The sequence below is a fragment of the Phascolarctos cinereus genome, unplaced genomic scaffold (assembly GCF_003287225.1).
Source record: "Phascolarctos cinereus isolate Bilbo 61053 unplaced genomic scaffold, phaCin_HiC Scaffold_5;HRSCAF=322, whole genome shotgun sequence".
NCBI classification, from domain to species: Eukaryota; Metazoa; Chordata; class Mammalia; order Diprotodontia; family Phascolarctidae; genus Phascolarctos; species Phascolarctos cinereus.
The window spans coordinates 123,867,210-124,011,388 of NW_027555958.1; the positions used below are offsets into that span (position 1 = coordinate 123,867,210).

The 144,179-nt window shown below is 36.4% G+C and overlaps 4 protein-coding genes and 1 pseudogene across 4 annotated transcripts in view; 2 read left to right on the forward strand and 3 right to left on the reverse strand.

The window, feature by feature from the left end:
- LOC110208970 (trace amine-associated receptor 9-like) overlaps window positions 1-797 on the reverse strand; it is a 1,070-nt gene extending 273 nt beyond the window's left edge. The window contains exon 1 of the mRNA XM_020987180.2: window positions 1-797. This exon is cut by the window's left edge and continues 273 nt beyond it. Coding sequence (XP_020842839.2) covers window positions 1-774 — 774 coding nt within the window. The 5' untranslated portion in view covers window positions 775-797.
- Window positions 798-11,484: 10,687 nt separating this feature from the next.
- On the reverse strand, window positions 11,485-12,742 carry LOC110208969 (trace amine-associated receptor 9). Its single transcript, XM_020987179.2, is given in 2 exon segments — window positions 11,485-11,720; window positions 11,723-12,742. Coding segments are annotated over 2 exon segments (1,125 nt in total). The 5' UTR covers window positions 12,612-12,742.
- Window positions 12,743-24,600: 11,858 nt separating this feature from the next.
- Window positions 24,601-25,638, reverse strand: LOC144457910 (trace amine-associated receptor 7a-like). Its single transcript, XM_078156760.1, has one exon. The coding sequence runs from the start codon at window positions 25,618-25,620 to the stop codon at window positions 24,601-24,603; it is 1,020 nt and encodes a 339-aa protein (XP_078012886.1). The 5' UTR covers window positions 25,621-25,638.
- A 27,317-nt stretch (window positions 25,639-52,955) lies between these two features.
- Window positions 52,956-113,000, forward strand: STX7 (syntaxin 7). Its single transcript, XM_020987077.2, has 10 exons — window positions 52,956-53,083; window positions 62,624-62,779; window positions 90,588-90,657; window positions 98,501-98,594; window positions 99,782-99,919; window positions 101,602-101,654; window positions 102,230-102,326; window positions 105,949-106,021; window positions 107,773-107,855; window positions 111,674-113,000. The coding sequence occupies exons 2-10, from the start codon at window positions 62,680-62,682 to the stop codon at window positions 111,770-111,772; spliced, it is 807 nt and encodes a 268-aa protein (XP_020842736.1). The 5' UTR covers window positions 52,956-53,083; window positions 62,624-62,679; the 3' UTR covers window positions 111,773-113,000.
- Window positions 113,001-140,369: 27,369 nt separating this feature from the next.
- Window positions 140,370-140,785, forward strand: LOC110208808 (proteasome maturation protein pseudogene; annotated as a pseudogene).
- The last annotated feature ends 3,394 nt before the right edge of the window (window positions 140,786-144,179 follow it).

Consider the following 144,179-nt stretch of genomic DNA (forward strand, 5'->3'; position numbering starts at 1 on the left):
AGCAGCCTTTCTTTCTCGTTTGGCCACTCTGTCCTTATAGCTCTCTGCAGAGGCCTGGGTTTGGTTGATGGTACTTTCTATCTTTCTAGCCTGGTGTTTAGCCACCAAAAAAATTTTGCCATATAAAATGAGCATGGCAATTGTTGGTATAAAGAACAAAAGAAATCCAAAGAGAACCCAGTCTTGATTCACTGGAGCCTGGCAACCTCCCACACAAGTGAGAGCAATTACCATATCCTCCAACCCGTCATCATTGACCCCTGTGTAAAAGAGAGAAAAGCTATATGTTACTGAACAGCCCCAGGACACAACAATACATATCCCTGAAATGGGCACTGTGAACTTAGTTGGATAGACCAGAGGGTCAGTGACAGCAATATATCTATCAATGGAGATGAAACATAAGTGGAAGAGAGAAGCATAGCAAAATGACCCATCAAAACACGTGTGAAATTTACAGTAACTCTCCCCAAAATACCAGCAGCTTTCCACAGATCTCACCATGCTGAAGGGCATCACAGTGAGTCCAACCAGAAAGTCAGCACAGGCCAAGGAGGCAATGAGGAAGTTTGTAGGTGTGTGCAGCTGCTTGAAGTGAAGGATGGCGATGATGACCAGCAAATTGCCAAATACTGCCAGCACGGCCCCAAAACCAAAGACCACGTAGAGAATCATTCGAGGAATGGGAGAATAGGGGGTTTTGATGCAGGATCTATTCACATTCTCAAAACAGAGCTGCACAGCAGCAAGTTGGTAAGAATTGTTGATCCTCATTTCCTGGTGTGAATCTTCCAGTAATTCCATATTTCTTGAAGGTTATTAAAATTTCAAATTTGGGGGAGAGAAAGAATTTGTAGTCAATCTAGAAGTATTACAGTCAGTATATACATTCACTACAAAAACATTGCAAAATAACCCCCAAGTCCTTCATTAGTCGGATTGATAAAATTTGTCTTGTCATTTCCACATATACCAGAATTTAGTACATGATTAAGAATTTGTTTTAATTGGATATGCCATTTGAAAGATTGTCTTTAGCTATTTACCTTCTGAACTGCTCCTTTAGTCCAACAGTCAAGACTTGGTACTTTCTCAGACTCCTAATGACATGTATGTTGCCTGGCATGTTAGAAAACCAAGAAATGCTGATCAGTTTGTTGACTGAGGAAGTTGCCAAAGAATTGCTTTTATTAGGTTATAATTCCCTGAGGAGGTATAGGAGAGCTAATCATGAAATATACTCTCAAGAAGTAAGAGAATGTTAGTATCCCCCAAACTTTTATAATGAAATCCCCAAGGTGTGATGTGTGAACTGAACTACAATAATATGTTTAGATACCTTAATAATGTTGATATGCAGCATGGAAAAGTGGGTAAAGAACCTGCCGTAAGTTAAGGGAGACCTGATTCAATTCTGTTTCTGACATCTAATAGCTGTATGACAATGGAGAAGACCCTTAACCTTTCAGGGCCACAGACAACCCTCTAGGACCACAAATTACAGAACTGTTGCATCTGAAGTCTATAGTCTTATATGGTTAGGATATGAAAGTCTAGGAAAGGAACCCTTGTCCTAGATACAAACTCTGGGAAGATAGCCCTCTGCTTGAGTATGTTTGTCAGATATACTACATGGCTACTTCTGCAGATCTGGGGTTCTCCAGCCACCAAATGTAACCTTGTTTCTATGGCTAGAAAGGATTATTTTTCCTTTGCTAGTGGCACCTGTAGATATTCATCATCCTTATTTGAAATGTAGAAAGATCCTTTTTCAGAGACTACGACTCTACTGTCTATGGAAAGGGCTTTAAATCTATTAAGGTTCCATGGTCCCTTCCCCCTTAATTTCTGTACTATATTTTTTGACCTTCCAAATTCCTGACTCAGGCTTGAATTTCTCTTTGCTTCCCCCGACTCTTCTTCCTCGTGATTTAGAGCCTTATACAGCCTGGATCCAATCTGCCTTTCCAGGCTTATTATAAATTATTCACCTTTATGCATTTGATGGTTCTCTGAACTGGCTTTGCTATTCTTCACAAACATCTTTCCATCTCCTGTCTTTATGTCTCTGCACACATTATCTCCTGTACCAGAAATGCACTGACCTTATCTCCAGCTCTTAGAATAACTTATTTCCTTCAAAACTCTGCTCAAGAGCCTTGTGTCCTCTCCCCTGCAAAAAAAAAAAAATCCATTTGTATTTATTTAATATATATTTCATATACTCTTATTTATGTACATATTATCTCTTCCTAAAAAATATAAGATTCCTGAGGACTGAGGACTCTTATTTTTGTCTTTTTATCCCCAGGTGCTAGTTTGGTGCAAATAGTAGGGGTTGATTGATTAGAAGCTCTTCATTTTCTCTAGCGGATAAGTGAGTTTTGAAGAATTCCTTCAGCCTTCTCATTTTTTCAGATTAACCTGCGTTTTGTGCATGCGCATTTATAGAGTGTGGGTATCCAGGCATTGTAACGGATCCCCCTTGTAGTCCAGTGATGAGAGATTTATTCTGCTATTAAAGATGTTTCGCTACATAAGGAGAATTCATTGGGAGTGAACTCAGGTCCCTGGGGTTTGGGAGAAACCTATGCATCCTCATAGTACCCTACTCCCATTCACATGAGAATCTTGGGCCCTGGAGATAGCAGCAGTGGAGTGGTCCAGGTGGCTGAAAGAGGAAAGTTCCTGGAGGCAGAACCAACAACCAGTAGAATTCTAGGGGGAAAAAAAAAGAATTCTAGGCCACAGTATCCTGAATACCAACAGAAAATTCCTAGAAAACACCAATTTCCTGGACCAAATCTCCTGAAGAGGAGGACTTCCTTCAGCACTTCTTAAACTGTGGGTCCTGATCTCATACGGGGTCACAAAAAATTTGGCAACACTAAAGATTTCTGAATGTGCAAAGACCAAAAGCTAATTAAAAATCAAACACATATTGCATCTGAGGTGTTTCTGGCAGCGCTTGCCTGTGTTGCATTCTTGCAACTTCACTGCAGCCTTAGTTCTGAACACAAAGCACGTGGCACTTTGCACTGTGCATGCCCTCTGGCCATGCAACACCAGTGAACTAGAAGCCCTGTGCTAGATAATGCTTAGTGCCTGGCCCAAGGTAGGAGTTTTAGGACAAGCAAGAAACAAAGCTACAGAGCAGCAAGGGATAAAGCTATGATGTGGAGGAGCAATCCTAATCCTTGTCCTCCCATAGTACTGTGACTTATTCAGGCCCTGCAGTTGTAGGATAAAGGAATCAACTCTAATGATTTCAAGTGTTTCTCTGAATATGTGTGTTTCTGTATGTGTTTGTATTTCTGTTGACCCAATTAAGGCAGTACTTTAGGTAGGAGGGCTATGTAGGTCCTAAAGGAGGTGGCGTTCTATTGGCTTTAAGTGTTTTCTCTTTTATGGGAAGCTCAATGCAGGTCATACTATAAAATGGCATTGAGTACCTAGGTTCTCTGGAAGGTAAAGTTCCCAGGAGACAGAAAGGTTGACTCTTTAGTAAACTCAAGTCCTTGCTTTCTGCTTCAAGAGATTGGAGGAAAGAGGGTCTCAAAAACAAACAAACACTAGGGGTAAGTCTTTCCTTCCAGGGACGTATTATAAAGTTGCTTCTAGGGAAGCTGGATTGACATGAGGATTAAGCTCTACCCATACCCAACATTACCCCAGAATTTTTCTGCCATAAAATCACCTTCTATTAAATCTTCTTCTTCTCTCCAGGAGGTTTGATCAAGGAATTCTTGTGCTTACTGGTTTTTGCTCAGGGCCTCCTCCACCTCTCTGCCACTGCCATCCCACTTCTTCCAGGATGTTCATTGTAGGGACCTGACTGTAGTAATGTCTCTCTACCTCTCCTCTCTCTCCATCTTTGGTTTTGCTTTTAAAGGCCAAGTTTTAATTGGAGCTCGATTTTATAACTAATCATAACATATAGTAATCCTCAAAAGTGGTATTAATGGAGATTTTTACACCATAAATTTACATTGTAATAATGTAATAATGAGGAGGCAGCTAAGTGGCTAAGTGGTTCAGTGGATTGAGTGCTGGACACAGAGTTAGCAAGACCACCTAAGGTCAGATCTGACGTCGGACATGTAACACTCACTAGCTGTGTGATGCTGGGCAAGTCACTTAACCTTTGCTTGCCTTAGTCCACTGGAGAAGGAAATGAAAGTAAAACCCCATTGTCCATGGGGTCTTGAAGAGTTGGACATGGCAACAACAAGGTAATAATGTCTCCATTATTTGTATTTATATATTTATTTATATTCATATATTTAAATCTTCATTATTTATATATTTACACATATTTACATGTGTAGAGAAACATGCTCCACACTAGTACTACAACTTTGTCAGAAGTAGCAATGAGTAATATATACCACCTACAGAGCTTTATAAGATATTTTTAAAATATAGGGTGTTTTGGCCAGAAATACCTTGTATTCCCTTTCCCCAGATAACCTAACCCTCCCCCCTGCCATTCCATGTTAAGAATCTTCTTCCCACTCAGCCACCAAATTTGGTATCCTATTTAGAGTTTGATTTTAATTTTGAATACATGGTTCAAACACAGACTCCAATATGATGAAACCCCGGTAGTATTTGTCTTGGGTAAAAATTTTTATGACTCATTAGATTTGTATTCATTTTGAATGTCCATAATTTTTGTTGTCCATTGTAGTCAAATAAGGGAGAAAGAAACTTCAAGATGAGGCCTAGGAGTCCCCAGACAAGATACCCCTCTCAGTTATCTCAGGATGATTATGGTAATACCTAAAATAAGGACTAGGGCTACTTCTTTACTTTCATGAGCTCCTACTACTGTGTTCAGTAAATAATAGGTGCTAGAGGTTTTGACTAATTCACTTAGCCTGACACTGTTCCATTCAGCTTCTATGCCTGTACATGTTTCACTGTGTAGGTGTGTAACAGAAGGTTTCTGGGAGCCTTCTGAATCATAATCAGAAATAGACATCTTTGCATTTGAATTTTCCCTTATTAGTACTAATAATAATTTGGTTTCAAAGTGAAATACCTTGTATTTACATAATTCTGAAGCTATGTGTAATGGAAAGAACATTGGATTTGGGGTCAAAAGATGTGGACTTATCCACCAGCTTTGTCAGTAAACACCCATATAACTGGGCAAATCACCCTGCCTCTCTGGGCCTCAGTTTTCTAATCTGCAAAAGTGAGAAGATAATTTTTTTTTTAGCTAGGCAATGGGGTTAAGTGACTTGCCCACGGTCACACAGCTAGTGAGTGTTACATGTCTGAGGTCGGATTTGAACTCCGGTTCTCCTGACTCCAGGGCCAGCACTCTATCCACTACCACCTAGCTGCCCCAAAAAACATAAATTCTTGTCTGACCTAATTGATTAGGTTGTTTGGAGTATCAAATGAGATAATTTATGTAAATAGCCTCAAAAAAACCCACAAAGTACTATATAAATATCAACTATTAATATTAATTTTAAAGCCTTTTTACACCTATTATATTTTTATCTTTACTAAAACTGTCATAGATAAAGACATTCTTAGTCCCATTTTCCAGTAGAGGAAACAGAAGCACAGAGAGTTTAGTTAATTTACTTAAGATCACACAGTTACATAGTAGCAAGACCGAGATGTGTACTCCTATCTGCTATCTCAGTGCTCTTTCTATGACATCGTGTTTCCAGATGGGTTTGTTTGCTTATTTTAAATCATGTCTCCCAGCTTGAGCTCCCTAAATTTTAAATTTCTCTGAATTCCACCTCCCTCTTTGCTTCCTGTTAGGGTATTTGTGATTGTAAGTGATTTTTAAATAGCTTCAGGTCTAAAACTAGGTGATAAAAAGAAGTGTACTTCCAGATTGTGAGTTGTGAGCTATTGGGACAGGGTACCACTGAATTTAAAAAAAAAATGCTGTGTGCCTGTTGTTGTTACACTCCAGGAGCCCACAATTTTGGGTACAAAATGAGAAAATGATTGTTGTAAAACTCTCAGAGGGTGGTGAAAAAATTGTCTAACTTCTCGACCACATTCCCTTCTTGGTCCTGGAGATAGCATGCATCTAAAGCAGAGCTGATTTCCCTTCCTTAACACAGCATACTGGTTTATCTGGGGAACACAAATGCAGGAGGAGGTAGTCAACTGAAAGTACACTGTCTGCTTAATAAGAGCACGTCAATAAGATTTCACCTGAATGTGGAGTCAACCGTATTTATTTCTTTTGTCAGTTCAAAGAAATTTACATAATAATTTTATTGTATATTTAAATGGAATAGCAAGTTATACATAATGGATTTGCAGTCTTGCGTATAATCACATTTTTAAAATTTTGCTATGTAATGGAAATGTTTGTTTTATTTCAAAAATTATAAAGAAAATAAATAAAACTTAAAAGGTACTAAGAGTTCATGCTGAAAGTGAATAGAAGAAAAAAAAGTCTGGCAAATTATCTTATTATTATTATTTACATTTCAAGGTATAATCAATACGTGAAGATTAGCTCTACTGGGCTACCCACAGAAAACCCTGTACTTTGAGTTGTTTTTCCCATATTTTGGATGGATGAGCACAAATACTACATGAAATTCCCTTCGTGACCAATTATCTACTTTTGCAAGAAGACAAATGGGTTGTAGAGGGAACAATAAAGCATACCTGGACCTCTGTCAGCTTAGTGCACTGTCCCAGCAATGTCAATCTGTATCTTTCTTTTAAAAGTGTCCTTGAAGATTTGTCTGATAAAAAGGCTTCTGCTATCTTCCCAAACCCTTTCTAGTAAAAGTTTTCTCCTGTCCTTACCCTTTTTTCCCCTTTTAAACATTCGCAATTAATCCCTTTTTGAATGCAATAAGGCTTGTGAGAGAAAGGATATGGCACAATGAATAGGGAACAAGCCATGAAGTATGGAAAACCTGAGTTCAAGTTCTACTTTTGCCTCATGCTAACTGTGGGACCATGGGAAAGGCATGGAGCCATTCAGTGTCCTCAGGCAATTCCTTAAGACTATAAGCTATGGATGATTACAGGTGAGAAATCATTTAATCTAATAGATGAAGACACTGAGGCCCAGACTGATCAAATGCTTTTCCCCAGGTCACAGAGATAGTAAATCAGACTTGAGATTTAAACCAAAGTCTTTGAACTTCAAATCTCATGATCTTTCTATTGTTCATCTATGCATTAGTGGACGAAGATTTTACACACACACCAAGCGTTCCCTACGTGGATGAACTCATAGGTCCAGTACAAATCTAACAAAATAAATAAGCTTTACATAAGAGATGACTGTGGCATGAAGGACTTTTTGGGGAAAGGGGAGGTATCATAATTCCCTTGGCCTAAAAATAGAAGAGAATGTAAAAGATCTCATCAGAAAAACAGGTGATATGGAAAATAGATCAAGGAGAGACAATATAAGAATAGTTGAACTACCTGAAAGTTACAATGAAAAAAAGAATCTTGGTACAATATTACAAGAAATTATCAAGGAAACACAGCCTGAAGTTCTAGAACAAGAAGGCAAAGCAGAAATAGAAAAAATTCACTGATCACCTCCTGAAAGAGATCGCAGGAGGAAAACTTACAGGAATATCATAGTCAATTTTCAAAATTCCCAGGTTAATGAGAAAATATTGCAAGCAAAAAGAAAAAAAATAATTTAAATATCGTGGAGCTACAATAAGGATTACATAAGAACTAGAACTTTCAAGTTGAAGAATCATAGGTCTTGGAAAGCTATATTTCATAGAGCAAAAAAGCTGGGGTCCTAGATAATCTATTAGAAAGGATGTGATTATGTTGGAATACTGCTGTGCTGTAGGAAATAAGCTAGTTGATTTAGAAAAAGCATGGAAAGACTTGGACCTATGAAGGAAGATGCTACCAACTTCCAGAGAAAGAAATGACAAGTGGAAACATGCATAAGATGGTCTTACGTATATGTGTATGAGTGTATGTATGTGCGTGTGTGCATGTGTAGTCTCTCTGAAGAACTTTGGAATTGATTGTGTAGCATGGGACACACTGGCACAGGACCACCCAGCATCTAAACCTCTCATTAAAGAAGGTGCTGTGTTCTTTGAGCAAAGCAGAATTGCAGTAGTTCAAAATAAATGCAAGATACATGTATTTAGAGAATCCACACCAGATGTTCACATGGACTAGTTGTGTCTGACCTGTAGTAGATCTTTCTGGGGTCATATTGGTCTGATTAGCCACAATTGGGCACGTTGCAACTTGTCTCTAACATAGTGATGTCATTTTGGTCCTCTTTGAGAACAAATGACAACAACCAATGATTGTATATATGTATATATGTTTATGTTTATAGATATCTATGTGCATGTATATTTATGTGCATATATATGTTGTGTGTGTGTGTGTGTGTGTGTGTGTGTGTGTGTATCCATGCCTAATTGTAGCCTTATCTAGGGCAAGGTGAAGAGAGTGGGGAGGAAGAGGGGGAAAAAATAATGTAAAAAGTACACAGCTGAGAACCAAAGAAAACCTAGAAGGAAGCAAAGGAAAACTGGGTAGGTTTGAAAACAATGTGTAGTATTTATTACATAGGTTTTCTTGAACTGGAAATTTATTTTTTATATTGAATCCTCTTATGTTCTGCTGTGTATGTAGAAATGTTCTTTTTTTTCTTTTCTTGTTTTGTATTTAAGATTTAAATGAATAAAAAATTTACCAAAAATATTTTCATGGCCTGAGATCTCACCTAGAAATTTAGGAAAATCTTTACACCAGGGTGCCACCATCTATATCCTGTAAGTGCATTGTGCTGCCTACCATGAATCAGAAGGGAATTTTCTTAGAAAACAAAATCAATAGATATTAATCCTCAAAACAAACAGCAATCACCTAAAGTTCCATACCACCCCAAGGGCTCTCAGGGTCTAGTAACAACAATTGCTGAGGGAATAATATTCATGCCGGAGTCCTCAGTGAGGTACTTCCATGATACTTTCTGCATCCCTCTCCACTGGCAAGGTCTGCTAGTGACTCTACATGGAAGTGGAGTCAGTGTTCTCCCTTGGTTGGCTCCACTATTGTCTGTTTTTATTATGGGATGTGCAGCTAGAAGAAACTGTAGAAATCATTTATTATAATTCTCTTACTTTACAGATAAGGAAATAGATGTAGAGAACTCACATGACTCGTCTAAAGTCACATAACTAGCAACTAGTTAGTCACATAATATTTGAACCCAGGTCTCCTGTTCCAAATCCAATGTCTTCCCACTAGACCATGCAGGTTCTCCTGGATAGTTTTTCTCCTTGGACATTAGCTGTAAAAGCCTGAGAGTTCCCTTTCTCATCGGGGCAAGCATTCTAGTTTTTTCCAGCAGATTAGACAAATAGGGATGCAGATGAGATACTTCCTCCTCTTGAGGTTCATCCTGGGATATTTATATTTTACCAAGACACACGTGGGGGAGGGGATTTGCATCCACAACACCTCTCTTTTCTTTAGACCCCAGCTTCTGCACTGAAATACAGGAGAGCAAGTAGTAATGACATCAATTACAGATAAGGTGAAAAACTCATTGTGAGATCATTGTCCTTCCCACTTCTCAGTGTTTTTCCCCCAGTCAGCACAGAGGAAAGACATTGGACTTGAATGACCTGGGTTCAAATCCTGACTGCAACTTACTACCTTTTTTTAACTTGACCAAGTCTCTTTATCTCTCTGTGCCTCAGTTCCTCATTTGTATGAAGTTGTGCTAGGTGACTTCCAAGATTCCTTTCAGCTCTAACTCCATGATTTTATGACTATTCCTTACATTTCTAGGTCTAGCAGTTACACCAAATATATGTATCTTTCCTTCCTCCCCTTCTCTACTATTGCCCAACTAACTCATCCACTGGATAGCAATTCAATTCTACAACTTTCTCTGACAATTAGTGGCCACCTACCCATTCCTTCTCTGCATAGATGCTGATAAGATCCTTGTAATCTATTGGTCTACATTCAATTTCCCTCTTTAGGGTGGAGAGGGACTAGGTCAGTACACAGAATCTGTGGTTTTGCTAAATAGGGCTACATGAATAAACACTTGTAATGAGATACCTTCACTAGTTTAAAGCAATTTTTAAAATGTACAGAAGGCCATTTTTTTGGAGGATGTGAAGCATTATGACTATTTATTGTTCTCCTTTCCAGTTCATAAAATAAAGAGATTTATTTTATGGTATAGGTGTCAAACAGCCTCCTGTGACCCACAACTTACCCTTGTGCAGCTGAACTAGATTAAAATGTAATTGGGAAATACTTTTGAAAAATCAAAATACAATAAAACATAGACAATGTTAATATGTGAATTATCTAAGTCAATATATGCTTGCAGAGATCCTTGTGTGTGGTTGAATGGTTCCCTTTTCAATTTATATTGGATATCACCGGTCTATACTATGCAAGTAAACTGCAAAGGGTTTGAAACCTTTTGAGTGGTGAGGGATCTATTGTTTATCACTTTGTTCATTTTCCTCCCTCTTGATCCGTTTAAATGTATCACATAAGTTTATCTTGCAGTTAAACTGGATTAATTTTGTATCGAGAAATGTCTAGTATAGCTTGAGATAATTGAAACCACCAACAGAATGTTGAATTTTTTTTGAGAATTATTGATTTAATTATAATTGAAGTGACTATATAATACTGAACTGGAAAAAAAACTTCTCCACACACTCATTTTCTCTTTCTACTAAAAAAAATTATATATATTCTCAAAAAAATAGTATGCAATATATAATGATTATAACCCAGAGAAAATAGGTATTTCTAAACATGGCATCATGGTTAAGCATTTTTTAAAAATAAAAACATAGTCCTTTTAATATATGATTTCTTCCCAAACCAGTTGTTGTGAAATCTCATATTCAAGTCTTAATATGCAACTTTGGGGATTAAAAAAAAATTAGTACTAGCAACAAAAATAGTGACAATTCCCAAGTGTATGTATAGCACTTTTAAAGTTGTAAAGTATTTTATTCTCAACAACCCTGTAGTTGTACCAATCCCAGTTTCATAGACAAGAGAATTGAGCTTGAGAGAAGTCAAATAATTTGTTCATAGACCTCAAACTTATCTGAAACTAGAGTTTTTCAGAGTCTTACATGTGAATTTTTCAGGAGGAATTTTTTTTTGCATATGTTTTGGGATATTATATACCAGGTGTCTCTGAGGGAAAAGAATAAAGTTTCAAATTACTTGAAGTAGTGGAGGTAAAATTCAGCCAATTGAAATAATTAGTAATTGATGAGAAAGAGGCCAGAGATATAAACAAGCAAGAATAGTATACAGAAATATCATACTTAACACATGAGCCAATTTTGTAACTCTCAGTACATATGCAGATATTTGTTCCAAAACCATTAATAGTTGAATATAATTTCCATCTAATTGGACAGATATTACGTTTCTAGACTTCAAGGTTTTGCTCTTGATCCATATAATTTGGATTTATTGCAATTTTTTTCAATCTATTTCTGCTTCCTCAGAAAATAAATTCATCATCGAAGAATCATTCCTTAAGACTCTGCCACTCACAATGAGCTTTATTGCTTTCTGAAACCAAGGGAAAAAGAAGGCATAGATCAAGGGATTCATACCTGAGTTATAATAAACACACCAAACTAGGATCCCATAGACATAAGGGGCAGTAATGAAATTCATATAGGCATCAATTACTGCATCGATAATGTATGGCAACAGGAAACAAGAAAGGCAGCCATGGCAATCCCAAGTGTTTTAGCAGCCTTTCTCTCTCGTTTGGCCACTCTGTCCTTGTAGTTCTCTGCGGAGTTCTGGGTTTGGCTGCTGGTGCTTTCTATTTTTCTAGCCTAGTGTTTAGCCACCAGAAAAATCTTGCCATATATAGTGACCATGGCAACTGTGGGTACAAAGAATAAAAGAAAACAAAGTAAAACCCAATTCTGATTCAGTGGAGCCTGACAACCTCCTACACAAGTAAGTAAAATTACCAAGTCCTCTACGCCATCATCATTGGCGCCCGTGTGAAAAATAGAAAAGCCATAAGTCACTAAAAAGAACCAGGAGAGGGCAATGCATATCCCTGAAATGGAAACTGTGAACTTATTTGGATAGACCAGAGGGTTAGTGACAGCAATGTATCTATCAATGGAGATGAAGCACAAGCGAAAGAGGGATGCAAAACAAAAGGATGTATCAAAACATGTGTGAAATTTACAGTAACTCTCCCCAAAGTACCAGCAGCTTTCCACAGACCTCACCGTACTGAAGGGCATCACAGTCACCCCGACTGAAAAATCAGCACAGGCCAAGGAGGCGATGAGGAAGTTTATAGGCATGTGCAGCTGCTTGAAGTGAAGGATGGCGATGATGACCAGCAAATTGCCAAATACTGCCAGCATGGCCCCAAAGCCAAGCACCACATACGGGATGGCTCGAGGTCCTGGGGAGTAAGGAGTTTTGACACAAGACCCATTCACATTCTCATAGCAGAGCTGCACAACTGTTGCTTGAGACAAATTGGAGGTCATTACTTTCCCGTAAGAATCCTTCTTGATTCTGGCAATTCTGGAAAGGGAAGAAAAAAGTCTCTTAAGTGTGGAAGTTAACATGATTTTGTTTTGTCAATTATTACATTTTCGCATCAATTATTTGACACTTGAAAATTATTCCCAAGTCCTTTCATATATTTAGAAGTTAAAATTGCACTAGCAATCTATCATGAGATAAGTAAACTAATTAAATGACTATACATTTACAAGTACTAGAAAATGTCATCTACTATCCATGGGAAATAGTCCTTTTTTATTATTTACCTTATGAATACTTCCTCGTTCAGAACAGCTATGACGAGATACATATAAGTAGGCAGCCCAATAGCAGAGTTTTATTTAAAAGGTGATTTCCCCTGAGTTGCCCCACCAGATCAATGATCCCATGCTCTAAAGAAAAAAGAAAACTTCCCCTAACCACTACTGTGAAATCCCTATAGTATAAAGTGTGAAGACTAACTTTATTCTTAATAGTCATTTTTAATAGGTTTTATTTTTTCTTGGAAGTAAAAGCTAGTTGTTATTTTTCTGTCATTGCTTGGTCAGCCCCATTCGGTGACATGATTTACAGGAAGGTATGTCAAACAACAAAATTAAAATGAGCACAGAATAATAGAATTATTTCAAAGGACCTCAGTGGCCATCCTGAAAAAGAAATCTAACTACAATATATCTACCAAGTAGCCTTTCCTGAAAGACCTACTTTTGGGGAAAACTACTGTCTCCCAAAGCAACCCATTCTACTTTGGCATAGTTCTAATCAGAATGACATTTTTCCTTACATGAACCCCACGTTTGCTTCTATGTGACATCGACTCATTGCTCCCAACCCAGTCTGGAGCCAGCCAGAACAAAACTGACTCATTTTTTGAATGATAGCCTTTCAAATCCTGTAAGACAGCTATCGTGTCTCTCTCTGAGCCTTCTTTTCTCTAAGCTAAATATCAGCTCCTTTAATAGGTCCTTCTTTAACCAATATATACCATAAATATGGGACTCTTTACTATCCTGTCTTCCACTGGATGCCCATCTTTTGTCTCAATTCTTACCTAACTCTTAGATGTTGAATGCGTGTGACCTCAGATATGGGGAAAGACCTTAATTTAGAAAGACCAAGGTCACCCACTGCATCCTGAGTCATCAATGGTTTTCTTGATCTTTGTCTTGCCACTGGACTCCAATGACTTTGGAAAAGGGTAAAACTGTCAACTTTGTCCAGCCCTGCCTCATTCAAATCCAATTCACTTGCAAATCAATATATCACACTTGTGATGTCATTGGTCCTCTTCAAAAGCAGCAGCAACAGGGGTTGCTAGGTGGCGCAGTGGATAGAGCACCAGCCTTGGAGTCAGGAAGACCTGAGTTCAAATTCGGCCTCGGAAACACTAGCTATGTGACTCTGGGCAAGTCACCTAACCCCAATTGCCTCATGTTAAAAAAAACAACAACAGCAACAACAAAAAGAACAGCAACAACAATAATCAGTTTATCATTCTAATATCACAATAAACCACAGAATTTTGTGTTTACCTTCTACTCCTTCAATGTATTACTTTCGCTTGAGAAGACTAACACAATAAGGAAAAGCCTTGAACTTAACCACTGAAAATGAGTCTCAACTGGGATAAACTGGAGCAATATTCTTATTTCAGCACTACTTCTGATGATCCTAGAATGAACCTAATTCAGTACCTTTTCTCTTCTTACTTATACCATGAAAAGGTTCCTAACTGGTGTTCCTACCTCCAATATCTGTTTTCTGTGATTCATCCTTTACACTCCTGTCCAAGTAGGTGCATTGCTGGGCTTATGTTATGGCCAAGCACATATTGCATAAGTGTCCAAGAAATAAATGTTACTCAGTCGCTATATAAAAATAGTTACTTGGGGAAGAATACTTTTACTATTAAGGCCTGGTCACTACCCCACATCCCATTTAAAGTGAAGCTATATCCTTAGCATCCTAAAAGCTAACATGCCTTGTTAATATACCTTAGATTCTTATACTTGTAAAGGGCTTTGTATTCCTGCTTTTGCTAAGCAGATAGGAGATATGACTTTCCAAAGACTACAGAGTACAGAGGTCCAACTTCATTTTATAGATAAGATCCAGAAGTGAAGTAACTTGACAAAGGTTACACTACTGGTTAATGTGAAATCATAACATTGCCTCACCCCAAGTTCATTGACTTTTATACTATGTTACACTGCCTTCTATGCGTGCATTCTAGTACTACTGGATGACTTTGGATTGGGTCTTGATCAGTTTAGTATGAGCCTTAATCATAATGCTACATTTCTTCTTTCTCCACTTAGCCATGGCTTTGTATGGCTTTATAGATTACTAGTGGGGTCTGGAAAGTTCTATTGGGAACTTGGGTTCCTATTTTCTTTAAGCTAATCCTTTCATTTTTCCTGTATAACATATCCAACTTTTAATGCATATGACTATTTTAATTGTTTTTTTCTGAACTTAATACACACAAACACACATAAACATTTCTGTATTCAAAAGAAAACATAAATGAGCATTGCATATGAAACTGTGAATCTCTATTCTATACACGTTGGTTTGTAAAAAAATATATGACAAGTGCAGGACATTCTAAAAATTGTTCTGCTTGTTAGTATCTTCTTCTGACCTATTTGCTTTTACATATATTTCAATGATCCTTTTTTCTTTCCTTCATATTAGAGTCAAATTCATTTTCTTATGCATAAATCTGGTCATGCATAAATAAACAAAACATTAATTTTTATCTGGCCAGTAAATAAAAGGTACATAGATTAGGTGTTAATATTTTTGGATAAAACTTACTTGAATTTAAGTTCCCACACAGTTTAGCACTCCGTTATCTTTTATGATAGGACCACTATTTTTGACCTGGAAACTCTGAATTTTGGCTATAATTTTCCTTGTAGTTTTCATTATATGGTTTCTTTTAGAAGATGGTCAGTGGATTCTTTCTATTTCTACCTTTCCTTGTGGTTCTAAGAGATCCAGGGTACTTTTCATTTATGACCTTGAAATATGATATCTAAGCTCTTATTTTTGGTCGTGGCTTTCAGGTAATGAAATGATTCTTAAATTATATCTTTTTATCTGTTTTCCTGACTAGTTGTTTTTGCTATGTTTTCTCACATTTTTTTCAGTCTTTTGATTTTATTTTAGCATTTCTTGTGTCATAGAGTATTATTAGAAATACTATTATTTAGTTTTTCAGTGTCATAGCTTTTATTTGGTCTTCTATAATTTTCAGGGAGTTTTTTTCCCCCCTTGGGTAAGGTATTATACCTCTTATTCTGAATTGTAAATTCTCTTTCCAAATCTTTTTCTGTAGCTCTTATTTCTTTTTTTTCCACGTTTTCTCCTACCATCTCATTTGGTTTTAAAAATATTTTTTGATCCTTAAAACACAACTTGCATCATCACTTCCATGAATTCTAGTTGGACTTGTGTCCAGGCTGTGTTTTAATTCGGAGTTTTGCTTGTCAGTGTTTTGGAGTCATTTTCTACTGGGTTTGAGTCTTGATTTTGCCTGTCACCTAAGCTCTTTAAGCAGGAAATCTATGTTGTTTGTTTGCTTGCTTGATTACTTTTCTTACTTTCTGAGTTTATACTTTTTTGTTAATCTTTTTACATGTCTGAGGAGAAATATGGGCTCAGCTTCTGTCCTCTTGAGACCTTTGTCTCCTTTCTTGGAGATATTGAGTATTGTGGATTCTTTAATAATTAGAGCTCTCCAGAAATGGAGTTGCCTTAGGATCTAAGTGACTGCACAGTAGAACTGGAAGCTTTCAGTGCTCCCTAAGTGATATGATTCAGGACAAAGTCTGATCACTGCCCTCCTTGACTGAGCTCTTCAAGTTTGTGACCTGGCTCTAGGTCTGAGTAACTCTCCTATTGGTGCCCCTATGGTTAGAAGTTCAAGGATACTGCTTCTAAACTCAAACAGCTAGAAAGATCTCTCAGCTAGCTAGACCTGCAGATTTAGAGTTACAGAATTACAGACACCTCTGCTCAAGGGTTCTTGTCTTTTCTATTCTACTGCTGCCTTCAGTCTGGAACTAGAAGCAGGAACCAAGATTTTGCTCCACTCTTGAGGTCAGAACCACACAGTTACTGTTTGTTTCTGAATTCCACCCCCCCCCATTCTCCTCACCACTCATACCTCAGTACATACCCTGAGGCTTGTGACTATTCCTCACCTTGGCCTACCATCCCTCTCCCTTCCCCTCAGAATGTTACCCCTAGGCATAGGTTCCTTCATCAGTCTGCTCTGCATCTGTGACCAGGACTGGGCAGTGAATGACAGAACTCCAAGATAAAACCTGTTTCTGCCTCCTGTTTGAAGTTGGTTGAAGTTCTCCTGTTTGAATCTGGGTACTCTTATTGCTCTGTTGTATAACCTCAGTTTTCTTTTGCTCTAGTACGCTGGAATGCTAGCAACAGTAAGGCCTTGTCCCTCTGTCTGTCTCTCTGTGCTGACCTGAGCTGGAAATGTGATGCACTGTGATATTTTTCTTTGATTTCCTGATCAGAATTCATTCTGGTGTGTTTTCTGGGTCTTTGTAGAGGAATTGTGGAAGAATTCCTGCTACTCTACCATCTTGGTTCCTAGCTGATAGGACCACTGTCAGCAGGAATGGTCTGGTTTTCCCCTGAAAGGTGACATTGCTATCTCCAGGATTTATTGGCCCAGAATCCTAAGGCTCAAGTCATTCTTCCCTCAGTGAAGTTTCCTAGTAGCTTTGGCCATATTGATGACTACATGGTCACCTAAGAGTCAAGGCCCTTCAGACACAGCCAAAGTCCTAAGGCCTCCTGAGTCACCAGACCCTAACTTGCTGACCAGACTCATTTCTATATAAAGGCAAAGGGGGTGGTGATGAAGGATCTGTTGACTCTAAGAGCTGTAATATCTTTGTTGATTATCCTTTTTATCTTATGAATAAATAAACCTCTTTTCCTTAACTGGTAAATGACCTGTAACTTGTGTAATATCTTATTTCATTCTAATACAAAACCTATATGGACCAGGTGCAAGCCTAAGCCAGTTCCCTTTCTCCCATTAAAGCTTCCCAGACTTACCTCCTACAGTATAGTTTCTTGCAATACTCTATGCTTCAGCCAAACATGATTTTTTACCTCTACCCTTCCTCTCCCCCTCAAAAACAGTAATCCTTGAACTTTCTCATGCCATACCCTCCCTCATTCTATTCTCTCTGCCTAGAAATGACTCTTATATATCTCCACTCTTGTTTTTTGAAATCATACCCATCTTTTAGAGCCAAATGTAAATATAGTATCCTTTGTGAAGCCTTTTTTGATTCCCTGCTATCCACTAACCCTTGAATCTTACAAAGTAATTTGTTGGCATCTCTCTTTTGCCCTTATGATATATTGCATTATATTAGTGTTTGTATTGTAGTTATTTATTTTGAAGTTTTGTACTGTAGTTATTATGTCCCCCTTCTCCTTTGTTAATGAACTATATGAAGGCAGAGATTAGTCCTTACCTAGACTTTTTAATCTCCTCAGTGCTCTGTCTCATAAATACTTGCCTCATAAATACTTGTCAAGTTATTGTTTCTCCAATGAATTATAGAAAGAAGTTGCTTTTGAATAAGTTTCTGGTGTAGATTACATGGCCAAAGAAGTTTAATCAGGATCTACCTCTTAATTTTACTTAGAAAAATATCTAGTGGAAGCAGGTGCTTTCAAACAATGAGTTGCTCACTGAAATAAGGTTTCAGACACCTAAGTTCTTTGTTTTTGACCCTTTTCTGAAAAGCAAGAGGGAAAAAAAATGTAACCTACTAACAATTTCTTACCTCTTATGTTATTTAAAAATCTCAATGTGAGACAGTATCTCACACTTTAAAAGAAACTATTTTCCATAACATTTTGAAGTATGCTGTGTCTATAACATGTACTCCACAAATACTTCTAGAGTAGATGAGCCTTTCTGGTTTTTAACCACCATTTCAAGGTCATTGGTGGAGAGCAGAATAACAAGCAGGTAGATGCCTATGTAAAAGATATTCTACAAATATAGTGTAATTGTCATGCTTTTGCTAAGCACATCATAAATGAGTAATCTTAAGTGTTTTTAAGAGGTATGAAGCTTCTATTAAACTAAAAGGCACAAGGCCACCACAGACTACTCACAAAAGGTGACGACTTTCTCTGAACCCTAGAATGGTTGCCTCACTGCAAACATAGTCTGTGCTAACACCTTCTTCCTTTTCCCTTGGACCATAGCCTTCTGTAGATGTATCAGTGGGGGGCTAGTCTCATAAATAGCAACATTATAGATTAGCTACATATTGCCTTTGTGTGAATAGAAATAACATTTTAGTCTCCCAAGGCAACCAACACACCTGCTTTATTCCCATCTCAGCTCAGTTGTGTTATCTCCCTCAGGATAGAAACTCTGATTATAGTCAAGAATAGAAAATGGCTGAGATTCTCTTTTCCTGCCATGAACCAGGACGCTCATCCATTTTTACTCTTATTCTCAATAGCTAAGTGACACACCAGACCTGGAATCATGAAGAACTGAGTCTAAACCTGGCCTCAGATACTCACTAGTTGCCTCAGATTTCTCATCTGTAAAATGAGGATAATAATAATAACACTTATCTTGCAGGGATTGTTGGGAGGATCAAATGAGATCATAATTGGAAAGTTCTTAGCATAGTGCCTGATACATATTAAGCACTACATAAATGGTAGGTATCATTATTAATCCTCCCAAGTTATAAGACCGATAATCCTCTGCAGCAATATGCTACTTACTCTGAACTCTGAATTAGAACCAATTAATTTATTAAATATGAACTATGTGTGCAGTGCTGTGCTAGACACTAAGGAAAATACAAAATTTAGGTAAGATACAATCCCTGCCCCAGTGGGCTTATAGTCTAGGAGGAGAGTAACAAATTATGTTAAATTTAAAAAATGTATTAGCAGGGTACAAAAGAAGGTTTTATATGAACTCCAGTAAAGAAATGTGACAGTCAACAGGTGAGATCCAAGAATACTTCATGGAGTAGGTAGTATCCAAGTTGGCTTTTAAAAATGGGGAGAAAATAAAGAAGTTAAGAGGACAATAAAGGCCATTGTAGATATAGAGAATATAAGAGAATGAACAAGGGCCCAGAACTGTGAAAGTGCAGTAAATTTTCAAAGAAGGGAGTTCTGAGAGTAGTAGGAATATTTGAGTAATGTTATGAGATAATAGTGGTAAGGTAAGTATTACCAGTTTATAGATGGATTTGAATGGCAGCTAAAGGAGTTCAAACTTTACTTAGCACACAGTAAGAAATTACAGAATATTTTTGAATAGAAGAATTAACATGACCAGATATACGCTTAAGGAAGATTAATCTGCTAACAATATGAAGGATGGATTGTAAGGGAAAGATAGAGGAGGAATCAAGATCTATCAAGAGGCTAATCATTAAAAGGTAATAGTCCAATGAGGTAATAATAAGTTCAATTGCTAAGGTGATGACAATGGAAATAAAAAGGAAGGTATGAATGATTGAGATTGTGTTGAGGTAGAATTTATAGGACTTATTCGTTGATTGGCTATAAGAAGCAAGAAAGAGAAAACATTCAAAGATCACTCTAAGGCTTCAAACTAGGGAGAATGGAATGAAATCTATTTGTTGATATCTCTTCCAGGCGACAATCATAGAACACATTAGTAAAGAGATGTGTATTAAACATCTAAAAAAAGAAGGAACAAATATTCAGAATTGCTTATAAAGAACAAGTCACTTATGCCAGCCTAAATTTATTTCTTTTCTTTGACAGGGAACTGACAGATCAGGGAGATATTGCTTGTCTAGATTTTAACAAAGCACTTGTTAAAATCTCTCATTTTTGTGTATGTGTGTGTGAGAGAATCAGATCATAAGATTGTAGACTTAGAGCTAAAAGGAACTTTAGTGATCAGCTAACCTCCTCATTTTACTGATAAGGAAACTGATGCCCCAGGAAGTGAATGATGGTGAAATCACTTGTCTGTGGTCACATAAATTACAAGTAACAGGGCTGGGATTTGAACGAATGTACTCTCGCTCCAAATCCAGTGCTCTTTCCATTGTACCTACCTCAGTGAAGTGATATGGGATATGCGATAGTACAGTGAGATAGACTGAGAACTGGTTGAATGGTTAAACTCAGATAGTGCTCATTAACCATAAAATATCTAGGAAGAAGGTCTACAGTACCCCAGGAATCTGTGCTTGGCACAGAGCTCTTTCACATTTTTTTTTATTAATGAGTTACATAGGAACATAGATGGTATCTTTATCAAGTTTATAGAGAATACAAAGCTGGGAGGGTTAGCTAACATACTAAATACAGTCAGACTCCATTAGGATCTTAGAACCCCTAGGACACTGGCCTGAATCTAACATGATAAAATTTAATAAGGGGACAGCTAGGTGGCAGTGGATAGAGCACCGGCCCTGAAGTCAGGAGGACCTGAGTTCAAATGCAGCCTCAGACCAAACACTTGATACTTGCTAGCTGTGTGACCCTGGGCAAGTCACTTAACCCCAATTGCCTTAAGAAAAAAAAAGATTTAATAGGGAAAAATATAAAGTATAACATTTGGGTTCAATAAATTTGTCTTCCCACTCACAAAATTAGGGAGGAATGGTTAGATGGCAATTTGTATGGAAATGGTCTTGAAGAGTTAGTGAACTGTAACTTAAATATTAGTCAACAGTGTGACCCATATGCAGCCAAAAAGAGCTAATATAATCTTGGCCTCTTTAAGAAAGATATGACTTCCAGCATTAGGAAAGCATGGCCCTAATGAACTCTGCCTTGATCAAACTACATCTGGGGTACTTTGTTCAGTTCTGGATGCCACATTTTAGGAAGGATGTTGGTGAGGTAGAGAGTGTCCAGAAGAGGGACAACAAGGAGAACGGAGGCCCTCAAGATCATGCCATATACAGATCAGTTATGTGAGCTTAGCACATTCAGCCTGAGGAAAAGAAAACTCAGGGGGGACATGAAGCTTTCTTCAAATTTTTGATGACCCATTCTGTGGAAAAAAAAAATAAACAGGTCATACTGATTCTATCTGATACCAGAAGGCAGAGCAATAGACAGCAATAGAATATATGAAGACACAAACCTAAGTTTGATGGGAGGAAAAATGTCCCAACAATTAGAGTTATCCAGAAATGAAGTTGCCCCAGGAGATAATTTGTTTCCCCTTACTGAAAGTCTTCAAAAAAAAAGCAGAATGACCTTTTGTCAGGTATGTTTTAGAAATCATTTTGGGAAGCGGGGAATAGGAGCAGTGACTATGAAGTTCCCCTAGCTCTGATATTCTAAGAAATAGTGACTATACGTGGAAATACAATTTTTGTGGCAAAAAAACTATCTGATTTTTGATGTGTGGAATGTGAGGTTATAGTGAGATATCCTCGCTCTAACAGAATATTGGAAGAAGTCTTACAACTATCCAGGATGTTAGGGCCACTCACTATCTTTATTTCAGGGACTACTGAATCACTTATGTGTAATAGCTAATCTTATCTATCTTGCTGTCTCTTTAACTCTTTAGTGAAATGAGGACTATGTAAGGATGGATGAGAGGAAATAGAGAAGGGTCCCTACCCACCACGCAGTGCACATGGGCTAGGGGGAAAACATCCTACAGAATTTCTTACCCACATAGGAAAGAAAAAGTTTTCTATGTGTGACAAAAGCAGCAGGACTGGAGCATCACTACATTTCAGTACATGGAACAAATATATTACTGGAAATTTGACAAATTTTTTTCTATTGACTCCTATTATGTTATTTAAAATGTGTTGGTATTATTAGACAGCTATTGGCAGTATATATTAAACAGAGCACTGGGTTTGGAGTCAGGAAAATTTGGGTTCAAATTCTACCTCAGACACAGCTTTGTGACTCTGAGCCAAGTCACTTAACCTCTCTTGGCCTCAGTTTTTTCATTTGTAAAATAATGGATTTAGCTGTAATGACCTCTGAACTCTCTTCCAGCTGTAAATCTATTATCTTATTATCCTAAATTGGGAAAAATACAAGCACTTTCTTCTGAAGTTGATTTCCTTCCTCCTTTCCTTTCCTTTCCTTTATTTCTCACTCTTTTGCTCTGCTTTTGCTAAAGGCATGAATGCATATTCCTGAATCCCCCCATATTCCTTTGCTATCTACTGCTTCTCTGCCTGAATCCAAAAGATAAACATTTTCAAAGGCAATGATATTCAGCTGCTGACAGAACTTTAACTCTAGAAATTATTCCAGAGAATATGGAAGGGACTTCAGAGTGATCTACACAGGTAATAAGTGGCATAGACAGGATTCTAAATGAAGAATTTCATTTCTGACTTTGCCCCTGATATACTAGAATGCATATAAGTCCTTAACTGATTTTCTGGCACTGAACTTAAGACTCTTTTCCAATATGTCATTTGCCCTTTTTGTGCAGAAAGGTCAGGCAACTTGGCTCAGAAAAACAAACAACAAAAAAAAATTGAAAATCTTTGCCAGATTAATGCATGGTTTGGCTTCATTGCTATCAAATTCTGTGTGCAGGAATCCGAAGTAATATGAGTTGGTGAAATTACTGAAGATGGGAATGCAATGCAGCAGGATAGTCCTTTCATGCATTATAAAGCAGTCCATCCTTTTATGTGGAAAAATAGATGAACTGAGTTATTTAACAGTAACCATTAATAATCAGTGACATGTTATATTACATATATGTATATATATGTGTGTGTATATATATGTGTATGGCATGTATATATATATATACAGTGTATATATATAAATATATACACTGTACATATATATGCTGTATAAATATACACTGTGTGTGTGTGTGTATATATATAGATTTCTGTATGTATGAAGAGAGAGGAGTACAGCAAGATAGGGACAGGAAGATTTCATTTTGTACAGTGGGAAATAAAGGGCAAAACTGAAAAAATGCTTATCAATTTGATGACAATGATAATACTTTATGTTTGTATAGTCATACTTTTCAAAACATGTTTACGTCTATGACCTTACTTGATCCTTTTTTACGACTGTGTTACTGTTTGCTCTGAAAAGTGAACTAAAGTTGAAGCACTCATTTTGTAACTAGAAATGTCAAATGAATTTTATTAGCACTAACCTTACTACAATAAAGTACCTGAAGAGAAATTTCACTTCTTTCTTGACTTTATTCACTGACAATCTACAGAACATATTAAAAATCTTAATTAATGTTTTAAGAATGACATCCAGTAACAATGAATAAACAGGATTGAGACAATAAATGATACATAAACATTTCAACATTGTACATGCAAAAGAAACTTGGTAATTGATGCCAAAGTTATTGGAAATATCTGTAATAATAATAATAGGACAAAATCATAATATTTATAGTGATTCAAAATTTACAAAGTGTATTCATATGGGTTACCTCACAACAACCCTGTGAGATGGGTAGGGCAGATATTACTACAAGATTTATAGGGCAGTGAATAGAGCGCTGGCCTTGGAGTCAGGAGGACCTGAGTTCAAATATGGCCTCAGACACTAGCTCTGTGACCCTGGCAAGTCACTTAAGTCACTTTGCTTCAAAAAGAAAAATATATATATACCAGGAAAATTAGGTATTCTGTGGTAAATAATGAACTGACCTCGAGCAAATCACTTACCCTCTCAGTACTACAAGACTGTAAACTTTAGAAGAGCTACTGATTTACAATCTCAGTAGAAGTTGTTGACACTATTAAAGTCTCAGGTTTGGGAAAACAAAACAAAATAAAAAATTGTATATGAGATATGCATTAAATCACAGAATGTTTAAAGAAGTAAAGAACCTTGGAGATCATATGATCCAACTTGCTCACATTACATATGAAGAAACCAAGACAGAGAGTTTAAATGACTTATCTGTGCTCACTCAGCTAGTAAGAGGCATAGCAAGGAAGTGAACTCAGCTTTCCTGACTCCAAACCCAGGGCTCTTTCAACTGAAGTCGATTTTTCATTCTGAAAATAAGTTCATGGAGGAGCAATTTATCCAGAGAATTTTGCCACTTAAGACCACTTTGATGGCTTTCCGAAACCAAGGGTAAAAGAAAGCATATATCAAAGGGTTGATGGCAGAGTTTGAGTATGCAAACCAAATCATAATGTCAAAAGCAAGAGGTGGGGTTATGTAACCAAAAAAAGCATCAATTGTTCCAGTGATAAAATAAGGGGACCAGAATACCAAGAAAGCCATTACTGCTATTCCCAGAGTCACAGCTGCTTTTCTCTCCCTTTTTGATACTTTGTCACCCTCTGAAGACATTTGGTTACCCACTTGTTCAATCTTTCTGGCTTGTAGTTTAGCTACAGCAAAAATCTTGCTATTCAAACATATCATGATAAGGAAAGGTATAAAATAAAGGACAGAAGATATAATTACCCAAGTTTTGTTAAACATTATTTGACAATTTCCTTCACAATGGAGAGCATGCACTACTTGCTCCAGTCCTTCTTCATTTGCACCAGTGTACAGTAATGAGAAACTGTACAAGAAGGCAGACGTCCAGCTAAGAGCTATGAATGACCTTGACAGAGATACCGTGAATCTGATTGGGTAAAGCAAAGGGTCAGTAATGGCCACATATCGATCAACAGAGATAAAGCACAAGTTAAACATAGATGCTAAACAAAAACAGATATCTAAACTGGAGTGAAACTTGCAGAATCTGTCCCCAAAGTACCAACATGTTTCAACAGACCGTACCATGCTGAAGGGAAGAACAGTCAATCCCAAAGAACAATCAGCACAGGCCAAGGATACAACCAAGAAATTGGAAGGAGAATGAAGTTGTTTGAAATAGATAATTGAAAAAATTACCAGAAGGTTTCCACCTACTGTAAGGATTGTGATAAAGCCCAAGATGCCATAGAGGCTGGTCCGAATGCCAAGAGACCATGGAGTCTTCATACAGGAACCACTGATGTTGTGAAAGCAGAACTGAACATCTCCACTTTGTTGGTTGGTAGAAGCCATATTTTTTTCTTTCGCAATTCTCTTGATTTCAGATTTTCTAGTTTCTAGAATGATACAAATAAACCAGTTTCAATTTAAGGCTTAGAAGTTAAGATAAGATTATGGGATCTTTTCAACACAAGAAAAATCTTCATTTTCTCCTGATGTGTAATTCTTGGGGTTTGGGTATGCTGCATTTGGAAGGCCAAACTTACACAGAATGTCTAATCTGTATATATACTTCCTTTCAAAATTATCAGAAAGAAATAACTTGTGGAAGTAGAAAGAAACAAAATAAAATAAAATCCTGGTTTTATATACTAATTAGAAGTCAATTATTTTGAATCACCTTATCTTTTGTCTTATGAAACCCTATTTCCCCCAATAAACCAGTGTTTGAAGTAATCACTAAAAGTACCTTACGTGTATTTATATTTTTCCCCTTGACTTATTTTTCCACAACCTCTCATGTCTCCAAAGGACTTCCTGTCTCTCAAAAGTATACCAGAAAGTTTAGAGCAGCCAGCAATCATCCCATGTGATACATTCCCTTAAGGAAGAGGTGTGAGTGTTAAGAAGCAAACACCTAATAAGAATTATTGAGTACTATGTATTTCAATTTGCTGATTTTAAAAATTGATATAATTTGTTTATTATTTAGAAAATAGTTAAGTTGAAGCAAAAGGTTTATTTTATTGTAATTCTATTTTAATTATCAAAATTATAAGTATGAATACTCCCCAAGAGGGAGTAAATTACCAAATAAATTTTTAAAAATTAAAATATTTACATTTTAATTAATGAAGAAAACAATAAAAATTAAAATTTCAACAAAATAGGAATAATAACAATACATTTGCTTTGTCTCCTTTGGAATCAAAGTGCTTATAAAAATCTTACCTGCATTGATGATTTTATTGCTAATGTGTATGATATTGTTCAAATAAAGGAATAATTAGCTTCTTGCTATGGATGGGATTTATCCAAGTAGGACTGGAATGAATTTATTTGTCTGGTGTCTCACAAACATGGGGATGGGAACTGGACCTGTGATTTTATTGGTATAGAGAATTCTCAGATGAGAGAAGTCCCTACCAATACAGGTCAGCTCGTTCTCTGCAACTTGCCATTTAGGAAGATGCCTAAAGCACTGAGGGGTTAAATGACCTTGCCAATATACTATGCTGCCTCTATAATCTAATAATCTAGCAAAAAGACTTTAAAAAAGAAAAAGGACAGAAGAAAACAGGCTATTGTATCCACAAAGCTAGAAACCATGGAGGATAACTACAATGTAGAAAGAATAGTAGATGAGATTGTCAGAAATCTGCAGGAGAGACAAAGGACTCAACAATAAGACCCATGGTATCACATGTCTCAATAAACCATGAAGGATCATGGAATAAGGGACAGAGCACTGAACCTAGAGCCAGGAACACTTGGGCTTAAATCCCATCTTAGGCCTTCCTGCTATTTGAACCTGAGTGACTAAAACTCCCAATCTCAGTTTCCCCGTCTGTAACATGAAGTTAATAATAGTACTTCCCTTAGAAGGTTGCTATGAGGATTAAATGAGGTAATAAAAAGTAAGTAAAAAGCACTTTGCAAACCTTAAAGCACTATATCAACGTTAGCATTTAATACACAAATACATGGAGCAAGGTGAACTAAAGATTTCAACAAAAGGAAACAAATTTGATGTGATAGACATTACTGAAACTTGGTCAGATATGTCCTATGATTGGTGTATAACTTTGGAAAGTACCTATGAAATAGGCAAAGGGAGGTAGGGATAGATATGCATGAGCTATTATTACAGTAGCCCACTGTTTCAGGTTCTTCACAAATCATTTTGATTTCATATCTACTCTCATTCATGCTTCAAGATTCCATCCCTTCTTTATTTCTTCCTAATGACCAGTCACTTTGTTAATCCCATGATGTCACACTGTGGTGGTAGAAGAATATAATTCACTTTAAAAAGAAACTTCGGGTAAAATACAGAAAATATATTAAAAAGATTCTAAATGTCAATGGCCCAAACCAAATCACCTCCCATCTTCCCAATTATTCAGTTTAGTGAGGTCCACATCCCAGTCCTGTGATCTGGCCGTGGCTCCTCACTGCTGCTGTGAGTCCAATGCTTATGATGGGGTAAAAACTTGCTCCGTTGATAACCAAGAAGGTTATCTTGATGTTTGAGTGAGATTCGTTGATTAGCACAGGAATGCTGTCTGTAGTAATTGGTAGCCAGATTTGACCTGGGTCTATAATTCTCATGGAATTACTGGGAAAAACCCCTTTCTTTGGCCATTTTCTTCTCATATTTCTTTTCCCTCTTTCTGAGACTCTTACCCCAGAGGAATCACTATGTTCTGTAGCCACCACAAATGTTCCAGGAAGAGACAATTTCTTTAGTGTAAATTCTTGTATGATTTTGATAGACCTCAAGAAAGACTTCCTTTAACAAAATAATCTTTTTTTTTTCTCCCAGTGGTTCAGAGTATGTCACATTAGCCCTCAGCTTTAGTAATAATTATTTAAATATCTTCTATTAGGGCTTCCCTTCCAAGTAATAACCCCTGACAATGTTGGTAAGACTATAATTAAGAAAATTACGTGTGTTTAGGGTAGATTCAAAGACCTAAAAAGTTTTTTCTGGCAGAAATATAATAATAAAGGCAGAAATATAACCAAACAAGGAGAAAATGGCCTCAGTCCTAGCTTATTGTTTGTTCCTGAAGCTTTCTCCTTTTCTTTCATTTACATAGGACATCAAGAGTTTTGGAAGCTGAGAAATTGAGAAAGGGGAGAGGGTTTACGAACCTAGAACCCTTGGCAATTTGTTGGGAAGTTGCCTCTAAAGTAGGAATTCTTAAAGGTTTCTTTTTTAAAAAATTTAATGAATCTTTTTAGCAACCAGATGAAGCCCATGGGCACCTTCTCAGAATAATTTTTAAACACTTTAAGGAAATGTTCAATTTCTTTTAAAGGTTAATGAATATTTTTAAATATTTTAAATTTATTTTAATAATTTTAAAATATTTAATGATGTATTTTTTTTTCTCTTTCGAATCCAAGGACCACCTGAAATCCAAGTTAATTTTTTCCTCCTAAATGGATGCAAACTAAGAACAATTTACTAATTGGAAATTTGGAAGGGAGACAAAGAATATCTGAGGCCTAGGAATAGCTAGGTGGCATAGCACATCGAGTACTGAGCTTGTTTCCCAACAGATCAGTAATGAAGCAAGGTTGCCCATTATCACCACTGTTATTCAATGTTGTGCTAAAAATGCTAGCTATAAAAAATAAGACAAGAAAAAGAAACTGAAGGAATAAAAATAGACAATGAGGAAACAAAACCATCACGCTTTGCAGATGCTGTGATGGTATATTTAGAGAACCCTAGGGAATCAACTCAAAAGTTGGTTGAAACAATGAACAACTTAAAGGGACTTGCAGGATATAAAGTAAACCCATAGAAATCATCAGCATTTCTACATACTACCAGCAAAAGCCAGCAGGAAGAGATAGAAAGAGAAATTCCATTTAAAATAACTGAAGTTCAAATCCAGCCTTAGACACTTGACCCTCACTAGCTGTGTGACCCGTCACTAAACCCCGATTGCCTCACCAAAAAAGTAAAAATTAAAAAAAATAAAATAAAATAACTGCAGGCAATATAAAATACTTGGGAGTCTACCTGCCAAGACAAATAGGAAACTGGGGAGTTGGGGAGGGCGTTACAACAAGCTTCTCTGATAAAGGCCTCATTTCTCAAATGTATAGGAAACTGAGAAAAAATGTATAAAAATAAGAACTGTTCCCCAGTTGATAAATCATCAAAAAATATAAGCAGGCAGTTTTCAGAAGAAATCAAAGCTATCGATAGTAACATGAAAAAAATGTTCTAACTTACTACTGATTAGTGAAATTTACAGTAAAATAGCTCTGAGATACCACCTCACATCCATCAGATTGGCTGACATGATACAAAAGGAAAAATGATAAATGCTGGAGGGGATGTGGAAAAATTGGACCACTAAAGCATTGTTGGTGGATCTGTAAACTAGTTCAACCATTCTGGAGAACAATTTGGGATTATACCCAAAGGGCTATAAAACTGTGCATACCATTTAACCCAGGAATACCACTGATACTGATACATCTGTATCCCAAAAGAGGTCAAAGAAAGGAAAAATGACTTTATCTGAAATTGTTACCCCTGATTAAATACATTATATATATATATAATATATATATATATATATATATATATATATATTATAAATGTATTCACCTGAAACAAAATTGATTCTTCTCCAACTTCTCATTTTAACTCTATGTGAATCTTTCTGTTTTGAATGTATTTCTTATAAGCAATGTATTGATTTTTTTCTTTTTAATCTAGTCTGCTCCCTTCTTCCATTTTATGTGTGAGTTCATCCTTATGGTTATGATTGTTAATTGTATTTCCATCCATCCTGTACTCTTGTACGTTTTCTTCTTTTTGCCCTCTCCCTTTACAATAGGGAGTGAGAGAGAAATTTGTGCAACGTTTGTTATCTATTTCTATTCCCTTGCCCTTCTTTTCTTTCCCTTGCCCCATCACCTGTCACAAGTCTTTACTCTTTCTTTCTTTACTTTTAATCTTACTTTCAAATCCCCCTTTCTCATGCTGGAATTTATTCTGCTTATAATTCTTCTTGCATTTATCCTGATTTCCTTCTTAAACTCTCCTTAAACAAAGAGGCACAGTGGATCAGTCACCAGGCCTAGAGTCAAGAATTTCAAATCCAGATTCCAACATTTTTTAGTTGTACAATCCTGGGCAAGTCACTTAATCTCTGTCTATCTCAGTTTCCTCACTATAAGGATAATAACTGCACCTATCTCAAAGGGTTGTTCTGAGGACAAAATGAGATGTTATTTGTAAAGTACTTACTATGGTGCTTGGCATATAATAGGCACTTAATAAATGCTAGTCCCCTATCGTTCCCTTCTCTCTCTTTCCTGTTCCCTCCTATTTCCTGGTTGAATTGAAGGTTTCTAAACTACTCTGTTGTGTGTACTCTACCTTCATATGTCTGGATCAAGTGAAAGTGAAATTTATGAAATACCTGTTCCTCCCACCCCTTCCTCCTTTTTTATTTCTTACTCTTTATCTTATATACCTCTATTATATGAGATGAATGTGTTTCCTTTCTTCTTCCTTTTCTCCCCTCCCTCCCTCCTTCAGTTTAGTTCCCTAACCTTCCCATTTTCTTTCTTCTCCTAAGAACCATCAAAACAGAACAAAATCATCACTAGGTCCAGGTCCAGGATTTCTTTCAGGAAGTTAGTGGTGAATTCTTTCTATTTTCAATTTGTCCCCTGGTTCTAAGATGTGTAGGTGTTCTTGGTTTATAATTTCTTGAAATGTGGTATCCAGATTCTTTTTTTTTCTTGAGAGGGTCATGATTTTCAGATAATCTTTTAGTTTTTAGGTTTTTTTTTTATTTTAGATCATTTCTCCTTACCTATTTTCCAGGTATTTAATTTTTTACATATGCACAGTTTACCTTTTCTTCTATTTTTTCAATCTTTTATTTTGTTTTAATATTTCTTACTGTCTAATGGACATAATAAAAATTTAATATTTCTTGTTTGTCACATTCTAACTTTCGGGAAATTCAGTTGCTGGAAAGGTTTTCCACCATCTGTTCTAAAGTATTAATCCTGCTTGCCATTTTTTTTTCTCCCTAGCTATTCATTTCATGTCTCATTTCTCATCATTGAGAAATCTTATTATATGGCAAGATTGAATCTACTTGGTACTCATATTTCATCTGTACCTGTTGCCCCTCTGGTTAGATTATTTGATTAGAAGGGCAGGAACATGGGTTCCTGGGTCTCTGTTAAAAAATGGGGCTCAGTGCTGTTCTTCCCATTTCTTACCCCCACACTACTTTTGGATTTTTCAGTATTCTTTTTATACCCTCCCCTCCCTCTTTCAGCTTGCTTTTGTGTCTTTTCCTTGACGGCAGGCACTGTCTTTATTTTTATTTGTATTTGTATCCCCAGTACTTAGCACAGCACCTAGAATGTATTAGTCACCTAATAAATAAATAAATAATGATTGACTGACTGCTTTATTTCTTCCTTCTATTCCTTTTGTCCAGGACACCTTTTTTCCTGAAGTTCTACTTGGTCATGTTGTGGAATTATTCTCTTCCTCTGGGTTTAACCCCCTTGGATTTCTCTCATTCCACAATAGTTCTTGTGTTTGATAGCTTTGGGGTTTTTTTTCTGTTTACTCCTGTACCCAGCCTCAGTCTTTGGATTAAGAGCTTGTACCTGATCCTGAAGTGAATGGCAAAGACTAGGCCCCATATTCTGTAGGTATTACTTGACTTTGCCTTAGGCAGGGGTAAAGGCCCAGCTTGTCTGGATGTTTGCTTAGGTATGAACTGCTTGTTTGCTAGAGAATGGGTTGCCTGGATTCTGGATGAGGCATGGATTCCCTTTCTGCACTAGTTGCTAATATATGCATGTTTTTTTGTTTTGTTTTGTTTTTTCAGGAAGGTGGATAAGGCCCCTATGTTGTCCTTTGATACATTGAGTGCTAGACTGTCCCTGTCTCATGATATGGGACCAAGCAACTTTGTACTCTACCTTCCATAACCTAGCTTATCTCCTCTCTGGGTTTCTGCCAAATCATAGAAGTCTTTTTGTGCAGTCCTGGGCTAGATAGGAGGAGTTTAAACCTTATTATTTTGGGTTTTCTTTATCATTGTTCCTTCTGTAGCATTTTAATAACATTTTAGTTATTGTTCAGTCATATCTGACTCTTCATGACCCCATCTGGAGTTTTTGTGGGAAAGATACTGGAGAAGTTTGCCATTTCCTTCTCCAGATAATTGTACAGATGAGGAATCTGAGACAAACAGAGTTAAGTGATTTGCCCAGGATCACACAACTAGTAAGTGTCTGAGGCCAGATTTGGACTCAGATGTTCCTGACTCTAACCCTGGCACTCTATCCACCGTGCCAAGTAGCTGTCCCTTTAGAACTTCACTGAGGTATTTTGGGGTTCTACTGGATTTGTAACATGCTATTGTCATCTTTAAACAATCTTCTACAACATTCTTACTACATAATCATCCAATTTTATTTAAGGGTCTTGAGTGAGAGAGAATCCATTTTCTCCCATCCAATTGATGGATATCTTAAATTGCTAGGAAATGTTTCCTTATGTAAAGACTAAATTCAATTCTATGAAACTTCCATCCATAGTCCCTAATTCACCTCTCTGGGACAAAGCAGAACAAGTCTATTCCAAGATACTGCCCATTCCAATACTTGAACATAACTGTCATAGTTCTCCCCATCCCTTCAAGCCTTTACTTTTTTAGGCAAATGATTCCAATTTCTTCAATCAGTCTTCACATGACATAGTCTAGAGGCTCTTCCCCTTCCCACCTAGGAGCTCTCTAGTTTATCAATATCTTTCCTAAAATGTGGAACCTTAAACTAATTATACTAACCCGATTGTGTTCTAACTAGGGCCAAGTACAATAGAATGATTCTAGAAATCATGCATCTTAATGAAGCCTATGATCCCACTCCTTTGCTTGGCTGTCATAGCATTCTGTTGATTCATTTTGAGTTTGTAATTCTCTCCAATCCCCAAACCTTTTTCCAACAAATTTCATGACTCATTCGGGAGAAGAACAATGGATACTGAAATGTAACAGACGTGCTATTGTCATCAGAGTATACTAGAGACAACATGGACAGAAAGATTAAAAGAAGAGGCTAGAAACACTTTACCAGTATGGCATGGGAGCACAGTATAGTAGTTGTAACACTCATGTCCCTCCCACAGATTCTTTGGCACAAGACTAGCTGAGATACAATATACTCCCTGTTTCTTAATGAGAATAGTATCAAATGTGGGTCACAACACTCCCTATGCCCACCCCTTCACATAGTGATGGGAGACTACACTGATCTGAAACAGGCAATAATAACTTGTTGACTATCCTTAGCTTCATCTTTCAAAAATAGTCAGTGAAGAGAACTCTAACCATGTGATGATAGTAGGAACTAAGGGCATAGGCAATTCAAAATGACTGATTTTTAATAGGAAGGGAGAAAATAACTAACAAGCCACTGTAAGGAGCTAGCACTTTGCTCTCAAGACTGCCCTAGCAGAACTGAGGTAGCTAGACAGTTTGCACACTAAGGGGAAATTTCCCTAATCAGAAATAGGGACAAAGATGTAAATTAAATGGATACACCTGAGAGAGCTAAAGAGAACAAGGCAACAATGGCGAATGAGCGAGCCTAATGCTGAATGCTGCCTGCTTACAGAGCTGCTTCTGTTGTTCTTGGAGAAAGATAGTATAATGCTGTACATTCTTCAGCTATATCAACAGACCAGATATTCATCTAATGTGGAAATATTTCAATGAGTGGGGGATGTGGATGGAAGGCAGGAGGGAAACCCTGGGTAAACCCTGTTGGAAAAAGTTGAAAGAACTTAACTTCCAAGTTTCATACCAACCTAGGGGTGAAGGAGATAGCAAGGTTGATACAGTTTCTCAAAAGGATACCAGAGTAGTGAAAATGTGTATTGGGTGAATTGATATTAACTCTCTTTTCTTCATTTCTAATGGTGTGAGCAAAGAACTATGCCTGGATAAGACCTATATATATATATATATATATGTCTATGAAAGACCAGTAATAGAAATATGATGGGATGGGATGGGGGGTTAGGGGGAAGGTAAGGATGACTCCATACTAAATTATGATGTGAGGAGGCAACTCATGATCTTACTGGATAATCCACATCAACCCCTAAACTCATAAAAGGGAAACAGAGGTGGTAAGCCATTGAATGGTAGCCAACTTGTTGAAAGCCTAGACTTGAGATACTTGAACTTGAAAGTTACCCCATAGTGCCATCGGCCATTATTTTACATGCATGGCAGGTGGAGCTGAGCACTTGATTGACAAAATTTGCTATTTGTGAGAAGAGGATTAAATGTGGGTCACAAGACTCTTCATACCCATCCCTTCATATAGTGATGGGGAACTGCAATGATCTAGTGCAGGTAATGACAACTTGTTGATTTCCTTACAGTCAGCTTCATCCTTCAAAAGATGGAAGAGTCAGTGAAGAGAATTCTATTCTTAACATGATTCTCACCAAAGAGGAACTTTGTTTTTTTTTCAGTTGTCTTAAATAGTACTTTTTTTTCTTTTTAAAGGCTTATTGATGTGTTTTGTTTTAACATCACAAATATTTACAGATCACTGTCATTCTCTGAGAGGTTTCTAGTAGCAAAGTGAAACAGTTAAATAAAAGTACTAATACTAGTGACCTCATCTGAAATGTCATAAAACATTTCCCATTTGTAACACCTCCTCAATGCTCTATTTTTTTCCAGAAATATTTATTAATTTATTTAGTTTTGGTTTTCAACATTCACTTTTATAAGATTTTGAGTTCTAAATTTTTCCCCTCTGTCCCCTCACCAAGATGGTATGCAATCTAATATAGGCTATAGAGGTACAATCTTATTAAGTACATTTCCACGTTAGTCATGTTGTGAAAGAAGAATCAAACAAAAGGGAAAAACCATGAGAAAGAAAAAAAGAGAAAGAGAAAATAGTATGCTTCAATCTTCATTCAGACTCCATGGTTCTTTCTCTGGATGTGGGTAACATTTTCCATCATAAGTCTTTCAGAATTGTCTTAGATCATTGCATTGCTGAGAAAAGCTAAGTCTATCAAAGTTGGTCATTGTACAATGTTGCTTTTACTGTGGACAATGTAGAATTTTTTTTCTCCCTTGCACCTTTCCATCTTATTGAAAAAGAGAGAGAGAAAAAAAATTACCTTAAACAAGTATGCATAGGCAATGTGTCTGCGTGTATTTCTGTGCCCTAAATCCATCACCTCTCTAAAACTGATAAAATGGTTCATTATTGATCCCCTGGAATTAAGGAGGGACTTTTTGCTACAATGTAAATGTTGGAACCTTGGAGGTAGGGATTCTGGGGGTAATGGCCATTCCATCTTAGAATTTAGGATGTAGAAGGACAGAAGATGAGAATAGTTTAACATGTACCCTAGATTCAGGGAGATTAGATTTCAATGGGTTTAGAGAATAAAGAGGTAGTCTACTGTGACAATTATCCTGCCCCCTTCTAAATCTTCTCGTCTCCAGTCTAAATATCCCTTTCTTCAATTATGCTCATTTGCCATGGTTTGGAATCCTCCCACTATATTTATCACTCTTTTTTAGACCTTTATTGTGACAGTTTGTAACCACAGATTCCAGATGTCAAACAACAATAGCAAAAACAAAGTGAACATACAAAAAACATCTTTTGAATTAGCTTCCCTTTCTGCATTGCTCTCAATGGGAGAGGGAAAAAAATGAAGCAAATAATGCATGGCAGAAAAGAAGAATTGATATCAATAAACCTGAAGTAATCTGAGCATGAGATAACAAAGCATCCACAAATTATTTAGTGCATTCAGAATAAACTTCCTTTTGGAATCTCATGAAAGAAATCCTAGCAGCTATCTAATTCACATAATTAGATAGAGAACAAATCCATGACTTCACTGGCATAAGGACCTCTTGAATGAAGAATTCACTCTAGCAATATAGGTTGATGCTTTCTCTGAAAGTTATCATCTTAGAGTTGTCCATGGACACTAAGAGGTTTAGTGACTGCCAAAGTCACATAGCCATTATATGTCAGAGACAGGACTTGAACCTAGGTCTTTCTATCTCTGACCCAACATCAACACTATTCATTTTATGTGTGAGCTCATCCCATTCATATTCACATTTATGATTACTGTGTTTTTCCTTCCATCCTATTTTCTCCTATTTATCTTTTTTTCTCTCTTCAAAAGTCTGCTTGGATTCTGGCCACTGCCTTCCTTAATCCAGATTCCCTTTTATCACCTCCACCCAAGCTTCAGGCTTTTCTACATACATTTTTGGTGCTTCTAAGATAGTATTTTCTGGGGAGAGATGTAGTCACTGTTCTGTTCTGAACTCTGATCTTTACCCAGGAAGGGCCCCTGCTCCCTCATAGCAGCAAGTGCTAGTGCTCCTCTTGGCTCTGGAATCGTATCCAGGTCCCCTGCTCTCCTGTAGCTATAAGCACTAGTGTTCCTTTCTGCCTTGGAACTGAGATCAGGGCCCTTGCTCTCTTGGGACTAACCACAAGCACATGCTCTCTGCCCTGGTACTGCAACCTAGAACTTTGTATGGGCAATAAAGTTGCCAGTCAGCTGGGTTACTACCTCTCCTCTGCCATCTTGACTCTTTCCCCACCTCCACTCCCCATTCCCATCTCCTTATTTTAAAGGTGAGGAAACTGAGGCCCAGGAATGTGAAGTGATTTCCCCAAGGTCACAAGGTCACTAAATAATAGAGCTGAGAGGCAACTAGGTGGCGCAGTAGATAGAACTCTGACCTTGGGCTCAGGAGGACCTGAGTTCAAATCTGGCTTCAGACACTTGACACTTACTAGCTGTGAGCTGTGTGACCCTGGGAAAGTCACTTAACCCTGATTGCCTCATCAAAAAAGGAAAAAAAGAAAAGAAAAGAATAGAGCTGGACTTCAAACAAAGGTCTCTTGAGTCCAAATCCAGCTCCCTTTCCATTATTTGCTCTTATCTCCAGTCTACTCATTTCTCCTATTTTGATCACTAGAATAATTTTATACTAGAAAACTTACAGGCTGAGATTTTCCTTCCAATCTGCCATATTTTTTTTTTACTTAAGAATTCTTAAGAGCCAGTGAGATATAGTAGAGAGGTGACCTTTGAGTCAGAAAGAGCTGCCTCTAATACTTATAGGCTGTTCGACTCGAGAAAATAATTTGCCTCCCAAGTAATTCCTTTGGACTATAAATTGCCAAGAAGGAAACTGTCTGATCAAGTAGGACCTATAGGAGATTCCTCACTAGGTATTCCCTAAACCAACAGGAAACTTCCAAAAGGAAGTTTATTCTGAATTCACTAAATAATTTGTGGATGTTTTATTGTCTCATGCTCAGATTACTTCAGGTTTATTGATATCATTTCTTCTTTTCTCCCATGCATTATTTGCTTCATTTTTTTTCCCTCTCCCATTGAGAGCAATGCAGAAAGGGAAGCTATTTCAAAAGATGTTGTTTGTATGTTTACTTTGTTTTTGCTATTGTTGTTTGACATCTCGAATCTGTGGTTACAAACTGTCACAATAAAGAAAGAATACTTTTATTCGCACATAACCAATCTTAGTTAAGAAGGGTAAGATATATGAAAAGTACAGCAACTGCTAAATGAAACCACAGGCAGATATTAAACTTCAGTTAACCTAAAGAAACTTAGAGTTATGTACAGTCCTCTTTATCTCACTTCTTTCAGAACTAGTCAGAAGGACAAAGAGCTCTCCTCAAAGGGTCAAGATGAAATATATGAAGCAACTATAGAATCTTAGTTCTCTAGGCATCTCCTAAAAAGAAAAAACGCTCCAGAAGATTCCATATTACCAAAGCCATTGCACACTGGTGTGATCTGAAGAACTGTCAAACACTAAGCTGACCCAAAAAGTATTCTCACACTGGCCTATCATGCTGCCTAAAATTCTCATCATTTTTGAATGTTAATGACTTTCTCAAAGAGTACATATTTTAACTACATGAATGCCTTAAGTTATTTAACTGATGCAGCTAGGTGGCATAGTTGACAGTGCCTGACTTATACATCAGGGCAATTTTCTTTGAGATCCTGCCTCAGTCACTTACTAACTATTTGACCTTGGGCAAGTCACTTAACTTTTCTCAGTCTCAGTTTTCTCATCTATCAAATAAGGATAACAATAGCATCTACCTCACAAATATGAGGATCAGATATATGTGACATACTGTGCAAAACTGAAATGTTATATGTCAGCTATTCTTATTGCTTGAGAAAGTTAGCATGATTTGATTATTTGATTAGCCCACTATCAGCTAGAAGTGAATGATGAGACTTTGAAGGAATGGAATACAGAATGGCTAGGTTTTGCTGAAATGGGAGAGATAAGGAAAATCTATCAATGTTATGTGTTGCTCGCTCCAGAGAGGCAGCATGGGGAGCTCCGAGAATTCATGGAACAGCATGAGAGGAATAGGTTTATGGGAGAAGGTATGCCAAAGAAAATCTTTCCTACTTCACAATTTGGTGTAGGGTCAGTCTTGTGTGCTGTCAACTTTCCTTAACATTCATTTAAGAAATATTTATTAAGTGCTTACTATGTTCTTGGAAAATATGGGTAGCCGAGAAGAAAGGAATCAAGTAGAATTAATGTTGTCCTTGATTTAAATATTCACAAAGGGGAAGGAATCATTCTAGAATCCAAGAAGAAGGAAGTCTGGGCTGAGGAGACCATAAGCTGATGAAATTTGGGGTTTTTAGCTTGTGAAAAAAGGAAGGAGGCCAGCAAATCTAAGAAAATTTATTTAATGAAAATAAACATCAAGAGTATTGAAAAAGTATGTTATTTAAAGTCAAATCCCAAATGCAAAAACTGATGTATCTGTAGATAATCAAAGAGGGCCTACCCAAATACAGATGAAAGTACTTTCCATATTGTCTACAAAGTGTTAAATACATGTCATTTGGTTTTAATGTATAGCAATTAATGATACTCAATGACATTGAATATCATTTCCCAAAAGCAGTGGATAAATCATTCATTCATTCATTCATTCATTTAATCAATGCTATTCATTCAGTGCCTATTATTTGCAAAGAACTCTTCTAGGTGCTAGGAGGGACACAAAGCTATTTTACTGGAGGATATCACACACACACACAAATATGCAATTCTATGAAAATAGCTATGATGTAGAATAGAATACAAGGAAAGCACAAATTTATTCCAAATAAAGTAAGTAAATTGTGCATATTCTATTTTTTTTAAACTAAAAGAACAGGGCTTAATAAATACTTCACATTCTCATTCTAATAATGATAAATAAGAATTCTGTTGACTAACTTTGTTTTCCTCATATACTATCTTATTCTCTAGTGCCCCTTAGTGTTCTCTATGAAACACAGCATGCATCCTGGCAAAAGGGAAAAGAGGAAGGAGAAGGAAGGAAGAAGGAAGGAAGGAAGGAAGGAGGAAGGAAAGGAAGGAAGGAAGGAAGGAAGGAAGGAAGGAAGGAAGGAAGGAAGGAAGGAAAGAAAGGAGAGAAGGAGAGAAGAAAAAAGAAAGGAGGAAGAAACAAAGGAGGAAGGGAGAGAGGGAAGGAAGGAGAGGGGAAGAGAAAAGAAAGCAAAAGGGAGAAAAAGGAAGAAAGGAAGGAAGGAAAAGATCATAGACTCAGAGCAGTGAATAAACCTTAAATCATCTAATACAGTCTTCCTATTTTCTAGAGGAAGAAACAGAGACCCAGAGAATCTAAATTGCTGGAATCCACACAATGGGTTAATGGTAAATCTGAGAAAAGAACCCTAATCTGATAGCTCCAAAGTCTCTACTTTCTTCTAAAGCTGTTGAATTGTAAAGGGAAGCTAATGAAAGATATAGTCTGTTTTCAATGAAACACCTATAGAACAATGTTAAGACATAACAATCATATGATAATTTTTTTTCATTTTACCTACTCCAAGAAATTTAATTACTTTAGGGATGGGGGGGGGAGAAAAGGAAAAGAGAACAAGCATTTATATAATATCTACAATGTGTCAGGCATTGTGCTAAATACTTCTAACAAATATTATATTATGTGATCCCCATAACAGCCCTACAAGGTTGGTACTATTATTATCCCGTTTTATAGTGGAGGCAGAATGGAGAACTGAAGGCCTCAAGCTGCCTTCCTATAGCCATTTTTCTCTTCTCAGCCAAATATCAAGAAATACCTGTCTACATTCACTGCCTCCTCATCTCAATCACTTGGTAACACTTTGTAAACTGGCTTACAATTTCAACTGAAAGTATTCACTCCAAATTTACCAGTGCCAGATCTTACTGGTCTGATTTGTCAGATTTGATGATCTAATCTCACTCCTCATTCTTCTCATCATATCTACCAAATTTATACTGTTGATCACTCTCTCCTCTTAGATACTCTCTTCTCCATGGGTTTTCATGATATTACTGTTTTCGGGTTCACCTCCTGTTTGTCTGACTGCTCCTCAATCTTCTTTGCTGGTTCATCATCAATACCATGCCTTCTAACTATGGGTATTCTCCAAAGTTCTATTCTAGGCCCTCTTCTTTTCTGCCCCCAAACTCTCTTTGTGACTTCATCAGCACCATGGGTTTAATTATCACCTCTACTCAGTCAGCGATCAATAAATCAATCAGTAAACATATATTAAGTACCTATGTGCCAGGACTCTCATGTCTATATATCCAGGTCGATTTTCTATCTTGAGCTTTAGACTCACATCAGACATTTATACTGTAACAAATTAAAATCTCCAGAGACAGTTTCTGGATAATTAATAATCAATTTATTAATTAGGCTAGCTAATAATCAACAAATCAATGATTGATCATTGATCTGTCTCAGTAACCAAAGACCAAATCACGGAGATCCCTGAATGCTTAATTACTTTTAGAAAACAGGGTGCTGCGTCAGGTAAAAATCAACCCTAATTCATGAACAATTAATGAGGGGGTAGCCATTCAAATGAGGGTGGCCTAAAAGTCTTCAGCTCCTCCTACTGAGAACATGGTTTGCTCATGAGACTCAGCCACCTCCAATAATCTGGACAAAGAAATCCATCTCTATCCAGACCATTCTGGTTGGTCTTCTGTTCATAAACTGGGTCCCCTTGGACTTTAATAGAGGGGTACACTGACATGGGCCCAGTGCTTTATGGAATGTACCTAGATTAGGTTCTGTTTACAGTATAAATGAAAGTAAGCTCCCCTCATTGGGTGTGGTTTGTCAAAAATTGTGGAACATGTTCCCTGAGAGTTAGGCTAATCTCATCTATCAGCCTTGTCCTTCAGAAACTAGCTGAATGACCTACAAGGGCTGCTCCCTGAATTAGAAAATAGAAAGGAAAAACCTTAAACCTAATTTAATAATTGGTTATTAATATAATATAAAAATAATCACTTCTCTCAGTATTTATATAGACATAAATACAAGTAAATACACACATGTATATTCATATGTGCATACATGTATACACATATGTAACATATATATAATGTGTATATGTATATGTACAGGTACACATATATTTATATAAATATATATAGACAAATACATTTTATGTAGACAGTAAAGCATATTCATACTCCTCAGGTGGGTTTAGCTGTCACCTGAAAAACAGCCCTTCAGTGCTATACTGATTGGTTGAGGGACTACTAGAAGATAGAAGCAAAAAGTAAAGAAAAAAACAAAGAAGACTGAGTATGAAACTTAACCTCTGATACAGTTTGTTGGGTTTTTGCTTTATATTTTATATTTAACATGGCAATTCTAATACTGTCTAGCTTGTTTTTTGTCATGTATATTTCTTCTGTTCTCTTCTGTTATTTTTTAATGATTCATTCATTTTTTGGTATTTTTTTTTATTCTTTTTTGGTGTTACTATTACTATTCTCTAGCACCTCCCTCTCTCTGAGCTCCAAATGTTGTTATGAATATTTTGGTCAATATTCCTCCAGACCTTTACATTATTTTATGAGGTGATACAGCCTCTAATGTCTCAGCTGCCTTTATGCTACTTTACAAATAACTTTTTTAAAGTCATTTAAAATCCTGTGAGAAATTAAAGATAATCAAAATGTATATACACATACATGTCTTTATTCATTCTCCATTTTCCTACACTGATAGCTTTTTGAAGAACATTTTGGATTCATTTTCTCATCTTTGTCTTTTCCTTTTAATTTGATTTTGAACATTTCTCTGAGCCATTCTCAAAATGTTTGGTCTCAAGACCCCTTTGCATTCTTAAAAACTATTGAAAACCTTAAGGAACTTTTGCTTATGTAACTTATATTTTTCAGTATCTATCATATTAGAAATTAAAACTGATAAAATTTTAATACATCAATTCATTAAAAATAACAATAAGTCAAATACTATTATGTGATGTGATGTTTTCAATGAAAATAGCTATATTTTTTCAAACAAAAAATTGAGTGGTATTGTTTTGTCAATGTTGTTGGAGTTTTTTTTAGCCATTTTGCATTTTTTTAATATTTTAGTTTTGTGAATTACATATAAAAATAATTTTAACTTTCATTATAAAAAATTTTTAGTTTCAAATTCTTTCCCTCCCTCTTTGCCCTCCACACCCATTGGAGCAGTTTTACTTTTGCAATCACGCAAAAACATATTTCCATATTATCATGTTGTGAAAGAAAACACAGACCTGCCCAAAAGAACACCATGAAAAAAAGAAAGAAAATGAAAAATAGTGTACTCTTATCAGCATTCAGACTCCATCAGTTTTTTCTCTGGGAGTGAATAGCATTTTTCATCATGAATCCTTCAGAATTGTCTTGGATCATTGTATTTTGAGAATATCTAAGTCATTCACAGTTGATCATTGTACAATATTGTTGTTACTCTGCATAATATTCTCCTGGTTCTGTTCACTTTATGTTACATCAGTTCATGTAAGTCCTTCCACGCTGTTCTGAAAGCATCCTGCTCATCATTTCTTATAGCACGGTAGTATCCCATCAAAATCATATGCCACAGCTTGTTTAGCATTCCCCAATCAATAGAAATCTCCTCAATTTCTAATTCATTGCCACCACAAAAAGAGCTACTATAAATATTTTTAGACAAATAGATCCTCCCTCCCCCCTGCTTTTCTTTTTTCGCTCTTTTTGAGATACAGAACTAGTAGTAGTATTGTTGGATCAAAGGGTATGCACAGTTTTATACCCTTTGGGCATAGTTCCAAATTGCTCTCCAGAATAATTGGATCAGTTCACAACTCCAACAGTGCCTTAGTATCCCAATTTCCCCACATTCCCTCCAATATTTATCATTTTCCTTTTCTTTCATATTAGGCAATCTGATAGGTGCAAAATGGTACCTCAATATTGTTTTAATTTGCCTTTCTCTTACCAATAGTGATTTAGAACATTTTTTCATATGACTATTGCTAGCTTTGATTTCTTCTGAGAACTGCCTGTTCATATCCTCTGACTATTTGTCAATTGGGGAATGACTTGTATTCTTATAAATTTGACTTAGTCCTCAAAATATTTGAGAAATAAGGTCTTTATCAGAGAAACTTGCTATAAAATTTCCCCCCACCTTTCTGCTTTCCTTCTAACCTTGGTTGCATTGGTTTTGCTTCTGCAAAAACGTTTTAAATTTAATGTAACCAAAATTATCCATTTCAATAATGTTCCCTATCTCCTGTTTGGTCATGAATTCTTCCCCTCTCCATAGATCTGACAGGTCTTCCACACTCCCCTAATTTGCTTATGGTATCACCCTTTATGCCTAAATAATGTACCCATTTTGAATTTATCTTAGCGTATGATGTAAATGGTGTACTATACATAGTTTTCTGCCAAACTTTTGGAATTTTCCCAGAGGTTTTTGTCAAATAGTGAGTTCTTGTCCCAAAAGCTTCGGTCTTTTGGTTTGTCAAACACTAGATTAGTATAACCATTTACCATTACCATGTATCATATACCTAATCTTTTCTTTTCTTTTCTTTCTTTTCTTTTTCTTTTTTTCGGCTAGGCAACGGGGTTAAGTGACTTGCCCAGGGTCACACAGCTAGTAAGTGTTATGTGTCTGAGACTGGATTTGAACTCAGGTCCTCCTGAATCCAGGTCCAGTGTTCTTTCCACTGTGCCACCAACTGCCCTGCACATACCTAATCTCTTTCACAGATCCACCACTCTATTTCTTAGTCAGTACCACATTGTTTTGATAAAAAAAACCATATTATGATACAGTTTGAGATCTGGTATAGCTAGGCCACCTTCCTTCACATTATTTTTTTTATTAATTCCCTTAACATTCTTGACCTTTTGTTCTTCCAGAAGAATTTTATTATTTTTCTAGCTCCACAAAATAAATTTTTTGGTATTTTGATTGGTATGGCACTGAATAAGTAAACAAATTTGGGTAGAATTGTCATTTTTATTATACTGGCTAAGCCTATCCATGAACAATTGATATTTTTCCAGTTGTTTAGATCTGTCTTTATTTGTTTGAAATGCGTTTTATAATTGTGTTCATATAGTTCCTGGGATTGTCTTAGTAAGTAGACTTTCAAGTATTTTATGTTGTCCACACTTATTTTAAATGGAATCTCACTGTCTAATAGTTGCTGCTAAACTTGGTTAGTAATATATAGAAATGCTGATGATTTATGTGGTGTTACTTTATAGCCTGCTATTTTGCTATGGTTATTAATAATTTCAACAAGTTTTTTTTTAAAGTTGATTCTCTGGAATCTTCTAAGTTACCATTATATAATCTGCAAAGAGTGATAATTTTGTTTCCTTGGTACTTTTTCTAATTCCTTCAATTTCTTTTTCTTCTCATTGCTATATCTAGCATTTCTAGTATAATATTGTTGGTTCTCTTTGAGAATAAAAGACAAACAATAAGTACAATATTGAATAATTGTGATGATAATAGGCATTGTTGTTTCACCCCTGATCTTATTGGGAAGACTTCTAACTTATCTTCATTACAGATAATGCTTGCTGATGGTTTTAGATAGATACTACTTATCATTGCAAGAAAAACTCCAGTTATTCCTATTCTCTCTAGTGTTTTTAATAGAAATGAGCGTTATATTTTATTAAAAAAATCTGCATCTACTGAGATAATCATATAATTTCTGTTAGTTTTGTTACTGATATGGTCAATTATATTGATAACTTTCTTAATATTGCTGGTATGAATCCCACCTAGTCACAGTATATGATCATTGTGATATATTGCTATAATCTCCTTGCTAGTATTTTATTTAATTTTTTTTTGCATCAGTAATCATTAGGGAAATTGGTCTATAGTTTTCTTTCTCTTTTCTTGCTCTTCCTGCTTTAGCATCATATTTGTGTCATAAAAGGATTTTGGTACAACTCATTCTTTGCCTATTTTTCCAAATTTTTTTATAATATTGGAATTAATTTTTCTTTAAATATTTCATAGGATTCACTTGTGAATCCATATGGTCCTGAGGATTTTCTTAGGGAGTTTATTGATGGCTTATCCAATTTCTTTTTCTAAGATGGAGTTATTTAAATATTCTATTTCCTCTTCTGTTAACCTGGGCAATTTATATTTTTGTAAATATTCATTCACTTTGTTTAGATTGTCAAATTTATTGGCAAATTGGGCAAAATGGAACCTAATAATTGCTTTAATTTCCTCTCCATTGGTGATGAATTTACCCTTTTCATTTTTGAGACTGGTAATTTGGTTTTCTTCTTTCCTTTAAAAAAATCAAAATAACCAATTGTTTATTTATTGTTGGTCTTTTCATAAAACCAGCATCTGGTTTTATTTATTAGTTCAATGGTTTTCTTACTTTACATGTTTATTAATTTCTCCTTTGATTTTTAAGATTTCCAATTTGGTGTTTAGTTGGAGATTTTTAATTTGTCTTTTTTCTAGTTTTTTTTTTTAATTTGCATGCCCATTTCATTGACCTGCTCTTTCTCTATTTTATTGATATAAGCATGTAGAGATAGAAATTTCCCCCCAACTACTGCTTTGGCTGCATCCCATAAATTTTGGGTGTTGTCTCATTGTTGTCATTCTCTTTAGTGAAATTGTTGACTGTTTCAATGATTTGTTCTTTGACCCATTCATTCTTTAGAATTAGATTATTTAATTTCCAATTAATTTTAAATCTATCTTTTCATAGCCCTTTGTTACATTTAATTTTTGTTGTATCATGATTGGAAAAGAATGCACTTCATAGTTTCTACTTTCTTGTGTTTGACTGTGAAGTTTTTAATGCCCTATCCACGGTTAGTTTTTGTGTAGGTGCCATGTACTGCCAAGAAAGTTTTATTCCTTTCTATTCCCGTTCAATTTTCTCCAAAGGTCTATCATAGCAAACTTTTCTGAAATCCTATTCACCTTCTTACTTTCTTTTTTTTAGTTAGATTTGTCTAGTTCTGAGAGGAGAAATTTGAAGTCCCCTACAAGTATGGTTTTACTATTTCCACCTGTAACTCACAACTTCTCCTTTAAAAATTTGGGTGCTATATCATTTGGTGCATATACATTTAGTATTGATATTACATCATTGTCTATGGTACCTTTTAGCAAGATATAGCTTCCTACCCTACCTCTTTTACTTAGATCTATTTTTGCTTTTGCTTTGTCTGAGATTTGCTACCCCTGCTTTTTTTTCACTTCAACTGAAGCATAATAGATGCTGCTCCAGCTCCATATCTTTACTCTGTGTATGTATCTCTTTGCTCCAAATGTGTCTCTTGTAAACAAGATATTGTAGGATTCTGTTTTTTAACCCACTCTGCTCTCCACTTCCATTTTAGGGGTGAGTTCATCCCATTCACATTCACACTTATGATTACTGTGTATTTCCCCCCATACTATCTTTCCCATATGCGCTCTCTCTCTCTCTCTCTCTCTCTCTCTCTCTCTCTCTCTCTCTCTCTCTCTCTCTCTCTCTCTCTCTCCTTTCACCCACTCCTTCCTCACAAGAGTTTTGCTTCTGACCACTGCTCCTCCCAATTCACTCTCCCTTCTATCACTCATCCCCCTCCTCTCTTACTCTCTTATTTCCCTCACCTTCTACTTCCCTATAGGGTGAGATAGATTTCCATACCCAACTGAGTGTGTATGTTATTCCCTCTTTGAGCCAATTCTGATGAGAGTATAGTTCAAGCGTTGCCCACAACCCCTCTCTCCATTTCCCTCCATAGATCTTTCACACCTCTTCATGTAAGATAATTTGTCCCATTCTACCTTGTCCTTCCCTCTTCTCCCAGTGCTATCTTCTTTCTTTCCCCTTAATTTTTTATATCATCCCATCATAGTCAATGTATACCTGTGCCCTCTGTTTATGTATACTCCTTCTTAGTGCCCTAGCAGTAATAAAACTCTTGAGTTACAAGTATCATCTTCCCACATAGGAATGTAAACACTTTAACTTTATTGAATCTCTTCTGTTTTATCTTTCCTTTTACTCTTTTATGCTTCTTTTGAGTCTGATATTTGAAAATCAAATATTCTGTTCAGTTCTGGTCTTTTTATCAGGAATGCTTAAAAGTCCTCTATTTCATTGAATACCCATTTTCTTCTCTGAAGCATTATACTCAGTTTCACTGGGTAGATGATTCTTGATTGTAATCTTAGTTCCTTTGCCCTCCAGAATATCATATGCCAAGTCCTCCAGTCCTTTAGAGTAGAAGCTGCTAAATCCTGTGTTATCCTGACTGTGGCTTCAAGATATTTGAATTATTTCTTTCTGGATGCTTGCAGTATTTTGTCCTTGACCTAGGAGCTCTGGAATTTGGCTATAATATTCCTGGAAGTTTTCATTTTGCGATATCTTTCTGGAGGTGATAGGTGAATTCTTTCAATGTCTATTTTACCCTCTGGTTCTGGGATATTAGGGCAGTGTACCTTGATAACTTCTTGAAATCTTTTTTTTTTTTAAATCATGATTGTGTGGTAGCCCAATAAGTCTTATATTATCTTTCCTGGATCTATTTTTCAGATCAATTGTTTTTCCAATGAAATATTTTGTATTTTCTTCTTCTTCTTCTTCTTCTTCTTCTTCTTCTTCTTCTTCTTCTTCTTCTTCTTCTTTTTTGCTGTTCTTTTGATTTTGTTTTATTGTTTCTTAATGTCTAATGGAGTCATTAGCTTCCATTTGCCTAATTCTAATTTTTAAGGAATTTTTTTTTCCAGTGAGATTTTGTACCTTTTTCCATTTGGCCAGTTCTACTTTTTAAGGTATTGTTTTTCTTCAGTAAATTTTTGTACATTTTCCCCCTTTTTGTGCTTCCTTTATGAAGCTATTGATTTTTTTTCATGATTCTTTTGAATCACTCTCATTTCTCCCCAATTCTTCTTCAACCTTTCTTATTTGATTTTTAAAGTCCTTTTTGATCTCTTCCAGGAATTTTTTTTGGGGGGGGCTGAGACCAATTCACATTTTTCTTTGAAACTTCACATGTAGCCATTTTGATATTGTTATCTTCTTCTGGGTTTGTGCTTTATCTTCCCTGTCACCATAGCAACTTTCTATGGTAAGGTTTTTGTTTTGTTTTTATGCTCATTTTCCAGACTATTTCATGACTTTTAACTTGTTGTTAAAGTTGGGCTTCACTCTTAGAGTGAAGGGGATGCTTCTTGCACAGGGTCTCACTGCTACCCAATCTCAGGGCTTGGGTTCTCACTACTGGCTTGCTGGAGTGTGGCCTGCTTCTGGCTTGCTTGGACTTCACCTGCACTGGACTGTGCAAGATAGATCTTTCCTGCCAACCTTCTAAGTTGTCTTGGGCTGGATTCCAGCTGCTGGAAAATTGTTTCACTCTGTCCTTTTGTTGGTTCTGCTGCTCCAGAATTTGTTTTGAGTTGTTATTTATAGTCCTTTGGTGTCGAATTTGGGGGAGTTCAGACTAGTTCCTGCCCTACTCCACCATCATGGCTTCACCCTCTCCATTTTTACATTTGTGCAAATCTTTTTAATATGTAGTTTAATGGAAAAATGTATTTTCGTATCTGCTTCTGCATTCAATCTATTGTTAGATGTTATTTTGGTTGAAGTGATTGAACAAAATTTGGCCTCATACAGATGTGTTTTGGAAAAGAGAGAAGTATTAAATAATTGTGCATATTCTTTGACTCTAACCCAAAACTTGGCAAGTTGTAGTTACAAACTTAGTGGTAGTGGACAGAAGTTAGTTGTGAATCTGAAACATTATCAATAAAGGTTTTATACTGTTATATTAAAAGCCACCATTTCATCTGGCATTTTGATTGGATTCTTTATCCATGCATGGTTTTATAACATCATGCTTTGGTCATTTGGAAAATATTGGTTTGCTGAGTTATATGTAACTTCCAAATGTTGATGTATTTCATTATACAATATTTAAAAATCACTTTTATTAATATCACCCCTTGATCTCATCAGAAAAATCTTTAAGCATTGGAAAGCTGTCAAATTCATGGTGGTGGCCACACATTTTCCAAAATTCTATTTTTGTTGAAATTTTAAATTTTGTCTTTAGCAACAAATTCCAGCAATTGTTTTCCTTGAAGTAAGCAACTCACTGCATTCATTTTTGGGGAAAAAAAATCACTACCAAATATCCAAGTCTGAATAACAATATTGCATCTGCCAGTCATTTGTTCAAGTGAAATGGTGATCTATGGAAAAAGTGCTGGTTTGTCTAGCAACTCACATGATTGCACAAGTAGTTTTCCTGGAGACAACCATCACCCTTCAGTGTGCAGCAGAAGTTATTTATGCATACTTCCCATTTTGTCACACAGAATATTAAAAAGACATTACTGAAGTGTTGAGATTTAATAAAATCAATACTTTCTATTACTTCATCAAAGAACATTCTTAAGTCAAACTTTTTTTTTTCACTGCAAATGAATGGGGATGATGAATACAATGACTACTAGTACAATTTGGAACACATCCCTACATTTTGCTATGGCATTAAGAATTTTACTCAGGATTACTTTTGTACCATCAGCCCAAAATTCAACATAGTTGCTCTAGGATAAGCCATGAGATTCAAAAAAGTCATTCAACACTTTTTTTTTCCCAGCACATTTGTATTTTTTGGCCAAGAATTCACATAAAGTTCTTCAATGATTTGTTGATACCAGGTGAATATAAGCAAAACATCAAGTTTAGCCATGTTCATACATTTCTCCAATTGTAATGCAAAAATACAGTTCTGTAGATGAGATAGTCTTCATTATTGCAGCCAAATCTTTATTTCACATATCAGTGGAAAACTCCACTGTACACTTGTGAAAGGAGAGTGAAAAAAGCAAATAATATCTTAGTATTATTGTGAAAATAGCTTTGATCTTACAGACCACTTGAAAGGGTCTCTCTAGCACCTGCAGAAATTTTCAGATCATAGTTTGAGAATAGCTGTTATAAAGGAGACAACTGTTTCTGAAATGAATCTCTGACAATGACTAGTCAATTCCTTTCTGTTAAGATATACTCAGTTTCACAGAATTACAGAACTTGAGAGTTGGAAGGCACCTTGTTTGACATTACAAAGGTGCTCATCCAAAGAATAAAAATTCCTTCAGCTTATTTAAGAAAGAGTTCCTTGGGGCAGCTGGGTGGCACAGCAGATAGAGCACCTGCCCTAGAGTCAAGAGGACCTGAGTTCAAATCTGGACTCAGACACTAGACATTTACTAGCTGTGTGACCCTGGGCAAGTCACTTAACCCTGATTGCCTTGCTAGAAAAAGGGGGGGGGAAGTTTCTAGCATATGGGCATGAAACTTCTGAGTACTCTATAAGCCTCGGTGCCTTTTGATTACTTATTACTGTACAATATTCTCTATCTTATTTTACCATTCTCCTTGTACCCACTTTTGTCTTGAAGTCAGAGACTCATTCCATAGATATATTCATTGTTGATATAAAGTAATCTCTCTCCTTCATCTTCATTCATAATACCGTATGCATTATTTGTGTGCATATTTATATTCCCACCTCATCTACTTCATTTTTTACAGTATGTATTAGTACAAATCTTCATGATGGATTTGTTTGTTCTAATTAATTAATTTTGCTTATGCTCATTATGTGTACTTCAGGATGAAAGGGACCGGTAGCAAACAGGAAATTATATTTCTTGTTGCTCACTTTGTCAACCAATGGCCACAATAAGGTGTCAATGTTATGTTTACCTTTTAAGGGAAAATGCAATCAAAATATTTTTCTAACAGGCACAATGAGTCTAAACAATGACCTCACTCTTGTAACCCCTGTCACCATTCCAATTTGACCTCATCAGCCATCTACATTTTATTTACTTCAAGCAAAGCATCTATTATCTTTCCATTTCAGACAGCATTTCTCAAACACAACAAAAGTTTGTCTGGCTTCCCTGACTGTATAGTGATTTCACATTAGGATTAGAAAGATTTACCTTTCTCCAGGCGTTTAAAGCCCTTTGCAATCTGACCCCTTTATACCTTTTTAGTCTTCTGACATTTTACTCCCCTCCATTCATTCTGAATTACTACATACCCCCAAGTAACATACTGTTTTCCCATCTTGGTACCTTTGCACCGGTTCTCTCACTTGCCTGAATGCTCTGCCTCCTCACTCCTATCTTTTAGTTCCCTCCCTCCCCACACTTTCTTCCAGACTCACTTTAAATTCTGCTTTCTGCATGAGGGCTTTGCCTGTTACTTCCAGTTGCTAGTGAAGATTAACCTTTCGGATTACACACATGTAAATATATACACGTGTGCAATATATGTAACACCATAAACAGATATATATGTAAATTATATACATTGTGATGTATGTAAATATGCATATCTGTACACGTGTGTGACATATGTAAATATAAGATATACATAGTATACAGATATACTATGTATATCTTATATTTACCTAGTTATTTACATGTTGGCTCCACCTTTACCCCACCCCATCTTAGACTGAGCTCCTTGAGATCAGGAAGAGTTTTTTTGGGGGGGTGGGGCGGGGAGGTGTTTGGTGCCCCAAGCGTTCAGCACAGTTCCTGTCACATTGTAAGAACTTAATAAATAAATGCTTGTTGACTATCTGACTACCGTCACACCCTGAATATTACTTTGCTTTGTGTGCCCTTTCATTTTCAAGCCAAAACTGTACAAAGTCAAGAAACAGTAATAGTATCACTCCTCCCATTTATAGGCGGAGAAAAATGAGCAGAAAGGGCGGGGTCTGTGACTCCACCCTTGGCCTCAGTGTGTCTTTCCTACCTAATGGTGAGTTTCTGAATGCAAGTTCTGGATCTGTGTTTATTGCCATAACTACCAAAGGGTCCGTGGAAATGGGATATTTTAGAAATGAAATGTAATTTAATCATACTAAAGATTAATACAAACAGGCTAGGGTCTTTTGTATCCGCCAAGGGCGGCGACGGCTTTCTTCCTGGTAAAGGAGACAGACAGGTAACCTTGTTCCTTTGGCAAATATCCTATAGTACGCATTGACTAAAGGGCTAAAATACATCCCCTGCCCTCTAGTAGCAAAACCCATTGCTTCGTACAGAAAAAAGGGAGGGGCGGGAGGAAAAGGGTGGATGTCACTCAGTACTCGGGGCCAATGAGAGAGGTCGGGGCCACGCCTCTTTTCCTGGCTCTGCGGCAGCGCGAGCGCAGCAGGGAGGTGGCTGCTGCGAACCACCGCCCATCAGCTGCGAAATTCAGCCGGGTGCCTTCCGGGACGCTTAAGGGTGGCCGCCGGTGGAGGAGGAGGAGGAGGAAAAGGTGGAGGTCTTGGTAAGAGGACATCTGGGGCCCCTCGGCCGTCAGCGCGCCCGTGGAGCGGTGCCGATGCCTTTGCGGCCTGCCTGGCGTCTGCGGGGGTCTCTGCAGCATTCCTGCTTGTCTGGGTACTGTTGTGTCCGTTGGCCGCCGCCCTGGGTTTTGCCGCAGCCGCACAATGTGCTGCTGCGGAAAGGGCAGTCTGAGCCTGCTGGAGTCGCAGCTACCGAGACAGTGCCACTTCTCTCCGCCTCCCTTTCCCCTTCCCGGTTGCTGGGGCGGAGGAGGCCTGAACAGTTTCTAGCTGTACTGGGGCTGAGGGGCGTTTTTCCCTGACCTGACAGAAGGCCGGGTGTGTTGGGGGATGGGGGGCGCTAGTTCCGCATTCTCGGCGAGCCCAGCTGGCCCCGGGACTGCCGACTCGCCTCTCCCTCTCTGGGTGAGCCGGCGCTAACCCCAGTTGTGTTCCCAGATCTCTCCCTATGCTTCTTGTTCCTGTTGCCTCTGTATTCCCAAAGCCCTGCCACCTGAACCTGTTGCTCAGAGAGGACACTGGAGATTAAAGTCAGTGCCCATGCGGGCACCAGGAGAATATGAATATAGTCTAACACGCTTATCCCTTCCTGAGCCCTCCCAAGTCTTTTCTTGCTTAGCTCATCCGGGCATAAGCACAATGCACAAAGACAACTGCACACGTGAAGTCAGGAGATAGGGAAATAGCTCATGGTGTACTTTTCAGTGATTGAAAGTTCTACTGGAAACATTGCCACACACCCTGGTGGAGTGAGCTGATGAGATGAGCCAGAAATTCATAACTATGTCCCTAAGGGATGGAGTTGACCTCTTCCTCTTTTCAATTCGTGTTTAACAAACAAGTTTCACAGTATCCTTTCTGAACATTCAGGAACTGAAAAAGTAGAATAGTGCATTGAAATAAATGAACCATAGTTTGTATTGTCTGGAAGTCATCCATTGGGTTAAGTTCATTTGTTAACTTTGGTTCAAATGTTTAATTTTCAATTACTTAAAAAAATTGTTAATTATCAAGAGTTTTTGAAAACAAAGAAAACAGAGTCTTTCCAGGTTCTTACTAGTCAATTTTCCCCCCCTTGCATTTCTTGTAAATAGAAAAATCCATTGGCCAGGTCAGACCACATTTTTTTAACCTTTCAAGTTATTTAAAATTGAAATACAGTATCTTAAATGTATGGAGATTGACTTTGTTTGCAGTGCCTCCCATATATTCCAATTAGTCTTGTTCAGGACAATTTCCTATCTTATGCAGAGTCAAGCAAATCATTTTGCAGTTTTATGAAATACTTCTCAGTTTGGTAAAGTCCCCAGTAGCTTAGCAGGCAACCCTTCTGGGCTAGCCCATGCCACATCTATGCAAAGATTGATAAGGGTCCTGACTTAAGTCTTGTGATATGGAATGAGCGTCAGTAGCAGGTTCCTTTAAACTTGTGACTGTGCAGGATTATGCTCTGGATTCTTAGTTTCCACATCAGTTAATAAGAGACCATATTAACTCACTAACACTCAGTCCCATCTTTATTTTTTTTCTCTCCTCTGGTCATTTTACTTTTACTCCTCCTTATGACACAAACCCTATAAACTCTAGACTTTAGTTTTCTCTGAGTTCCAAATATTGGTGCACACAAATAATACAGCTGTGAATAAAGTATGAACCTAAATGTGGAATTCTAATTGATCCCCAAATTGGGTGCTTGTTGGGGTGAAAGTTGTGGAGAACATGAAAAATCCATGTGGTAATGAGATTGAAGAGGACTTGGGTGCTAGAAGAGCTCTGAAGTGAAGAAAATGGTTTAAAAAAAAAAGTTCTAGAGATAGAATCCCCAAATAGTTGATGATAGTTTCCATTCTCAGGAACAAGTTTGTCAACTACCTGTTGTTACTGAATAATAACAATAAGGGATAGATACTGAATCTGCCATTTCATTGATATAGGGAACTTCCAGATTTGGAAACTGCTTCTACCAAGGCATATCAGCACTTTCCCTGAAATTTATAGTTTTAGAGAGTTGCCCAGAACAGTGATAGATTAAATGAATTATTCTGGGAGTGTATATCAGAGGTGAGACTTGAGCACAGGTCTATCCACTGTGTCAGGCCACCACAGTAACAACCATAATAAACACTAGAAGGACCAGGCATAGTTGATGCTTTTTTAAAATGACCCTTGAAACTTGATTAGTCTTAGGTATTTCTGCATTGTACTTCATGCCTTTCTATCTTTGTTATCAGTGTTCCTTAGCATTCTAAAACTTTTTCAGATAACAAAAGAAATAGAACATGTTGTTCTATCAGAATCAAATTTATCAAATGAGAGTTTGATTCTTCAAGATAGTCTTAAATTCTGGTCCTTCTGTGTTGTTGTTGAGTCATTTCAAATCTGTTTGACTCTTCACGACCCTGTTTTTGGATTTTCTTGACAAAAATACTGGAGTGCTTTGCCATTTCCTTCTCCAGATCATTTTACAGATGAGGAGCTGAGGCAAACAGGGTTAAGTGACTTGCCCAGGATCACACAGCTAGTAAATGTCTGAGGCTGGGTTTGATTTTAATTTTTTAAAATTTATTTTATTTTAACTTTTGTAATAAAACAAGCATTTCCATAACATAGTGTGATTTAAAAAAAAGATGATTGCACATAAAACTGCAAATCTGTTATGTACAACCTAGAGGCTAGATTTGAATTCAAGATAAGTATTCCTGTTTCCCAGCCCAGTGTTCTTTCCACTTTGCCACCTGGTTTTGGTAGCCATTTTTCTGTAGTTGTTATGAATTCAGTGGCCAAAAGGGGGAAGGGGCACATAAATCCCTACCTTCATGATGGTTTTGGCTTTCCAATAAACCAACACCATTTATTATGTGTTAACTATGTGACAAGCCCTGAATTAAGTGCTGGCAAAAAAAAAAAAGTCCCAGAGTGCTATAGAGTCTAAGAAATCAATGAGATTTATTTGTTGTCATTGTTTAAGCTCCTTTAAGTGCATTTGTTTATGTTTGTAATTGAGCATCTAGTTTAGGACTTTGCCTATGCTTCAATGCTTAAAAGAGTAATAATTTTATCGGTATGAAATTCTCTCCACTGTCACTGGTCACTAGTCTTTTATGCCTTGGTAGTCTTCATGAATATCTATAATCAAACAATTCACCATTCTGCCTCCAGTAATGCTGGTGACAACCCTGAAGATTTTAAATAGTCTTTTTCTCATCCCATAGACATATAGGCTCTGCCCAAAACGTCTCATACCCAAAATGTTTCAAGATATTATACTGGCCTGGCCTGTAAGAACCTAGGGTCATCTTGATGTGGGGAGGCCTCAGAATAGGTCTCCAATGGTAAATAATAAATGATTTTGAAGTGCCCATGCAAATTTTATACCCCACCATAAACATACTTTTACCCAAACTTTAAAAGTATATATGTCAAATAATTGAGGGGTGCTATTTGGTAAAATAGCTTTTGTTTAAAAAATCTAGTTTTAATATGTCTTTAAAATGCACTTTAGAAATGTCTTAAGAAAAAAAGAGCAAAGATTGCTCTTTGGGGCATGAAACCTCTGTCAGCTTTTTAGTCTTTTCTTTGGAATTTTTATATCCTCAAGTTTATTTGGAAGAAATACTAGATTTGGAGTTAGGACCTAGGTTCAAGACTCCAGTTTTTAACTCCAAGTTAAGCCAGTCACTTAACCTTTCCAGGCTTCAACTTAGTCATCTCTAAAATGGAGAGGTGAAATCAGAGATCTTCTGAGGTCCCTAATGTAGGATTGGAAATTCTGGGGCTGGAAATTATTTCCTAAACTGATGAATTTGTTATAAGAGAAGAGATCCAGTTTCTAAATAAAATGTTTCCAAAAGTTATCTCAGAAAAAAATAACAAATATCTAAGTCTAAAGGTTTTTCTTTCTGAAATTAATGAACCTAAGGCATTTAAGGGCCAAGAAAATATGGAGGTTTTTTTCCTCCCCAGTCTTTGTATTTGCTTATCTCAAGCACATAGTTGATGTTTAATAAATGCTTTTTGAATTGAACTTTGTCTGCCAACCATGGCAGACTATGCATTTCATCATAATTTTAAGTAAACTGGCAAAATACTGATATGTATGTACTGATCATAGTCTCCTTTGTTTAGGCTAGCTCTTAAAGTAACTGTTTCACTCTATATAATATGTTTAATCATTTCTTATCACTTATTTATATTTTTCTACCCTGAAATTGTTCCAGCTTTTTGAATTCCTGATATTCGAGTTCCCAGAAATTTATGGCCTTTTATATTTTTATCATCATTTAATTATTTTTCTTTGAGCAGGTACTTGCTCTGTGCAAAACTATTGTTCCTTTTTCTTATTTATGGGCCTAGCTTCTTTTCCTTCCATCCATCACTCTTTTATTTTGAGATGATCAATTCTTTGTATTCTAAAGACAAAGAGAACGCTTCAAAGAACAGTAGCTAGGGATAGATAATATCCAACAACTTAGTTCTCTGGACAATCCCTATTCATTCCGTAACCAAAGAAAAAATTAGCAGTAACAGTAGAGCAGGAAATGAGGTGAAACTGATGGTGGATGAGTACCAAATGGCACCTGCTTGTATTTTGCTCCATTCTCTGCTATGCATCAGCTTAGTGCAATTGACCCCCAACAAAATGCCCAGTTCCTCATCCTGTTGCTTACTTAGGCAATCACCCATGACCTTGACCTCTCTAGCCAAATAAAAAATAGACCTAGTTAAACTGTCTGAGGGGAAACTTGTTCTGAAGCTTTGATACAACGAATTACTAAAGCCTCAACTGATAACATCTACTCTGTTTCTTTTGTCAACTAATTTGGTAACTTTATCTTCCCCAAGTAACAGGCTTTATCTGATAAGTTCTGGAATGTGATACTTTGGAATTCTGCTAACATGTAATTCCCTCAGGAAAGAGGCTGGAGGATGAGGTGGGGCTTTACTGACTGTGCTATTAAACATAAAAAGGGTAATTTAGTTGTTTTTTTTTAAGTTAAGAAAAAAATCAGTCCTAAGAGCTTAGAGTTCTTGAATGTCCGTACCACTTTAGGGGATAATGTGGCTTAGAATATTTGGCCAAAATTTTCCACAAAGAAAAAGTGGAAAAGTTTTAAACCTTAAAAAATGTATTTGGGAGCTAAGCAGACCAAAGAAACTACATAAATGTTCATTCTTTTTTATAAGTAGTTTATAATAGTTATCAATCCTTTTGTATATCCTACTATTCTAAAAGCCACTGGACATAACTGGTCCTATTTCTAAATTGAAGATGATAGCAGCATTGGTTTTATGGAATTCTCTATCTCCTTTCTGTCTTTGTCTATCTCTCTCCCTCTCTTCTCTTCTCCCTTTCCCTGTCCCCCTTTTCTCCTCCTTCCTCACCCCTTTCATCTTCTTTCCCTTCCTCCTTCCCCTTTCTCTCTCTCTCTCTCTCTCTCTCTCTCTCTCTCTCTCTCTCTCTCTCTCTCTCTTCCCCCTTCCTTTCTCTCCTCTCCTTTTCTTTTCTCTATCTCCCTCTTTTGCTCCCCTCCTTATCAGAAGACCTGGGTTCAAATCCTGACCCAGTAACTTATTAGGTATATGATCCTCAGCTTGTGCTTGAGTTTTCTCATCCACAAAATGTGAGTCATAATACCTCTACCACCCATTTCACAGTGTTGTTGTGAGGATCAAATGAGCTAATGCATGTAAAGTGCTTCGAAAATCATAGTGTTATATAAATATCAGCTGCTATAATTGCTTATTCATGGTCTCAGTCAATCAGAACACTGCACATCCTGGCTCCCATATGCTAAAATATCCATGCTTAAATAATTAATATAATATAGTATAATGTACATTTTCACATATATATACATATATTCATCAAGAAAAGAGCACGTTTTATTTGATTGTTCTCTTTGTTAGAACTATTTCTCACTCTAGTTCCTGTAGATTACAAAACACACACCTTTTTGCCTTTTTTTTTAACTTGCTTCACTCTTCCTGCTGATAGCTTATTAGCTTTAAAAAATATATCAGAAAGTAGTTTTAGGTAAAAATTGCTCTGACCAACCACTGCATTTTATGGAGTGTGAACTTATACAGGCATTCAATAACAGACTGTGTCATATGGTAATGTAGGTTTTTGTGCCTATTTTTAAGCAAAGAAGCAAGTGTATGAAGTTAGTTTAAATGACTGGCCTGTGAGCCTTTAAGCTATCTGTCCTTGCATTCTATGTCACACCTAGCCATAAATTTGTTCTGAATTCTATTAGTTTTATTTAGCCCATTGTTTCCTATTAGCTTCAAATAACACTTTAAAAAAAAAGGACAAGGTGTAGTAAAGATGAGGGAATCGGTACAAATCTTGAGGTCAAGAGTTTAAATTTTAGTAAATGTGTTGGTAAATCATCATAAGGTTTCTGCCCACTTTCTTTTCTCTGTCTTTCTAATTCCTACTTATGAAGGTCTGTTTTTCAAGTCCCAGCTAGAATCTCATGTCCTCTGTGAAGCTTCCACGTGTGGCACTCCCCCAGAAACATCCAGTTTTTTTTATATTCTTCACCACGTCATTAACATTCAGTTAAGTCCTCTCTTTTGTTTTCTATTTGGTTCGTGTCTTATCTCCTCAACTGAAAAGTAGAATCTTTGAAGTCAGCAACCTTGTGCATATGTCTGTGCAAAAAAGAGCTGTTGGTTGAAGGGAGCTGAGGAAAGAGCTTAATGGAGTTTAGTTATGATGTGATAATGCCTAGATGGTCCTGTCAGCTTGTAAATTAAGAGAAATGCTATGGTGTATAGGAGATTCTATAAGATATGGGTTTAAAAAATGAATTCATAGGAAAGAGGGACATATAATTTCAAGTTTACAAGCCTAGAATATTGGCAAGTCTATGGTATTAGTAGCATGTATGTTAGAAGTAGGAGAGAAGAGATTGTGAAAAGATACTGATTATGGATGGATAAGGATACAGAAAAAAGTCAGGAGAAGAAAAGAGCTTACATCTAGACTACTGTAGAAATGACTGGGGGGGGATGGGCTTAGGGAAATGACTTGTCACTGTTTTAATAAGAAGTGAAATAGCAAAATTCTTCTGACTGAACCTCAGTGGGGAGGGAAAGGGAAGGGAATAAGCATTTAACAAGGTCCTACTATGTGCCAGACACAGTGCTAAGTGCTTTAGAAAAATTATTTCATTGTATCCTTACAACAACCCTTTGGGTTTTGTGTTATCATTATCCTCATTTTATAGTTGAAGTCACTGAGGCAGAGAGAGGTTAAATTACTTCCAGAGTCATATAGCTAAGAAGTGGCTGAGGCTGGATTTGAACTCAGGTCTTCCTGACTCCAGGCCCAGTGTACCACTCAGCTGCCTCTAAGTGGTTCTGGTTCAATTAGAAATAGATCAGGGATACTGGATACCTTTTGAATGTACAGTAGACATAATTAAGCCTGCTAAGTTGTCACCTTAAATCTCAAAGGTAGTTCCCACACCAGTTTCATTGGGGAGGCAGAAAAATAGCCCCTGTGATGATGTAGACATCTTGGTACATATTATAACAAAAATTCTACACACCTCAGAACTTTGACATGGACTGACACTAGCCTAGTTCCATGGGGGTCAAAGAATATTTAGATTTTCCTTGGAGATGTAGTGGGGTGAGCACATTTGACCCACTCAGATGCTTTACAAATGATCAGTTTTGAGCTGTTTATATTATGCCTCAGATTTTGTTATTTATTAGATGGCTAGTAGTTTTGTCTTTAGAGAACTACAATTATGCTACCAGGAACTAAAGGCATTCTGGCTAGAGACTTTCTTTGCAAATAGCTCTGGACCAGGGTGCATGGAACTTGCTGTCAGCTCTTTTGTTTGATTCATATCTAAAGTCTTTGAACATTTTGTTAACAATTTTGTCTCTGTTGCTTCTTATTTTTGAATTTTGATATCTGGGAAAAAAATGAATTTCTATCATGACTCTTTGTAAAATATTAGTTTCAATGACCTCTTCTTAGGCAAATTTAATGTTCTCTTTTCTAGTCAGAATTTCCAGCATCTCTATTCTTTGTAAAAACTTAAGACAAACCTCCCTTCCTGACGTTCTTTTTAGGCTTGATTTTGGGGACACTATATCTACTGATGTTTCTCCTACTTGTGTATCCCTATGGGCTTCTTTTCTCCCCAGAGTTCATCTGGAAGTGTCTCCTAAGATGAAAACCTTATCCCTGTTTTCAAATTCTTCTACATATTATTTACATTCATCCAACGTGATTTCAATTAACCACCTATGTATAAATGACATTTGTATTTATCTTTCCAGGCCTTATTTTTTTTTTACTCTTTCTGTTCTTCACTTCTCATTATCTACAGTCACCCTTTTATTTTATATTTGAATCATGCATTTATCAAATTAGAGTTTATCATTTTTCTTACAACATTTTTATCATCATTTATGACACCAGTTTTTACAATGTCTTTTGTATTGTTATTATCTCAAAGAATTCTTCATAGAAACAGCATAAGAAGGAGGGAAAAACATATTTTTTTTATTATATGCCATTGGTGTTGATCTTTTAAATCTTTCTTGAAACTTGGAACTCTCAAAGCTACTGCTCCAGCCTAGACATTTCACCCTAATCCCATTTTACCAGCTGCTTCCAAGGCATTTCCATGAGCAACCTGCTGTAACATCAGACTCAGACTGTCAGAAATTATTAATTATCTTCTTCTAAAACTAGAATTCCCCCTTTAGCAGTCTGCCTATTCCTATAAATGGCAAAGCTGGGCTCCTCATCCCCAGTCTTGAAACTTTAAATTCATCTTTAACTCATCCCTTTCGTTCCCTGGAGATAGCCACCACATCCTGTCTTAATGGTCCCATATTTGCCTTCACTATTGTCTATACCCTTGTCCCAACGCTTCATATCTTAATGCAGATTCAGTAAATTTAGGCATACTAAGGTGGATTACAAGGGAACATCAGGCACCAGACTAGAGTGACTGAGAAGGCATTGCATTCTATCCATAAAAGCAGTCTGGATTGATTGAGGGAATAGTGTGGCAAATGAGGAACATCTCACATTTTATGGCTTTTTGTGTGCTTATTGGTGATCACATTTAGTTAGGCTGGTGTTGTATGAATTTCCTGATGTTAACCAGCAATCCTTTGTCTTAGATACCCTTCCCTTGCAAATATAAGGAATCACTAACCTTATATATGAAAAAGCCTTTGTCTTTAAACACAGCTAAGTGGGGCTGAAGTTTTAAGTCTTTTGCTTAAGGTCAGGTGTATGTTTAATTTGATGCTTTTCTTTAGAGTTCAATGTCCTTTATTCTTCTTTGACATTTTTTTTTTTTTGCACTTGGGCATGGCTGTATAGTTCAGGCTGTTAACCATTCACCATTTCTGTATCCTTACCCTATAAGCTAATTTGAGGGTATCAGTTTCACTTTTCTGGTTGATGCTTTTAAACTGTCAACTTTTAAATGAATTATTCTTATATATAATCATGCAGTTTTATTTTGCTTTCATTCTAGGTGATCATTTAGAGAAAACTTCTCATCTTTGTCCTCCTGTCTGATGAGATTGGTCAATGAACAGATCAGCTATGTCTTACACTCCAGGAATTGGTGGCGACCCAGCTCAATTGGCTCAGCGCATCTCTTCTAATATCCAGAAGATCACACAATGTTGTAAGTTAGAATTTGGAATATTTTTTGGAATGTACTTAAAACATTTATTATTAACTTAAATGAGCACTTCCACATATACAGCAGAACACAAAAAGAGGATTCTCTATGAAACCATGAATCTCCATTTCATATCATTCACAATATAATACATTCTATACATTACTTTTGAAATAGTTCTGCTTGTCTGTGTTTCCTTCTAAATTTCTTTCTGCTCTATATATTTAAATGTTTAATGGCTTTTTTTTGAATCACTATTGTTAACTCCCCTGACCTTTTAAATCCCTTCTCCTCAATACCCTGATCCAATGCAAAACCAAGAGAAAGAAAGAAAAAAAAATTGTAACAAATGATTATAGTTGAGCAAAATTGATATATGTATATGGCCATGACCAAAAAATGTATGTCTTTTTCTGTACTATGTCAAGAGACAGATAACATGTTCTATCATGTGTCTTCTGGAAACATGGTTATGGCATTGATAAAAGTTAACATTGATAAAAGTTAAAAGTTGTTTTCCCTTATAGTATTGCTTTCTGCATATAAATTGTTCTGTTTATTTTATTTTGCATCAGTTCCTACCACCTAGGATCCTTTGAAATTTTCTCATTTCATTTTTTATGGTTCAGTAGTAATATTTCAAGCTGCATTTTTAAAATGTGTGTTTTGTTTTCAATTCATAACAACATAGAAAAAGATTCAGAGGAGGATAAAAATAATAGAGAAGATGGTGTAGTGTAGCATGTGAGAAAATAAGAACGTATCCGTGACTCAGGCTAAAAAAATAAAATCTGAGGAAGGGACAAAAATGTATAGATGTCAATTGTAAAAGGTCTAGATAGAATGAATATGGAATATATTCAATATCAGAATTTCCTAATTATGAAGTTCCCCTCAAAAGAAGTAAGTTTGGCGACAAATGTAATGAAATATTCCTTTAAGGTGTAGTATGCATTTGAAATGTGTTATACTGAGAATTATGTGAGTTTGTGAGTTATACTATACAAGTTATATGAGTTATACTAAGATTATGTGGTGAGTTTGAAAGAACATTTTGATGAATTCATGAATCATAGATATGTAAGATTATTAGAAGGAAGTAGGTATATAATTATGTCTATTCATAACACTTGATGATAATGTAATGCAAGGTTCCCTCTAAACTATTCCTTGACAACACTGCCAGAAAATAATAACAATAATAATATTGATGATTGTGATGAAAATAGCTAACATATAGCACTTACTATGTGCCTGGCACTTTGCTTCATGCTTTTTAATTACAATCTCATTTGATCCTTATAACAGTCCTGGGACATAGGTGCTGTTATTATCACCATTTTATACATAAGAAAAATGAAGCAAATAGAGTTTAAGTGACTTGTCCAGGGTTACACAGCTAGTAAGTCAGAGGCCAGATTTTATGTCATGTTCCTGATGTTAGAGGGATCCAACAGAACATCTTGATATTCTTAAGAATAGTTTTTATGTATATGTATACGTATATATGGAAAACATAAACATGGCAGACTTAAACTTGTACCAATTTGGGAATTGAAGGAATTGACATTTAAGTCTTTATTTTCAAGTTAATGTTATCTTCATCTCTTATAGACCAGATTATCAATAAAATCCAGCAACCATTAAGAGCTTACTACTGTATACTGGGAATATAACATAGTCCCTGACTATATGGAGCTTATACCCTATTAGGGTAGATATGATACATATAGCTACAATGTAGGATGAATACATAATGGAGGTACAAACTTGGTACCATGTGAGGTAAGGTCCAGCAGGCCTCAGAAGAACAAATCAACAGAGAAACAACAGACAAAAAAAAAAGAACATTAATGACAGAAGCATTCAGGGGAAGTTTTCCTGGAGGAGATGGCATTTGAATTGGACTTTAAAAGATGCACAAGGGGCAACTAGGTGGAGCAGTGGATAGAGCAATAGCCCTGGAATCAGGAGGACCCGAGTCCAAATTCAGCTTTAGACACATAACACTTACTAGCTATGTGACCCTGGGCAAGTCACTTCACACCATTGCCTACCCAAAAAAACCCCAAAACAAAAACAAAAGATGGGCAAAAAGTCAAGAGGTGCAGTGGAGAAAGGAAGGGCGTTGCAAGCATAGAGAATAATAAAAATAGAGCCATAAAGATAGGAAAGCTTGGGATGCATACAAGGTATAAGGAGTACTCCTATTTGTCTGGAAGTACTGTGAAAGAAGATTGGAAAGATAAGGTGGTATCTGACTGTCAATAACCTTAAACTTCAAGTTTATGAAGTATGAAAGTGAACATGTAGGGAGCAAGGAGTCAAGGAAAGGTTGTGAGCAGAGGAGTAATGCATTCGTGTCTGTTCATAAGAAAGATTAACTAGTACGAAGGATTGTTGGAAAGGAAAAGAGAGTGTATAAACAATGGCCAGTTAGAAAGATACAGTTATCCCCTTCCACATCATGACTTTGTCCATCGTAGTTTTGATATGTCAAGGGTTGGTGTAAGAATGAAATGGGAATTTTTTGGAGAGTTTTGCAGAAACTGCAAATGACACACAAAGGCCAGCAGATGACACAGAAAATGTTTAGAAACTCAAAAATGCATAAAATATGCATATAGGATTATATAATATCAACCCGAATTTTGAAATAAGGTACTGTAAACACCCCATAAAAGAAAAAGAAAAAAAATCAGACTTCTCTGGTGTGAAGGGAGGGCCAAAAATTGTTACATGCTTTTCGAGATTGAGGGAGTGCCATTCCCCTCGCCCCTCCCCCCCACCCCTGCCATGATGTGGAAGGGATAACTATATTGTAATATTCCTGACAGGAATATTGCAGTCCATGAAAAGGGACTATACTAGGGTGATGATAATGAAATAAGAGTGGAAGAGAAAGGTATAAAGGATATTGAATAAGGAAAATAAACTTAGTAGCAAATGAGATATGACAAGTGAGAAAGAAGATTTCAAGCAAGAGGTCAATAGGGAATTGCCATTCACACAATTAATGAAATGATTATGTTTAAGAAGGGATAGTCGGGGGGAGGTGGGGTGCAAGGAGGTGAAGAAATAGGTTCTGTGTTTCTTTGAGGTTTGAAGGTGTAGTGAAATATCCAGTAGGCAGGATGTCCTGTTAGCAGTTGGAGATTTAAGTTTGGTGCTTGAATAGAGAGTGCAATAGCTCAGGAATTATTTTTTAGGAGGTGATAAATAAAGATGTTGGTGTAAAGAAGTTTGCCAAGGGAGACAATGGGGAGACCAGAGGGACAGAGGGAGTCACTGAATATTAAATTTGAGGACCTCCAATATCATCTAGTTCAATAAATCATAGGTATTTATTAAGCACCTACTATGTGCCAGGCACTGTGCTAAGTGCTGGGAATACAAAGAAATGTTTGAAAAAAAACAATCTTTGCTTTCAGTGAGATCATAGTCTAGCAGGAGAGATAATTTGGGGGAGAGGGGACTATGTACAAAGATATATACGTGATAAATTGGAGATAATCACAGAGGGAAGGCAAGTGGGTAATAAGCATTTAGTAAATGCTTACTATATGCTAGGCACTATGCTAAGCATTCCAGCACACTAGCATTAGCAGGGATTAGGGAAAGCTTGTAAGAGGGAGAGTTCTAGCTAGGACTTGAGTTGTAAGGGACTCCAGGGACCAGCTGATCCAACTCGTACATGAAAGGAATCCCACCAAGGCTAAGAACCCTGGCAAGCATGTGTCTGATAGGGTTAGGAAAAGGAGTAAACAAAAGAGACAATGAAATAACAGTTAAAAAGATAGGAGAACTAGATGTAGTGATATCTTCTGAAGCCAAAGGAAGAGAAAATATCCAGAGGGATGGGATATTCAGCAGTGCTCAATGATAGAGAAATCAGTATGGATGAATACTGAAAAGAAGTCCTCGTCTTTGGCAATAATTAGGTAGTAACTGAGATTAAGTGATTAAGGGAATAGTGTGGAATGAAGGTTTTGTGTGCAGACAACTTCTAAGAAGTTCAGATGTGTATGGAAAATGGAGAACCAACAGAAGATGAGATGATAATTAAAAAAAACTTTAAATATCTACTATGTGCCAGGCACTCAAGTTCTGAGGATTCAAAAAGAGGCAAAAGACAGTCCTTCTCTCAAGGAGCTTACAATCTAATGGGGGAGACAGCATACAAACAAATATATACAAAGCAAGCTATATACAGGATAAATAGGAAACAAAGGGGAAGCACTGGAATTAAGAGGGGTTAGGGAAGGCTTCTTGTAGAGGATGAAATTTTAGTTGGAACTTAAAGGAAGTCAGAGAGGTCAAAAGTTGGAACAGAGAAAGGAGAGCATTCTAGATGAGGGGGAGAGCCAGAGAAAAAACCCAGAACCAAGAGATGGAGTGTCTTGTTCATACTTGATGGAATAGAGAGATGTGTGACAGTCGAAGGAAGGTATTTCAAGGTTGAGGATACCTGAATGTATTTGTATGTCATAGTAAAGAGTGAATGGAATGAAATGGAATAAAATGAAAATGAGAGAGAAGGAGTGATTTTTGGAGGAAATTCCTGGAGGAGGTGGGAGGAGATTGTAATGATCATTCATTTTTAATGATATGATAATCATTCATATTTAAGTATTACACAGCTCTTAGCACAGGTTAAGGCTAAGGTCAAGGTTAAGGCCTAACTTAGTGATAAGTAGAGACTGGAAGAAATGAAGAGAATGAGTAGTAGAGAAATTTTAAGGAGTGGTACAAGGGGATTGAGTTAACTTTTCTGATGGCCACATTCATTTTATTGAAATAAGAGGTTAGGACATCAGCTTTGAATTTTAGAGTAAGGTATGGTTGGGGGGAGGGGACAGCTAGGTGGCTCAGTGGACAGAGCACTGCGTCTGGAGTCAGGAGGACCTAAGTTTAAATCTGCCTCAGACACTCACTAGCTGTGTGACCCTGGGCAAGTCACTTCATGCTGTTTACCTCAGTTTCCTCATCTATAAAATGAGCTAGAGAAGGAAATGACCAATCACTCCAGTATCTTTGCCAAGAAAACCCCAAATGGGGTCATGAATCAGACATGACTGCAAAATACTGAACAACAACATAGTTGGAGGCATCGACAGACAAGCTCTTGAGCCATCTCAATGGACAGTCATTCAGATAGGAACTGAACAAGAGTAAAATAGTTTCTGCTAGTAAAGTTTGGGGATTTAAGTGATATCTTAATTCCTAGAAATGGAAATAGCACAACTGAGTTCTCTGGACTACTCATTAAAGACTACTCTAGTAGGCAGAGTTAATATACTTCCTGATTATCTGTTTCACATGTAGGTTTCATATTACCAAAGAATGATTTCTAGAGATGATGACCTCTGACCTGATCAACAGTATTAGCTATTGCCATGCTTCTGTGATTTAGATGAGATAACAGATGTGTTGAATGAAGCAATTAGTACTTTTGGTCGCTGCACAGATATAAACATAGGCTGCCTAGGATAAGTAGGAAGAGACTTGGTCCTGATCAATGTTCTGTATTATTCCAGGAGAACCAACCTCCAAGCTGGCCTGTCTTAATCGTGTCCTGACTACTCTTCGTCCCTCTGGTTACTTTCTTTCCAATCCATCCTCCACAAAGCTGCTAAAATAATCTTACTAAGGACAAATTTGTCAATATTATTCTGTCATAAAACCTTCCATGGTATTACCTATGGGATTAAATGCACCTTCTAGTCCTGAAACATAAGGCTTTCCAAAATCTTACTACCTCTTAACCTTCCCAGACGTTTTTCCATATCATACCCTTCCCAAACTTTCTTCTAAATGAAGGGAACTGTTGTTCTCTGAACTTGATACTCTCATTTCCTGCTTTTATGCATTTACACAAGCCATCCGTGATGTCTGCAGTGCCCTCTTTCATCTCTCCCTACCAGAATCCTTATCTTCCTTCCAAGTCTAGCTGCCATAACTCTGAAGCCTTTGTTAATCTCCTCAGTTAGTTGTTCTCTTTCTCCTTCAATTTTCCTTGTACTATACTTACTTGTGTAAATATTATATTTCTTCAGCAGAATATAAGCTTGTTAAGCATGGGAACCTTTTCTTTTTCTGATTTTGTTATACTTAGGACCCAACCCAGTGCCTTAAATGGAGGAGGCATTGATAAATATTTGTGTACCTGAATTCACAGTATATGTCCTAGCCCTAATTTCATCCCATCTTTCCACACTTCAGTCTAGTACAGTAGATGATAGTAGAGAAGTATCTTTTTTATACTTTCCATTCTATTCATTAGCAGTAGAAATAACTGCTTTGGTTATTTTGATATTTGCTTATTTTGATATTGAGGTAGGAGATAGTGTTTATTATTTAGCTGTAATATATTGAAATTTAGTGGTGAGGTCCAAATCATGTGGAGAAAAAAAAAAAGGGAAGCCAGTTGGCATTCCAAAGGGTAGCATTTCTTTATTGGGAGGAAGAATTCCCAATTAAGGAATTGCCAGAGAGAAGACATCCACAGAGAAAATGTGTGTTCTTCTAGAAAGTATGAGATGAGAAGAGATTATTAAAGGAAGGATTTGGGTATATGAAATATGTTGGAATTGAAGCTTGTGTATGGGGCAGGTCCTAGAAAGGAGCATATTTGGGGTTTTCTCACTAAATAATGGTTCATAAGGGAGAAAGTTAATTGGGTGGTAACTGTGTTTCTAGGAAAGTATTTGCCATAGCACTTATTGGTGTAATCACTATATAAGAGGCTTATGACTTCAAATGTGATAAAGACCTAGAATTTGAAGAAAGAAAAATGTTGGACTACTGAAATTGAAACTAATTGGAATCAGCATAAAAAAATGGGTGAAATGCTATAGGAACAACCCCACCGTAAGGGACTGGTTTGTGAATATATAGTTAGTGATACGATTATGGTGAATTCCAAATCTCATAACTTTAAGATAACATGTGAACTGCCTGCTATGATGGTACAAGCCCATAATATTTTTTATTTCTGCTCTTTGGGAGGCAGAAGCTGGTGGGTTGCTTGAGCTCAGTAATTCAGAGCTTCAGTGGGCCAAAGACAATCCAGCATCCATGCTAAATCAAGCACCAGTATGGTGAGCCTCTGGCAGTGGAGGCAGCAGGACTGCCTGAGGAGACAAGAACTTGCCACACTAAGAAACTGAACAAGTCAAAACCTGCATTCCTGTCATCTCATAGGAGACCCAGTCTCAAAAAACAAATCGGCAAAAGATAAGATGTAATCTCATTAATTCTAACCTTAGTCTTGGCTAAGATCATACTACTGATGATCTGCAAAAAGTCTAGAATAAAAGTAATGCCAGATTATAAGGACTGGTCTGCAGTGGAAAAGGAATGAGAAATGGGTGGATTTTCTTCCACTGAATTATTTTATAGATTCTGTGTACTGTATGGTTTAGCACCTATTTCTCGGTCTACTACTTCCTTCTTATGTTACCTAGGATAAGTGACCTGATCTTTTGAGGGCCTTGATTTTCTCATATATAAAATGAGGGATTGTGATTCAATGATTCCTAGGTCCTGCCAACTCTAAATCCTGTAATTCAGTGGTAAGAGTGCTCTAATTCTAATGAATAGGCCTGATAATCCAATCAATCCACCTATTAAGTACCTACTAAAGACAAGAGTGGAAATAGCCCTTCCCCTTAAGGAGCTGACACATCTACATACCTAGAATTTTCAGTCCTTTTTCAATGGTGTCCTGTTCTCTGTGATTCCCTTTCGGGGTTTTCTTGGCAGAGATACTAGAGTTGTTTGCCATTTCCTTCCCTAGCTCATTTTCACAGAGGAGGAAACAGATGAGACAAACAGGGTTAAGTGACTTGCCCAGGGTCATACAGCTAGTAAGTTTCTGTGGCCAGATTTGATTCCAGGACAGGCATTCTATCCCTTAGAGTTACAGCTGCCCTTACCTAGAATTACTGGAGAGCAATTCAGTAGGTTATCTATCTCAATGAAAATATCTCTTTATAACATCCAGATCAGTTGGTTCTAATTCTGTATTCCTCAAAACAATCTTCTATTCTATACTTTTCTTCTCCTGAGTAGACCTGTCCTAATGACTGGTATACAGATATAGTCTTTCAGCCTCAGTTTTCTCATTTGTAAAATGAGTATGAGAATAAGAGTACCTGCCTTATAGAGTTTTTATGAGAAGCAAATGAACATGGAAAATGTCATGCCATCCTCAAATTGTTAAACAAATGGTAATTGTTATTATTATCATCTCCCATTGTAAATTGGCATTCTAGGTAACAAATCTATCTTTTATGAGTTTGGTTAGCATCATTTAGTCTGCACCCCCCCACGCTCTCTACCCCCACCCCAAGCCTCACTGACTAGTGAAGTGGAAAAAATCAAGTTTGTGAACCAGTGAAGATGAACAGTTTCAGAATCGTCTTTAAGCCACCAAAGCCCAGATATTCTGTGAGATCTAACCTGAGCCACGAGAGAGTTTTTCTCGATCACTTGACACCTCTCAATTACGACATGTACCAGAGCTGAGTTTGTGAAGGAGGCTTATATAATTCATTCAGTTATCATTTATTGAAGTGATTTCTGTGTGCCAAAGACCGTGCTGTTTGCTGGAGTAGTCTAACATGTGGCGTAAATTTAGTGCAGAAACCTCGTGGAAATGAAAGACAGAAGTGTGAACTTTCACTTCACTTTCTGGGGAAAAAAATTCCCAATAGCACTTTCTGTGCTTGACTACTGCATACCTCAGAACTTTTGAAGTGCCTCCTTCACAAGCTAAATCTGTATCTTCTGAGCCCTTGTGAATTAACAGTCTTATGAAAGAAAGTTGAAGAGAAAATGGCATTTGGATGTTATTTATCCTTATAATGAACTCTTGGTAGGAATTGTGAATCAAAGAATTTGAGTGGGAAAAGATTTCTAAAGCCATCTAATCCATCCTGGACTGATCAAAAATCCTTTCCACAATATCCCCAAATGGTCATCCAGCCTCTGTTTGTAGACATGGAATGGAGGGGAACCAACCCTCCCAAGGGGGCTCAAGTGGAGGGGAACCCACCCCCTCCTGAGGGGGCTCATTCCAATGAATTGTTATTAAGGTTTTCCTTGAGCCAAACCTGCCTACCATATGGGACAAAAAAAACCTCTTAATCTTTTAAGTATCATATAGAACTTTGATGAACTCCAACTAGTTAGTCATTTTAAATATTATAGTTAGACCTATTAACTTGTAATACTGTTTTTAGTAGGCATATGACAACTGATATAGTTCTTTTAAAGTTTCTGTCCACTTAGGTATATATAGAAGTAGATAGTATAGTCAGGCTGTGTGGAGATAAGTCAGCAGAGCTTCTATCAAAGAATATTAGATATTTGGGTTTCTTGTACACTGAAGCCTTAAGAAATAGCATGTATAATACTTGTTTTATACAAAGCACAAGGCAGATAATACTTTCTCTGTTTCCCTCCCTTCTTTCCTTCCTTCTTCCTTCCCTCCCTCCCTTTTTCTTCCTTTGTTCCTTCTCTTCTTCTCCTAAATTGAGGTGGGTGCTGAGAGAAAAAAAAAACAGCAAAACAAAGAATTCTTGTGAACTGAACAAAATGATACAGGTTGTATGCATGACAGTTCCAATGTGTATAATACTGGAGATCATCCCTTGTGAAACTTAATGATGTTCTACTGCTTCACATAGTGAAGCCATTAAGGTATTGCTGTAGAGTGCAATGCTTTAAAAAAAAGAAAAAAATAAACACCACTTTAGGTCGAGTGATAAAACATATCTCCCAGCCTTCCTTTTTCACTTCTGCTTTGTAGTCATAGTGTTGGCTTCAACTATTTTTAGTGTTTTCAAAACAATTTTTGGCTGGTCATCTTAAGAAGGCTTAAAGTTAATAATAAGTCTCTACATTTCTAAATGGTGTTTGAGTATATGTTTTACCTTTCACATTTTTTTCTCGTGGATTGCAATCTTCTAACAAATAGAAATGTTCTTGCAACATGAGGATGGTGACTAGGCCCACTTAGCATTAAAATACTAGTCAGTATTTCTATATATATTGTTTAGTCAATATTAAAATATGTATTTCATCCTTACGAATCTGAGATATAAGATTAACACACAGAGGGATTATAACCTGTAGCTATTGCCTCCATAAAACTACAGAGCAAGTTCAGAAACCAATCAGGCTGCTTTAAAAGTGTGATTGTTTTTTTCTTTCTCTCTCTCTCTCTCTCTCTCTCTCTCCTTTCTTCATTTCTTCCTTCTTTCCTTCCTTCTTTCCTTTCTTTCAGTATTTCTTTCTCAATATAAATGAAAAACTCCTATTTGAAGAGGGAACATGTCTTTTACTCTATGTTTGAACAAAAAGAAGCTCAGGTCACCAGATTCTCATAATATTCAAAACAAAACAAAGAAACAAAAAACACCACAAGTGAACCCATTCTCCTTCCCTCCTCAAAGGTGGAGTTGTTTGCTCTTTGGGTAGGTCAGTAGTAAAAAGTGGAAGAGAGGTTGTTAGGTAAAGCATTTTGAAAAAGTATACTACTTTCTTCCAAATGTTACTTCTGAAAATACTAGTTGGATTTTTAAGTCTCTTTGGGGAGGGAGCAGTAATTAAACAGCTTCATTGGCTCAATGAGTAGGATTTTCTTTATGACTAATAACAGATGCTGGTTTAGATCAGTGATAGGCATGAAAACAAATTTCTTAACCTAGGCAATGTAAACCACTCCCTCTTCTGAAATTTCCCCTTCAATTATGGTTCCAACATAGCTTTATAGGAAGGATGAACTACTTGGGCTGTGGGGGCCATCTCTAGTTGTTCTGATCTTTATCTTGCCACTGGACCCAGATGGCTCCGGAGGAGAAAATGAGGCTGATGTCAGGGTCCTCTTTAAGAAAAAAGGACACACGACAGCAACAGCTACCCACGAGGGTGCAGAATCTTTCATTCATGGGATCAAAGAAGATCATAAATGTAGAGCTTGAAAGAACCTTAGAGTCCATTCGATCATAGCGCCTCATTTCATAGATGAGGAAACTGGGGCCCCCGGGAGGTAAATTGATTTTTCCAACATCCCACAAGTAATCAAAAGCCAGAGTTAAACCTGGGTCCTCGGAGGAACTTTGTTATTTTAATAGTTGTTAAAAATCATTTAAACCTTGATGCTGAAAAAACCTTGGGTTCTTCATTTTTTTAAATGAAGGGGTTGAGCTAAATAATTTCTAAGCCTTCCAGCTCGGAGATTCTATGATTCAATTCAACAAACATTTATTGTCTGCTACCTTCGTTCAAGGCACTGTACTGGGACTAGAGAGATGAAAACAAAATAGTCTTTGTCTTCAAGGAGCATGCATTCTACTGGCAGGAAGAGAGAATGCAACATACACAAATTAACCAATTTGTGGTAACTTGAGGAGGGAGAAAGCATTCAGAAATCTATCCTGTTGATGAAGAGTATTAACTGTCATAAATTATTAAATTTTCAGAGAAGAGAGTTTTACCTTAGATATTTTATAATTTCTCTGAAAACTGAATATATATATATATATATGTATATATATATTTACATACATATATGTGTATATTTTTATATTTACTGAGATCGTATGTCTCAGTATACAACATATGGGTGCATATTGTTTTACAGAATAGACTTATTCTTTTAAAATTTAATTTTTTTAATTAACAAAAAAATCTATTTTCTCTTCCTTCTACCTTTCCCTTTCCCATTGTGGGGGTGGGGAGGAGAAGAAAAGACAACCTTGTAACACATGTAGTCAGCAAAACTAAACCTCATTAAGGAAATCCAAAAATATTGTCTCAGTTTGTATCCTGAGTTCACCACCTCTTTGTCAGAAGACAAACTAAACCTGTTCTTGAGAAGGGGTGAAATATAAATACTCACATGTTTGAGTTGAATCATATCTTAACTATATTGGCAGATATATTATTTAGAAGAACTGCATTTAATTCTTTCATTTTTTTTTTTACTTTGACAGATAAACTATGGGGTAAATATTCTCACTGTTTTGCAGCTCTTGAACTCTTTTCACCCTTGCCATGATCTAAATTCCCTGTCCTCTTTACCTGGTGCCTGGACTCTAGCAAGCACTTTCCAATTGGTTTTCTTGTCCCCATTTCCTTCCTTCTTTAATTCATCCTCCACGTAACTGCCAAAATGATATCCCCAATTTTATACTCCTAAAGCATAGGTTTGAACATGTCATTGCCTTGTGCAGGAATTTCCATTAGTTTCCTTTTGCTTCAAGAATAAAATGTAAACTCTTCTGTATCACATCTAAAACTGAACTGTATTTGCTTTTCTGTGTATATGTTGCTTCCTCCAAAAGAATGTAAGCTCTTTGAGATCAGAGACAGATTCATTCACTTAACCTCAATTGCCAAAAAAAAAAAATGCAAGCAGAGACAGCTTCATTTCTCTCTTTGTACACTTCACACCTGGTGTAGTATCTAGAATGCAACAGGTGCTTATTAAATACTTTTTAAAGATATAAACAGGCAACCATGAAAAATGGCCCTCAGTCTCTTGGGGTTCCTTATCACTCTTGCAGTGATGGTGGTGGTGGTGAACAAGTGTAAGGGACAGGATACTAAGAACTACTGGGTTCTTAGATCAACTACAGCCATCAGTTTAATCATTGCTGCTTGCAATATGCGTTTTTGTCTAATGATGAAGGAATTGATTCACCAAGAACCAAGATTAATAGAAAGACATGGACAAGAATCGTGAAGTATAAGGATGAATGGATTGGTAATATTCTGTGTAAATTTAAGAGTATGATGAGATCAAGGTTTCATTGATAAATTGACATGTTAACTTTTGTAAAATACTCAAATTTAGCAGAGGGAGATATACAATAACATAGAATACATTATTTTTGTTTATCTGATTTGTTCTTTGTATCTCAAATGCAACAGCAAATTGATAATGAGATTTGGTTTGTAGATTTCAGGATGGGCTAAAGATTTCATTTGATACTGAGAAAGTACCAGTAGAGTTTGACTTTCAATTATCCTGATTCCCTGTTATTTGCTTAGTTAGGTTCAGTGTCTTTTAATCAGTGTAATACGTCTCAAAACAATGGCTCTTATCTTAATTCTGTGAAAAATTTAAAGAGAAAATGGTGATCTGAATTTTGAGCAAATTGGGTATTTCATCAGATGACTTAAATGAAGTATTTAAGAGTGATTTTCTGTCAGTGTGCCTTATACTTTAGGTTCTTCAGAAATTGCTTACAGCTCAACATTATGATCTAGTTTTTAGTGCAGTTTTAATTTCACTGCAGTAATGAGATGTTTTTAATTTAAAATGCCAGTTGCATACTTTCTGTGTTGAAATTGCAAGGCAATCTGATTACATATTTCCAGAATGACAACACCTTCTTCCTCTTAAAAAATGAAGGTAGAAATAAGTCTAATTGTACCTCAATCTAGTTTTACATACTGATTTAATTTTAGATTTAAAAAAATTACATCCCCCCCCCAGAAGAGAAAAAACAAAAGACAAAATTACCTCTACCTCATCAGAGCTATTCTCTTGTCCTAGCATCCAACTGTGGTAAGCTATTCCTTTAGTTCCTTTGAAAATTCTAGGTTCATTTCCTTAGCCATTTTAACTCTGAAACATTTTTTTTTTCAGCTTGAAATATATTTACAAGACTTACAGTTGCTTGTCTTAAGACAATGAAATGTGCCTTGGAATAGAGTGTTAAAGAAACAACATAGAAGAAAGAAAGTTTATTTTTTATGCTGAGGAAAAATGGTGCACGCAATAAACACTTCGATATACACATAATTTCTACATTTGTTATTTTAGAGGGGAAAGATTTCATTTGCATAGAAGTTTTCTCATGGAGTCACTGTTCACATTGTTCAGAAATAACTAAGTGATAGAGTGGTTAGCGTATTGGATTGGAAGTTAGGAAAGTCTCAATTTGAATCCTGCCTTTGGAACTTACTGCCTGTGTGAGCTTGACCCAATCATTTAAGATATCAGCTTCAGTTTTCTCATCTGGAAAATGGGGATAAAAATGGTTTTTACCTCATAGGGATGTTATTATTAGGATGAAGTGAAATAATTTGTAAAGTACTTTACAAATCTTACAGTCCTATACAAATGTTAGTTATATAATTCCTACTGTTGTTCAAGAATACAAAGGTTTTATAGAAAAAAATTTAGGAAGCATTGTTCTAGTGAATTAAAAGAGAATTTCCTTTGTCCTGTGATTGGCTTGATCATGTATCATGGAATTATATATATCTATATATAGAGATATATATATATATTTATATCAGGGTTTATCAGTCATTATGTAGAGAAACTTTTAAAAATTATCTGAATTTTGATCATGTTACTAAATCTAAGCTGTAATTTCATGTGTAAGTGCCCTGTGAATATATAAACAAATGTTTAGGTTTTAAACAATTCAGGAATCTTTAATACAAAATAGAGATTAAATGTCACATAGCCGTGTTACAGGGTCTCTGCATCATTAATTTAGAGCTGGAAGGGCCCTTAGAGGCTATATCTAGTCTTGGCCTCTTAATTTCACAAATGAGGAAACTGAGACCCCAAAAGGGTAAAAGATTTGTCCAAGGTCACATAGCTAACAAATATTAGAGATGGGTTTTGAACCCAGGTGCTTTGGTTCCCAGGCTGGCATTATTTCCACAGCCCCGTGCTATCCCATGAGGATGATAATAGCTTGCTTCAAATACTTGAAGACCTATTTTGTGGAGGAGGGACTACACTTGTTATGTTTTGTTTCAGTGAGCAAAATTGAGACCAGTAGGTAGGAGTTGTTAACAGCAATTGATTTAGGCTTAATGCCAGGGAAAACTTCAATTGTAACTATTCCAAAGTGGTTTCTGTTGCCTTGGGAGGTAATTGGGATGTGGCAGATGGTATCCTTGTTCAGGTACACATTAGACCAGATTGAACTCTTAGGTCTCTTCCAGCTCATAGGTTTTGTAAGCCATGAAAGGTATTCCAAACAAACCGGATGGCATATGGTAAGCCTCTGAAGCTGGATGGAGAAAGTCATAAGGGCGCTAAGTGTGTTGAACGCTTGGCAGAAGCAGACAGTACTGAAGAACAATAGTTAGGCAAAAAGGATGTGTATAATTAGTAGGTGGCCATGCTTGGGAGTTCAGATTTACTCTAGCAGGTGTTGTAATCTTGTGTTTCAACAGTTAACATAAAAATGATGATTTAGAAAAATGATTTGTACTAATATAAATAAATTGCATTAAAGTCCACAGAGATGTGGGAGACATTGTTCCCATGTTGGAGATTGCATGGCTACCTGAGAGGAGTTAGTGTATCGACAGTTTAGGTATTAGTGCTTATTCCCTCCGTCATTAGCACCTTCAATCTGTCTCTCATTGCACACTCTTGCTTTCGGATGTCTCCTGTTTTAAACCTTCCTAGGAGCCTGAAACTCCTGATGGGAACTCTTCTTTCACTGAAGCAGCCTTCCTTTTATGCCTGCTGTCATTGCTTCATAGCTACCTGTTTTATAGGAGCATTGATTTATCGGGAGCTATTGGTGGTAACCTTTCTGTGATCTGACAGCTTTTCCTGCTGCTCTCTCAAAGGTTACCAGGCACTTTAAATGAACAAAGAAACAAAAAATCACAGCTAACCCTTTGTTTACTATTTGTCTTACTAGTTTAGTTCTAAAGCTTTTGATACTAAACCCTAAAAATAACAATCTCCTGTTCAGTGGTACCACTGGTTTTTTTCCATCTCTGTAGTCTCAAAGCCTTGAGGTCATCCTTGATTTTTCTTTTCTCTTATATCTGTCCTCCAGAATCAAGTTGCTACATCTCCTAGGATTCTAGGGTACCCTGTAAGGTAGATGTTGCTATGTCTCTGCCATAGGCTTGAGTCTTCACTGACTGTGTTGCCTCCGTTTGTTAGGGACAAGTGACTAGCATCCCAATTCCTTTTAAGCACTTAACACTGGGAAGTTTTTTATAAAGGAATCTTTACTTTAAAAATATAGCAAGAGCACATGTATGTTTACCTCAGCCCTTCTGGGGCATAATCTCCCTAATATTAATTATCCCCTTCATCTTGTTGAAGATGGTTGATGATTGAACTCAAAATTTACCGACCTTATGTCCAAAAGTGACACCACTATCAGATGCATCCTTCTCTTGAGAGGGAAGGAAGATGTGCAAGAGGGAAGAAGAAAGACAGACAGTGATACAGAGAGACAGAGTGACAGAGCCAGCCACAGGAAGGGAGAGATGGAAACGGGGAGAGAGAATGAATTGAAGTCTCCCCTACTCCTCCGTCTGATGATGGTAGTATTCTGTACTATCATTCTTGGGACAGCTAAATGGCTCAGTGGATAGAGACCTGGGCAAATTCAAATCTGACTTCAGACACTTAGTATCTGTGTGACCTTGGGCAAGTCACTTAACCTGTGTTTGCCTAGGTGGCTTAGTGGATAGAACATTGGGCCATAAGTCAGGAAGGCCTGAGTTCAGGTTCAGCCTCAAACAATTACTAATTGTGTGACTCTGGGCAAGTCACTTAACTTCTGTTTGCCTTAATCCACTGGAGAAGGAAATGGCAAACCACTCCAATATCTTTGCCCAGAAAACCTCAAATGGGGTCATGAAGAGTTAGATATGACTGAACAACTAGACAACCATCCCCCTTAATCTTTGCTTAAATTCTCCTACTAAATCTTTTACTCTATGCGTCCCCATTCTGGTTACCTGAATTACTTATATGAGTAAACCTTCTTGGTGTACAACTCTGCTCTACACCACCCTACTCCCCCTGCCACTTAGTTAAATCTTTCGTTTTTAAATAAATTATATACTCCTAGAGTCATAGGTTTTACTTTTTCCAAGTGTCAGTGACACCTACGAAGCCAAATTTTTTCCTTGTATTGATCACTAGTTCACCTTGCTTGTATTTTGTATATTTGCATATGGACATTTGATTGCTTATCCTTTATATTTATTCTTTTATGAAGTACTAGTCATTTCTGATATTTCTCTTCCTGCATTGTAACTATTGTTGATTGCATCGCTTGGCTGATAGATGTAGAAAGTTTTCTTCACTGTCCCTTTTGCCTCTTTCCTCTTTTTTTTTTTGTAAATTAGATTCACAAAATTCTTAGCAAGTGGATTTTTTTTTTATCAATTCTTGCTGAATGAACTCTATCATTGGCAAGGAGGACATGGTCCTTTATTTTAAAACTACATAATCTCTATGCTCCCTAACATATTATGTATTTACTGTATGTGTACAGTACTATAAATGTACAATGTTTTGTACCATATTTTCAGTCACTCCACCCTAGTGGAGAACTTTTGAGAATTAAAGAACTGATAGGAAGTCAGAATTATAGATAAAGAATTTTTCTTGTTGGCACATAGTAGAGATAGTAATTGAATCCTAGTTGGCAGATTGTAATCCTGTCCTCTGGCAGCAAATCTGCCCAGAAGTGAACCTATTTAATCGTTTTGGTAAAAATAGACTCCAGTCAAGGAGATCAAGGATAGGAAGAAGAAGGATTTCCCATAAATGTCATCCTTCCCTACCCATCCTTTAAAACATTTTTATTTAAAGTTTTTGAGTTCCAAATCCTATCATTCCCTTCTCCCTCCCCTCTCCCTTCCCTGAGATGGTAAGCAATCTGATATAGGTTATATGTATGTACAATTATGTAAAATATTTCCATATTAGTAATTTTGTACAAGAAGACTCAAATAAAAGGAAAAAAAAGGAAAGAAAGAAAGTGAAAAATAGCCTGCTTCAGTCTATATTCAAACAATTTCAGTTCTTGCTCTGGAGGCAAATAGTATACTTCAGCATCAGTCCTTTAGGATTGTACTGGAACGTTGTATTGTTGAGAATAGCTCAATCATCTGGAGTTCTTCATTGAACAGTATTGCTGTTATGGTGCATAAAATCCTCCTTGTTCTGTTCACTATGCGTCAGTTCATGTAAGTCTTTACAGGTTTTTCTGAAATCATCCTGCTTGTCATTTTTTATAGCACAATAATATTCTATAATAATCATATACCACAGCTTGTTTAGTCATTCCCCAAATGGTGGGGAATGTAGATGTAGAAAGTTTTCTTCACTGTCCCTTTTGCCCCTTTCCTCTTTTTTTTTTTTGTAAATTAGATTCACAAAATTCTTAGCAAGTGGATTTTTTTTTTATCAATTCTTGCTGAATGAACTCTATCATTGGCAAGGAGGACATGGTCCTTTATTTTAAAACTACATAATCTCTATGGTCCTTAACAATATTATGTATTTACTATATGTGTACAGTACTATAAATATACAATGTTTTGTACCATATTTTCAGTCCAATTCTTAGCCAACGCAAAAACAACTGCTATAAATATTTTTGTACAAATAGGCTCTTTCACCTTTTTTTTTTAAAATGCCTTTGGGATATAGACCTAGCAGTAGTATTGCAGGATCAAAGGGTATGTACAGTTTTTGTGACCCCTTGGGCATAGTTCCAAATGGCTCTCCAGAATGGTTGGATCAGTTCACAACTCCACCAACAGTGCATTAGTATCCCACTTTTCCCACATCTCTTCCAACATCCAACATTTTCCTTTTTTGTCATATTATTCAATCTGATGGGGATGTGGTGGTACCTCAGAGTTGTTTTAATTTGCATTTCTCTATTCAATAGTGATTTAGAGCATTTTTTTTAATATGGCCATAGATAGCTTTGATTTCTTTGTCTGAAAACTGCCTGTTCATATACTTTGACCATTTATCAATTGGAGAATGACTTGTATTTTTTATAAATTTGACTCATTTCTCTATATACTTGAGAAATGATGCCTTTATCAGAGATACTTGTTGTAAAATTTTCCCCATTTTCTGCTTTCCTTGTAATTTTGGTTGCATTTGGTTTTGTTTGTGCAAAACCTTTTTAATTTTATGTGATCAGAATGATCTGTTTTACATTTTTACATTTTGTAATGCTCTGTATACCTTCTTTGGTCTTAAATTCTTTTCGGATCTGTAAATCTGACAGATAAACTCTTCCATGCTCTCTTAACTTGCTTATGACATCACCTTTTATGTGTCAATCACATTCCCATTGCCACTCATGCTTTGAGTCACCTGTTTATATCACGCATCCTGTTAATAACAATCAACCAGTACCTTTCCTCGGACTTTCTTGATTATGCCTCCCCTCTAAGCAGTAAGCTCCAAAAGTTGGTCTGAAGTAACATTTGAATTGGAATGTCCGTGTTAAGGAGTGCAGTCATCTGTAAACATCCAATTTGTGTGACTTTCAGTCTTTTTTCTATGAAAACCTCAGTTATCTATAATTTTGTTTTCTGACATAGGCTTCCTAATAGACTCAGTCCTGTCATATCATGTTATTCTTATTCTTATTGTTTATTTTTAGCTGGATTTGTAATTTCAATGGTTTAAGAAACTCTCTCTACCAGTGCAGATCTGCAAATGTGTAATTTGTATCCTTAGAAAGTTCTTTGGGACCATAGGAGGTTAAGCAATTTGCCTCGTATGGGTCAGGGGCAAGATTTGAACCCAGGGTATTCCTGACTGTTAGGACTGAGAGGCCAACTTTCTATTCATTATGTCATACTGCCTCTTGTCTTAACACATAGTAACTTTAAACTTTAAAAAAAACTCCTTTTTCATAACCTCTTTCTCCACCATGAATTTCTAGAAGAAATCAAATAACTTTTAACTGGAAAACTTCTTCTGTAACAAAATTTAGATTGCTTGAGTAGGGGGAAAAAAAGCTGGTCTCAGGTAGGAGTATTTATTGTGTTAACGGTAAAGAGTTGGATGTTTCCTTTTGAGGTCTAGCATGTTAGATGGGAGCCTGGGACACTGGGATTTCACAAGTCTCTACTCCCTTCCCTAATGCTGCTTCTTTTTTTTTTTCCATCACTAAACAAGTCAGGCCAGTTCTTTGAGATATAAAGATGCTAACTTGTTGCTCTCTGACAGTGTCACAAGACCGATCATGGGGCAGAGATAGTATTGAAGGAATTGCAGTTGTTTCAATAGCAAACTTTTAGACTCTTTAACAAATGCTCCTATGTTCTTGAAAAGTTTTTCTGTTTGTAAAGTTTTTTATTTTTCACAATGGAATGAATTTCTCTTATTCATAAGTGAATTAGTTTTTAATTTGACTTTACCACCAGAATATTTTTTTAATTTTAATTTTAAAATACCAACTTCATTTAATTTTTTAACTTGATACATTTAATTTTTTTAACTTGATTTTTATAAACTAGACAGGTCTTAAATTCAATTCAAATTTTTTTTTAAAGCACTTACTATGCCTATTACTATTCTAAGTGTTGAGAGATACAAATAACAATATAAGCAGCTTCTTTCTTGAAGATATTTGCATTCTAAGGGTTTGGAGAGCAGGAGGTAGAACTTATCACAAGAAAGCAAATACAAAACAATCCAACATAATTTCAAATAGGAAAGAGTACTAATAAGGGAATGAGAGGGAGCAGAAATCAGCATAGGCATTTGGTTGGAGTTGGCACTAGATCTGTGCTTTGAAAAAAGCTAGAAATTCTATGAGGCATAAGTAAGGAGAGAGTAACTCTAACAAGCCCCTTTCTGGAATATATTTCAGGCAAAGAATAGTTAAGTGTTAACAACAACAATAACAACAACAACAGAAAAAAACAGGCATGTCCCTTGACTTTGATAACATAGTACTAACATTATATTTGACCAGAATTTTGTTGCCTTTCCGTGATGATTTTATTTAAGTTATTGTAGCACTAGGGTATGTTAATCCGTCTTTAAAAAAATAACAACCACCACATTTTTACTTCAGTTAGCTCTGTAGAGGCAGGTAAGTAACTCAGTGGATAGAGCACTGGTTTTGGAGTCAGGAAGACTTAAGTTCGAATTCAACGTCAGACATTTACTGGCTATGTGCAAAGCACTTAGTGTATGTCTTCCTCAGTTTCCTGTACTGTAAAATGGGGATAATAAACAGCATCCGATCTCACAGGCTTATTGTGAGGATCAGAGAAGATAATTTTAAAGCCCTTACTTAGCACAGTCTGGCACATAGAAAACACTATGTAAATGCTTATTCCCTTCCCCTCTTCTTAGATAAAACCCTCAGGACTTGCTCATGAAGTTTAGTGTTAGTAAAGTTACTACTAAGTAGTACACAACTACTCAGTTGTGTTACTAATGAGAACGGCTTGTATTTTGAGGCAGCTAGGTGACCCAGTGGACAAGTCTCTGGGCCTGAAGTAAGGAAGACCTAACTTCAAGTTTTAGCTTGTTTATCTTTCAGTCGTGGCCAACTCTTTGTCAGTGCTTCTGACTGTGTTGTTGTTCAATAATTTTTCAGTCCTGTCTGACTTTTCATGACCCCATTTGGGGTTTTCGTGGGAAAGTACTGGAGTGGTTTGCCATTTCCTTCTCCAGCTCATTTGACAGATGAGGAAACTGAGGCAAGCAGGGTTAAGATGCCCTGGGTCACACAGCTAGTAACTTCTGAAGTTGGATTTGAACTCAGATCTTCCCAACTCCAGGACTGGCATTCTATTTACTGTGCCACCTAACTGCCCTTAAATATGAGCTTAGATGCTAACTATGTAACCTTAGATCACTTAACCCCTGTTTGCCTCAGTTTCCTGAACTCTAAAATGAGAATAGTAAAAGCAACCCTTCTCTCTATGGTTGTGAGGATCAAATGAGATAATATTTGTAAAACACTTAACACGATATAGTAGGTACCATACAAAATGCTTGGCGTTATTATTAACATTTATTATTATCTTTATTTTATCTATTTTTTCAAAGTAGTTTGAAGGACATTTATCTCCTTTGATCTTCATAACACTGTGAGAGAGGTAACGAAGGTAGGTTGTGATGAAGAAACAAATAGAATTCAGGTGACTTGCTCAAAATATATAGTTCATAATGAGAACTAGCTTATGGTAGAAGAAACTGAGGAAGACAGAGACTAAGTGATTTTCCCAGAGTCACACAGCTAGTAAGCGTCTGAGGCTGGATTTGTTCTTAGGTCTTCCTGACTCCAGGCCCGGTGCTCTATCCACTCCAGAGAGCTGACTGAAAGTGAAAATGAGGCTGTTATTATTATTTTTTTTTAATGGGGATTAATATAGTGAGCTCTATGTCTTTTGACTCATAGCCTGGTGCTATTGCTCTCCTACCAGTGGCCAAAAGGTGCTAGAGATCTTAGCTGTTAACTATCTTAGGATAGCTAACCCTCTGGACTTAAGGGCATTGCTAATAACCGAAATTTCTATGGTACTTGAGGGTTTACCAAGGGCCTTTGCTTGTATCTTCCCATTGGATCATCACAATAACTCTTTAAGGATACGGGAGATAAGATAATTAATGTAGCCTCCCAGTTACTTGGAGAAACCTTATTCTTATCTGGTGGTAGACTTTTTGGGGGAATTTTCTAAAGACAAAGCCCTGCTTGAGTGTGTCTGCTTAATAGCAGAGTTGGACTGGTTGGTATTCAGGTGCAAATGGGAGATGTTATAGGGAAGGGATGTCTGTGTCCCCTACAACTTAATCTCATATTGGTGCACAATATTACAATTGTACAATTACAATATTGCAATACAAAATGTGTATTACAGCAAGGACTTGGTGGGGATGAGGGGAATATACCCTGGGATTTTATGTACTTTAGGAATAAGTGGGGCCTTTATTGTAATTACTGGTTATTAGTAGCAAATTGTTTTGTCAGCCCGCATGATGTTTCTTTCAGTTATGCCACCAGGTGGCAGCAGACACACACAAGAGTATTAATCTGTCTTAATAGTATAAAAACATGTACCTCTCCTTCGTTGAATAGTATGTTCTCTAAAATACTAAAATTATAAGAGAGTAGCAAAAGGATATTTAATGGATTATTGGATATGTGGATTTGAGTTAATCAAACTGAAAATTATATATAAGAAAAAGATTCTTAGCCTTTTTTGGATCCTAGCCTACCCTTGTCAGTCTGATGAAGCCTATGGACCCATTCTTGGAATAATATCTTTAAATATCTAAAATAAAATACATAGGATAACAAAGAAATACAATTATATTAAAATAAAGATGTATTTTTTTCTTACTTAAATTCACCAATTCCTGAAAAATCTTTAAGTGGATACAGGTTAGGGATTTGTGAATCTCAGGTTCAGCACTCCTGTTTTATAGATAATGTTGGCTTTAAAAAAATATGTGGGAAATACTGGAATTACTTTGTGATTATAAAAATATTCTTTCAGTGATTCCATTTATAGAGCAAATTCTTTTTTTTTGGGGGGGAGGCAGTTGGGGTTAAGTGACTTGCCCAGGGTTACACAGCTAGTAAGTGTCAAATGTCTGAGGCTGGATTTGAACTCAGGTCCTCCTGACTCCAAGGCCAGAGCTCTGTCTACTGTGCCTAGAATTACTGTTAATGGAAAGGAAGTAATGATATGACTGGTTCAAAATAGTGACATAAAAATTAGATTTGTTGTTCTAATTTTTGTGAAGAAGGATTAAATAAATGTATTGAAGAGCTTGCTAATTAAAAGAATCTAGTGGTGAATCTTGTAAGGCCAAGATTGCTTGTTGCCATATGAATAAATAGATTTTTTTCTATTTGCAAATTTGGATTTTCTAAGATTTCATTAGAATTTTCACTAATACTTTGAATAAGTCTGTGCTGGAATTCATAATATCTTAATAATAATATCTTGTGTTTATGTAGTACTTCACAGTTTACAAAGTACCTTTTTCACACCAATACAGTGAGGTAGGAAGTGCACATGTTATTATCTCCATTTTATAAATGAGTAAGCCAGGGCTCAGAGAGAGCATAACTGCCTCATGCTCACATGGCTAGTAAATGTCAGAACTGCATCTTGAACTATCCTCTGATTCCAATTTCAGTGTTCTTTCCATAGACCAATTCTTTTATCCACCAATCTATTGTCAAGTGCTGATCTGTGGCAAATTTTTACTACCAAGAGGTGTTACTTATTAAATTCTATTTATTTGTATTTGTATAATTATTTGTAAATTGTTTATAATAATCATATACTCATGTGTCTATGAAATATATTTATAAATCACTCATCCATTACAGTTATTTAATTATTTCTGCATTCTTGATTAAAGTATATTTATTTGTAATTTTCTACTTATTTTTCCTGGGCCTGTGATTTCACCAGTATAGACAACTTCAGATGAGGAAATTCATTTTAACCAAAGCATATTTGCAAGTATTCTTTACCTTATGAGCTTAAAAGTTAATTGGCTGGCATACTTAGAGGTTAAATGATTTGCCCAGGGTAACACAGTTTGTGTCAGAAACAAGTGCTTTCTGTAGCTACAGTAGCTTTTTATGATCAAGATGAGATTTCCTGATTCTAGGCTCAATACTCTGTCTACCATGCCACCTTGCAGCTCTAGTAGCCATTTAATAAATGTTGAATTGATTTGATCAGTATACTTGCACAGAGCTCTTTTATTCTTTGGTTAACAAGAAGGAGCAAGTAAAGATTGGGGTGGCAAAGGAAACATCACATCTTTTTTAAATAGTTCTGTTAAATACTTTGCAAACTTTGAAGTACTATGTAAGTTTTAGCCTTTATTGGTTTTGACCTTTTTTTCCTGGAAAAAAATTGTGTACAGTTTTTATTTTGTTTGTGAATAATGATAATTTTATAAGCCAGTGCTCCAAGAAGAAAAAGAATAATGTTGGGATGAAAGACTAGCTCATCCAACTTCCATCTAGGATCTTGGAATAGTATGGCATGGTGTCCGTACGGTACTAGGGTAGCCCTAAATTATATGTGTGACAAGGTACCTTTTTTGCATAATAGAGTTCCAATCTTTCAGAAGATAAAAAAAATATGAGGGTCATAAGGAAATACCCTTAAAGGGAAAACAGATCAAAAATAGAAAATTCTTCCCTGTGTTCAGAGAGGGAAAGAAAAACCAACTGTAAAAGGCAGCCTAAAGTTCTTTTGAAACTAGCAAAATAGAAATAGTTACTGTGAGCTCTCTCTCTTTCTCTCTCTCTCTCTGTCTTTCTGTGTGTATTGTGTGTGTGTGTGTGTGTTTTCTGCCAGTAGTCATAGTTTTCAATCTTTGCTTGGAAACAGAACTCATTGCATCATTTTCTTTTGCCAATAAAGAAATGAAATGTAATTTGTAGAATAATTTCCAAAATTGCCTTGGGAATTAGAATATCACCATTCCCTCTATCCTATAAATAAGCAAATAGATGATGACTGTTATAAATAAATCACTCATTTTAAAGGAAAAGGGGGTACAGGATTTTTTTTTCTCTTAAAAATGAGTGAAACCTCACTACTTTGAAGATGATTTTAACAGCTTATTTCCATTTGGCATTTTAATCATGCACATATAAAACTGGAGGGCTTGCCCTTTACTGGAGAGCTGACTCTCTTTGATTGAGCTGTTGTAAGCTATAGGAACCTAAGCCTATCTAAGCATAGTGCTATTTTTAACTTAAATTCTCTTACTCTGCTTAACTTTCATAATAAGACAGAGGATGCAAACAAGCATTAAAAGCAAAATTGCTATCCTGTAACTACTCTTTGTGGGACTGGCTTATGTACATATTTTGTAATCTTGGTATCAATTATGGAAGCATTGAACTATTTGCCTCAACTGTAAACATTTCTATTCCAATTTCCCATTACCATAACTTCTACATCACTGCCTAGTAATGTCTATTTTAAGTTCTGTCTAAGCAAAAAAATGTGAAAAAGATGAAAAAAAAACTTATAAGAAATATGTCTGAGCCTTCATAATTCTGATCTGCCATCTTTAGATTTCTGTTAGGACAGAGGTGTAACAAAGAAATGGAATCCACAATGACCTGAAGATCTTTTACCCAGTAGTTTTAAATTTTTTCCTTATAACATAGATGAACCAAGACACTAACAAATAGCAAAATTGACAGAATTTCATCTCTCTGGCTTATCCAGGCCTAAGTGATAGAACACATTTATAGCTCACAACTTTTCACATGATCCTCCAACAGCCCTACGAGGCAGCACAAGTATTATTAATCCAGTTTTAAAGATGAAGAAACTGAGGTGAAGGGACTAGCCACACAGCTAATGAATGGAAGAGTGTTGGCAGCTTTGGAGCCTGTTTTGTACAGCTTCTGCCACTGACTGGCTGGATTTAAAAAAAATAACTAGTAAAATAGGGCAGAGGCAGCTAGGTGGTGCAAGCAGATCTAGTGCTGGGCCTGGATTCAAATCTGGCCTCAGATACTTAGCTGTGTGACTCTGGGCAAGTCACTTAACCCTGTTTACCTCAGTTTTCCTCGTCTGTCAAGTGAGCTGGAGAAGGAAATGGCAAATCACACCAGTATCTTTGCCAAGAAAATCCCATATGGAATTACAGAGTCATACACAACTGAAATGACTAAACAACACAAAAATAAGGCAATGGAATCTAGCAGTGATAGAGATGAAAAGGACTCAGAAGAATAAAACCTGATTTTTTTCCTCATCATTTTGTCACTATTTATGAAGTATTGTAATCTCAGTGAATCTGCTGATAACCGAATGAAGTATTAGGGCAGTGGAGGAGTAGCTAGGAGTATTTCTACCTGGGGCAAAATCAGATGGAGAGAGTGTGAGGGATGGTGGTGATTTGCCCAAGGTCAAATATCTATTAGTAGAAGAGTTGGGATTTGAACCTACAACCTCTGATCTTAAGATTGGAAAAAAAAGAGAGAGAGAAGAGGAAAGGGTTTAGGATAGAGCCTTGAACACCTGACTTAAGGAATCAGGAAGAGGAGCCAATGAATAGGAGAAAAAAGGGATAAATGGAAGCAGTAGAATAAGAGCTGGTAGTTTATAGTCACAGAAACTAAGGAAAAGATCATTGAGGGAAAAGAGATGTTCAACAGTATTTAATGATGCAAGAGGGGTCACTGTGAAAAGACCATCAATTTACTCGTAAAGAAATCATTAGTGATCTTTGAGAGAATAAGTTCAGTAGGGTGGAGGAGGGGGCTGGAAGTAAAACTGTTAAATGAATGGTATGGATGTGGAAGCATCAAATAGAAACAAAGAGGTGGGTCAACCAATTGATATAATGGAATGATTGAAGAAATCTCCTCCCCACCCCCCAATCCTAGGAAGGAGCATATGTATCAGGATATAGGAAGGAAATGGTAGAAATAGAGAGTGAAGCTGTACGAGAGAGAGAGAGACAGAGAGACAGAGACAGAGAGAGACAGAGAGAGAGAATAAGAATATATGTGTATTACAGCTAGGTCCCAAAAAGTTGAAGAAAATGGAATCAAGGTGGTAGTCAGAGGGATTAGATGGGGAGTTGAGTAGGAGATTGGACTCCAAAAATTCCAAAGTTGCTTACAACTCTAGGATTAATGGAAAATTAGCTCTGCTTAATGATTCAGGCATAAAACTTGCCTTCTGAGATTTAGTTCATAGCTAAATTTGCATGCATTAAAAATACTAATAAAAATAGTTTTGATTCAAGTGAATCTGAAGTAATATTTCTTAACTAGCAGCTGGACCATTTGCAAAAATGGAGACCTCACTGAAAAAGAATTCACAGTACAACATGACCTACATTTATTTGACTGAATATTTCACATGGCCCACTGTGTCATTTGTCTGATTACTATGATATAATGCTTTGAAAGCAATTACACGAAAAGCTTTTTGTTGCTACAGTAAAGCAATGTTCTACATAAAATAATTTATTGACTTGGATTTTTTTCCTCATTCTTTCTGATAGCTGGGGAAATACAAAGGTCTTTGAATCAACTTGGAACACCTCAAGATTCACCTGAATTGAGGCAACAACTGTAAGTGTTTTGTTTTGGTTCTTTTGCCCCCCACAACTAAAGAAATCCATTTTTGTGTTATTTGTAATATAGTGTGTTATTTGCAGTGTAAGAAGTATATATGAAATGAAATTCGTTTTTCCATTAAAATCCGTCATTGCTCTTCTTAAAATTTTATTGTTCTAAAATTGGTTACAAAGTTTATATTTGTGAAATGTTTTAGGATAAACAGTGAAACCAATAATTGTGATACCCATGGACCTTAGTGGGCCTTTTCTTTTGAAACAGGTGGTTTCAGGCTCTTACCGTAGAACCACAGGCATCTTGGGTCATCTCCAGGGCAAGTTCTCATCTAGTTCTGGGACTGCTTTGAAGAACCATGTAGAAGACTTCTGGTAGAGAAGCCCATTATGCCTGAAGGGACTGAAGGACTCTCTCTACCCTACATGTAGGGTGCTATAGACATCAGATTCTGGGAAAGGATCTAAAGATCTAATGGCAGCACTCTGTGGATAATGGGAGTAAATGGCTCCCTTTGTCTACCCTCTTCATATCCAAAAAGGGGTAGATGGGACAGCTGGTGGCCATCTCATTAATTACACCTGCAAATGTTTCTTGCCACCTTCATACATTTTATTATTGTGATACTACCCCATCTTAAAACTACATGGTGGATTTGCTGTAGCCCAAAATGTTGCTTTTGATATTAGAAGTCACCAAATTTTTAATTGGTTGGAAACACATTAAATGTGAATACTTTGAAGAGAAATTGTGGTTTAATATTATTAGTGTTTTCAAGAGAGTGAATTATATATAGAACACTGTTGGAGATAGATAATTGGGGATTTATTCTGTATATATTTACATACATACTTATCACCTAATATATTAAAATGTGAGAAAATCAAACATTGAATTTATGTTTTATATTTGACTCTGTTCTGTAATTGGTTCTATTCTGTAACTGGCTGAGCTGTGTTTCTTTGTCCCTGAGTTAAGTTAAGAAGTTTATGAGTCCAGAAGTTCAGTTTTCCTCTCTTGAATTAAGTTTTAAAAGTTGTTTTCCTATAAATCATTTTAATGGAAAGAAAACCATTATCTCTGTACCACTAGGTGCCCTTGTACAACTAAAAGAAATCTGTTATTCTTGAAGGGGAGTCTGGTCTGTTATCTCTGCAACATAGTTGGATGGCTGTCCTTCAAGAAAACATGGTCTGTTACTACTAGAACACTAACCACGCAGGTGGACACCACCAGTGCGTTTTCCATAACACGATGGAAGGAAGCATTATTTCTAGCCCTACATTCCAGACCACCATCTAATCATATTGTTTTCCATCCTCTGTGACATTCAGACTTTGTAACCAGTCATGTTGTTTGCCATCTGTGGCTTCCTGTTCTTTGTTCCCTTGTGTTTTCAAAAGCTATGTGAAGCCCCATGTTGTGGTCTTGGCTTGTGCAGAGTGCAAGATCCATTTTATTGTTGGCTACTAGTCTCACCAATAATGTGAACATGTGCTGAACTTTTTTGCCTCAGTTTACCTTAATTTTTAAACATAACAAATGTAAGATTCTTATGAGTAGAGATTCTGTCCTTCATTGATATTTTATCTGCAATGGACATATATTAGGCACTTACCAAATACTTATTCATTGATTGATGCATGGAGTACAAGTCTGGAAATCAAGATACTTGTTCCTTTTCTCTCTTGATAACTCCCATGGTTAAATCACTTCCTATTCTGGGCCTCAGTTTTTTTATTTGTGAAATGAAATGCTGAACCTCTGTGTTCCCTCCCAATCCTAATGTTCTGTGATTCTAATAAGAATAGACTTCAAATAATTTTAGAAATGATTTTTCAGAGGAATAACAATCTTAAGTAAATAATTTGGCATTTCATAGCCAACATAGAGGCAAAGAAGTAAAATCTATAAGGCAGAGAAAAAGGAAAGGATAAACAATAGGGCCCAAGTATGGCTTGACAATTTGAATGTCACCTGTTTCAATCCTGTCATCTTAAGTATTTTATTAAGAGGTGGTTGTGCCAGGGACTGTATTAGGTGCTGGGATCACAATTAAAAAAAAAATTCCTGTCCAAAAGGAACTTAAACTTTGTTGAGAGAAAACAGCATATATGTTGAAAAATAACTACAAAATGTATTCACAGTAGACACAAAGATATTTTGAGGTGAAGGTTTAAACAGCTGGAGCAATAAAAAGAAAGTGTGTAAGGAAAGCTTTAATTTGAAGTTTTAGAGGACAGCTCATGAAAACAGGGGCAGCTAGGTAGTGCTGTAGATGAAACATGGGGCCTGGAGTCAGGAAAACCTGAGTTCAAATCCAGCCTCTGATACGTACTAGTTGTGTGTCCCTAGTCAAGTCACTTAACCCTGTTTGCCTCAGTTTTGTTATCTATAAAATGAGCTGGAGAAGGAAATAGTAATCTACTCCATTATCTTTGCCAAGAAAACCCTGAATGGGGTCATAAAGAGTCAGACACACCTGAAACAACTGAGCAACAACAGGAAAACAAAGTAAAATTTAATGGGAGTGATAAATTTTATGGTTAAAGCTATTTCAATGACGTTAATAAGCAATTGAAGTCTTAAATGTTTAGAATTGATCTCCAAGAATCTTTAATAAATTATAGGTTTTTACAATTTTGTAACTTTTAAAAAATGAAAGATGAAGTCAGAATTTAAATCAAGATTAGAGTTTACTCCTTCCATTCTGTTCATATCCACAAACCTCGTGTGTGTAGGTTTAAAGTTGGAAGGGACATATAAAGATCATCCAGGCCAATCCCTGCATTTTACAGATGAGGGAACTGAGCAAGATCAAATGCCTTGTCCAAGGTAACAAAGGTAATAAGTAGCAAAACCAAGATTATGACCAAAATCTTCCAACTCCAAATCGTTATATTCTACCACTATCACTAGAGAGAGAAGGTTTTCTTATAATTTTTCAATTGTATCAGGGATTTTAATATGAACAGTGTCTAGAACTGTCAGGCACTAGGGACAAAAATGCAGTGAATGAATGAAATAATCCCTACCCATAAAGAACTTAGATTCTAATGAGGGACATAACAATTACACATGCATATGTACAGAGTAAATTCCCTATGCTCTATCTCAAATCAGAAAATTAGTGTTCTGCATACAGTTAATTCTATTAAAAACACTAATATTAAGCCAGCAGTTCTTTTAGGTTTACTCACATTGAACATATATTCCAACTAATTAAAAATGCATTCACATCTACTCTCTAAAGGGAGTCAATGAAAAAAATCCACCACCTAGTTGTAAGGTGCTGGAGTAGCACACAAGTAAAATGTATTCAAGTGACAAGAAATATTTGATTGTATGCTTCTTAGAAGTTGTTTAAGCAATCTTTCATCTTTTTTTTTCCTGTTGGACTTTTTTGGCATGATTAGGAAATGCTAACAAACTTCAGCAAGTTGATTGACATTTTCATGTAGGAACTCATAGTCACCTGTGTTGTATTTATTTATGCATGTGACAATGAGTGGAAATCTTTCCTAAGAATTTTTACCCTGGAGCCTTGAAATTTAATCAAAAGTTTCTAAACTGAAAAAGAAGAAGGAAGGAGAAAACTATAGGGAGAATTTCATTAGTGATTTCCAGAAATTCATAGAAGTAAAATTCCAAGAAATTCAACAAATCCCATGACCTCATTTGTCTGTACACAGATATATCTTAACAGGAAAAAAAGTAGGTGACTTTGGGAAACAGTGAGGCATAGTAGATAGTGATGGTGGACTTCAGTTAGCTGTACGTTTACTGGAGCTCTCATTACCAACAATAGAATAGCTAATGATTACTTGACTTTCCTTAATGATCCTTTTATCCCTCAAAAGATAGATTATCTACTAGAAATAATTGTATTCTGGGTTTGATTCTCAAAAAGCTTGTTGTCAGTGATGTTAATGATAATATGGTTGAGGAAAGAGACCATTCCACTTTAGAATGTGGGCTAGAGAAAAGAGAATATATACAGATATAATATTAACAAATATAGTATAGTTACATGCACCCTAGATTATGGGAGATCAGATTTCAAAATGTTCAAATATAGAAAAGATATGGTCCTTGTGATGAATTTTTGCCAGGGACATTAGTCTAGAAAGAATAAGAAACTCACAAGAATGAGGATCTGAAGACACAAAAGGAAGGAGGAAATGAAAAATGAGTCTAAAGAGATATCTGTCACATCCAACCCCTTTTCTCTACTCGCACAGCTATCACCTGGGTTTCAGTCTTCTTCATCTCTCATGTGTATTATTGCAGTGGTCTCCTAATTATTTTCTGTCTCTCCTCTATCTACTCCAGTCCACCTTTGACAAAATACTGCCAAAGTGATTTTCCTTTGTGCAGTTTTAGCCATCTCATTACTCTGCTCAATAAACTCCAGAGTCTCCCTATTTACTCTAGGATAAAATAGAATAAACTCCTCAGTTTAGCTTTTTAAAGCCCTGCACAACCTGACCCTAACCTATCTTTATAGTCTCATTCGAATTACTCCCCTGTCCAACTTCTGCAATTTTGCACTCTGGTCAGATTAGCCTTTTCTCTGTTCCTTACATGCAACACTCTATCTCCTTTCTTTTGACTGTTCATTCACTCAACTGTCTCTCATGCCTGGCAGGTATTTCCTCTTTGCCTTTGCCTCATAAAATCTCTCTCTTCCATCAAGATATAACTTCAGCACCACCTTCTACATAAAACTTTCCTGTTCCCCTCAGCGGCTGGGTTTTTTTTTTTAAATATCCTTTCCTGATAGTGTCTTCCCTATGTTGATTACCCCCAACTTATCTTGCATATGTCTTCTTTGCATATTGTTTCCCCCATTAGTCTTTGAGCTCCTTGAGAACAGGGGCTGTCTTTTACTACTTCTTCTCCTTTTTTTTTTTCTTTTGTATCCCTAGCACTTAGCACAGTGCCTGGAACTGCAGATGTTTAATAAATAGCTGTTGACTGACTGACTGTATTTATTCTCTTTATTATTGTGTATGTGTGTGTGTGTGTGTGTGTGTGTGTGTGTGTGTGTGTGTGTGTTGTTTCCCTCATTAGAATGTGAGTTCCCTGGGAGCAGGCATTGTTTTATTCATTGTATTTGTATCCCCAGTGTCTAGCACAATACCTGAGCACACAGAAGGTGCTTAATTAGTTATTTGTTTATTATTTCAATTTCTCAAAAACTTTTAGAATATATTCTTAAAGAAATGGCTAATGAATCTCCACAGAAGGTGTTAGGTCTTTTTCAAAAACAAAGTAGGCCAGACCAACCCCATACCATTGATGAGAGTATTAGATTGGAAGATCAGAGCAATGCTATACCTAGACTTCAGTAAAGCATTTGATAATATCTCAATCAACAAGGAGGTTCCCTGAGGCCTCAGGTGCTCCCAGCCCATGTTTCACAAACTACTTTAATACTTCCTTTGTCTAACTGGTACAGAAATAGGTCTCAGATTAATCTATCTGGAAGCAAAGTTAACCCCAGTTGCCATATATATGCACCAAAACTTGTTTGCTTATAACTGCCCTGACTAGTGTTGTTAGAGTATGTATGTGGGAGGCATGAGTTCACTCTAGTCCCTAGTTTTACTGTTATCCGGAACCATAATATTAATTATCACCTTACATTCTTCATAAGGTGATTTAAGTCTTTATCTTTATACCACGGTTAATTTTTTTCTAAAACTGCTTAAATTGTATCTGAATACTTTCTTCATATATCTATTTTCACAGTTTTTATTAAATAAATTATTTTCCTTCTTTCAGACATCAAAATATTCAGCAGTGACAGAGACATATCTACTTTAGGAATTAATATAACACTTTTTCTGCCCCCCTTTAGCACTAAACTATTCCATATGAAAAAGTCAATACCTTAAAAAGAAAGTACCTTACATTAGGCTGCATTAAAAGGAATAGTATCCAGGTAGGTAAGGGAAGGTGATACAGACTCTGTTGTGGTCAGATTATATTTGCAGTATAATGTTCCATTCTGGACACTGCATTTGGGGGGGGGGGGAAAGTTGATAGTCTAAGGAATGGTCTAGATAGTGAATTGCTTTGAGATTATTCTACCTAAGGAATAATTTAAGGAACAGGGCATTCTTTAGTTGAAGAATAGAGATCAGAAAAGGTGGGATATGACAACTCTCCCTAGGTATTTAAAGAACTATTATATGGAAAAGGGGGTTTTGGCCACAGAATGCAGGAGAAGAAACAATTAGGTGGTAGAAGTTTGGAGAAAAAGATTTCAGTTCCATGTAAAGAAAAACTTACCAACAGAGCTGCATAAAAGTGGGCTACCCTGGAGATGGTAGTTTCACTGGAGGTTTTTAAACAAAAGCTGGATAGCCACTTCTGAGGAGTATGAAGCAACATGGTATAGAGGATAGGTTGTTAGACCTGGAGTCAGGAAGTTGTTATTGTTGAGTGGTTTCAGTCATGTCTAACTCTTCATGACCCCATTTGGGGTTTTCTTGGCAAAGATACTGCATCAGTTTGCCATTTCCTTTTCCAGATAATTTTATGGGTGAGGAATCTGAGGCAAACAGGGTTAAGTGCTTTGCCCAGGGTCACACTGCTAGTAAGTATCTGAAGCTGGATTTGAACTCAGGTCTTCCTAACTGCAGGCTCTGCATTCTGCCCGTTGTGTCACCTAGCTGCCCTAGAGTCAGAAAGACCTGTATTCAAATCCTTCCTTTGACACTATCTGTGGGACCATGAACAAGTCATTTAGATTCTTTGAACCTCAGTTTATTCATCTGTTTAATGGGGATAATATTAATAGTACTGCCCCCTTCAGGTTCATTGACACAATGCATATAAACTTTTTAGCAAACTTTAAAATACGTATGGCAGTTATCATCATTATTACCACCAAGTAACCAGTTATAGCCAACTGGAATACCTCCTTGGCACCATGGACAGCTGCTAAGGCCATAAACATATTGTATAATTACTGGGCACCCATGAATCTCATAATTTTGAATTTTCTAGTATCATTATGGTTTCCATTTGAGCCAGTCTAACTGAAATAATTTAATCTTTAGAAATGCAGAGAAAGTTGTAACATTGAGTCTGTGAGTACCATAATGGTTTCCATTAGCGTTATAGTCCAATTCAAAATAATTTGGTCTTTAGAAATTAAGTAAACTTCCAGAATGTTTTTATTCTGGTAAATTAAACTGTGAGGTCCAAGATTAGGAACTATTACTTAAATATGCATTTTGAACACTCAGTCCCCAGCTCCATATGTTCTTTTTCTGAATTCTTACCTCCTTACAAGTTATATTTTGCTTTTATCAATGTCTACATACAGATAATATTAGTGCAATCTTTGTTATTAGTAAATATTACACAAATAAAATGAAAACTTAGACAATTCCTCTAAAAATCATGTAGGAAAAATAAAACTGGACTATGAGTCATGAGGCCCAGCTTTAGTCTAGGCTTTGTTACTAACAAGATGCTTATACTCAGGTAAGTCATTTGTCATATCTGACCTTTAGTTTTTTTATCTGTAAAATGGCAGAACTGGTCTAGGTGAACTCAGAGGCTTCTGACACCTCTGATGTTCTATGGTCCTCAGGTTACTAACCAATTTTTATTTCCACCTTTCAGTGATTAATAACCTTAAACAGCCTAGCTATTCAGTGCTTACGATATAATATACCTTGTAGGATATTTTTCTGCAATATTTTAGGACCATCTTTAAACTTTCTTCTGTAGAAAACCATTAATTGGAGTTGGTTTATGCAGCAGAGTTGTTGACTTAAATGTATTCCTGAACTTTTTGGCTATAATAATTTTATTTTCTCACTAGGCAACAGAAACAGCAGTATACAAATCAACTTGCCAAAGAAACAGATAAGTACATAAAAGAGTTTGGATCTCTTCCCACCACCCCAAGTGAACAGGTATCAAACTTTTAGACATGTTGGTAATGCATTTACAATAAAATAAATTATTAAATTGTATTATGATCTATTTTAATAGTACATGGTACTATTTTTATAATAGTACATTTTTAAAAAATGTTGTTGCAGATTAGTTCAGAGAAAAAAAAATATTTCTAAGCAGTAGCCCTAATGCATAATTAACCACATGTATGATGCTTCCTTTCCTGGTTCTCCAAACACTTTGTTATTCAAGATCAGAGGATTCTTTATTGTTTTGTCTGTATAATGCAGAGTTTAGAAGGTGTCACCAAGATAAGTTTATTGAGTGTTTATCTTGAAGAAAAAGGTGCTTAAACCCTTTTGTAGTAGTCAAAAATGAACAACAACTAGCTTTTGCCTAGAAAATTTAAGTTCGCAGAGTTTTACAAGTACTCCCATTTGATCCTCACGATAAATCTGTGAGGTAGATGCAATTATTATTCTCATTTTCCGGATGAGGAAACTGAAACCTCAGAGGTTAAGTAATTTGCCCAGGAGAAAACAGCTAGTAAGTGTGTGAAGCAAAATTTGAACTTCCTGACTCCAAGTCCAGAACTCTATCCACTGTGCTGCTTAGGGAAGGGGAAAGGAATAAATATTTATAGAGTACCTACTGTGTGCCAGAAACTATGCTAAGCATTTATATAAATATTATTTCATTGGATCCTCACAACAACCTTGCTGTTATTATCACTGTTTTACAGTTGAGGAAACTGAGGCAAACAGAAGTTAAATGATTTATGCAGGGTCACATGCTAGTAACTGTCTGAGGCCAGATTTGAACTTGGGTCTTCCTGATTCCAGGCCCAACACTCTATCCAGTGTTATACCTAGCTGCATAGTAAGCATTGGGTAAGAAATCCAACAACCTGGAAGTGCATAGTACACAGGCATGTCAATAAAAACCATTCATTCATTTCTTCATTCAACAGTTGCTAAATTCTTATTTCATACAAAATAATATGCTAGGTACTAGGGACATTTCAAAGCCAAACAATGACCTCACATTCTTAAGAATTACTTTGCATTTTGCCAATGGAAAGTGGCTTCATTAGGTGACTAAATGTGAAAATGGAAATAGTTGAAAATGAAACAAAACAAAATGTTAGCACATCTTGTATACTGAACAGCTTAATTCTAGTAAACCTGCTTCTTTTTTTCTGCAGCGTCAAAGGAAAATACAGAAAGATCGCTTAGTTGCTGAATTTACAACTTCACTAACAAACTTCCAGAAGGTCCAAAGACAAGCTGCAGAAAAAGAGAAAGATTTTGTTGCCAGAGTAAGAGCCAGTTCCAGGGTCTCTGTAAGTATCTGAAAAGTCATGTTTAGAATAAAAATACCATGATCCTTTCTAAGGATAAATAGTGTGTATGTCAGTTCTTAATCATTTTGTGTTTGACAAAAAATTCATTTTTTCAGAAAGATTTTCTTGAGTGCCTAACACATGCAAAGTGAAGATTTTGGTGAATCCATTCTTTGGCAGGTTGTCAAATTCAGAAGCATGTGGACTAAGTATATCCTGAAAGCCTTTTATCTTGCTTTATTTTTGCCTCTTTCTGACCTAATTATAGAATCAAGGGAATAGAATGCATTTTATAATTATCCTGTCTGTTCCTGTGTCAGTACATTTTGGAATTCTTCAAATAGCCTACCCTTCATGGAGCACCTCCTTCTTGGAGATCATTCAACCCAAAACTTGAATTTCACAGTGAAGTTTTCTGCATGTAACCAATGATGCTAATATCTGCCTCTCTGGTTGTGTGATTATTATTCTTTGAAGTTTGGGATGCAGAAATTTTGACTTTATTCTTTTCTTCTGAGTGTGTGTTTTGATCTTCCTTGTCACCATGGTAAGTTTCTATGGACAGAAAATTTTTTCTGTTGTTTGCTCATTTTCCAGCCTATTTCCTAACTTTTAACTCTATGCTAAAGTCGGGGCTCTGCTTTCCGAGTGGAGGGGTCACTGTCCCAAGCTTCAGGTTTTGTGTGCAGCTGTCTTCAGAGGTAATTCTGGGGACCTGTAAGTTTTTGGCTCTTCCAGGGTGGTATGATCTAGGGAGAGGTATGTTTAGTACTCTCCTGTACTGTGCACTGGTTTGTGAGCAACCGCAAGCATTCTTTTCAGTCCTGAACTGTGACCAGGGTCCCTGCATCCTTGGGGCTGCAAGATCTGCTGTGCTAGTTCTCCTCCTTGCACTGGGACTAAGACCCAGGACTGCAACCCAGATCCAAGAATAGGCAATGCAATAGAGTCCTGCCCCTGGTGCCAGCAAAGGAACCCCTGTAAATCTCCTTCTGACCTGTTGGATCGATCCCTTTACCATCTGTAGGAGGTCTGGAAACTGCCACTGCTGCCACCGATTCAGTCACCCCCAGGCCCACTTCTGGGGCCCAGTCTGTGCTGGCATGGCTGTGTTCCCACTCTCACCCTGGTGCAACAGACCTTTCCTGCTAACTTTTTAAGTTGTCTTGCGCTGGAAAGTTGTTTCTATCTTTTTGTGGGTTCTGCCACTCTGGTGTGATTATTATGAAAAGTTTTCAAGTAAATTGAGCAAAGATGTGACATAGATACAAATGAAATTAATATAATTGTGAAGAATGTTTTTGATAGATTGGGAATCCAAACTAAAACTACAAACATTTTTGAGTTAAACTGATTTTAAATTGCCTTAGAAAAGGAATAGAAGTGATATTACCGATGATGATAATGGTTTCAAGGAAGTACTCTATATTTACCAGATTAGTATTTATCATTTGTTCTACATAGCATATGTTATAAATACATTGCTAAGTTAAGTTTTTTGTGTTTGTTTTAATAGCATGGCAAATTTAAAACAAATTCTGGTTTATAACAGTGTATACTAAGTATCTGTTTACAATAACTTTCATAATTTTAGTAAGAGAACTATAACTTTTTCTTCCCTCTTCTCTTTTTTTCTTCTTCTTTTTCCTCTTCACATTCCATCTTTTCATTAAATCACACAGGGTGGTTTTCCTGAAGATGGTTCTAAAGATGGGAATCTTGTGTCTTGGGAAAAGTAAGTGAGAGCCCTGCCATTATGTTAATTAAAAGATATGTTCAAATTTGTAACTGTTGTAGTGAAGTGAAACCCTCTGAGCCAAAATTAAAACTCTGAATGTAACATCTTACAAAAATGATAATAAATTTGAAGACAAGTGTTGAACATTCATTCCTTAAAGAAAAAAAATTTCAGAACAATTATCATCTTTAAAACAGTTGGATGAAAAGTATTTTGGTTTAGTGGAAATTTATAAGGCCAAAGTAAATTATTGTTGACCACTTGTAACTGGTCTTATTTTGTTTTGTTTTAAAATTAAAAAATGCTAAATATACAGTGAGTTAAATCATGAAGAAATATTCAGTTTTCAAATATACTTCTTAGAATCATAAAAAAGAGACTAAGATCAATATTGATTGAAATAGCATAATGTGTTGTTAGTGGAAAGATTAATTTGGCATGTTTAATGTTTATAATATGTTAAGCAGACTTTCACATAATCAATTCTAAACCAGCAAACCTTCATACATAAAATATAAGTCTAATTAGTTCCCGCCCAAAACCCAACCTGTTTTCCCTCCCTCTTTGTCTAGTCAAACTCAACCTCAAGCTCAGCTGCAGGATGAAGACATTACAGAAGATGATCTCCGCCTTATTCAAGAGAGAGAGTCTTCTATTAGGCAACTTGAAGTAAGCTATGCTGTCCTCTTCATCCATAACAGCCAAGTACTTTTGTAGTAAGGTCTTCCCAGGGCTGTTTTATTGCCTTAAAAATGAGCAGTGAGTTGAGAGGAAAGGACACAAAGTGATGTCAGGGAAAAACATATACCTTTTAAGGTATAGACATTAAGATCATTCCTTTTTGAAGAAATGGACTATATTTCTTAGAAAAGCAAGCTGTACTTAGACAAAAGGTGCAAGGCCATAGGGCATTTATGGGAAAAAAAGGCAAGAGTCAAGTTATTGGACACAGTAGTCCCTAGGGATTTAGAGCCACAAGAAAATAATTGTGGGGAATACATACAAAGGAAGAGTCTATGGATTCTGGGTGGTTCCTAGTATCATATGACCTGCATTGGGTTTCTTTGAATTTGGGACTATATAATTCTCCTGTTACTTTATACACACACACAGACACACACACACACACAGACACACACACACACACACACACACACACACATATCCTCATGATACTGCAAATATTCTGTACGATAGTGTGTTATATGTGTATATAACTTAACTAAGGTACAAAAAAAGTAACAATTTCTAAGTGGTCTCTGGTGGAATCTGTAAATGTTGAGAAGGTAGAAATGAAAAAATTATATAGCTCTGATTCTCAAAAAATATATTATCAAATAGTGACAAACTGGGGCACAGATTTGGAATAGATTATAGAGACAGAAGAGAGTTCTAGAGAGTGCTGTGAGAATTTTGAAGAGGGAGAAGGGGAAAATCTGATAGGAAGAGGCCTTAGGGGTGGGGTACCTGCATCCTCAAGGCCACATGTGGCCCTCTAGGTCCTCAAGTGCAGCCCTTTGAGTGAATCCAAACTTCACAGAACAAATCCCTTAATAAAAGGATTTGTTCTGTAAAACTTGGACTCAGTCAAAAGGCTGTACCCAAGGACCTAGAAGGTCACATGTGGCTTTCAGGCCTCAGGTTCCCCACCCCTGCCTTAGGAGAAGAGTCCTGGAGGAACTAATATTTTATTTGGACCTTTAAAGAAGGGAGTATATGAGCTTAGGTGCCCTCTACTGGACTAAAATAAATATTCTTGTTTGGAAACTTTAAACGATTAAAAAGGAATGGATTATCCTATCGGACATTTGGATAGCTCTGTGATGACTGAAGAGATCAAAAGACATTTTAGTGTCTTGATTTTATTAATAATAAATATCTAAAGTACTTTGGAAGATATCACATAGAGAATAGTACAGTAGAAAAAGCACTGGACTTTGAATTAGAGGACGTTCTACCACTTCCCCTCTCCCCTCCCCACTCCCCACCCCTGGAGTTTGAATTTGGGCAAACCATTTATCTTCTGCATCTCTATTTTTTTCATTTGTAAAATACAAAGGGGGATTAGATGATTTGCAAGATTCCTCTTAGACTCAAAATACTTTGTAAACCTATATAAATCTGAACTATTAGGATCGTTGTTATGATGATGATCCTACAATGACCTTATATGTTTTAAATATACCAATTACCTTAAAATCATTTGATTTAAAATAATTGCAGGTGCTATTTCCTTATTCTTAATTCATAATAGTAGCATCGATCTTAGAATCAGCAAGCCTTTGATTCGAATCTTACTGTTTATACTAATTTTGTGACCCTGAATGAGTCACTTAGTCTCTGTGTGTATCTAGGATCTAAGCAACCTGTATTCTTAGAGGGAATTACCACATGGGTCATATGCTAGATTATTTGCTTTTGCATCTCCAGCAACAACCACAATGACAGCAAAGCATTTATTAATCCCCACCATGTGCTAACCACTGGGGACACAAAGAAAAGGAAAAAAATAATTTCTGCCTTCAAGGAGCTCATAGTCTAATGGAAGAGAAATCATGCAAACAGCTATGTATAAGCAAGACATTTATAGGTGCTTATTAGTACAAATAATGAATCCTCTGAAATGGTTGCATATATTTGAATGTTTACTAATCAGTTATAATTATGTAAAATATGACAATTGATTTAAGCCCAATGGGAATATACAGTGTGAATTCGAATAATGTGACTATTTGAGGGGATTAATTCACACAGATCAGGACCTTGAGATGTGTGTGTGTGTGTGTATACAGAGATATATATATACAGAGTAAATTGACTACAATCTCAGAGGGAAGTTGTTAGCATTAATATAGTTAACATGGATAGATATAACCCACATAAACGAAAGCTCAATAATTTTAAAAATGTAAAAGTATCCTGAGGCAGAAAGGTTGAGAGCTGCTGTTGTAGATACTATGCTTTTATGATTGAAAATGAAGATGAACTTCACTTTTTTTTTTGCTCTCTTTTTACATTATTGATTTATGCTGAACTTATAATGTCCAACAAACAAACAAAAAATCAACCCTAGATCTTTTTCACATGAACTGTTATCTGGCTGTGTTTTCCCCATCCTTACCATGCAACTGATTTGTTTTTACTCCCTGGTCAAGAAATCCAAATCTTGTTCTCAAACAACATATTCTTAACTAGCCGTTACCTTCATAAAGTGCCTTTTTGAAGCCTCTATCTTCATTTGGCAGTGGTGAAGAAAACACCACCTGTGTGACCTTGTAGTCTCGGTTTCTTCCTCAGAACTTTATAATCCTTTAATAGCGCTTTCCAAATGTCTTCTGGCGATATCACTTATCCCCATGTGAGTCGTCAGATTGGGTACTGGTTATTCCATTTCAGAAAAGTTGTCCTGTTCTTTATTATGTCCCAGAAATGAATGCTCATTAAGGCTTATCATCAGTTGCTGAAGTCAGTAAGGATGGTGGTAGGAGATGGGGTATGTCAAGGAGGTCATTTGATAGTGAGGTTTTGAAGAGAGTTAATATAAGTGGGCAGGGATTCCAAAGAGGGCAAAGTTCTTTTATGACAGTGGTAAAACAAGTTCTAAAAAGGGTATAAGAGATAGAGGAGTAGGGAGACCCCTATATTTCTGCCACTGTGCCAGTGACAGAGGAGTGGCCAAATGGGAGCGGTGTCTTTCTTAACTGAAAGCCAGATTTTATTTAAGGCAAGGCATGGAGGTGAAACTCATGGACAAAGTTTGTGATATTAGATAGTTTATCATAAAATAGAAGTTCCAGTGAGCATAATGGAAGGGGAAAATGGAGGAGAGGAATAAAAGGAGTATATGACTGAGAGCATAATGTGAGCAAGCGGAGGAAGGATTTGTTTTTCTTTGCATAGAGTAGCAATTGTAAATAACAAAGATAAAGGACATAGGAGTATGAAGATAAGTGGAAAACTTCTTAATGATAGAGAAGGAGGAAGCAATGGGTATTAAACAGAATCCCAAGAATTCCATCATAGGTAGTAGGATGGTACATGCAACATGATAAAAACCATGAACCAATACCTCACGAGAATGAGCTCTGGTGATGAGTGGCTTCTCAATTATTCAGTAAAGTAGTAACTTCTTCCCTGAAATTAACTATGTTATTACAGACTTAAGGCATATACTGATGCACAAATGTGTGTTTATGTGTATTTTGTGGGGATGAGGCAAGATAGTGGGAATGGGGTGATAGGAGGTCTTAGTTTCTGCTGCTAACCAGCTACTATATTCTTTCCCCATCAGGCTGATATTATGGATATAAATGAAATATTTAAGGATTTAGGAATGATGATTCATGAACAAGGAGATGTGATAGGTAAGCACATGTAATTTAGATGCACCAACATAAAGCTGATTTCACAAGTGGTTTCTCCCCAGGTTTACTTTTTTCCTCTCCTTGGGCTCTCTTGAGGGAATGCATCGACTCCATTCCTCAGTCTCACAGGACTTTATGTTGACTGTGCTGTTTAGTTCCAGCACTTTGCATGTGTGGAGACAAACTTTATTTGGACTTGTATTTGTTGGAGACACAAGTAATTATTGCTGGCAGTAGTGAAAGGCATCAGTCAGGAGACCCAGTGAGGGAGCCTCTTGCTGCTGCTGTTGCTGCTGCTGCTGCTTCTAAGAGAGCATAATCTTAACTGACTTTAAGTAGCTCCCAGTCATGTCTTCTCCTAGTCCTTTTCCCCCATCCCAACCTCAATTTGAATTGACCTAACAATTAACTTAGTTCTGGTCACCCCAAGAGTGTGCTGGAAACCTGAAATTTGGTGGATTAATCCAGCATTTCTTTTGAGAGAATTCTATTTATGTGCATTTTTTTCTTTTTCTTTTAAGCTACCTACATTTGTCTTTTTTAAAATAAAAAAAAGATTTTTGTTGCCTGCAAATGATGTTTTAAATTGAGCTAATTTTGTGAAAGTCCTGGAACTGACATATTTCCATCATATAAAAGATATGTGTTAGAGGTCATGTGATATAGAAGATATGGAGTCACTATATGTGAGCTGAGGTCTCTTCCAGCTCTAACCTTCAATCCAATGTATGATCTAAAAGCAGATCCAATTTGTGTTTGATATCACATTATTCAACTTTGACCCTTGCTGTGTGACTTAAAAACACTAAATCTGGTCACCATTGCTTTCTTTTCCTACCTCATTAGGACACTGAAAAAATCCCAGGAATTTATGGTCCTGAGGCTGGTGAATGACAAAATTTCCTGTTCCTTTTATCATAACTTAAGGCAAGGGTAGCTCATTAAGGGGGGGGGGGGAGAGAGAGAGAGAGAGAGAGAGAGAGAGAGAGAGAGAGAGAGAGAGAGAGAGAGAGAACGAAAATTAAATAGAACATAATCTTTCAAATCCAGGAATCTGTCATCTGAAATAGACCACATTTAATATGCAAACATTTAGTCCTTAAATCATATAACATATTTATAGCACTTTACAAATCTTAAAGTGCTATATAAATGCTAACTATTATAGCTGTTATTGTTATACTATTATAGCTGTTATTGTTATTTAAACCAGAGGGTGGTACAGATTTTGGTGTGTGGTGCAATTAAACATTTACATTTGGTGTCCATATTTTCTTTGTCCTGAGTGAGGTATTAGTCTTGGGAGGGATCAATTGTTATTTCATTTCTACTCAGTAAAGATTTCAGTGATGGGAAAGAAATGGAATAAATTGTTAGGTTCCAGGTGGTGATGAGTTTTGATATTAATTACCATATTTGGTATTCTATTTTGTAGGAGTTATTGGAGATTAATAGAGTGAGCGTCAGGATTCCGTTACAAGTCTAAATGATCATATTTTTAGTCTTTACTTTGTTCAGCATTGGCCTTGAGGAATGTCAGTGATGAACAATAATGCCTAGATTTTGAAAACCAGAAACTCAGATCACCTCAAATGATCAAATGGTCAGCTTTGAGTGAATCTACTGCTTTTGAAAATCAAAGATCTCAGTGATCTTGGTTGAGTGAAGCGGAATGTCTGGGGCACTCCAGAATTGGAAAATACACATTTGGAGAGTATAATTAATATATACATGTCTGTGTTTTTCTAAAGACAGCATAGAAGCCAATGTAGAAAATGCTGAGGTACATATCCAGCAGGCAAACCAGCAGCTATCAAGGGCTGCAGATTATCAGGTAATGATGCAAATTCACTTATCTCTATCTGTGATAATTTCTAATATTCATCTTTCTAATTATATTTTTTGTTTCCTTTTTTTGAAAGCAAAAATCTTAAAGAAGGGGGTTTTTGGAGGTTTAGAGTTTAATGGAATAGAAAAGAACCTGGAAAAAGACTGGTCAGTTTCATAACTCATTTGTTTTCATGCCGTCAGCATGCCTGCAAACTGTAGGCATAGTTATTAACAGTAGGAGACTGATTGGAATGCAAAGCTGAATTGCCTTCATAACTTAAGGCAAGGGTAGCTCATTTAACTATAGCAAATACAGGTGGCACTGCAGTACTCCCTGTCAATAAACCACCTTCATTTCTCTTTCTCCCTTCCCTTTCTCTCCCCTTTCTTCTTTCTACATTTACTTTTGCTCTCCCTCCTTTTTTGTCTGTTTCCTTGGGCCTAATAGTGACCCTCACTGTGTTATTTAATAGACTGAGGGACTAAAGAGATTGTTGCTCTCTGTCCTAGAGTTATTCCTCTAGGTTATTCAGAAAGCATACTGGCAGACAGATGGGTAGGTAAGCTCTGTGGTACCCAAACAAGTATTATTAGTTTGGTCAGTAAATGGTGGATATTTTACTAGTTCATTTTTAACACCCCCTCCCCCTTAAAAAAATTATTGTTATGTTGATTCTAGAGTCCCTGAGAGGATGTAATCAAAAGTGGAAGAATAGAATTGCATGAAACATTGGAATTTAGGGGCTTGAATTCTGTCCATACATATGTAAAGAGCTGTATTGTAACCTGAGAGATTTGGTTCTAAAGAATTCTAAAAAGTGGCTGGAGAGAAGGCAATATTTGTTTGATTGGAGATTTTCTCATTTAAGATTCTGCATCTGGTACTATGCCTCACTCAAAGACCTAGGGTTCAAGCTAACTGTCCTTTAATTTCAAAACAAACAAACAGAGGTACTCTAGTGCCCTCAAGTAAAAACAGTTCTTTAGGTGGAAAATATTAGGATTCTCTATCAGGAAGATTTTTTTTTTTAGGATTTTAGCGGGATGACTATGGTGGATTGAACCTAGGAGGGAGAAGGCTCATTTTTCTTTCTTTTTTTTTTTATTAGAGCCCTGATTTTAAACCTACACTGCTGTGAAAGTTATTCTCAGCTGATTTGGAAGTTGCTGTAAATCCTTATTACAATAGTAGCCAAGGACTTTCCCTGTTAAAGTTAGGAATATAATAGAAACCTGTTCACATAGTCATGGAGCTTAGTATAAGTTTAGGATCTGAAAGAGAGTAACTGAGACTAAATGAAGGCAAGTTTAGGACCATTATCTCCTAAAATACTTTTGTTTATTCACATAGGCTCATAATTTCTATGATATTAGCAAGTGATAGAATTTTATAAAAGACCATAACAGAATTTTGGAGTTATTACTGGATCTGATACATCTGGGCAGAAGGGAGGAGTAATTGTGTCTCTGGAATTGTGAAAGTCCGTATAGTTTAACAGCTTATCATTGGCCTTTGTGGCATCCCTATTCCCTTTGGAGTACATTAACAAATTTTTCTATTCCTTTTAAAAATAATAAAAATGACTTCTCCATATTGTTATGATATTTTAAGACAGAAGAAATGTGAAAATCTGTTTTTTGAGTCCAGATTGAAGAAATAGGATATAATTCCTAACCCATGGACATGGGGAAGGGCAGCCCCATAATGTCTTATTCTGTCTGATGTATCATCTAGGATTTTTTTGTTTTACATTTTATTTGGAGGTTGCAACTTTTAACTTAGCTTTTGTGCTGTTGATAGGAGGGATGTTGCCAAACATATTATAATTACATTAGGAAAAAAGTGATAAATTTTGACAATGTAGCTCTTTGTTCTTGGGCCAGAATTCAGGCCCCTGGGTCCCCATGCTTCACTATGGTTCTATCATTCCATTCTTCTCTCTGCCCTTTCTGGAAAAGCTAATATTTTAAGGAAAGGTACTTTTCCCCAAGTAATTTGATCTCTTGATCTTTAAAACATTAAATTTTAAAAGTTAATAAGAAATCTTATAATGGTATTTAATGACAACACAATTTTTTATTTTCTTTTTTTCAAATGAACTTATCAGAAACAACAATATACAAAGGTGGACAAAATTGATTGTAAATGAAACCATGAGCTTTTATTATATACATTGTTTTTATAAAGATATGAATTTTATTTAACAAGACAGTAATAAAATTATCTTGTCACTTTCTGAAGTTTTTCTTCCATGATATTTTTTTACATTTTATTGGTACTTTTTTCCTTTGCAGCTCTGTCGATTCCTACTAATTCACTTCTGACCCCAAACAGAAACCCTCCCTTGTAACAAGCATAGTCAAGCAACACATTGACATATTGGCCATGTTTAAAAATGTGTGTCTTCTGTACTCTTAATCTATCACATCTTTGCGAAAAGATGGGAGAAATGCTTCATTATGCATCTTTGGAAATGAAGTCATGATTACTCACTACATTGATTGGAATTATGAAGAGTTTCAGTGTTGCTTTGCTTTATATGACTAATCTGTTCCATTGATCTACTTTTCTATTTTTGAGCCAGTATCAACTAATTCTTATGATTATTTCATTAAACTATAGTTTGAAATCTGATCTTATTAGGTCCCCATCATTTCTACTTTTTTTTTTCCATTTCTTCCCCTAGAGATTCTTGATCTTTTTTCTTTCAGATGAATTTGGTTATTGTATCTAGTTCTCTAAAGTAACTCCTTATTGGCACAACACTAAACCTGTAACTAAAATAACTTAATTATCTTTTATTATATTGACATGGTCTAGCCATGCAGTTAACATTTTCCTATTAAGTCTTCCTTTCTATAATTTTTGTAGTTCTGTTCATGTAAGTCTTAACTGCCTTAATAAGTTGATTTCCTAGTTATTTTATAGATATTATAGTTACTTTGAATGGAATTTTTTTTCTATTTCTATTTCCCCCTCCTGCATTTTGTTAGAAACATACAATATACAAAAATATTCAGTATACAATATACAAATATACAATATACAAAAAAACTACTGATTTTTATGGGACTCATATCTTACTACTTTACTACTACTACTTTACTGAAGTTATTATTTCAGTTTTTTATTCCATGTCTAGTATTCTCTAAGTACACTATTATGTTGTCTTCAGATGACAGTAATTTTGTTTGTTTCTCCTTTGCCTATGCTTATTCCTTTTATCTTATCACTATAGTTAATATTTCTATAACCAAGCAAATATAATGCTGATGATGGGCACTCTTCTTTCTTATGCCTAATTTGGGAGGGTGTCTAGTATTTTTCCATTACTGATAACATTAGTTTGGAGTCTAATATTTATCACATTAAGCAAATATCTATTCTTATGCTTTTTAACCAATACCCAAATTTAAGAATACAAGTAATTTCAACACAATTATGAAGTTTGTGGGCTCCATTCAAATGTTTTATAAACTTTTTTTTTAATTTTAAGCACAAGTCAGTCCAGTCTCTACCTATAAGTTCCTTAAATTTGAAGAAATTGTTGCAGTTAAGAATTAGAAACTTGATTATAATTTTAATTGAAGCATAAGTTTTTTTGGTAAAACAATAGCAACACAGAAATTGAAGGAAATTGTTCAAAATGATATTTGAAGATATAAAAAATAATGGTTGCCTTTCTCCAAATAAGATAGGATTGACATCTGAGATTTATTTTTCTATTAGTTATAATATAAGGACTGTATGCTAGGTTTACAAAGATAAACCACAAGATGACTGTTTGCATCTCTTGATTTTTTTGTTTTTTCTACCTGCAGCGCAAGTCCCGAAAAACTTTGTGCATCATCATTTTTATTGTTGTCATTGGGTTGGTGATTATTGGAGTCATCATTTGGGGATCTTTGAAAAGAAATTAAAAGGAGGGCAGTGTTGCACTACATCGTCTAAATTATGTAGGAATTTTCCTCTAATTGTAGTTTTTATCATTGTATAGCTGTTGAGTAAATTATGGTTTACATATCTTGTCATTTTTATTTGAGGGGAAGTTTCCTTTGGTTTGGATATAATACTTTCTAATATTGAAATGTTTTCTAAATTTTTCTGCTGTTGTCATATTCTTCAATTTAGCAGCTACTGAATTTTTGTCCATGTTCAAATTTGCTATCAGCCCATTATTTAAGTTGTTGACTGTTAACTTAGATTTTGTTATTAAAAACTCTTGTGTCATGTGTGCATCTCTATTGCTGTACATACTTGTACCTAACTTTCTGTTGGCCCAAGAAAAATGTCTGATTTTGATTTCAGTTTGGGCTAGTGGAGGAAATGTTGTCAAACAACTTTAAAAAAATTGGTTAACAGATCTGTGTGCTGCTTAGTTCTTGACAAAGATGCCAACATACTCTTTCGTAGATGATTCATTCTTTTGATACCTGTATCAACCCAGAAAAACCATATATGGACACATTCTTAATTTGTCTCATACTTCTGATGTGTATTTATGAAGCATTTGCTGTAGCGTGCCTGGTAAATACCTCTACAGTGAAGAGCGGTGGTGATTGCATAGTCTGTATTTAGCTCTTAACTCCAAATATTTGAAGAAGTGTAGTCTTTGTAAATGTTTACTTTGCATTTGGAGAAAAAAAAAAAGAAAATGCTATAGCTGATAATTTTTGGATTCCAGAGAGCTTAACTGATTGTTTGAATGACTACACTGAAAACAAAAACCCCAAATTTTTTGGTGGATTCTTACTTACCTTCCCTCATATCTGGCAGGGAAGTGACATGTTCATGGATCAAAATTGCTGTTGTTAACTAACACGCTAGCTAGTTTACTCTGCTTTCATTGTTTTGCTCTTTCTCGTTTGTGCCATTTTGTACCATCCTTCATTAGAATGGGGATTGAGTGTTTTGCCAGTGAACCCACTAGCCTTTTTAATCAATATTGTTTTAGTGCAATTATCTGGAATATTGTAAAGTGGATTCTTTCTATTCTGATTCTGTATTTTATAATGTTCTTGTACAGCGGTTTAATAGTGAATGCACTGTTTACATGGCAAACTATGAGACTTTAATTGGAAACAAATAAAATTATCTAATTTAGTGAAATGTAACTATGCAGTCAAAATAAAGATAATTTAAATTGTCTTGGGTTCAGCTTCTTGAATCTTTTATTCTTTAAAAATAAAATGGATGCAGTATAACATTCCTATTTTATAGAAATCTACTTACAGGCTCAGTTTACCTGGAAATCTTTTTTTAAAAGTACATAGTCAACCCCTTTCACCATTTTGAATTAATTAAGGGTAAAGGTAAAGTGTAAAACTTTACAACTGAGAAGATAATTTGAAGTATAGAACTTCTTAAAAATACAGTTTTCCAAACTATAAAATAACTCAAATCACCAATTGTTGTCAAAAGAGGTTCCACTATGCATGCTTTATTAAATAAGACTAATTTGTCCCCAGAAATGAATTGTATACAAATCTCCCTTTCAGACTTATTTTGGAAAACTCCCCTTTTCCCACATTCTGTATCACGCAAACTGGACTCCCTGTCATTTCCCAGTCTCTTCTTGCTCTCTTCCAGTCCATATATTTGTGCACATTCTCTCCCATGCTTGGAATAGATTGCTGCTACTTTCTACACGTGTTGAAATTACTTTCTCAGAGTAGAGATACATATACACATATACATTGTATGTATGTATTCCCTTTCATGCAGACTTGTGATCCCTAAGGTTTTGACTATTACAAGCTAAAAAGAGAGCATGATGCTACTTTTTTTTGTATTGCTAAAAGTTCTAAACTTAGTAATATAAATAAAAGTTCAAAGTTTAAAAATTCCTGTAATATTATAAATTCCACACTATTTGAATTGTATTTAAAGTGAATATTTTAATTTTAAGAAAATGTTAACAAAATACTCTCTTTGCATCTGGGTACAGATGCCCTTCTTGATAGCTCCCTTCTCTGCTTCATCAAAGTTATACCTTTTTCCCCGCCTACCTTTGCTGTTGCTTCTGGGCAACTAAACTACAAGAAAAGATGCCCCCAAGGACTTGATGCCTCGGGGCCCTAGAAGTACTTCTTCTAGTCCTGGATAGGACCCCCTGGGAAAACAGCTGTCCAGTGATGTGGAAGGAAGTATTACTATGGAATCAGAGGGTCATAGAATCAAAACTTTAGAACTCGAAAGAAACTTGACCTCAATGTAGTCCAGGGGTAGGAAACCTGTATGTGGTTCTCTAGGTCCTCAAGTGTGGCCCTTTGACTGAATCCAAACTTCACAGAACAAATACCCTTAATGAAAGGATTTGCTCTGTAAAACTTGGACTCTGTCAAAAGGCCTCACCCAAGGACCTAGAGGACCACATGTGGTCTCAAAGTTGTAGGTTCCCCACCCCTGGTATAGTCCAATCCCCTTATTTTGTAAATAAAGAAAACAGAAGGTTTAAATCCAAGGTCATACTGGAAGTGGCAGAATAGGTCTCCAACTCTATTATACCTTGAGTACTTGGGTTCAAAGGTCTCTGAGTACTTTTGCGCTTTTGGGCCAATCCCTACTGTGCAAATATTGGGTGATTTTGAGAAAGCCCTTCAACCTGTACAGTTCTCAGTTTTCTCATTGGTGAAATTAGGAAGCAGGGCTGGTAATCTTTAAGGTGTCTTCTATTTTGGAGGCCTATAATTCACTCACATGATCACAATGACCAACATAGAACTCTTCAAGGTTTGCAGAGCACTTCACATGCATTTGAACCTTACAACAACTCTATGAAGCAGAACATATTATTAAGTTAATCATTTCATGGATTAGAAAATTCAGAGAAGTTAGGTGACTTTCTCCTATTTATACAGCTATTAAGTGTTAGAAACTGGATCTGAATACATGAAGTGTGGAAAGTGGAAAGTCTTGATTTTCTGCCCTTCCAACTTTGACTAATTAATATAGTCTTGTGTTCCATAATTGTTTTGTGTATATCACTCTTTTCTCCCAGAGGTCTTGTTTTCATCATGTAGAATTAGTTTTCAAAGTCTATAGTTTGAGATTTGTTGTTTTTCTTCTTAATGTCCTCTTTCCGTACTTTATAATTATATTATCCATGACAAAGTCCCTGATGGTGTCTTAGCTATGTGGCCAAAACTAAGATATGTTCTTTACTTTGAGATCCAAATCAAAACTCAATTTTCCACTTAAGACAAATATTTATGCTTTGAGTTTAGGGTGAGCATGGAGAGTAGAAGGGTTAGTGGGACATGATAGCAGTCCTCCAGTATTTAAAGACTGCCCATCATCTGGAAGATGGATTAGACTTATTTTTCTTGGGCCCTGAGGGCAGAAGTAGAACTATGTGTGAAAATTACAAAAAGGCAAATGTAGACTTGAAGCCAGGAAAAACTTCCTCACCATTAGAGTGATATAAACATAGAAAGAGGTGCCTTCGGAGGAAATGGCTCCCCCCCTCTCTGTAGTCTTTAAAACGAAGGCTGGGGTGATTACATGGGGAAATTCTGTACTGGGGATTGATTGGGTTCAAGTATGCATTGGCTTAGTTAGGTAGCCTCTGAGATCCATTCCAACCCTGAGTTTTTGTGATTTTTGTAATTCAAAAGCCCCTTCGCAAGGCAAATTCATGGCCCTGAAACATTGAGACCTGAGGCTTGTTTTGGTGAAATGTTTTTTCCTTTGTATACCTCTTTCTAGAAAAAGTTTTAATTCTCTGCATTTGTTGTTGTTCAGTCATTTTTTTCCATCGGGTCCAATTCTTTGTGACCCCATTTGGGGTTTTCTTGGCAAAGATAGTGGAGTGGTTTGTCATTTCCTTCTCCAGTTCATTTTACAGGTGAGGAAACTGAGGCAAATGGGGTTAAGTGACTTGCCCAGAGTCACACAGTTACTACCACTTTGCTACCCCAGTTCACTGCATACAACAAATCAAAATGTAGGTGTTACTTTGACTTAACTAACTCTCCCAAAAATAGTAATTTGCATGTAAAGTCTGGGTCCCACTAACTCCAACAACTGACCCACCACCAGGACCATAACTTGACCATATTTTCACCTAAGGAAAAAAGAGTTGAGGAAATGGGCCATGAAGAACAATCTGAATAATGATATGGTTCCTCCAAAGAATGGGTGGTGGTGGGGCGTCGAGCCCCTACCACCTTGGGTAAAATGAGATAGTAAGTTGGGCTTCTTGAGAGAGATACCATGGTGATGGGATTGGAGGTTAGTTGTGCCAAACAGCAAAAAAATTGTGAGGAAAGGCATAGGGACAGAAGGGTGGTAGTTTCTTCCCTGTAGTAACTACAAGGAAGAAACATTATTCCCCTTAGATGTTGGAGGTATGGGCAAATGGCCATATATCAGTTATAACTCTATCTAGAGGCCATAGCCAGAACTCAGGCTTAGAGGGTCATGGTGGTTAGAGGCCATGTTTACTGAATGAGTCTTTGGAGTGGTAGGTAGAGTATTAGGGACCAGGAATAGCATTCCTACATTGAATTTTGAAACACATGCACAAAAATGTACAGGAAGAGCAATTGGAACAAGTTGTTGGCAAAATATACCTAAAATTGTTTTAACTCCCCTTGGTTAACATCTTAAAATAAATAGATGTATTTTCATTTTCTCTAAGCAAGATGAAATGAAATAAATATTTGTGATAACCGATGGCAAATCAATTTTGCTCAGAGTTAAACACTATCAGTTTACTCTTTCAAATGTAAAACACATAATTCAATTTTTTGGTTGCACCTTTGGGGAAAAAAAAGTGACATTCTTTTCACACTTTGCAATTATACTAGCAGCTACAGGCAACTACTATCTGCATATCAGTACTGCTCTCTCCACAAAATCTTAGCAGGAAGTACCAAAAAACAGTTAGAAGGAAATAACTGACACACTGTGCTTTCTTTTGAAAAAAGAAAAATCAGGCCCCACTACTCCTGGCAAGCTCTTAAGAGGTTGGTCAGGTAATTAGTGAGAGTTGGCTTCTTGTTGGTTTTGTGTAGGAAAGGCATTTTTTGTGTCAAACGTAAGTGGTGGAAAGTAAACCCAATTTCCTGTGCGCTCTGTATGTGAAGAAAACCTCATTTGTTTTAGAAGGAAAGCTTCTGGGACTAAACTGAGTCTTTAAGTAAATGTTAAAGGGTAGTAATTCCCACTTTGGCCAGCCCTAAGTACAAATTTTTAAGGGTTTACAGTAAATATTGTAAGAAATGCAGTTGCTAATTCCAAACCCTATGACTCATCTCCAGAAAATTTAAAAGAGTAATTATTTAAATTACAAGTAAGACTCACTAATACTGATTTCTTTTTCTATGTAATGACAAGTTAAGACATCAAACAATTCATATGTATCTTCTGAAGAAAGTGAAAATGTGTTAAAGTATAAGTAGGTATACAAACTGAAGAGTAGGATATAAGTTTCTATTTTTTAAAGTGACTTAAAGTGACTTGAAAGTGACTTACCATTTTATGGAGAAGTCAAAGTGCTATCTACATTTTGATTAATTGTATGCAGGGAATTGGGGCATCAAAGTGGTAGTAGCTGTGTGACTGGGCAAGTCACTTAACCCCATTTGCCTCAGTTTCCTCATCTGTAAAATAAACTGGAGAAGGAAATGACAAACCATTCCAGTATCTTTGCCAAGAAAACGCCAAATGGGGTCACAAAGAATTGGACCCAATGGAAAAGGAGATTATTAAGAATTTTCAGGTCAAAACAGATACTTTTTTGTCAAAATTGACGCTTGGAGCAAAGAATCAAAATACATTTCAACGGGGAACTGAAAACTTAATTTTCTTCCTGCCCAGATCCAGGTGCCATGGTTAGTGATGTATAATTTTAAGGAACTTACAATATGACTACAACTCATTTATTTTCACATGGCCAAATTAAATTTCTTAATCTCCATGAAAGTTATCACTTATGTTTCACTATGAGAGATTTATGGAAGTTTATTAAGATAATTGCATATACTTACAAGTATAATAGCATTTTTTTTTTCTATTGATCTTTGTTTCAGTTAAGATTTGGCTTGTCCTAAATCAGAAGTAGTCTTTTTACTTTGTTCAAACCACTTTCTGGTCTCTGCCCAATTTTTTTTCTCAGTAATTTGAGAATCCCCCATGTTGCAACAAACTTTTCCTTAGCCAGGAACACGACCCGTGATTCTCTTTGTTTTCCTTTGGAATGATATTGAACCTTTAAAACAAAGGGCTCATTCTTCATGAGTAGAGAAAACGTGAATGACATGGACTCCAAAATCATCTAAGGTATTACCTTTTTCTAGTTCCAGAAAGAAGTCTGTCATCATTAAAAGGAAGGAGAATAACAATGGTGTAGCCACTACGAAGGAAACCTAATTGGTCTATCCTCATCACCCCTCTCCCCTACACTTTATCCCCAAGACAGCATCTAAATTGATGTTACTAAAGCACTAGTCTGACTTTCTGGCTTTGCTATTCAAGAAGCTTCAGTGGTTCCTCATGGCCCGCAGGAAAAAAAAATACAAATTCTTCTGTTTGTCATTTAAAGCCCTTCACAATCAAAGAGCAACCTATCGGGGGAAAAAAAAAGAGCAACCTATCTTTCCAGGCTGATTACGTTACTTCCCCTCACCCATTCTACATTCCAGACAAACTGACCTACTTGCAAGTTCTCCATACATCCCATCCTATCTCCTGCCCCTCATGCCTAGACTGATATACCATTTTACTGCCCTTTCTTGGAATAGGGGCAGCTGCTGCAGCAGATAGAGTGCCAGGCCTGGAATCAGAAAGATTCATTTACCTGAGTTCAAATCTGGCCTCAGACACTTACTAGCTGTCTGACCCTGGGTAAGTCATTTAAACCTGTTTGCCTCAGTTTCCTCATCTGTAAAATGAGCTGGAGAAGGAAATGAGAAACCACTCCAGTATCTTTGCCAAGAAAACCCCATATGGAGTCATGAAGTCAGACATGACTGAACAACAACACCTCTTTAGAACCTCAGTTCAAATGTCACTTCCTATGAGAGTCTTTTCCTGATTTCCCCAGTTTTTTACTTGACTACAAAACTACTATTATTTTTTTGGACCAACTTGTGATTTCTTCAACAATCTCTAAATGTGGGACTTCTTCTAAATGAGCCTCTTCTCTGAAATTTATAACCTTAAAGAGTTGCCTAGAGCAGTGAATGTTTAAGTGCCAAAGCCAGAATTATCCAGCCAGGTTGTGTCAGAGGCCTTCCTATTCTGAGGTCTGCTTTTTGCCCACTATATTAGACTCTTTCACTATTTATTTTCTGTATACTTTGCATTTTTACCTTGGTTATATTTTTGGGTTTTGTTTATTTGAATACATATTGTTCCACTTTGGCCCAGGAGAATGTAAGCTCCTCAAGACTATGGGTTGTTTCATTCTTTGTACTAATATTCACAGGGCCTTGCAGAGTGCCTGGCACATAGTAGATGTTTAAATAAATGTTTGTTCAATTGAATTAAGAAGATTCCAAAGAAGGAGAAAGGAGCTTTCTGACCTCTCTATTTCACTTGACACTGCTGACTTCCCTCATCTGGATACTCCTTTCTGGGTTTTTGGGATACTCCTCTCTCTTGAGTTTCCTCCTATCAGTGTGACCACTCTACATGCCTCACCCACTAACTGTGGGTACACCATTAGGCTCTGTCTTTTCTCTATTCATTTCCTTGAAAAGGCTGTCTACAATAGGTGCCTCCATTTTCCTCTCAGCTTCTTCTCAACCCATTACAATCTGGCTTCTGACCTTATCATTGCACTGAAACTACTCTCTCCAAAGTTACTAATGATCTTTTAGGTGCCAAATCCAATGACCTTTTCTCTATCCCCATTCTCAACCTCTCTGCAGCTTTTGATAGCATTGATCACTCCTTGATACTCTTTTCTCCTTAGGTTCTCCCTGGTTCTCCTCCTACCTATCTGAACACTCCTTTTCTTTCCCATCAGTTGTCTCCTCCAGATCATGCCTTCTACCCGTAGGTATGTCTTGGGGTTCTTTCCTGGGCCTTCTTCTCTTCTCCTTCTATACTACTTTAATTAGTGCCCATCAGCTCCCATGGATTTAAATACTGTCTCTATGCTGATTATTCTCAAATCTACCTTTTCTGCCCCAATCTCTTGGCTGACCAATCTCACATCTCCAACTGCCTTTCAGACATCTTCAACTGGACTTCTAGTAGGTGTTTTAAACTTAGTATATCCAAAACAGAACTTATTATCCTTTCCTGAAAGACCTCCTCCCTACTACTTTTCATGTTACTATAGAGAGCAACACCATCCTCTCATTCCCTCAGGCTCACAATTTAGGACTCATCCTGGATTCCTCAACTATCTCTCACCCACCATATCCAAATTGTTGCCAAGACCTGTTGATTGTACCTTTGCAATATCTTTTCAATATTCCCCCTTCTCTCCTCTGACACTACCACCAGTCTAGTGCAGGTCCTCATCGCCTCATGCCTTGATTTGTGCAATAGCCTGCATGTGGGTTAGTCTGCCTCAAGTCACACTCCACTCTAACCTGTATTCCATTTAACCACTAAAGTGATTTTCCCTAAAATACAGGTTCAATCATGTCACTGTTCCACTTAATAAATTCCAGTGGCTTCCTATTGCCTCTGGGAACAAATACAAAATGCTGTGTTTGGCATTCAAAACATGTTAACCCCTTCCTACCTTTCCAGTCTTCTTATACTTTATTCCCAATCTGTGTCCTGACACTACCTCCACAAATAAGACATTTCATCTCTTGGCTTTGGGCATCTTTCTGGCTGTCCTCCATACTTAGAATACTCTCTCTCCCCCCTCTTATTGCTGACCTCCCTGGCTTCCTTTAAGTCTCAACTAAGATCCCACTCTCTACAGAAAATCTTCCCCAATCCCTCTTAATTCTAGTGCCTTCCCTCTGTTAATTATTTCCTATTCTTCCTGTATATAGCTAACTTTATATACATTTGTTTGAATGTTGTCTCCTCCATTAGATAGTAAGCTCCTTGAAGGCAGGGGTGGTATTTTGCCCCTTTTTGAATCTCCAGCACTTAGCTTAGCAGAGCACCTGGCTCATAGTAGGTACTTTTTGTATTGTTGTTGAGTTGTTTCAGTCATGTCCGACTCTTTGTGGTGCCATTTTGAGGTTTTCTTGACAAAGATGCTGGAGTGGTTTGCAATCTCCTTCTCCAGCTCATTTTACAGATGAGAAAATTGAGACAAACAGGGTTAAGTTACTGCCCAGAGTCGCAGAACTAGTAAGTGTTTGAGGCCAGATTTGAACTCATGAAAATGAGTCTTCCTGATTCCAAGCCCACTGTTCTGCCACCTGCTGTCGTTAAGTAGGCACTTAATAAATATTTACTGATGGACTGACCTCATCAGCTTAGTGAATTCACAGAGTATTTAGTTTCGCAGACTTGTAGATCCCAAGAGGATCTATAGACAAAAAAGGCAATATCATCTCATTTTATGGAGATTTTGTTGTTGTTCATCAATCATGCCCAGCTCTTTGTGACCCCATTTGGGATTTTCTTGGCAAATATACGGGGGTGGCTTGGCATTTCCTTCTCCAGCTTTTTTTACAGTTGAGGAAACTGAGTTAAACAGGATTAAGTGACTTTCCCAATCTGAGGCTAGATTTGAACTCAGGTCTTTCTGATTCAGGCCATGTGTTCTATCTACTATACCACCTAGCTGCCTTTTCTGCTTCTCTACTATCTTATGGAGATAGTATTAGGTAATGGAAAGAGGCCAAGACTTGGATTTGAAAGATTTAAGTAGAGTCTTGGCTTGAATGCTTATTCACTATGACCTAACATAGGTCACTTAATTTCTTTAAGGCTTGGTTTCCTCATGTGTACAATGGAGATAATAATACTTTCCCTAACTACATCAAAGGGATGTTGTGGGTATCAAGTAAGAGAATATATTTTCATAAAGTGTTTGTAACTACAAATGGATATTAAGTGTATTTATTATCAATGAGGAAACTGAGGCTCAGAGAAAATAAATGATGTTGCCTAAGATCATTTATCAAGTAATGATAAAAATCTCCTGACTTTCCAGATCTATTTTGTTTGTGCTTCCCAACCTCTTTGCTTTGTTGTGCTGAGAGAATAAGGATTAAAGAGAGTTAGAACAAGGAGTAGACCCAGAGACCGAAGGCTTATGGTAGCTCGAAGAAAGATATCATATTATTACAGTGAATAATGACTAAAATACTCCTCTATTGATCTAAATGATTTTTGCAGTTAGCTACATGTTTTATTGAATATTCTTTGTATGATCTTCATTTCCAAATTAATCCCTTTCCCTTCCCCTAGCCAGAGATCTATATCTTGTAACAATCATTTAAAAAAAAGAAACAGTTCAGCAAAATTAACCAACATATCAACTGAGTCTGACAATATGTATAATGTCACACAGTTATGGTCCTCCTCCTCTCCAAATTAGGGAAGGCACTGCAGTTTCTTATCTCTTCTCTTGTGCCAAGTTTGGCCACTAAAAATATACAATAGTCAGTGTCAATTTTTTTAATAAATAAATTTTCAATAGTGATTTTCAGCAGAAAAATTTGAGCTCTTGATGTGTAAACTCAAGTTAGATGATCATATTTCCTGTAAAAGAAAAAAAATGATGAATAAAACTCTTGAATTGGGGTTGAAATATTGACTAAATATTAAATGAAATATTAATAAAGGAAAATTGGAAATAATAGTAGGATGTCAAAAATGCTTGCTATTTGGGTAGATCCATGATATAATTGGCATTCAAATGTTCCCTCCACTAATGCAGATTGTAATTCATCAATATCTCCTCATCCTATATAATTCTTATTCTTGTATTTCCCCAAATTTTACACCCAAAATATGAATGACTTTCTCTTGTAAAAAATTAGTGGTCTTATTTGTCATCCAGATTGTCCAACTATCATCCATTCTTGTCATGTGATGGATACAGCCATGTGTATCTGATAACATTTTATGCCATATCTCTAACATATTAGACTGTATGTAACCTACTTATGTCTGTCATGCTTCTTTCTCTTTGGGTTATATACAATTTTGGTTCTCCTAAGATCATGATGTTTTGAGATTCACAGACATCCCTGGAAGAATACTGATGTTAAAGAGATGATCTTGTACAGAACTACTTTGTGATCATTGAAAGCATCATTTAACCTGCTGAATGCAATCCAACCTAACCTCCTCCTTAACTTTGGATCCATCTGTGTCATTTTGGCAAGATATACATACTTGCTTTTACTCAAAGAGATGCCCTTCTAACTGTGTTCAATAGTCTGGATAATGTGTCTTTCATCCACATTATTTCTCAAGAGTGGAAAACAAACTAACAAAAAATTCTGTATTTTTGACAGAATAATAAAGCATTCCCTATGTTATCATCTGGGAAGCAGCATGGTACAATTGAAAGTTTACTGGCTTTGGAGTCAGAGGACCTGGGTTGAAATCCTGCCTCTCACATTACCTTTATGACCTTGGATGACTCTTAAACTTTCCTCATCTGTAAAATGTGAGGGTGGACTCAGCTGGCTTCTGAGGTCCCTTCCAGTTCTAAACCTTTTCCTTCTAAAAGAAAATTTACCCTGCTCGGGGCAGCTGGGTGACTCAGTGGATAAGAGTGCCAGCCCTGGAATCAAGAAGATATGAGAGAATCTCATAACAGCCGTCTGTCTCAGTTTCCCCAACTTTAAAATAAGAATTTTGCACCTACTGTTTAGGATTCTTGTAAGGATTACATAAGATAATCCTTGTAAAGACCTTAACACAGAGTTTGGCACATAGTAGGAACTTAATAAATACTTCTTTCCTGGTTCTACATGAATCATACTTTTGCAAAGAACATTGTGTTGTCCACAATCTTTTTTCTTTGGTATAGTTCACAGTGAGTTATAAGTTTTACCAAACTTAATGCATGAATGACAAGGCAGGGGTGTGTCTGCCTGGCAAATCACACCCAGTGCAATGGCAATCAACATTTTGAAAGCAAAGTGAGACCACAAATAAATTAATTTCCAGGCTATGGGCAATTATTTGGTTGGTTAGAGGTTGGTATTAATAAGGCTAAAATCACAAGTTGATTCTCAGTGGGAAAGAGTTGGCTTAGCTTGGTTTCATGATTGCTTGTATCCTTAACTTCAACTGGCCATCTTATAAATGCGGATGTGGGTTTGCCATTTTGGTAAAATGACAGAAATGCATCATCACCTCTTAAAAAAGTAATTAAAAGCATATGACCTACAATAGAAAGATCAGTAGCATCATCTTTACCTACAAAGGGAAGCATTCAGGCTTCTTTCCGTATTAGTTAACTGCCTCCCACAATCACTTGCACATGTTGATTCCTTGCCAGAACATTTGTGTTTTTCACTAGCAAGACAACCTTCATCACATTCCAGGCATGACAAAAGCCTTGACATGTTTTTCTCCCCCGGGCACAAGACAGCAATCATCTGAGGACTTGAAAACTCAAATTAAAAACTCAGTTTAGTCTTATGTCTTTCAAAAAAAGATAAGCAAAACAAAAAAAAACCCTTGTCATCCTCCATTTATATGATAATATATAATATATTCTATCTATCTATCTATCTATCTAAAATTATTGGTTTAAAACTGAATGGTAACTATATTTTCCACAACTAGCATTGGTTGCTAACCTTTAAGGACTTTCTGAAAGAAAAAAAATGGCATTGTTCACTTTTACTATTTTCCAAAATTTTCTGTATTGTTCTTAAGAAGATCTTTTGCCATATTTTGAAGAGTTAAAAGCTGAAGTCAATATGGTTATGAAAATGTATTTGAAAGACCAAATAAGGCAACTGAGATAGTGTGAAGATCAGCCAGGTTTGGTGCTGCCCAAAGTACCACACCCAAATGCAAGCTTTGTTGCTGGTACATGTACCCATTTTAGATAAGAATATGAACTCTGCTTCATTTGGCTTCATTTGCAAAACTGTCAAAGAGTATCTTGATAACAAAGCCTACCTCTGTGCCCCATGCTCCACTCAGATATTATGAATATTTTCTAGGTAAAGTGCTTGTAATAAGTTTTAGGGATGGAGTAAGTCAGTCAGTCAATGAACAAGCATCTATTAAGTGACTCCTATGCCCCAGGAATTATGCTAACTGATGGGGATACAAAGAAAGACAAAAAACAAAACAAAACAAAAAACAAAAACAAAAAGCAAACCAGTCCCTGATCTTTAGGAGCTCACAATCTAATTAGAGAGACAACATGCAAAGAAAATACATGCAAGAATAATCAACAGAGACAAAGCACTATGATTATGGAAGATTAGGAAAGACTTTTTGTAGAGGGTGGGATTTTATTTAGGATTTGAAGGAAGCTAGGGTAGGCAAGAGACATATGAAAAGAGAGGAATTTAAAGGGATTTCAAGGAGTTTTCTAACCTCAAACTCCCAATGTTCATGAACCTTGAATCAGCACTGACAAAAGCAATTTTAAAAATTGGCTTAATCTTACCCTAGGACATTTTGCAGTATTTTGTTAACTCCCTGTCTGGGTAGATAGCCCTGGATGCATAATAAGTGAGAAATCTTTTTTTTTTGGAGAGTAACCTTTGGAAGCTCTTAGTCAGTCTTGGTCTCTTTTCTTGGTTGGAATATTCTCTTAGTTTGATTCCATTGATGGCATTCAGTGAGAAACGGTATTATAAAGAAGAAAGACTTGGTCCCTTATCCCCTCGAAGACCAATGCAAGACTCATACATGGGCCTCCTTTTTTTTTTTGTCTCACAATTTATTTTTGCATTTTAAATCAAGGGAACTCAATTGGATGGCATGATTTGGTAAGTTCAAAAGGTCAGGAGAGTGAGCTACCACAGGCCTGATTATCTAGGAGTCTGAAAGTCAACCTCATGATGGATTTTGCAGCTAATATCGCTTCTGTATCCTGAGGAGCAAGAAGTGATCTTCAACCTTTGGGACCTAACCCAGTGCTAGCTGAGAGAAGATTCTTCTAACCACAATGTCATATTTGAACGTGAGCTTTGTAGAAACAATGATATGTAGAAACCATGTTAAGTCTGAGCCCATTATTCCCAGAGACCAAGGTGATTTAAAGAATTGAGCTTGCTTAGGAGAAATAGAATAAACTTGTTAGAGGAGTTGGTACAAAGTTTACTTTTAAACATAAAGTGATCCTTTCTTTCCTCCTGAGAACAAAACTTGAAAACTTGGTGAGCTAAATTGTCCTTTTCTAGTCATGAGTCCTAAATGTTTTTTTTTTATTTTGGGGTAAAAAATTAATATTAATTATTATCAAACTTGAATCAAATTAAAAAACCTTTAATAAAAACATGTTTTATATAAAAATTATGTAGATTTAATCTATAAAATCATTGAAGTATTGCAGGGATCTATCTATCTATCTATCTATCTATCTATCTGTCTATCTATCTATCTATCTATCTATCTGTCTATCTATCTATCTCTTTGTATGTATCCTTCCAATGTATGTATGTATATATATTTATAGCCATTGGGTTAACATCAGAGATTTAAGAAATTCCAAGTGCCTGTGATAAGATTAAATAAAAACAACCTGGAAAATTTTAAACTTGTCTTAGAAGCCTTTTGAAATATAATCTTTAATGAAAAGAAGAACTAATGAGAAAACATCTGTTGGAGATTGTAGCATAATACTTAGTTCAGAACAACATTGCGCAATGGTGACTGATGGATCAGAGGGGCTGACTCCCTTTGAATGGGTGTGATGACTAAGTCAGAGCAACATCTGACATTGGAAAATCAATATTGTTTACATTCAAGAAAATGTACTGTCGATTGTTTCAATGAATTTAACCAGACCCACAAACATTTATATAAACTGTAGTCCATGTTCATATTACTTTGCTTCAATTATGTTTTTTTCCAAAGCTCAACAACAATCAGCACCATAAATGAATCCATATGCATAGAATAAGCAAACAGCATCATTCTTTCTCATGCTTCAGTTCAGATTTTTTTTCCAACACACAGATCAGAAATTCAGAGATGGAAGGGACCATACAAGTCCTCTAGTCCAATAACTTCATTTTACACATGAAGAAACTGAGGCCTACAGATGTTAGGTGGCTTGCTCAAGAATGTTAAAATTAACCAAAAATCCAAATCCAAAAAAGAAACAAAAGACAGCCTTCTCTTGTAACAAATAATTGTAGCCAAGTAAAACAAATTTGCATATTGGCCATGTCTGAAAATCTTAAGTCTCTTTCTGCACTTTGGCCCATCACTTTTCTTCCAAGAGGTAGAAAACATGCTTCATCATGAGCCTTCTTAAGTAGTGATTAGTCATTGAATGATCAGAGTTCTTAAGTCTTTCAAAGTTGTTTTCCTTTAAAATAGTGAAGCTATTGCATAAATGAATTATTTTCCTGGTGCTGCTCACTTTACTCTGTCATTTCATGAAGGCCTTCCCACTTTTCTCTGAATCTGTCCCTTTTATTATTTCTTACAGCATGATAATACTCCATCACATTCTTATACAATAATTTGTTCATCCATTCCTTAGGTGATAGGCATACTCACTTTGTTTCCGATTCTTTGATACAATTAAAAATTCTCCTATATATATATTTTGGTATATACAGGTTCTTCCACTTTGTCTTTGATCTCTGGAGTATGTAACTAGTATAGATATCATTGGGTCAAAGTATATGTACAATTTAATGGCTTTCAGGGTATAAGTTCAAATTGTTCTCCAGAATGCTTGGGCTAAGTCATAGCTGCACCAGCAGTGCATTAGTGTTCTGCCTTTTCATAAGTCCTCCAACAATTTCCATTTTCCCTTTTTTTGGGCCATTTTTGACAATTTGATGGGTATGTTATAAAACTTCATAATAGTTTGAATTTGCATTTCTCTTACAGTTTCTTAGACCATTTTTTAATGTGGTTATTGATTATTTTTCTTTTTCTTTGGAGATATCCTTTTTCATAGACTTTGACCACTTATCTATTAAGAATGACAGTTGTTATTATGAATATATAATTATAATAATAACCATCATACACACACATATCCATTCCTTATATATCTTAGATATCAGATCTTTACCAAATAAATTCACTACAAATATTTTTTTCCCATTTGATTATTTCCCTTTTAATTCTAATTGCATTAATGTTTGTGCAAAAACATTTCAATTTTATGTAATCCTAACTCCTATGCTTTTCTTTACACTTTATTTGGTCAAGACATTTCACCTTTCATTTGTCATATTTCTGAAGAGTTATTTGACCCACTCATAAAGGCTATTTGTCCACAATAAGTCTGAGACCAAGCCCCACGTGGTCATTGTTTGGGGCCTGATTGGCTCACAGTAAACAGTAATTGTTTCTGTTTTGTCCAGAAACCCTGAGGGTCTTCCCCTCCCAAAGCGATAATTTTTTTGACAAGGTCAAGAGGCCATTCTCTGCTTCATTTCTTACCTAGCCTTAATCACTGAATGATTGCCTCAGTCAAGCTGATACCTGGGAGAGACCTTAGCTTTAAAAGGTCAATGTCTCCCGCTGCATCCAGGGCCGTCTCCAGTTATTCTGATCTATATCTCACCACTGGACCCAGATGGCTCCAGAGGAGAAAGTGAGGCTGGTGACTTTGTACAGCCCTCCCTCACTTAAATCCAATTTATTTGCATGTCATGGCATCACCTCCTTGATGTCATGGTCCTTGTTGAGAATGAAGGACAAGCAACAACAACAGCAATTTGGTCAAGAATTTAGTAGAATTTCAAGGAAAGGAATAATTAATGTCAAATGCAAAAACAAAAGATATCTAGGAAGACTGAGGACTGGAAAAATGCTTTGTGACCTTTGAGTCTTGTTTCAGCGCAGTGGGGGTGGGGAGGGAGGTGGAAGCCAGATGACAAGGGTTTGAGGAGTGTAGGAGTAAGTCAGGAAATGGAGACATTAGGCATATACTACTCTTTCAAAAAGTTGTTCTGTAAAGAGAGGCAAGAGATGGGATGACAGTGTGAGAGATTAACAGGGTCTAGAGTATCTTTCTAGTTTTAAGATAAAGAAAAACATATACATATATATACACATATACATATAAACATACATATACATATAGACATACATACGTGTGCGTGTGTGTGTGTGTGTGTATTTGTTTGGACAGAGGGGAAGGAGTGGGAGGCTTTGAAGCTATAGGAAGAGCTAGCCAGCTAGTTCATGAAGCAAAGACTTGGAGGAAGAAGTAGGAGGAAATATGAGAACACAAGTTAAGGAAAGGGTAGGTCTGAAAAGGAGAACAATAACAGATATGCTTTCCTTCCAGAGAAAAGAACATGCCGACCAGAGAACAGATAAAAGCATGCAGAAACATGAATATACTTGGAGGGTTTTTTTTTCTTTCTATAACAGAAGAATCACTTGAATTATTCTGGCCACATAGAACCTAAACAAAAACCCTGTATGCTGAAAAGCAGTTTGTAGAAAAGAGAAATCTGGTGTCTTAAATTATAGGTATGGAATAAGGATATTAGCATCTACTTACTCTTTCCAGATATACTCACACATTTCTGGCCTCCATGCAAACCCTATGTAAACTCTCAAAGGAGTTTATGACTGCTTGATCTCCTCCCACAAGAAGAGAATGGAGCTCAATAAAATTTAAGTACTAGTATCCTCAAAAGGAAAAAAAAAACCCTCTGGTCTCTGATATATAATTGTAGATTGTAAAACTTGTACTAACTGTTCCATCTGGTCTGACAATACTAACAAGAAAAAGTTCAGCCTTTGACTGAAAGTTAAAAGAGTCCTTCAAACTGTCATTTTTCAGGTCACATTTTAAAACAACAAAGATGAATTAAAAACCTAGTTGAAACAATTAACAACTTTAGGAAAATTGCAGGATATAAATTCAACCTACATAAAATATCAGCATTTCTATATGCAACCAACAAAATCCAGCAGTAAGAAACAGAATAAAAAATTCCATTTAAAATAACTGCAGACACTATAAAATACCTTGGAGTCTTTGTGCTGAGACAAATGCAGTAACTATATGAACATAATTACAAAACATTTTTTCACACAAATAAGACAGACATAAACAATTGGAAAAACATTAATTGCTCATGGGTAGTCCAAACAAATATAATAAAAGTGACAATTGTATCTAAGTTAATTTATTTATTCAGTGTCATATCAATCAAACTACCAAAGAATTATTATACAGAGGTAGAAAAAATAATAACATAATTTATCTGGAAAAACAAAAGGTTAAGAATATTGAGGGGTTCAATGAAAAAAAAATGTGAATAAAGGTAGCTTAGCAACACCAGATTTCAAACCATATCACAAAGTGGTAATCATCAAAACAATCTGTTACTGGTTAAGAAAGAGTGCTGGAACTGTGGAATAGATTAGGTACACAAGACACTGCAGTAAATAAACATAGTAATCTAGTGTTTGACAAACCCAAAGATCCAAGCTTTTGGGGTAAGAACTCACTATCTGACAAAAATAGCTCAGAAAACTGGAAAGCAGTTTGGCAGAAACTAGGCATAGACCAGCATCTCACACTATATACCAAAATAAGGTCAAAATGGATAAATGATTTAGAAATGAAAGGTGACATCAGTACATTAGGTGAGAATGGAAAAATGTACCTGTCAGATGTAGCGATAAGAGAAGAGCTTGTGACAAAATAAAAGACAGAAAGGATCACTGGAACTAAAATGGATAATTTTGATACATGAAATTGCAAAGTTTTTGCATAAACAAAACTGATGCAGCTAAAATTAGAAGGAAAATAAAAAACTAGGAAAAACTTTTATGACAAGTATCTCTAATAAAAGCCTCATTTCTCAAATGTATTGGCAAACTAGTCAAATTTATAAAAATAACAGCCATTCCACAGTCGGCAAATGGTCTAAGGATACAAACAGGCAGTTTTCAGAAGAAAAGAATCAAAACTATCAAAGTCACATGAAAATTATCTAAATCACTACTAATTAGAGAAATGCAAATTAAAGCAATTCTGTGGTATTATCTTACACCTATCAGATTGGTTAACATGACAGAAAAGAAAAATAATAAATGCTGGAGGACATGGAGAAAAATTAGGACACTAATGTACTGTTTGTGGAATTATGAATTAGTGCAACTATTCCTGAGACCAGTTTGGAACTATGCCCAAAGGACTATAAAACTGTGCAGACACTTTGATTCAGCAATATCAGTACTGTATCTCTATCCCAAAGAGATAAAAGAAGTCATAAAAGGATCCATTTGTACAAAAATATTTATAGCAGCTCTTTTCATGATGGTAAAGAACTGGAAATCAAGAGGATGCTCATCAATTGGGAAATTGCTGAGCAAGTAGTACTATATAATTGTGATGGAATGCTACTGTTCTGTAAGAATTGATGTGTAGGATGGTTTCAGAAAAACCTGAGAAGACTGATATGAACTCATGAAAAGTTAAGTGATTAGAACCAGGATAATACACAGCACCAGTATTGTAGGAATGATCAACTGTGAAAGATTTAGCTACTCTACTCAAGATAATAATCTGAGACAATTCCCAAAGACCCCTGATGAAGACTGCTATCCACCTCCAGAGAGAAAACTGATGAACTCTGAAAGCAGATCGAAACATACTTTTTTTTACTTTGTTTTTTTGTCTGTATTTTATTTTACAATATGGCTAATATGAAAATGTGTTTTGTGTGATGTCATATGTATAAGCAGTATCAAATTGCCTTCTCGAGGAGGGAGGAGGAGTGAAAGGGAGGGAGAGAGCTTAGAACTCAAAATGTTAAAAATGAATGCAAAATTGTGTTTTACATGTAATTGAGAACTGTATAACAAAGTAAAAATATATTTAAGAAAGAAAATATCAACAATTTAACACTTTGAACTAGTATTTAATTTCTTATATGAACATTTAAGAACCCAATAAAAGGAACAAAGAAAATGTTTTGGTAAGGGCACTATAAAACTATTTCCAAAAACATAGGAAATAGAAAATAGTAAGAATGAATAAAGAAAATATGTAACCGGTATAAGTCTTTTCAGGGAAGATCAGTAGTATTTGTGTATGAGGTCATTTCCATATTTGTAACTTCTTAAGAGATTTAATATTTAAAAAGCATTAAATGTCTTAAAGTTTAAGAGATGTCTAACACTTAACTTCACTCCTTTCTTCCCTCGCCAAAGAAAATTGAGTAGAGAAAGAAACGTCTATGTAACATTTGTGTTGATGGCCCCCTTCACTTTGATCAGGACATATGTAGCCATACATTTTCTGTACTTTTGAGGTGCCAAAGAGATAGGAAATATGAGGCTGATAAGCTTAAGAGGATCATAGCGAAAGGATACAATGAAGTAACTTTTAAAGGGACAATGCAATACTCTTCACCTGTTGGTACCTTCTTCCCTCCTACCAAGGATTCTTGACTTTTGCCACATTTGGAGAGAGGGAGGGTCAAAGCTGGAGGTGATCTAGCTGGCAGAAACACAGGGAGAAAATAGTGGGAAAGAAGCTGATATACGAGTAGAGAAGAAAATCACCAAAGGAGTGTGGGAGACCAATAGGGTTAGCCAAGAGAATTTACGTCTTCCTCATCCCAACTGGTTTTGAAGAAAATGAGACCAAATAGATCCTGGCCACACAAGCAAAGGACCTTACAAAGAGCAGGGTCCCCTGAAGGTCCCCTAGTTCCTGCCCACCCGTATGCAGTTATTCAAGCTGGTAGCACAGGGCCTGAAGTGCCCGCTGGTGGCTTTACCAGAAATAGCCATTTGGCCATCCCAGCCACACCTATTTCTTCTAACATAAAACAGTTGTTCCTGTGTAGGGTGTCTTCCCATTACACATATATAAGAGGATTGGCCGATGAGAGTCCATCCCGGGTAACATGTCTGGTGGACCCATGTGGATATTTTGTGCGCTTTCTTCCAGACATACCTGAAATGTATCCCTTCCTTAACCCTACCTCTTACCCTTGAAGCTCAGATACCATCTTCAGCGTGGTCTTTCTTGAATCCCCAACTGCTAGTGCCCTCCATCCCATAATAACTTGTAATTAAATGCTTTGTTTATATATTTGTGTTTGTGTCAATTAACTTTATAGTTATTCTGTACACATTTTATATGTATTAGTTGTCTTCTGGCATTACAATGTAAGCTCACTGTGAATAGGGATCACTTTATTCTTTGTTCTTGTATCCCTGACACCTATAGTTCAGTGCCTGGAAGATAGTATGAACTTAATAAATACTTGTTGATTGATTTTTATCTTACTGTGTGATAGACCCACATCCCATATTTTCTGGACTGATGGCCTCTTTATCTTTGCTGCACAAACCCAGTTATTTTTTTATTTTTTTTTTTTTTTGGCAATTGGGGTTAAGTGACTTGCCCAGGGTCACATGGCTAGTAAGTGTCAAGTGTTTGGTCTGAGGTCGGATTTGAACTCAGGTCCTCCTGACTTCAGGGCTGGTGCTCTATCCGCTGTGCCACCTACCTGCCCCACAAACTCAGTTATTTTCAGACCTGCAAATGCTTTATTCCCCTAACTTTTCTGGTCTTAACAGGGAACAAAAAATGCTTCTTCCGTTATTCCAAGTGAGACACAGTAAGCCCAAAAATTATACTCCCAAATATGCTAAGTAATTAACATTAAGCAAAATTAAGTTTACAGTCTATTTTGATAAGTTTATATAGGCAAAGAGTTCAACCCTCTCTAATCCTGTCTATTAGTTAAAACTAAATTGCCCATTTTTATCTTTTGGGAATCTTCCTTTTGTCCTTATCAAACTGATGAGGACTTGGGTTCGGGGAGAAGGACATAGCAGTTTGCCTCTGCATCTCCCTTTCTGGTAGTTGGGACAATGAATTATTAAGGTGGTATTGGATGCCCTGGACCTGAAAAACTCATTCTCATATCTCCAAGGCATTACACAACAAACAAACAAACATTGTTCTAATGGAGAAGCAGCAAGGTGGGGAAGAAGCTCAGGTTAATACTCCTCATCTGGTTCCAGGATATAGTAAGGGAGGGAGGATATAGAAGCTAATTTCCCTCTGTTTAGTCTGAGGAGGAGAGAGTACATCCAGTGAAGGACAAAGGCATTTTTTATCTTGGCTCTGCCAAATGTACCTTACGCAATGTAGGTAGTGGTTAGATTTCTGATTATTCATCTCACTGGAGTTTCTCTGGGTTTAGCATAAGCATTCCAAATTTAAGTCTGAGTAGTATAACTCTCAGGCATGTACAGATCTTGTTCTCATTGGCCTTGAATGACATTTGAGGATAAGTATCTGAGAAAAATTTGGGCTGATATGTAGCCAAAAAACTAGCCTGAAATAAATAGTGCTATTTATGAGAATAATTACTATTTACTCCCCATGTGCAAAGGAGCCACTGTTGGTGGAAACAAGTGATTGTCATGAATTTTGCCAGAATTTTTCCGACAAAGTGAAATATAGAACTGGAACAATGATCTAGTTCAAATCAAATATTTGTCTTTACCTCAAAAATCCAGGAAACTGAGCAGAAAGTGTCTGTGGTGGGGGAGAGGGTGGCTTAAATTTCTGGGAATACTTGCAGATGAGTAAACTAGTCTCACAGATTTGTAAATGCCTGTTAAGTAGAAAAGGGCCCTTAAGTGTATTAGTTGGCTGGGGAAATGGTGGCTTATTATTCCCCTGAAATTCACTTTAATATGCCCGGAATATGTTATAATACCATCAGATTCCAATGATCTCTTCATGAATTATTCACTTTATGGTTTCTTTGCGACAAATTTATAACCCCTGACTTCTGCCCATAATTCTTCTGTCACATTGTTAGATTATTTTCCCCTGCTATCTGCGTGTTTCAGGAATCTAAAGTAATATTAAATTTGTTGTTCAATCATTTTTTTTAGTCATTTCTGACTCTCTGTGACCCCATTTGGAGTTTTCTTGGCAAAGATACTGGAGTGGTGTGCCACTTCCTTCTTCAGTTCACTTCCTTTTTCAGTTCATACAGAGACAAATAGGATTAAGTGACTTGCCCAGGGTCACACAGCTTGTAAGTGTTTGAAGGAGTCTTGGTGACTCCAGGCCCAGCACTCTATCCACTAGGCTACCTAGCTACCTTTAACATTAAATTGTAAAAACATAATTATCCTGTCAAATGACCTCCTGAAAGAATAACGGTATGATGCATTCCAAAGCCCAGTAGAAGTGACTTCAATATTACTCTATTCTGCTACCACTAGCAGAAATGAAAGCTGGCCATTTACCTACGTATTTAGCCAGTCTGCTTTCATGACGATTAGCACAGGTCCTTACAAATAGCTCTTGGTATCCACCTACACAATTGTACAATACTGATTGCCAAGGCAAACTGAAACAGTGAGCATTTCATAGTCCTGCTTTGGGTAATTTGCTACTTGTAAACATGACTTTAGTAAATAAGTGAGCAAGCCTAAAGGGAGATGAATATAGCTATACATACATACACACATAGAAACATACATACATATATACATGGGCTAAACAGACTGCCTCCTATTCTCTAAACAAGTTTAAACGTTGGCAATAATATTAGAGCACATTTCTTTCTCAATATTATTTTTATAAATAACTTTAAAGAATTACTTACATTTTTTTATACCTCTCATCTCCTACTCAGTGAGCCAGTAACAACAACAACAAAAAAGATAAAAAAGAAATTCAGTAATACCCACCAACCTATCAGCCACATCTAATAGTGCATGTAATAGTCTCCCAGATCTGAAAAATAAAAAGAGAGGCAAATGAATTAATCTTAAAAACTGGGATCAAATTTTATCATTATAATTACATAGAATGTAGTTTCACTTCATTGTTTTTTCTATTTACATTTGTGCATATTGTTTTTCTGTTTCTTCTTACTTTACTGTATATTGGTTTATAGAAGTTTTCCAATGCTTCTCTTAATTCACCATTAAGTGACATATTTATTATATATTTGTATATAATAGTAATATATTTATTATAACAGTAATATGTTTATTAGAATTTGTTTAATTATTTCCCAATCGATAGATGCCTACTTTCTTTCTAATTATTAAGTAGGATGAAAAAGGACTGTATTTCTTAATTAAGAAAAAGAAGAATAATTTTTCCCCTTGCTTTGTAGTCCAAGTTGCATTGCAGTCAGTGGCATACTGCAAATAATGCTCTGGTGTTGTTTCAAACATTTATCAGAGAAAAATGGGGACCAAGTCCAATGAGATCAAAATGGCCTTGTTATTGAAATATTAGAATTCTTTTCCTTTTTAACATTACAAAAACAAACCCAATTCTTTCTGAATGAAATTTGATCAAATAAACACAGTTCTTTCAGAGGACTTATTTAAATAAAACCAACATCAAAGTTAAACTATAGGAATGACTAATAACATATTGAAAGTCAATGCAACTTTCTTCAATAGGCCCTTTCTCTGTACTTCATCAACATTACTTGTTCTATTTATCTACGTATTTATTTTGAAAGTAACTTTTAGTAATAGCTTTTGTTTTGTTTGTGAAAAAGTTGAGACTACTGGTTCCCTCACCCCCACCCCAACTATCCAGTTGTCAACCTGGATAATTTGGGAAATTTCACATTTTATTCTTATGTTATTAATAGAGATAGTGATGTTAGAAAAAGGAGTGAATTAAGGGGAGTAATATGAATTAATGTTTTAATATGTTGAATTTGAAGTAATGGTAGGGAACTCTTGTGGAAAATATGCAGGAGCTGCTGGAAAATATGCCTGTAGAACTGGGGAGAAAGGCTAGGGATGTAGATGTGATCAGAGGAGTCTTTCACATAGATTCTTTAGAGATTTCACACAGCAATTTTAGCTGAAGTAATGAAAATAGATGAGCTCTTAAAAAGAAAAACCAGTCTTCGTACCAAGATGGCTAACTGACTGGGAGGCAGACAACTCAGCATCTATCCTGAAATGTTTGTTATTGCAGACTTTGCAACTTTACTTTGTAGTTTTGCTTCTTGGGGGCTGTCTATAATGTTGCCAGTGTCTGTCTGCAAATTGGTTACCCAGTTGTCACATCAGTATTCCCACTCCGTCATCATTGGGTACAAAGGGCTCCTGTCTATATCAGTGGAGACTGAGCATGTCTTGCTACTTGCTTAAAAGGTAAAGACTTTTTCCTTAAAGACCTTTCAGTATTTGTAGCTACTGGCCTAGTGAAGAGGTGACAGTTGCTGCTTCTGCTGCTGCTTCTGCTGCTGCTGCTTCAGGCAACGAAGCAGCAAAGCTTCAGAAGAATTGAAGGAGTCTGACAAAGACCTAAGATTTGATCTGCTTGATTAGCTTACAACTACTTCAACTGTTTTTATTTATTAAAGAAGGGGAAAAAAATACCCATTCGTCTCTGTCTCCATTTTCTATGTGGGCATTTTTAATCTGAACAATTTACAAACTGTAGAATAATTCTGTAAAATTTGGATAAATAGCGTTTACCTTTCAGGGTTGTTGTGAGGATAAAGTGAGATAATATTTATAGAGCATTTTGCAGACCTTAACTTGCTATATAAATGCTAATAGTAGTAGTCATTGTTGTTGTCATCGTCTAGCAAAACCTGGAAGTTCAGCCCAGAATGAATAATGACCAAAAAATCCAATGAGTAACTACTGTGAGCAGGTCAACATCTACCACAGAACTACACAAAAATTCAGCCAGAAGCCCACAGGCAGTAGAAAACAAAAGTCAGCAACAGTAACGAGTAAATTTCCAGTACAACCAGACATAGGGCATGCACAGCCTTCAAGGCTCTGTCTCTGGGGGCTACAAAGGAAGAAAGATTCCCTGAGAAATCCCTCAGATGGGGACATTGGAAGCCTTGGGGATCTGTGGCATTCAGAGACCAACATGATTCCAACCAGTGTGATACTACAGTGCTCACACTGGGACATCTCAAGCCCAGGGGGCTCTTAAAGCAAGTTACATTGTCCTGGGACAATAGAGAGAGCTCTGAACATTGAGTGCTCTGGACCTTAAAGATGTTAGAGACGCTAACCACAGAAGGTTGAGGTAAGTACAAGCCCAGGGGTCCTATGGTGAAACCAAGCAGGGCTGACCATGCCACCTGAAAGTATAGCAAGAAATCAGAGGATTGCTCTGGCACAAAACCGCAGTTCAGAAACTGAAGCAGAGAGATGAAGAAATCAAAGAAAGCACTGATGAGTATAAAAGAAAAGGAGCTCCAAGAAAAGGAGCAAGTAACTCCACAAAAACCTGTGAGAGACTCAAAGGGAAAAAATGAATACCTAGGACAAATGAAATGAGATTTATATTTTTAAAAAACCTCTGGAGAAAATATTAGAAAGAGAGTAAGCATCTTAGCAAAAGTGGTAAGCCTTATCTAAAAAAAAATGGAATCCCTGAAAATTAGAATAGTCAATTTCAAATCAATGACTATGAGGCAGCAAGAGATATTGGAACAGAATCGAAAGATTAACAAAATAGAAAAAAATGCAAAAGATTTTTTTTTGTAAGGCAATTGGTATTAGGCAACTTGCCCAGGTTCACACAGCTAATAAGTATCAAGTGTCTAAGGTCGAATTTGAACTCAGGTCCTCCTGACTCCAGGGCTGGTGCTGTATTCACTGTACCACCTAGCTGTTCCAAAGATTTAAAAAAGAACGGAAGAAAATCTGATACAAACAAATTACCTGAAAAACAAGTAAAAGAGAGATAATTTAAGAATTATTGGACTTCCTGAAAGCTACAATCCAAAAGCAAAAGCATAGACATTACAGTTGAAGAAATTATAAATGAAAACTGCCCCAATCTATTAGAACCAGAGGGTAGAGCAAAGATTGGAATATTCTCTTGGTTACTCCCTGAAAGATATCCCCAGAAAAAAAAATCACAGAAATGCCACAGTCAATATCTAGAACTCCCATGTGAAAAAAAAATAATTGCAAGAATCCAGAAGAAGCAATTGAAGTACCAAGAAATCGGTCAGAATCAAAGAAGATTTGGAAGTGTCTACCGTAAATGAGAGGACTTAGAATACGATATTCTAAAAAGCGAAAGATGTAGGTTTGCATCCATGAATACTTATCTTGCAAAGCTGAGCACAATTCTATGAGAAAAAGATGTATCTTTAATGTGATAGAGTAGTATTTGTGGTGAAAAGATGAAAACTGAGTAGAAACTCTGAAATATGAACATGTGTTCATAGACAAGTAGAAAGGTAAATTTACTTGAGTGATTAAAAGGTGATTTATGGTGATTTAGTGCTCACATTCCAAAAGGAGGAGAAGAAACAAGTATCCCTTCAGAACCTTAATGTCCCCAAAGAGTATTGAGGGAGTTCACACACACACGCGCATGCACACACACACACACACACACACACACACACACACACACACACACACACAGAGTTCCTAGAAGGTGGATTGGTTGTGTTCTCAGGGTTCAAAGACAGGAAAAAGAAGAGAGAATAAGGAAAAGGAATTCTCTAGGGTAAAAAGGTAGAAATTGCTGTTTATTATTATTGGGTTTGCGTGACATATATACAAATATACAGGAAAGGGGAGGGAAGTAGGCATCATGTAAGCTTCACTTTTATCTGAAATGGACAAGGCAGGGTTGAACACACGCACGCACAGAATTTGGTGTAGAAATATTTCAAATTCAACAGGGAAACAAGGGGGAATAACGAAGGGACAGGGGCAGGTTAAGAAGAAATGTAATCCCTGGGAAGAAAAAGCATAAGCAAAGCAAACTTCCTTATCCTGAAAGGAAAGGGTTAAAAGTGAAAATAAAGAAAATTAAAAAGCTAGAATTTAAAGAGCTGCCTTAGATTATTTCTTTGACATTTGGGGAATAGATGAACAAATTGTGGACCCCTTCACCTCTATAAATGCAACGGAATTTTATTGTACCATAAGAAATGAGGAAAGATAGGATTTCAGAGAATCCTGGGTATTATGAAGTGATGCAGAATGGAGTGAGCAGAATCAAGATAATTTATGTAAGGATGGTGACATTAGAAAGGAAAATAATTTTGAAAGATTTAGGCACTCAATCAATTCAATCATCAACCATATCTCCAAAGGACTTATGATGAAATATATTACCCACTTCCTGAAAAAGAGGTACAGAGACATGTATGAGAAAAAGTAAAAAATGAGGCATAGAGATAAGAATGTACTAAACTGGAGAATGGCCATAACAAGGAACAAAGAGAAGTAGAGAAGCCTTTTATTGAGACAGAGGAGAAATTACTGAGGGTTAAAAAGGAAAACTAGGATAACATTTGTCATGAAGGGAAAAAGGAAAAGAAAGTTTAAATAATTTAAGAGATTTTAAGCGGCAAATGGTACAAAAGGGAAGAGCCACTGTTGGGGAAAAACCATTGAAAATAAATGGGTTATGAACATGGAAACAGACAACTGAGTGGACAAGAATGAGGCTCAGTGCAGTGATGGCAGGTAGGCAGATTGAAGATGAATACCAGAAGACTTGGATCTCAGCAAAAGTAGAGTTTTTCAGTTTCTGAACTTTCAGCTAATGGTCCTTTTGGAAACCATGATATTCTTCGGAGAGGTTTTTCTTGCATCAAAAACAAACTTTTGCCTCTTGAATTATCAGGAAAAAAAATTTCCAGCTCAGCAAAGATAAAATGAATTTTTCCACATTGAGAGATATCCAAGGCCTATACCCTCTGAAGTTACAGATGGAATTCAAGGCAGTGCATCAGGTCCAGCATCTTTCATTTCTTCAGAACTCAAACCTCTCCTTGGGTATTTTGAGGGGTAATGATGAAAGTATTGGATTTGAAGGTATTCTTAAGGATCCATTGTAAAGTGAAATAATGAAATAACCACACATGATGGTGGAATACAAACTTGGTTTACTGTAAGAGCAATATATTGCTAATGAATATAAAGGAACAATGTCCTGTTTATAATTGTCTTTTTATTATGATTTGTTGCATATAATATTAAAAGTACCTATATTTACATAATTTTTCTTATGGCTTATATGTACTATCAATAATTTGAATTAATTTGGGTCCATGTAGTCCTGTTACGTAAGCATATTATTTTGAGGAGCTGAACATTGTAAAGTGAGGCAACAAGAAAAACTGAACCTAAGTTCTTAAATGTGAAGAATAAATTTTTGTGGTCTATTTAGAGAGGCATCATCATAAGCTTCTTTCTGGTATAAAACAGGTGTTCTAATTAATCTCATTTTGATATATTCTCTTCTCAGCATTGATACCCACATAAGCCACATCTTATTTTTTTCTATTATTTTTTTTTTTAGGCAATTGGGGTTAAGTGACTTGCCGAGAGTCACACAGCTAGTAAGTGTCAAGTGTTTGGTCTGAGGCTGATTTGAACTCAGGTCCTCCTGACTTCAGGGCTGGTGCTCTATCTACCGCACCACCTAGCTGCCCCTATAGGCCACATCTTAAAACAAAATCTCTTAGAAAGAAAAAAAGTACCTTCTTGGAGACAAAGTATCCTCCTGGGCTTTGCTTAGCAGAGGAAGAGGCTGAGGCTACTGTCTTGCTGTGTTTGTTATGTAACATAATTGCCAAGTCCAAAGGTGATTCAAGCAGAATGCAATTCTTATTTGAATTAGTACTTAAGTTTAAAATGTTTAATCTAAAATAATTTCACTAGTTTTTTTTTTTTACCATATTAACACAATGTATAAAAGTAGGCACTGCTTTTTGGTTGCAAAGTCATCCAAATTTCCGGGCTATGCTAGAAGAGAGCTTCATTAAAGTTTACTCTCAGGTATTTTGCTCTAGTGATGGCAGTTACCCCTCCTGCCCAACTGAGGGTACTGACTAGTGAGTTTACTGTCAAAAGAAAATGAAATGAATGTGTTTGATAATGAATGTAGACCAGGCCTCCTCAGCTTGGCACTGGACCCTGAATACAAGAAGAAACAGATTTTTATGCGTTAAAAAAAAAAACAATTAACAGGATACAAACCAGGATAGAACATTAGGTAATCTAATTTCTAATTGGAAAAAAGATTAGGGTCTTTCTAAATTGGGAATGGGAGAGCAAACAGGTCCAATACTTTGAAATCAGAAAAAGATGTGTCTCAATCCCCACAACTGCATTCAATCAAAGGAACGTGGAAATAGTAACTGACTAGAATAGTCTTTGCATCAGTCTTTGGATCTGACTGAATTTCTGGTCAGCATAGTCTAGGTCCTTGATTTTCCAGGGAACAAGAAGAGGTGGTCCAAGTTCTCAGCCACCCAGGGCTAGGTTCAAACAATGCAATAAAGATTTCTCACAATAGGGGGCAGCTGGGTGGCTAAGTGGAGAAAGCACTGGCCCTACAGTCAGGAGGACCTGACCAGACACTTGATACTTACTAGCTGTGTGACCCTGGGTAAGTCACTTAACCCCAATTGCCTCACCCCCCAAAAAAAACCCCAAAAAACAACAACAACAAGATTTCTCACAATTCCCATCACTGAATAAAGCTTTCTTACAGGACAGAAATTGGATTAGATCCATAACTAAATAGAAAGGGAACTGAACTAGATCCAGAATTGAGTCACATGATGGAGTCAATGGGGTTCAATCAATTTCCACATTATAAAACAAGTCTGTGAGCTGCCATCTTTCATCTTATTGAGTGTTCAATCTGGTGCTTCCCTCCTCTGTATTGCTTTTGTAAGTTGTATTTGATTCAAGTTATTTTATAAAAAATAAATTGTACTATGTGGTTAAAGTTTGAGAAAACAGGAAAATCTACAATTAAAAAAATTCCAAATTTAAAGACAAAAAGAAAATAAATGGGTTATAGAACATCGACCCTGGAGTCCAGAGGAGCTGAGTTCAAATCTGGCCTCCAACATTTACTAGCTGTGTGACCCTGGGCAAGTCATTTAACCCTGATTGCTTCCTCCCCATCCCCACCCCCCTAAAAAAGAAAAGAAGTGGGCTATGTGGTGGATTTTGAATGTCCTTTGACATTCTTGTTGTCATTCTTGAAGAGGACCATGACATCAGGGAAGTGATACCATGACTTGCAAGTGAATTGGATTTAAGTGAGGGAGGGCTGTGCAAGGTCACCGGCCTCATTTTCTCCTCTGGAGCCATGCGGGGCCAGTGGCAAATTACAGATCAGGATGACTACTAGAGATGCTCCTCCCTCCATCTACAATTTTGGTTACATGATTTAGTGATTAAATCATTGTTAACTTTTGATAGAACAGTTTCAGGAGAATGATAAGGACAGAAATCAGAATAAAAAGATTGAGATATTTTTACTGAGCCTACACCTTACTTACCATCCCTACCTACTGTCTGAGAGAGTCTCAGGACTGGAAGTGAGCTGCATTTAAGCCAAACTATTAGAACCATTGAATGAGCATGGGCTTTGGAAGTATGTCCTTTTATAGATCATCACTCTTCAAGAATTAAGGTAGAGTACCAAGTCAGTGAGTCATTAATTTTAGAGTGAAAGTTTTGCAAAGTGGGTGATTGTCCTAACAGCTTACATTTTACTGAAATTCTGCTTTTGGATAGATTAATGTTTTGCAATCAGCCTACCATGGCAATTGCAGCAATTGTAGAAGATTTTTCTCTCACTTGTCTGGATTTTTAGGTCAAGCATTTATTTCATTTGAAATAGATAATTGTTCCAGTTCCCTACTTCACTTTATCAAAGGACTTCTAAGTCTGTCTCATTACGATATCCCCTAAGTCCATTACAGTTCTTATAGACTGGTTATAAAATACTGATCATAGTATTTTGGTGGGGAAAAAAAAGATAGGCTTTTTTTTTAAAAAAAATGAGAATTTTTGAAACTTGTATGCATAAACAACACATTTTTCAACTTCGTTTTAAAGTTATTGTCTTTGAAACTCATGCTAACAATTTGTAGTTAATACTATGTAGCTATAGGTCAGGGCAGCTAAATGGCTTGGTGGATTAAGCACTAGGCAGGGAGTCAGGAAGACCTGATTTCAAATCCAGCCACTTGTTAGCTATGTGATTCTGGGCAAGTCACTTGAACTCTCATTGCTTAATCCACTGGAGAAAGAAATGGAAAACTACTCCAGTATCTTTGGCAGGAAAACAAATGAACAACAACAGTAGGTCAGGGCAGGTAGATAGATGGTTAGGAGAGGAGTGATAAGGTGCTGGTGGTAAATCTGTGTACCCATGAAATTGCATGCTCAAAATGACTGTAGTAAGCCACCTTTAAATCCACACAAGAGATAGATGTAATAGGTGTATTTCTCCTAATTTTTCAGTGAAGCATTGTAGCTCAC

What these genes read in the sequence shown, in the direction of transcription:
- LOC144457910 (XM_078156760.1), bottom strand. Translation starts at nt 25,620, where the DNA reads ATGGCTTCTACCAACCAACAAAGTGGAGATGTTCAGTTCTGCTTTCAC.
- STX7 (XM_020987077.2), top strand. Translation starts at nt 62,680, where the DNA reads ATGAACAGATCAGCTATGTCTTACACTCCAGGAATTGGTGGCGACCCA. An exon ending in CCAGAAGATCACACAATGTT is followed by an intron (nt 62,780 to 90,587) that starts GTAAGTTAGAAT and finishes TCTTTCTGATAG; the next exon opens with CTGGGGAAATACAAAGGTCT. An exon ending in CTTCTATTAGGCAACTTGAA is followed by an intron (nt 102,327 to 105,948) that starts GTAAGCTATGCT and finishes TTTCCCCATCAG; the next exon opens with GCTGATATTATGGATATAAA.